Here is a 144,179-nt window from a genome sequence, read left to right as displayed (position 1 = left end):
GGCTATTCCAGACTAAATTTTATAGGGCAATTTACATTATGTATTTAATTGACCCTTTAGACGAATTAGATTAATCACATTTTAATTATTGTTAAAATAAAATATAGACATTAATAATCTAATGCTAGGACTAATTTTTAGTTCCTAAAGGCAATTAATGGTTATTGGATATTAATACTATCTTTGTCAATTAGTTTAGAGATTTTTGTGTAAATGAGTTTATTTATTTATTAAATGGTGGGATAATAATAATTTCCTTATAAGAGGATATCGTGGTGGAATTACATATATTCGAAAATAAGTCCAAGACCTTGGTCTTGCGAACTCATTTAGCCTAGATGGAATCTTATACTAGATAAAGCAATTAACATTTTAACGTTTGACACTTCAATTTTCAATTGCTCGATTAATTAATATTATTACGTTAAAATCATATTAATAATTAATTTATAGACATGAGATTTAATCAAGTTATAAAGGAAGGATGTATTATCATGGGTGGAGGAAACTTGTTAGGAGATAAATAATTATTATTGAATCAAGTAATTATATTAATTCCTAATTAGTAGAAGTCGATCTAATTAAGAATTATAATTTGCAACTGTAATAAAAGGGACATTCAATGTGAATTTATTATTGTCCTTATAAAATCATTTTGTTCCATTTGATTATAGAAGATATCGTAATCTGTTATGTTAGGAATATCCTAACTTTGTCGTCTAGTAGTTTTATAGAAACCTAAGGCTTCTAGATAAATTTGTTCTATTCATCGTTCACATTAGAAAAATGTTTTATTATAATTTAAGATTCCGCTTGGAACAACCTTTTAAGTTGTCACATCTAATGAAGCATAGGTTGCATATAATTAAGTGTTTCAAAAAAAAATTATTGTTTGGGTTTTTGCCCAAAAGTTTGGGCATGACAGTTTGTACCTCAAGGGCACCTTGATGTCGCATTTGGTCTCATCATCATAAGAACATGACCCCCCTTGAGCAAGGAAAAATTTCATGTGTTTATTGAATCTTCTTATAATCTTTTGACCTCTAGTTGATCTCCTTATTTTAGACCTACTACATGTCTCACTTTCGTCGACTATTCCTACATTTCCCTCACTTGAGGAAGACACGTCTGACAAATACCTATTTGGTGGTACCTGCACTCCATCAAATGAGAGAGTTAGTTGGTAATGAGAGAGATATTTTGCAAATGAGGGTAATGTTGATGAAGAAGTCAACCCCTAAGTTGACGTTGAGATTAAAAATTGAATAAGTCCAACGGGGACCTCAAGTGTTGATAACTGTATTAGATTTGCTGCTAATGTCGAGGTTTGAAGAACTGAGGAAGTTTGTTTTCCTAGTAATTTTTAAAAAATAAACTATTTCTATAGGGTTTATTGACTTATACCTATCGATCCATGAGACTGTACAGGATCTTTGTTAAAGGGGTTCGGGTTTCTACATATGTAATTCAATTATCTTATGTTAGCTAAAAATTACATGATACGTATACTAAAAATTACGTAGTACACAACATGAACAATATGCAATCATCATAATCATTGAATATTTTTTTATTTCTTACCTTTACTTTATGTAGACTGTGCAGGATCCTCAACTAAAGGGTTGACAATGTCTATAGTCAATTACCTGTTTACACCAAGGGTGGAAGCATCACACAAAATATATACATGAAATCAGCACCAACAATTGAGCATGATAAGCATTACATTTGTAATTTGATAAACAATAAATACATATGTATCATGAGCATCATAAGCATCACATATGTATCATCATATATGTAATTAAGCATCATAGGCATCACATATGTATCATCATAAACATGTAATCTATCACATATGTATCATAAATCACCATCCATCACATAGCTAATAGATAGTCCACATTCCATAAATAAACATGAAGTTCAAAAGATCTCAAATGTATCATCATAAACATGTAATCCATCACATATGTATTTTAAATCACCATCCATCACATAGCTAATAAATAGTCCAAATTTCATAAATAAACACAAAGTTCAAAAAATGTCATACATTTCATTCATGTCATTGATCTTCTTCTTCATCAAACTCATCATCATGACCATCATCATCATCATCATCATCATCATCATCATCGTCGTCGTCATCGTCATCGTCATCGTCACCATCACCATCACCATCATCATCATCATCAACAGCATCATCATCATCATCATCATCATCATCATCATCATCATCACCATCTACATCATCTTCTACTTCTTCGCTCTTCTTCTTCCATCTCATTATACTTTATCGGCCTTCCTCTTGGATCATGTCTAACAACAAATGACCAACCCGGTTTATGTGGAACCTCTGAGTAAAATACCTGCTCAGATTTGTTTAGAAGAACATAGGGCTCATCCCCAAATGGCTCAAACGACCTTGTATTAACCATTGTAAATTCATTATCATGTTCAATAACAGTTCTATCAGGATCATTTTTATTCAGTCGTAGCTTATACCATTTGACGACGAACAAAACTAATTTGAAGGAATTAAAGTCACACTCAAGTATATCATCTAAAATTCCATAGTATCAATTTTGAGACTCTTGAGGATGTATGTCATTTCTAGAAGAAATATTGGTCACCTCAAAGATTGCAGTTATCCCAAAATCACAAGTTTTCTTCGTGTCATCTAACTTTTTGATGCAAAATTTATGACCATTGCAGCACATAGCCTTGTGGTGCTTCACCTACAATATGTCTAACATGTTAAATTATTGCATCGTGAGTTGATAAACATACGAGTGATTAATAAAATTATACGTACCTATTTATCTCTTAAACCATATGCTAAATCAATTTCCCTTTGCGTAACAATGGAATCTCCATTACGATGAGCTTCTTTAACCAATGAAGCCACACCTTCCCATGTTAGTGTGCGGCCAGAATGTTGACATCGTTCAATCCACATCGTCATCCAATCAAGATTGTTTTCAATATAAAAATGTAGTGCATCCCACTCCCGACCAACTATACAAATAATTAATAGACAACTTACAACCGATTTATTTAGAAGATTAAGGATTAATTAACTGCAATAACATCTTATAATTACCTCTCACTTTCTTCAATCTACCTTTCCCCATCAAGTACTCCCCTTCGAATTTGTTAATGGGGTTGAGATCCCAAATGTGATCTACGTGGATCTCTGTTGCAAACAGGGGAAGATATTCAACAATGTACACCATATTTCGGTATACCATATATCCCTCCACCATAGAACCCTTGGGATGTGCTCTTTGTCGAACCAAAGCCTTCAAAAATTTTGAGTCTCTCAACCATCCACATTGACCTAGTGTGTACAGGTCCACACAATTGAATCTCCTCAACTTGGTGTATGAGGTAGTGTTCTTGTACATTGAAAAAAGTTGAAGGTAGACACTTTTGCATTTCACACATTAAATGAGGAATTTTTCTCTTCCAATATTTTATATCTTCTTTATGGATTTCTTTAGATGACAACCACCTAGACGAGATTCAAGACGCAAAAATATATAAACGAGACTTTACAAAATAATATACAATATATTACATAAGAAGTAAAACAAATTGCAAATATATTATCTATACAACAAATTGAACAAAGATCACTACTTACCTCATGTATTTTCCAAGATCATATATGACCTGCTTGACATTATTGTCAAAGTTGTCTGGGAGAGATAGAGGTAGAACGTACTACAACAAATATGAAATGACCTTTTCATTGTTTTCTAACATAATACAATGAAAAGTACATGTGTAGTATACAAATATTTAGTAAATACACAAGAACATGAATTACCTTAATGAAGGTATGTCAATCATGTGTTTTCATCCCTGGCCCAAATTCACTTTTCTTTGATATGAGATTGTTTATGTTCGCAGCAAATCTTGTGGGAAATCAAATTTGCGTATGAGTTCTTTTATAGCATTGCTTTGTTGGTCTATTAATAACCAAGGAAGGGGACTTATATTAATCTTGTCTCCATTTATATTTGATTGAATGACATTTTTCATTGCATGATTGGATTCCTAGATGTCACTACAAATTTTGATTTTTTCTTTGTCACGCCTTCCCTCCAATATTTTCCATAACGTCTCTGTTATATTCTTTCCAATATGCATAGTATCAAACAAATGCACAATTTGTAGTTGCTCGTAGTAGGGCAACCTACTAAATTATCTCGGATAACTTTTTAGTCACTTTGGAAGGTGGTCATTAATGCCTTGACGACCTTCAAAATCATCAATTACATCATCAGTAAACAAAACACAATAGAAAAATAAAAATTCCAAACATAAACCATTAGATGGACTGACATTACCTTGACGATTAATTCTATTATATTCCAACTTCCATAGTGTAATAACCCACCTTAATTAACCCAACAAAATTGACCATTCTTTTTTTTTTGTTTAATTTAATCATTGTGTTTGATTCAATTGCATACTTTGGGCATCCATCCATTTGGATTAGGCATTCATCCATCTGGGATGAGCATCTAACCATACGGGTTAGGTATCGGTCCATACGAGACATAAGATTTCATCTATCCAATACGAGATAGGCATCTACCCATACGGGGTAGGCATCGGTCCATACGGGAGATAAGATTTCACCTACCCAATACAGGATAGGCATCTACCCATACGGGGTAGGCATCTATCCAAATGGGATAGGAGGTGCTCTGGCCAGAGACTTAGACTCATCGGGACCATTTGGGTCCTGAGCCACTCACTAAGTACTACACTCTTCTAATAGAAGTGCACCGAGGTCGCCGTCCTTAGGAGTAATTAAATAACATAATATAAGCTTGAATTCGGCCACGGAATTTGGCTTAAAGCCTCGGGAAGTCAAGCGAATCCATACGGGATTCCTTCCGAGTATGCATTGAATTACTTTTTCCAATTTAATTATCTTATCTTTCAAAATAGGATTCTTACTCAATCTTTCTTTTACCAAGCCTAGACCCCACCCACAAACGCCTGAGTACAACTGACAACTCCATCCCAAGACTGCCTACATACCCAATTCGGCACGGGATCAAGGCGTAAAGTATGTAGTTCTATTTTCTACTCTATGGTTTGATGTAAACTAATTAGTTTATAATTTTGGACATTTTGGATCAAATCATAATAATAAGACTTATTTGTTTCTAAGTGAGCCAAAATCACTGATCAAGTAGTCTAATAAATCCCTAAAGGGATTGAGACAATAATTTTTTATTTCAATCCTTTGCAAATTTATTAACTTAAAATTTAACTAAACAATTGTTAGCAATTAACAAAAAATGTAACTAAAACAATCATTGATAATTAACTTAAAATTTAACTAAAACAATTATTAAAAATTAACTTAAAATTTAAATAAAAACGATTATAAAAAAATTAACTTAAAATTTTAATTAAAACTATTATTAAAAATTCCAATTTGAAATTTCAAAGAGTATAATAAATAAAAAAAGCGAATTTGTTTTGTTTAATAGCAAATAGGGGGGAGTGGGGACCGCGAGTCCCATCACCCCTGCGGTCCTGCATGCGTAGGCCCGTAGGGTTGAGGGGACACTGTGGTCCCCTCCACTCCCCTGCGGCCACTGTCGTGACAATGACCACAGGGTTAGTGGGGGGTACCACTGTCCCCTCCAGCAGTTACAATAATCGCCGCCCCTGTAGGCCTCCGTAATACTTCGAATATTTTTCGAAAACCATGCCATTACTATTACATGCAACATTAATATATTTTAACGTTTGGAATAATTTTAATATAATGCAACATTAATAAATTTTATCATTTGACACAAGCTTTATATACATATAGTTTACATTTTCAATTATTTAATGACATCCTTATATATAAACAAAGAGGGTATTCATTTATGAAAATAAGAACATGAATAAAACAAAATTTAAACAATTGTTTTAGATTTGATTTTTACAGTAAACAGGAGGTTAACATTTAGAGAGAGAGAGAGAGAGAGAGAGAGAGAGAGAGAGAGAGAGAGAGAGAGCTTATTCCAGCATTCATAGGCAGGAGGTTTATTCTAGATTTCACAGGGGAATTGTTTATTTCCAGAATTCGTTTCCAGTATTCACAGGAGGATTTTATTCAACTGATATTCATAGAGTTTCAACCAATATTCACAGAGAGATTTTATTCAACTCATTTCATAGAGATTTTATTCAACTCATTTCACAGAGAGATTTTATTTTAATTAATATTCACAGAGAGATTAAAATAATTACAGAGAGATTTTAAAAATAATCACAGAGAAATTTTAAAGATAATTAGAGAGAGATTTTAAAGATAATCACAGAGAGATTTTAAAGATAATCACAGAGAAATTTTAAAGATAATCACAGCGAGATTTTAAAGATAATCATAGAGAAATTTTAAAGATAATCATAGAGAAATTTTAAAGATAATCACAGTGAGATTTTAAAGATAATCACAGAGAAATTTTAAAGATAATCACAAAGAAATTTTAAAGATAATCACATTGAGATTTTAAAGATAATCACAGAGAAATTTTAAAGATAATCACAGAGGGATTAAAGAATGAGATTCAGATTTCCATTGGAAGAACCAGAGAAAAGAATCAGAGGGAGGAATAAAGATTCAAATCACACAGGAAGAATTTTGATTTCAGAAAAAGAGATTTTAAACAAATAAAGGAATGTGATTTTCTTTTGCTAAAATTTTTTGGAAGAAAAATAAAAGGAAGATCATGTGCATATTTTCTTGAGGGAAATAAAATAATTTAAATAACTATATTTTACATGCACTATATGAAAGCATCATCATTACTATTTATCCTCAAATAAAAGATTTAAAATCAAATAAAAGAATTTCTTTATATAAAGGAAGATCTATAACTATTGATAATACAAATTCCTCATAAGTAAATGTAAGGATAAACAACGAGGAGGAGGACCTGGTTTATCGAGCTTGATGTTGAATCCACTAGCTACCCTTATGATCCTTCCTTGCAACTCGAGAGAAATCCTAAACAACAACTTAAAATTCCTGCAATGAAAATGAGACTACCAAAAAGATCTATTTCTAAAACTTGGAAAATTTCCTTCAAAACATAATCAACTCCCTTCTTTGAAACTTGCATATAATGTTATAAGAAAATTCCCTCTTTCCCACTATCTAGAAAATTTTAATTAAAAAAGAGATTCTTTCCCAATTTTGGACTTCATGCAAATAGATTAGACTTAGTGGAGGAGTTACATGCAAGGTGGTGGAGAATCCTCTAGAAGCTTCTTATTCTTCCTACAACATGTGCCATAATTGGATGTGGAAAATAAATAAATAAAAATAATGTATATTTTCCATGTGTGTGTGTGTGTGTTATTATTTTTCATTCTTTTTATAACATTTATTCAATCATTTAAATAGCTTATCCAAAGATAAAATAAAATTATAATTTAAATCTAAAAGTGATAAAGGAGGGTGATGATTGGATTCCTGAATGTCACTACAAATTTTGATATTTTTTCTTTGTCACGCCTTCCCTCCAATATTTTCCATAACGTCTCTGTTATATTCTTTCCAATATGCATAGTATCAAACAAATGCACAATTTGTAGTTGCTCGTAGTAGGGCAACCTACTAAATTGTCTCGGATAACTTTTTAGTCCCTTTGGAAGGTGGTCATTAATGCCTTGATGACCTTCACAATCATCAATTACATCATCAGTAAACAAAACACAATAGAAAAATACAAATTCCAAACATAAACCATTAGATGGAATGACATTACCTTGACGATTAATTCTATTATATTCCAACTTCCATAGGCAAGGTGTCATTCTTCGTGGCTTTGATGTAGTCTCTTCTTTCCCATTGAAAAGATGTTTTTCAGTATTTTGACACTTATTATTTCTATGGAGGAAGTGTTTATACTCATCAAACACCTATTTTCCTAAACTTTTTGAATGATGGGATTTCATCTTTGGACCACAAACTAGACATGCACATTTTCCCTTTGTTTGAAGACCTACAAGATAATGTATAATTGGATTAAATATGTTAATTTTTATAATTATAATTATAATGCGCAACTTGAACACTATAACATACCACAAAAATGTGTTAGCCCTGGGGCATCATGTATTGTGCATACAAGCATTGCATGGAATTGAAATTGACTTTGTCTTATTGGTCTAGAGACGTCATACACAGTGACACCATTCCATAACTCCAGCAACTTGTCGATAAGAGGCTCAATATACACATTCATATCTTTAACTTCGTACTTACCTAGTTGAATGAACAAAAACATTACATAATTATTATGACCATTTTACTGCAATATTTATAATTAAATGTAGATGACTATTAAATGATAAAATACCTGGAACAATCATCACCAACATTATGTGTTCCCTCTTTATGGACATCCATGGAGGAATGTTATTGTTGATAACAAAAACTGGCCATACCAAGTAAACAGATCTCATCTCTCCAAATGGATTGACACCGTCCGCTACCAATGAAAGCTTGAGATTACGAGATTCTTCTTTAAAGTGTGGCCACTTTTTCTCTATGTACATAAGTGTTGAACCATCTGCAGGCATTCGAATAATGTCATCTCAACTTCTATTGCGTGCATGGTAATCCATAAATTGTGCCAAGCTAGTGCACCTGAATAATCGTTGCATACATGGAATAATGAGAATATAACGAAGAACCTTGTGAGGCACCTTTTTTGTTATTTGATCTGTTTGATATCTACTGATATGACATTCAGAGCATTCTGTTGCAAATTCATGTTGTTTATGATATATAATATGATCATTGGGACAAGCATTTATTGCTTGATACTCCATTCCAATATATTTCAGAATGGAAGATGATTCTCGATATGAGCGAGGTAGAATATTTGATGGTGGTAACAAAAACTCACCTATCAATCTACATAATATTAATTTGTTAATATTAAGAATATTAATGATACATGATTCACCCTTTATTAACTATAATGACATATATGACATACCTTAACATACGTGAGATTGTTATGTTGGATAAACCATTCATAACCTTGAAGTTTACCAACAACAATACAGCAGAGAGAAGAGTTGTTTGGGAACCTTCATAAAGGGGCTTGTATGCCTTCTCAAGTACAAGTAAATCATGAACAACATCAAAGTCCTCTTGATCATCTTGATCATCATGATTGGTTGCGCCAGTACTAAATATGTCATGGATCAATGTTTTTGTACCATCATCTTCAATTGTGTTTTCTAGCACATGACCGTCATCTTACATGAGATCATTATCTCCAGCTTCAATATTCACACCTCCATGTTCCTCCACTTTGAAAAACATATTCTTCGAGTTGTGTTGGTCCATATCATGTGCCCTGGGGAGCTCGACCTATATAAAAATGATCAACATAAATAAACCATGATCATGATCTCATCCTGAAGTGATTTTTTATGTATATAAATTGTTAAAACGATATAAAGAACAACTTACCAATGGATGATAATCATGTCCCCCTTCAATGTGACCATGTTGCCTACGATGTTTCTTAGTTGTTTTGATTAGAAGTCTTCTAGTCTTTAAGCCCTTACAAATTTTGCAGGGACAATAACATTTTCCATCACCTTTTCTTTTCAAGTTGGACCACAATCTAGCAATTGTCTCCTTATTTTGTTCTTTGCTAATATTTTCTGACATGGTCTTTCTTCACACGCAAAAAAGTTGGGCTATTAAAACTTCAATGCGTAACCTGATGAACTTGTAAAGAACTGAGGGAGGGGTGAATTAGTGACACCAAAAATAATACTACTTTAAACACTGACCGGTAGATATACTTAACAAGTTTGTTAAATAGTATGCATGCAATCCAAAATGATATAACAGGATCCACAATAAGTAAAACATCCACCATAACACAAGTGTTTATACGTGGAAAACCCAAATGGGAAAAACCACGGTGAGATGGGACTCACAAGTTAACTATCTACAGTAATAGATAACTGACCGGTTAAGGTCTACAAAAACTTTCTCTGCTAGGAGCGAATCCTAATAAAGATCCCAAAGCTTAGTTAAAAGCTATACCCTATAAAAAGTAGTACCCGGTTAGGAGTAACCTCGATAGAGAATTTCTGAATCCAAACTAATGGATCACCTGGTTAGAGGATTTGTACAATGAATCTTGTTAGAGCTTACTTGGTTAGGGGATTTGACTATTGCAGTGATTAGAAAACAACAGGTTGTGTGATCTAGTAGTAGCACAACTTGCTTGTATAGATCCTCTTCTGCACAGTCAACACTTCTTTACCAACATACTCTGCAATTTAACACTTCTTCCTTCGCATTAGATCATCTCATAACATATCTTCTTCGCTCATATAAAATAATTCATTGTGATGTCAATATATAGACATTTAGATTTACTGTTGACCTCTAGAGATCATATCACAATTTCCTAGGTGCGGTGTATCTAGCCAAACAATCATAACTCATCACAAAAATACCGCCAAAAATTGTCGATGAGGATAACTCATCACATAATCAATGAATATCGGTTGGAAGAACAATACCAGTTGGATTTAAACATGTAAACCATTTATCCTTTGATGCTCCTTTGATAATATCCGTTGTATCTTCAGGTTGATGTTGAGTTATGTATATCCACTGGTTGTCTCCATGTATATACCAGTTATCACCATGTATCGGTTAGATATAAACCTCTAGCATACTGGTTGTAGTATAAACAACTTTTAAGTCACACCGGTAGACAATATGAACATATGTGTGTGTATGCGTTTCATCAATGACACATATGATGAAGTTATTAATTACAATCATCATCAAGCCAACAATCTCCCCCTTTGGCATTGATGGCAACACTTAGAAAATTTTATAGCAATACCGCGAAGTGTGCTTACAAAAAACAAATTATACACATATAGATATACTCCCCCTTACTACATACAACATACAAAATTTTCATAACACACATAAATATTTCTACTCCCCCTTTGACAACAATGTCAAATTGAAAAGAAAAATACATATATATATATAGAAAAGTTTGTATCAAATTACATATACAAAAACTTGAAAAACTAAATCAAGATGTATGCAGTGTGATCCTCAGAAAAATGTCACTGAAGTTTCTCTTCAATTGAGAAAAAGCATGTTCCCATGTCTCCAGCAAGTTCTCAGTGATCTCAATTGTAGTCATAATTTGAGTATGGAGCTCTTCCATTGAATCAAGTGTACATGTTTCTAGAGTAGCCAAAATAGCTTTTGCATTCTTGTAGGCTCTTTGCAATATGTCCACTTGGGGTCTGAGTAGATTATTCAATTCCTTCACGGATCGGAGTCTTTTAGCTTTTTCAAAATCATAGGTATCTAACCTGTTTTACAAATCATCCACAGATTTGCCAAAAGCAAAAATAGAATCTTGAAGTGGTACATATGCATTGCATATCTTCTCTAGCTCTTGCTCTGTTTCAATTCGCCTTTTATTGATATCAGAATAAAAGAATGAAACATTAGAAGTAGATGTGAGGATTTTCCCTCCTGTTTCAATAGATTTTCTTAATAAATCTTTATTAAGAGAGAGCAATTTTTCCTGTATCAATCTCTTTCATAAGCTTCTCTCCACGCTTCTTCCTATAACTCTTCTCAGCATAACTTTGTGTTGCTTCTTCTAGGGACTTACGTTGGTCAGATCCATCAACAACCAATTCACCAAGTTTGAAAATAGGAGTTGTCAAATGCCTTGTAGTAGTTTCTGGTAGTAGACTTGTCAGAATATCCACAACATTCTGAATGGTTTCTGCTTCCATTCTCTATTCTTTAAGTCTCTTCTTGTGTGCCCTAGATTGCATGACAGTAGAAATCTTCATCATTTTAAATGCACTCATATTATCAACAATTATAGGCCCTGAGATGCCTAATGAGTCATCATCATCTTCATCAGTCTATTGTATGACTAATGATTTTACAAGTTCAGGAGATGTTACCTTAATAATCTTCTCTTTCTCTTGTTCTTTCTTCGTTTCCTATTCAAAAATTTGTGAATCAACTTTTTCATCAGATTCCTTCTGAGAGGCCTATGAAACCGGTGGGAGTTGAGGTTTCACTGGTTGTTCCTTGGTAGATGGAATATCCACTCCTGGTTGAGTTGCCCGTATCTCAACTGAAGTAACCTATGAGTCTGAAATTGTTGGTGGCTACATATCTGGTGCAGTAATGTTTCCAGATAGATCTATTGTATCCTGAATATCATCAACAAGTATGACTCATTGAGAAATAATGTCATCCTTCTTCTTGACAGGATAGACAATATCATCTTGCACAATTTCTTCCTCATCCATTTTAGGTACATCAACAATATCTTGCTCATCCTTAGAAGAATGTATAAGCTCTTGCATCCATTGGATGTTATGAGAAATCTAATGAGTCTCAGTTTCAACAAGTTGCACCTTACCACTAAGTAGCTTCAATCTTCTTGTCTTGAAATAAAATTGGACTTTGTACTTATCAAGCAATTCATTTAGCTCGCCCTTTGACAAATCAGAAAAATATTGCACAAATACATCATCTATAATTTGTTTTTCTTTCTTTATTGCTTCCTCCCATTTATTCAAAAGAATAGTAAATAAGGAATTAGAAATATCCTTTTCAAGATCATGAGGTAATTTATTGTAATGGCACAAATAATTTATTACCTATTGAATGATTTGTTCCTTTCATCTTCATTGAATGAATCAAAATGATCTTTGACATTATCATATTTGTTTCTTCCTAATGTCTTCACCATTCTCTCAAAATTAGTTTCAGACTTGAAAGTTAAGACATTAATAGGCACAGTTGCCTTTGGCACTTCTTTCACTAGTTTGGTTGCTTTCACTTTCTTGGGTTCCTCCTCAGTATCAGTACTTTCAAATTTTGCTTGGAGAATCAGTTTTTGACCTCTTTTCTTTGATGCAATCTCCTTCTTTGCATATACTTTAGGTTTTGGTTCCTTTTTAGTTTGGACACTTCATGTCACTCTTGTACTTTTTATCACCGGAGGTGCTTGCTCAGCCTTCTTCCTCTTACCTTTAGCACTTATGGTTAGAACACTACTGGTTTTAACTTTTGTAGTTTGAACTTCAATTGTATCCAATTTTGTCTTCCTTCTGTCCACTGGAGATGCCAATAGGTTATTGGCATAACCGATCAATAATTCATAGTTGACTTCATAGCTCATGTCTTCCATTTCATCTTCTCTAGGCTCAATAGCCTCCATCAGACAGAAATCAGTGGTAACTATGAAAATAATGTCCTTAGCAAAGTGTTTCACCACATCCTCAGGCAATCTTACCCTCATACTCATTTCCTTCTGACATTCATGGAAATATTTATTCATTGCAACAGAGAAGGTGTTCCTCATAGCCTTGATGTTGTTCTTAATCTAGGCAGTTACCGGTAGATCCTTAAACCATTCAAGATCACTGATTCCCGGTAGGAAATTTTGGAAATAAAAGAATAGAACGATCAACAACTGTCCAAATTTAAACTTTTGACTATTGTCCTTCCTAATAGACTGAAGATTCAACATTAATTGGCCCCTTATGGCCTCACATAGGTCATAATTAGCATTTTCAGCTATCATTTTATAAGCAATATGTACTGCTACAGATGGTACACTATTCATTCTGCTAGAATAGAATATCTCATAGCCTATAACCATAGTTGCCAACTTAACCGCTGGGTCCTTGATGTTATTGGCAGAAAAAGCACGCCCATGAGAGGTTGATAATTAAAGTGTTTACTGTCTCTTTTCAAATTCGCCTCAACTTAGGTACTTCATCAGTTGAGTAAAAACCAGTTATTGCTTGAATATCCTCCTTGGTTATAGTATGAGCCTTTCTAAATAAATGTTTTCCCCATGAACATGACTTAGAATAATTCGGATATGATCCTCTTCAAAATCTTCAAGAAAATAAGCTGCATTATGAAAACCTTTCTCATAAACCCTAATATACTCGGGTTGAATCTTTATGTTTTCATCGCAAAGGGATTTCAACTGAGAATATATTGACAATGATCCTAAATCCTCTATTTTGGAATCAATGTAGCTAGATAAATCTCCTTTCACTACGACAGGACTAGGAACTTGTGAGAAAGAATTATAAGACACAATTCATTGTGACTTTACAACTTCCATAGGTTCAGATGTGATCATCAATTTCTCTACTGGTGTAGAAGATGATGCCATTTCAGATAGACTATATTTGAAGTAGGATTTTTCAAAGAAATACCTTATTTTACGCATGTTGCCTCATTTACCAGTTGAATACTCAAGTGCACACCAGTTCAGACTTCACTAACCTTCAAATCAGCTTGATCACTCAAATCACGATACAACTTCGACTAAAATCAGCTAACAATCCTTTCTTAGCTCTACAAGTGCTCAAAAATTCTTTCTCGAATGCATTAGGGTAAAAATAACAAAGTGAAACTCGCATTTATCCTTTTGACCTAATGCATTAAATGCTCACCCGTTAGGGTTACAAACCCTAATTACACCGCTTAATGATACATAAAATATTGACAGATGTAAAACCTGTTGATAACCGATTGACAGAAAGTTATCAAAATTTCATGCATTCAAATTCTCTTACCACTCATTCTTTTCAAGGGGTCCGGAAGTAGATTTACCGCTATGCTCCCCTTAGCCATATTGAAAAGGCTTAATTCATCGGTGCAGGATTAGTTTCTTCTCCAGGTAAATCATCACTCTTCTTCTTCCATATTTGATTCACTTCTTCTCTAGTTTCTTCCATATTGACCTTCTGCTTGCCTTTTTGATCTTTAGAAGGACTAACCGGTTTGATCTTTCTTGATCTACAAAACTTTGCCATGTGTCCCGGTTTATGACAATGATAGCAGGCCATTCCAGATGATCTCCAAGGTCCTGCATTGCCTCTTCCAGTTCTCCTTCTACAATTAATAGCCACGTGACCAAAATTGTTACAGATGGTGCAAATTACATTTGTTACCTTTTCCATCTCAAATGGACTAAACCGGTTGACATAGGGTCTTTTCCAGTACAAGTTGCCCTGGTTATCATAGTTTCTCATCCAGTTGCCACTTGGTCTTGGATTCATATGTGGTACTGGATTATTTGCTCCATATATGAATTCAATTGCTCTAAGTCCATACATTTTGCATGTGAAGCAACGACCTCCAAATTTCTTGGACATATACCTAGTATTTATATTGTAGCTTGCATTTCTATTAGGTTTGTTTCTACAAACATTTGTAGTATGACCAGGTTTATGGCAAACAAACCAAATAGGTTTAAAAACCTTCTTACCGGTAGGCTTTTTAACCTTAGGAGCAGTTTTGTCCTTATGGGTGTTGCTCTTGGTACTGGAGGATTCTCCTTTTTCAGATGTGTGAAAACCAAGTCCAGAGGTATCACCTTTCATCATTTGTGATTGAATTTTCTCTTCTAGTAAGGTAGAACTTTTTTTGAGCTTTTCCAGTTTCCCATTCACTTCAGTGAGCTGTCTAGTGAGATCTTCATTATGTTTTGATAGGTTCTCTCTCAGAGATGATGCTAATTCAAGATCTAGCTATAAGTTCTCTTTTTCTTCTCTCTCTGCATTCAAATGCTCATGCAAAGTAGCATTCTCTCACTTGATCTTGGAAATCTCATGATCTATTTCCTTGATGAGATCTCCAATAGTTCTCATGGCTTCCAATTCCTTACTCATGCAGATAGTAAAGCCTTCTAGCTCTCTCCTCAGATTTAGCTTTTCACTATTTAGGTTTTCAACTTCCTCAGCTAAAGCATCAATATTGGCCTCATCTGAAGAACTATTATCAGATATTTCTAATAGTTGTTCAGTAAGCTCTCTCCTTTTGACTTGAGAAGCTTTCATTTTGACCCTTAGGGTTTCAAGATCATATCTACTAGCCTCAAGCTCTCTAGCCATCTCAAAGTAGCTCATATCCCCCATGGTGGCTTTAGGGTTTCCTTCCAAACGATTAGGCTTTAAAGAAGTTAGGCTCTGATACCAATTGATGAACTTGTAAAGAACTGAGAGGGGGGGTGAATCAGTGACACCAAAAACAATATTACTTTAAACACTGACCGGTAGATATACTTAACAAGTTTGTTAAACAATATGCATGCAATCCAAAATGATATAACAGCATCCACCATAACACAAGTGTTTATACGTGGAAAACCCAAATGGGAAAAACCACGGTGAGATGGGACTCACAAGTTAACTATCTGCAATAGTAGATAATTGATCGGTTAAGGTCTACAAAAACTTGCTCTGCTAGGAGCAAATCCTGTTAAAGATCTCAAAGCTTAGTTAAAAGTTATACCCTATAAAAGGTAGTACCCGGTTAGGAGTAACCTCGGTAGAGGATTTCTGAATCCAAACTAATGGATCACCTAGTTAGAGGATTTGTACAATGAAGCTTGTTAGAGCTTACTCGATTAGGGGATTTGACTGTTGCACTGATTACAAAACAACAGGTTGTGTGATCTAGTAGTAGCACAACTTTCTTGTATAGATCCTTTTTTGCACACTCAACACTTCTTTACCAACATACTCTACAATTTAACACTTCTTCCTTCGTATCAAATCATCTCATAACATATCTCCTTCACTCATATAAAATAATTCATTGTGATGTCAATATATAGACATTTAGATTTCATGTCGGCCTCTAGAGATCATATCGCAATTTCCTAGGTGCAGTGTATCTAGTCAAACAATCATAACTCATCACAAAAATACCACCAAAAATTGTCGGTGAGGATAACTCATCACGACTAGTGATAACTCATCACATAATCAATGAATATCGGTTGGAGTTAAACATGTAAATCATTTATCCTTTGATACTCCTTTGATAATCTCTGGTGGATCTTCAAGTTGATGTCGAGTTATGTATATCCACTGGTTGTCTCCATGTATATATCGGTTGTCACCATGTACCGATTAGATATAAATCTCTAGTATACCGGTTGTAGTATAAACAACTTTGAAGTCACACCCATAGACAATATGAACATATGTGTGTGTATGTTTTTCATCAATGACAACATATGATAAAGTTATTCATTACAATCATCATCAAGCCAACATAACCTTCACAAACTACGCAAAAAGATATCGCAAGAACGGAAGTATTCTTAGAACTAGTTATATAGATGTTGAAATGTTACTTAAACTTAGACTCTCTTCAATTATGAAGACTATTTTATTTAGATAGTTTTCTTGGCTAAAAAAGAAGCTTGATTTCGGCAAGTTGATGAAAAATATTTGAGTTTTAAAAAAAGAGAAACTTTTTTATTGTGTCATCTAATAGAATGAATTTAGGAATGATGAATTTACAAAGAAGTAAACATGAAACCAACTTCATATGAAAAAGAATTGAATTGACTATTAGAATAAAAAATATGAAGAAACTTGAGTGGTTACATTAAGAGTTATAATCAATTCTTTTGTTGCAACCCTGTCAACAAGGGTTTTATGACAGTTTTGACAAAAACCATTAGAACTTTCTTTGTAATCCATGGATGACCTTCAAACCTGTCTTGAATTAAAGATAACTCTTCATTCTACAACCTCAAATATGTTATTAGGGGCTATATTCAATCCAAATCTTATTAGGAAAAACATCTAAAGTAGCAAATAATCATGACTGTAAAAAACAACAGTTAAAAGTATTGAACAAATATCAACTTTCTCATTGAATCTTCATCAAAAACATTTTCCAATACATACTTTATAGAAATACACTTCCTTCCTATTTATCCAACAAACAATTACATGGAAGTTTTACTTTCAAACTAATATACAACCCTGTAACTATCAAAACCCTATAGAATTAAGCAATAGTTAGAGGCTTTATCTGATCTAGTCTTACAAGACTTTCCTCCAACTCTGTCACACACACTTAATCCAAATAAATGATGGATTATAGCCTCTCATGGTTATATAACTGTTCCAATTGCCCCTAAGACCGAAATGTACAATTTGACAACATTTTATGCATTGTTGCATTACAACTTTTTAGTGACACCTTGATAACTTTTGCCTTTTGACATGAATGACCACTAAACATTACTTAGATACTTTGAACACCTTAGAATGGACTCAAAACAACATATTAAACCTTTATTATCCTTCCATGGGTACATTTACATTATTTGAACAATTAGGACCTAAATAGGACTATTTGACAACTTTTGACAAAATGGCTCAGTTAGCCTTACACATTGATTTCAAGCACTATTTGACAAATTTTGACAAAATGGCTCAATTAGCCTTACACATTGATTTCAAGCTTGACAAGCTTGTTTATTTCTCATCATTACTCATGATGAGTATGTAGCTTCTTAATCTTAGTATCATTTAGTTCTCCATTTTCTTTAAGCAATAAGAGAGTATGGATGTCTTTAAGTATGGATGTCTAGAAGTGGAAGAGAAATGGAAGAAGTCCATTAGAACTCCACAAGTCTGCAAATCAAACCATCAGTGTAGCCTACCCTAAATAAGGCACCCTAGCAAAGCCAAAGGTCATTGGGAAGCGATTAACTATTGCTAAAAGGGGATAGGAGTTATCTCGATACTCGATAGACGCATCAAGAGGATATACACCGACCGAGTCATTACTAAAGTATCATCGACATGTATTTCGCTATTGGAACATGCGAATTGTTGTCTTGCCGATAGCCGATATAGACGCATCAGGAGGATATACACCGACCGAGTCATTACTAAAGTATCATTGACATGTTTTTCGCTATCGGAACATGCGAATTGTTGTCTTGCCGATAGCCGATAAGGCTATCGGCTACCGGTAAGACATACACCAATAGTAAGAGAAGCCTTAGTCATCGGTACAACTTAAAGAGGTCGGGGTGTAACATTTCAAGCTATCCCAACGTCCGATGGAAACAATAGAGCATGAGATTCATTGGGGAAAAAGTAACTATCGATAGAGGTTGTTCAAGGTTATGTCGATACCCGATGGAGAGCTCGGGAAGACACACACCGATAAAAAAACAAAACGACCTAAGGAATGAGATATTGTTGATGGCACCAAGGGAGTAAATCATCAGAAAAGCATATACTGATGAGTTGCTACAGATAAAATTCAAAACTGAAACCAAAGCAACATGTATTTAATGTGTGCAGTTGAGTAGATTGATGGCTCACACGAGGCAAATTAAGAACCAAATGTAGGTTGCGTCTTACTAAAAAACACACAAGGTGAGAATAATTGCTCACAATTCATCACGCATCATGGAGGCTCCAAGTTCATCAAGAAGAAAGAGGAGTGCTAAGGGCTCTGAATCCATGTCTAAAAAATCCAAAACAACGGAAGTCCCTCCTACACGGAAACTGAATCAAGATATCATTGATCAATTGCAGTCCACAAGACCAAAATCAAGGAGGTCGAAACAGCATTTTCCTAGAAAAGACCAGCTTGAGGATAGGTTTAAAGGGGTTGGAGATGTGTGGACAAAGTTGAGAGGTTATGAAATCTTCTTGTTTCATTTTCTGAGAAAGGACGGAGATGTGCCAATTTGTAACCCATTGATAACCAACTTAGGTAAACTAGTTGTTCCAAATGTTTTCGTAAGTATCAGATTGATGGAAGTCTTGGTCAAAAATTACAATTATGTGAAGAGATGCATTCAGTTTCCAAATGGCGAAGTGTTTATCAAATTTAGTCATGTCACCATAGATGAAGTTTTTAGCTTAGACCCTAACCCTGATGTACCCTTTTCGTTTGAAGAACTGGAGGAGGTATTTGTTAAAATGGATGCTACTTATAAAGGGTAGAACTTAGTTTTCCACGGGGTTGAGAAGGGCATTCTAACCGAAGAGGATGGCCCCTCATTCAACATGGACATTTTCAGAGACTACTTACAGTACACCTATATGTCATGCAAACAGGTTGGAGGTATAGAGGTCCCTGATGTAGCTAATATTGGGTCGTTGGTGTTAGCAGCAAATGTACAGATGTATGAGCCAAGACCCTTTGATTATGCTACTTATGTTGTAAAAAAAATTACATGAAGGTTTCTTGAACCTCAGAGATAATAGGGAGCCCACTTTCAAGTTTTACTCAGTGTTAATACATTTGATTTGATTTTATGGAAGATTTAGGGGTATTTGGCCAATGAATTTAAAATTGAACACAGTGGACAGAGTAGGTAAAGAACAACCAGTACAGATGTGGACATCATTTTGGGATTCACGATATGTGAAATCAAACTACATCAATTTTGAAGAGCTAATAGTAAAGCCATTATACTAGATGTATGGTGTCCCGTGTGAAGGATCTATTTCTACTTAAGTTAAAAGATTTCTTAGACCTGTTATTTTTTATGAAAAAGGTATTGTCAATCACAATTGGGGCGATTGGTTTGTTCACAAGGATTTTACTTGCTTCAGGATTTATGGTTTCGAAGGAACCCCATATCTGTTGCCAAAACTTGTACCAGACAGAATTGCTTATCTAGAGATTGTGAGACAGTTAAGTGTTTCGAATGCCAAACATTTTGGAGGTATGCATAAGTAGACTTTTCTGCCTGGGACTCTTAGTTTTGGGGATTTTACCATTGTATCAACAAAGGCTTATGAAGCCATTGATAGGAAACTGATTGAAGAATACAATCTATTCAAATATGTTGCTAGGGTTAATTATGACCCTGAGGGATATATTCACAATTGCAAGAAAAGTCAAAACCTCGGAGATTATATTCATGTTTACTTGGACATAGAGGACATGTTTAGAAACATGGAGAAGGAAGAGGGCTAGACGAACATTGATGAATTAAACAAGAAAATGGAAGAAAAGAAAAAGAGATTGCAAGAAATGGAAACAAAAGAAGAAGAGAGTGAAGGCGAGTCCGAAGAAGTTGAGGTGGTATCTAGGCATCAAGCACCAGACACAGCATAAGAGCTAGACTTGCAAGAGAAAATTGTTGTCTAGAAGTACCAAGTTGATGGAGGATATGCACTGAAATCAACTAGTTTAAGTATTTTATTTTCAATATAAAGATTCAAGTGTTTCTCATTCATGATGGTACCTATCTTTTCAATGGATTGATGAGTTCCTTGGATAAATCTATTTACATAGGTTGTTTCATTGTGCAATCTTATGTTGTTGTAATTAAGATTGATTCTCAGTTTGAAGGATTGGTTGGAAAACTTTGAATTGTCTTATTGGTCTTTCAAAGTAAAGTTAAATTCAGTAAGACTAATTGTATGTCACATTTTAATTGTAATTCATATGGAAGCCTTTGAGATGATGGTCTTGTTACATTAACAAGTTATTAAAATTGTCTCTAAGGTTAAACGTAGGATTTTTCATTTGAAATGATATGAAACCAATAAGGAATCAAGTATTTCCAAAGCAAGTTTCATTAAGGAATCATATTTCTAATTCATACAATCACTACTTTATAAACATTCATTTACAAGAAAGCAGATGGAAAACATTCATTTACAAGCAAGCAAGTAGATTGATTCTGGTATAGTAAATAGGGTTTACTTATTTTTTAATTTTTATACAATATTTTTAGCCTTTATCTAACATAATTGATAATTGGAAGACTTTTCAATAACTAGGAACTACAGCATTAGGAAAGCAAAGAAAAATAGATAAATGAGAACATACCGGTAGGATGACAAGCTCAAATTTATGAGACACACTCCAAAATGAACTTGTCTGCAACCAACTTTACATGATTCAAACACACAACCTGCAAGTCCATAGGAATTTACAGGCGTGTGAAAATCTATAGGAATTTCGCCATCTCCAATAGTTTGATACCCTACAACTACAGAATCAATCGTTCGATATCACCTGCTAGACAACCCAATTTACAGAGGCAGAGGCAAAATAGGAAAAGGACACGTCGAACCCGATTTGCAGAGGCGAAGGCAGAGGAAGAGGCAAAAGAAACAAAGGAATTGGCAGAGGCAGAGGAAGTTGAGAGTTAATTCAATCCGTCGCGTGTGGTTTTCAAATGAACCTGCGCTTTTCTTTTTTTTTAATAATGCCTCTGGTCATCGGAATTCCGACTAACACAGACTTCGTCGGAAAACATCGTCATTGGCATTTCGACGTTATCAGGCATTTTTTAAAAAAAATATATATTTGATCACAAAAAGCCTTGTCCGTCGGAAACCTCTGTCGGAATTCGAGCCCAAATGTATTAGTGTTAAGCCCAAGACATTGATAGTTTGCACACAATTTTTAAAATGGAGAGCGAAGCTCCTAGCTTCACACATCAAGAATACCTTTAACAAGGTCACTTAAGCCATATTTTTTAGTTGAGTGGACAACTAGTGTTGTTATACCTCTTCACAAAAGCAAAGACATCAATAACCCTTTCAATTACTATACTATTATGGTTAACCCCCTTCTTGGAAAGATTTTTGGGAGCATGCTAGAGTGTAGAATCAACAATTGGGTAGGAAAAGAGGGGAAAAGAGCAAGGGGACAAGTTGGCTTCAAGCCTAAACATTCTACCGTCGATCATTGCATCACTCTAAGACATTTCATTGAAAAAGTTTGGGGCAACCAGGGTGGAAAAGCTTTATCCTACTTCACTTATTTCAAAAAAATCTTTTGACACCATCCCTAGGGATAAGTTTTGGCACTGATTGGAAGAATTGGAGGTCCCAAAGGAGTATAGAGAAATTGTTCATAAGCTCTATAAGTGGGTTAGAGTAAAAATAAAACCAAGGGCATGGTTAAATTCTTTGGGAGTGACATTGGAGTCAAACAGGGGTGTTCTCTATCCCCCAAATTGTTTGGTTTATATATTAATAAACTTGACGAGTGGTTAAACAAGACCAACAAAGAAGGTATCTATTTGGTTGGCTACGTAGTGAAACTACTTTTACATGTAGATGACCATATTCTTATTGCTAAATTGGCCCAAGGCTTGAGAGAACGTTTGAAATCTTTGGAGATCCTTTATCAAGAGGTTGGGATGCAAGTAAACACCAACAAGACCAAAGTCATGATCTTTTCTTTGAAAAGAAAAAGCAACAAGTTACCTTTATCTTTGAAGGTGGCTCCTTGGAGGTTGTGGATAAGTATAAATACCTAGAAATTGATTTCCACTATAGGCTCAATTGGGAGACAAGTCGATCAAAGAGAATCCAAGGAGGGTGGAGATCTTCATACCTTCTTCAAAACATGTGCAAGAAAACAAAGTTGTGGGATTGGAAGACTAAGAAAACCCTCTTTGGTTTGTTAGTGGTGTCTATTATCTTATATGGGTGCAAGGTTTGGAGGAGTAGCATGTCAAATCACAAATGATGACAAATAGAAAGAATTCAACAACATTTAATCACTAGTAGTCTCAAAGTCAAATCAATGGTCCCATACAATATCCTTTTAGTTAAGGATAGTATGTTCCCAATTGAGGCTTCAATGATCATTCATTTGTTAATTTACTTAAAAAAGGTTGAAAATATGGATAAGCATCGTTATCCCAAGATGGTTGTTGAAGAAGAGCTAAATCGTAGGAAAAAGCCATGGAAGAAACAAAATAGAAAGTGGATGGACAAATGGAACATAAATCTACATGATTGTCCTTGCATTAATGAGGAGATAAAAAAGTGGGTGTTAGAAAAATTAAGGAATGCCACCCCATGTAGCCAAAATAATTATGCAAAAAAAAACATACTATGTCAAAGAATTTAATTCCATGTGGAAAGATGATGATAAAGACTTATTGAGATCGACAATCAAAGGAAAGGCTAAAAATTTAATTGTGCAACTTAGGACTAGTTCTCATCATTAGAGATGTGAAATTCGCTTATGGATCGTACTCGAAGAAAATTGGGAAGAAACAACTTGCATTTCTTGCAACAAAGGGGTAGTAGAAACTAAATGGCATTTTATCAAAGAGTGTGTCGCATATGATGATATCCATTGTCAATTTGATAAAAACTTAAAGGTGAACAATCTGAATGATCTTTTTAAGGATGCAAGACTTCACAAAGCAATGAGTTTGTTACGCAGGATTCATAAAGAAGAATAAAAAAGAATCTGAATATGGATTAATTTGTTATTTACTGGTCCCTTAGACTACTAGTTCTCATAGATGTTATTAAAATTCCTTCATTCATTCATATTGACCTATTTTAAGGGAAAGGAAACAAATCAACCTAGGGTAGTGTTGTGATCTTTTCACACATCGCCCCATTGCAAATGGGGACCCTCTCTTTCCCGCTTTATGGTTTTGTTAGTTTAGGGTTTTGGCAATCAAGTGACAATTTTAAGCCTTAAATTTTTGAGTCTCTTTCTTAGATATGGTCATGTTCTCGGGTCTTCACGATGCAAATAATGGTAAATATTTAAGTTTTTTAGTCAATAGGATCAAAATGTTGAAAGGTTATTTAATTTGTTTAAAATGATCCTAAGTGTCAAATTGCTTTAGCCTAGCAATTTATTTTTTTCTAAGTGTTGAAGTTACAACTTGCCTTATAATTTGAGTGAAAAATGATGAAAATATTGCAAATTGGGGTGAATTTTGTGTGAAAATGTTAAAAGTCTCTATAGGAGTTGTTTTACACTCCTAGGAGGTGAAATGAACCCAAAATGCACAAAGTCCCAATGGAATTCAATTTCCCATCCTTGAAAACTTGGGAAAATTTGTAAAGTCCCAATGGAAATAGAATTTCCAACGCATAAATTGATGAAATTGGGTAAGTTTGGACTTTAAAAGCATGAAAATCAGATAAGTCCTGATGAGGGATGTTTTTCCACTAAGCAGTGAAGTCATAATATTGAAGTCCTAACGAAAGGCGTTTCTCCACTAAGAAATCAATAAGTAAAAATCAAGAAAGTCCCAATGGAGGTCATTTTTCCACTCCATTTTGAGCATGAAGGTGTCAATTTAATGTCAAGGATCATGAAAGTCTTGATGGAGGTCATTTTTCCACTCCAGGACTAAGTTTACAAGTGATATTGTGGAAATTCCCAATGACTAGATAACTTCCATTCAAGACAAAACAAAGCACAAGATGAGCCCCTATGGAAGTCATTTTTCCATTGGGTTCACAAAGGTGAAAATGTATAAGGAAAAGGAGTCCCAATGACCCACGTTTTTCCACTTGAAGGAAGAATGATTGAGGTAAGGTGGAAATTGAGTGTCCTAATGAGGATTGATTTTCCACTTGAAGGGGAAATGATCAAGATGATGCAAAAACAACATGAATATTGAGTCCCGATGGAGATCGATTTTCCACTTGAGGATAATTTGCCTAGATTTGAACAAATTTAAATGTCTAGATGAGCCATGTTTTTCCACCAAGGGGATGGAGATCAAAATAACATGACATTTTTAAGGACAATCAGTCCCGATGACTAAAGGATTTCCACTTAAGAGGAAATATGCAACGAAAAGTGAATTTATGGTGAAAATAAAATCCCAATGGCCTTCGATTTTCCTCCTTACAAGATTAAAGGAGTTTTTTTAATGCAAAATGAATATGATTTGAATGGAAAATCAGTCCCTATGAAGTATGATTTTCCACCATTCCATTTGGTGGATGAAATTAAGGGGAAATTAGGTTGAATTTAATTGTCCCAATGCATAGTGATTTTCCACCTTGCTGGGTTAGCATGTTATTTATCCAAAATCATTGTGTGGTGAAAGTAAAAGGTGAAATGTTGAATAAAAACACAAGCCAACAAGCAATATTTTATCTTTAAGTCACTAATTTGACTTCAAGTGAGCTAGAAGGAAAGGAGGATTGTGTTGAGCACAAGATGCCACTGAGAGGGGGGAGTGAATCAGTGATTTCCAAACTTTACCCTTTTCTATCCTATGCATGTATACTGGTTAGTAGAACTAACATAAAGCAAACATACTAGTTAGATAGGAGGATGACACAAATGCAACCACACACAAAAGGAACACCACATAACACTGGATGTATGAGAAAAACCCACATGGGAAAAACCTCGGTGAGAAATGTTGTTGGAGTATACTGCTCCAATCCAGCCTCACAATGAAACATTGGTTACAACATTTAGGGCACCAACCCAAGGAGCACCACCCCTACTTTAGGGCACCAACCCAAGGAGCACCAACCCCCGCACCGAGCTCCAACTCAATGATTACAATATCATATATTAAGCACAAAAGTTAATCTCTCGGTTACAAATGAGTTTTGTAACCTTTGCAATCTTTCTTCTTTGTTGCAACCTTATCGGTTCAGCCTCTACCTTTTCTCTATCGGTACTCTACTCTTTGTCAGTTCTCTAACTGTTCTAACATATTGCTACTAAACACCACTGGTCTTCTTCACTCTGTCGATTCTTAGCTCTCTAATCACTACCAGTTCTCAGCTTGTCAGTTCTTCACAGATTAGATTCTCACTCTTCTTTGATCTTCTCTACCTCTTCTCTGTTGGTCCTACCACCACCGGTTCACACCACTGTCAGACTCAAAGACAGTCTATCGATTACCTTACCCTTGCCGGTTGAACTCCTCTAGCCGGTTCTCACTCAATCACACAGTCTCCTATGTGATTGTCAATGGACTCTCTGACTGGTTAACACTTGGATTGCTCTCACTTTACCAACATCACTCTCCTGTGCAACAGCAAGCAATCTAGTCTTCGATCTAAATGTTTATCTTGTGCATTCCCACCAAAACGACATTCAAACTTCTAGTGCGCTAGGGTTCCTTCATCGACCTCGAGGCAAACCAAATCCAATCATATCTCTTTCCAGAGATCAACCACCTGCAACAGATCAATCAAACTCTGCCAATCTTGTTGTGTTCAGAACACATTTTCCATATTTGGCAAACACAACACCTTTGTCGGTATGCACTTGTCAATCACCATGAAGCGATCATGCGGTTAGCTTCACCTACCTAGATCAACCCCTGTCTCGAGCCGCATCCTTCTGCAACTTATCTGTGATTCACACTATCCACATTAATGTCGACCAGTCACCACCTACCTCATCAACAATGCACAATCCATTGGTTTGACACTTGGACTCCACGTGGCATCTCTGTCAGCATCCGTCTCTACTAAGCCATCTAAGTCGGTTTAGAAAAGATCACTGACCAACCACACAACCAGGTTCATACCTACCAGTTCTCTTACGCGACCGGTTCTACCGTAACCGATAACCATCATACCTACACTTTTTCTCGCTCACTGGTGGACATGCTTACCGATAACCACCTTGATGACACCATGTCATCAACCTTCAATAGTCTCCATCTGTCAGCATCTGCAATCCAGTTGCTCTCTCTGTCTGCAACTTCTCAACCTCGCCTTCAACTTCATCAGCCCAGACATCATCTTAGCCGGTTTGTCAAAGTGACAAACCCATCCCTTCTTTACTCTTCCTTCTTTGTCTCGGTGGCACAACAAGCTAACCCTAGCTGATCTGGTGCATATCTCTGATTTCATGCACCTGAGACATCTTTGTGTTTCACCGATTCATCCAATGTGAGTCTTCAATCACCTGCCTTCTACTCTTTTGTCTTATCTCGAAGGACTATGATGCATTCTATGCATAATGGGAGATTGTTGGCAATTGACACTCAATTGGTTGGTTTCACTATGTTGTCATTGATGGCAACATGGTATTGTGTTTCGGCTTCATGTTTTGATTCAGTTGTGTACCGGCAAGCACTTCACAAATACTACACTGGCACCGACATCGACAGGATAGAAGGATTTCTTTGGTTACCGGCAATGCAGGCCGGCATGGTTTAGAATATGGTTATCGGTATTGGAGGCTGACATCTCTTGGATCTGGCATCAGCAATTGTTTTTTATATTCATGTATTTATGTTATCTAGCTGACATGTAATTTGATATTGTAATAATCTTTGTAATCCGACATAAGGCATGATAAGTTGTATAGGGTATATAGGTCAGTTGGATTAGAACATTTTGATATCATCATGGTAATGAAAATGTAATGGAGATGTGGATGTGATATGATGCGAAATATATCAGAGAGACCATGTATGTGAGGATATTTTTGTAAGGGTTATTCTGGTAAAGGGTTTAGGGTTTCAAACTGGAACAGACAAAGCTTAACAGGAACTGTATTCTGGCATAGAAGATGCTATCTCTTCATATGGCTAGTGGATTGATATTGTGGGTTACAAATCCCACCGTGGTTTTTCCTCTTTGAGGTTTTCCACATATAATTTTGTGTGTTATGGTTCTCATTTTTGTGATTGGCTTATTAGTTGATTTACTTCTTTCAATTATGTATGTATTGTTATATTGGATGGTGTATACATGTTTTAATAAGGTTAAAATTGAATATTTTGTTATAACACTGATTCACCCCCCCCCCCTCTCTCAGTGTTATTGGATTCCAACAATTCGTATTAGAGCCTTGTGCCTCAGAGGAAGTTTAATAGCCTGAGGAAGATCCTGAATCCAGAATCCATGGACATGGGCTTGGAGAAGCAACTTGAGATGGCACTTGAATATTATGATGTTGAAAGGTTGAAGAATTTAAAGCTACAAGATGAATTGAATTCTGCTAAAGAATTCATTCTTGTCCTATAGGAGAGGCTATCATCTATTCAAGCTAGGAGGAAGGAACTTTTGCAAAATCGAGATGATGAAGAGAAAGATGCACTTAAGGAACAATGTCAGAAATTGAGTCGGGAGAACATGGTTATGAGAAATGAAATGCAAGCTATAACTATGAGAATTTCTAAGGAGATTGAGGACGGGAAGAAAAAGGAAGAAAATCTTGTTGAATCCCTGAAGAACAAATTTGAAAAATGTGGTAGGTTGGTTCATGAGAATGATATGTTGAGAATTGGTTTAGTGCAATCCCAGAGTAATGAGCAAGAGCTTGAGAGACAAATGATAATTCTGAGAGAAGATCTAACTACTGCAAGTGAGTACAAAGAGAAATTCAAGATTAGTTCAGCACAGCTAGATGAGTTGTTCCAGTGGACTTGGATTTGAGCAAGGACAGAGTTCCAGTACTGCTAATGAAGATCAAAACCATAAGGCATTGGTAAGACAATTTAATGCTTATAAATTTAATGGTAGATGTTTTGTTTGCAATAGATTTGGTCACATGGCTAGGCAATGTAGAAACGGAGCAAATCAAAACCCTAAATGTAATGAGTATGGTCATAAGACAGAAGATTGCAAAATGAATGTTAAATGCTATGCATGTGGAAAGTTTGGACATATGGCTAATCAGTGCAGGTCAAGCAATTATACCGATTTTAGCAAAGCAATTCAAAAGAACAATGTTACATGTTATGCATGTGATGAGGTTGAAAATATTGCTAAATTTTGTAAAAGCAGAAATCCACCAGTTGGTAATGGAGGATCAAATGAGAAAGGGAAAGAACAGGTTAGTGAAATCCAGCAAGATCATACTCAGATATAGGTCAAGAAGACTGAAGAACAATCAGCAGATGGGAATGCACCAGTTACTTATTCGACAGAGGAGGTTGCTCCTCCACCGGCAGGTAGCTCATCCGGTAACTGAGGCAGATGCCTTAGGGGTAGGAAAAATTCATGAAGTTGTTGCATATGCCCCGAGAAAAGGTTCTGGAAGATGTTCCAGACATTGGAGATGCTTATCCAGCATGGATATGTCATGTTCGAGATCCAATATCTTTCACTAGAAGTCATTTATGTCAATGAAAGATTAGGGTTTTTCTTGGAATATATAAGGTCGAATTCACTTCATTTTTTATCACCTTGCATCCAGAGCAATTTACAGCGATAAAGAGCGATAAAGAGTGATCAAAGGCTATTCAGCGCTATCAGATTTCTTCTTAAGCGATTTCACCAACGACTGGAAGAATTTGTTAAGGGTTTCACCGGAAGCGATCATCAAGTACTTATCTTTAATCATGGAAGCGAGATCATCATCTATTCCTACCTTCATTGCAAATCCAACTGTAGTAGAGGTCAAGGACCGCCCCAGGCCAATTTTCAAGCGGTATCCACATGTGGCTACCCTAGAAGATTCGGTTGGAGCATTTTCCTATGTTCCAAAGGGAGTTGTTTATGTCAAAGATGTTAGAGCATACATACATTATCACATTGAGGATTTGGGGACATCTGATATAAAGAGCATATACATGAGCGAGCTTATGGGAGATTCTGGAAAGGTCAAACCAACATACAAGCACATTGAAGACTTAGGGTTTACCGACATTCTGGACATTTCGGAATTCGAAGATGAAATAATTAGGTATGCTTTAAGAAGAGTACATGGAGAGTTTATCTGGTTGGATAGACCTTACAAGATTACCAAGGAAGCCATCGGGGCAATCACTAGTTTACCACAGGTTGGGCAACGTCCAGATAAGAAGGTTTCGAATGATTATGTCAACAAAATCACCAGGGCAACATCTGACGAGAGATCTATGAGAATAAGCAATATTACTGACACAGACATCAGATTTGGTAGCATGATCATCGGTTATAAGGTAACTCAATCAAATCGACTGAATTATGTTTCTAGCTCTTGCATTTTTGTAGCTTACAAAATGATGAGAGAAAATGAGAAATTGGATCTATGCAGTTGGATGTTAGATGAGTTATTAATAAAACTAGGAAAGATTAAAGGTGAAAAGAAAGGGACTTTCTGGTATGGAAACTTGATTGTCTGCTTAATGTTATTTTTCATGAATGACACTCCCGGTTTTGGGAAGAGACAATGGGCATTTGATATCCCGGTAGGGAGAAAATTGAAACAGTCAATTGCTACTTTAGGGAGTCAGAGGGATGATAAAGTATGGGGATATTTTAAGGGATTCCATAAGTCTATGAAATCTAGGGAAAGGGTTCCTAAGCATATTGTTGAGAAATACTCAACTGACATATGCTTCATGGTGAAGAAAGATGAAACACTTATGGAAGTGGTTAAGCCTCGGAAGATTTGGATTGAGGAAATGGGCTATGAAGTTGATGCACAGATCCTTGAGGCTTATTCAAAAATGTTGATTGATGCACTTGTTGATGAGGCAGAGAATCCCTATGGTACTGCTAAACAAAAAACACAAGAGGTTGAAACAAAGTTCAACCTGAAGAAGAGAGAGAAGCAGGAAGGAAAAGCAAGCAAATTTGTTGAGAAAGTTTCACAAGACATCAAAGCATTAATTGATGTTGTCTTGGAGAAAGGTAGGAAGAGGAAAGAACTAGAAGTGTTCATTGAATCTATCACAGCTGAGTCTAAATCTGAGGATGACACACCTCTGGCATTCAAAAGGGTTGTAAGGAAGAAAACAAAGGAAACAAAGGTAGAGGCTAAAAAGCAACCGGTTAGGAAAGTTACATTCAAAATATCGGCATAGAAGAAAGCACCAAAAGCAACACCTTTAGTCCCATCCGGTACTGCAAGAAGGAAGAAAAATAATGACATTGATGCGGCTATTCAATCTGAAAATGTAACTATCATTCCATGAAAAACTTGTGTAGAATTAGTAGATGAAATAACTAAGGATGGCAAGTTAAAGAATGTACAGTTTTATTATGAACATTTAGAGAATGATGAACAAAGAGAGGTAGAGGAAGCAATATTGTTATATTTGGATGTTTAGATGAAATCCTTGATAGAAATTGAAGATCAAATACCGACAGAATTGTATGATATGTTAGATGCTAGGAGACTATCAACAATGCAAGAAGACAAACACATAAAAATTCAAGAATTGTTATCTATTTGTGTTTCTATTACTCCAGAAGAAATGGATAGGACACTTGACGTGGCATATAGAAAAGTCTTTAACAGCAAACATAGAATAACCAGTCTAATGCTAGGAAGGGTAAATGAGATAATAAAGGAGACCCACAAGGCATGGGTTAATTTCTTAGGAGAGAATAGAGGTTTCTTTACTTCATCGGAATCAAAGACAGACACTGCAGATGCCCCGGTTGAAGGAAAACGAAAGCGTATTATGGGTACTTCACCCTCAATTTTGAAAAACATTAAGATACTGGAAATTAAGCCCCCGGTAGATACAAGTGTATAGACAAATGTTGATATATTGACTAATATAGAGACTAAAAAGGTTGATAATGTACATGATACTAATGTTGAGGATGACAGTCCTTCGGATACAAATGTACAGGTTGAGGTTATAGTTCCTACAGGAGAACCGATAGTTACAAAGACTGCACCAAGTGGTGAAGCCACTGATGCAAGTGACGAAGCTATAAAGGATAAATCATCAGAGGAGAAGAAAGGGGAATCCGGCAGGAAACCGGTAGTAGGTCCATCATTGTTGTCAATTGACACCTCGCAGGTTGTAAAGAAAAACATAACCAAGATGAATCCTACTGAACTCATGATGATGGTTGCACACAAATTAATGAAGGAGGGATCCACAGACAAAGGGATTCTTGATCAGTCTACACTGTTTTACATAGACTAGTCTTGGATTGCAAGATCGATAGGAAAGAGAGCCCATCCAGCAAGCTGAAGACAATTACTGAGCACATTTCAAAGGATTTTCAATCCATGTAGCAGATTTCAAAAAGGCAAGCACTGGAGAGGTTCACACAAGCTAAAAGAGATGCATTTGATCAAGTGATTGAATCTGAGAAGAAGAAGATTGATGAAAAGCTGAAACTAATAGATAATTCATTGAAACAATGTACAAATATTTATAGAGTATGTTGTAACACAAATATACTTACAGTTAATGTGGATAAGAAGATAAAGGAACTTTGGGAGAAAATTGCAAGTATAGCTAAATCTTTTGATGGATTAACTTCATTAACTACATCCATTGATGGTCAAATTTTGATTTTGGAAGCCCAAATTTTTGTTCTTGAGAAAGAAAAAGACAAAATCATAAGAAGATCCAAAAGTCTGAGAGGCTTGGTGAGTCCCCGATTGGATTCATTCAGTGTACATAAGAAGGAGTGTATGGATATGGTTGGAAAGCCCACACCGGCAGAGATAAGTGAGAAAGAGTCATTTGCACATATACTAAATGGACTTGTACCGATTTCCAGCACTTTCAAAACTGGTTGGAATACTTATCTTAAGCTATTGGAGAAGGCTTATTCAAAAAAATTCAAGTTTGTTAAGCTCTGGTAAGATATTATTGGGATATTCATTGTACAATTTTTGGATCTTTGACATTCTTTTTAGAACTTTTGATGGCATTGATGTCAAAGGGGGAGTGATATAGATGTGAAAAAGAAAGGAGTTGTATACATTAGGGGGAGATATGGAGACATGGAGTATGGAGTATTTTGCATTGATGAATATTCAACTTAGGGGGAGCAGGCAGGATGAAACCGACAAATGAAACCTTGATCATTTTTCACATGAGTGTTGCCATCAATGCCAAAGGGGGAGATTGTTGGTAATTGACACTCAATTGGTTGGTTTCACTATGTTGTCATTGATGGCAACATGGTATCTTGTTCTGGCTTCATGTTTTGATTCAGTTGTGTACCAGAAGGTACTTCACAAACACTACACTGGCACCAACACCTGATAGAAGGATTTCTTTGGTTACCGGCAATGCAGGCCGACATGGTTTAGAATATTGTTATCAGTATTGGAGGCCGACATCTCTTGGATCTGGCATTGGCAATTGTTTTTTATATTCATGTATTTATGTTATCTAGTCGACATGTAATTTGATATTGTAAAATCTTTGTAAGTCGACATAAGGCATGATAAGTTGTATAGGGTATATAGGTCTGTTGGATTAGATCTTTTTGATATCATCATGGTAATGAAAATGTAATGGAGATGTGGATGTGATATGATGTGAAATATATCAAAGAGACTGTATGTGAGGATGTTTTTGTAAGGGTTAGGGTTTCAGACCATAACAGACAGAGCTTAACCGGAACTATATTATGGCATAGAAGATGCTATCTTTTGCAATTCAACACTTCTCCATATTGTAGTCTGGATTTATATGTAGTCAGTGAGGCCCCTTTTGTGATTGAGCAATGTGCTCTAGGTTGCAAGTCTTCCTGCAAGTGCAAGCCCCTTATATTTTGTAATATCTCTTCATATGGTCAGTGGATTGATATTGTGGGTCACAAATCCCACTGTGGTTTTTCCTCTTTGAGGTTTTCTACGTATAATTTTGTGTGTTATGGTTCTCATTTTTGTGATTGGCTTATTGGTTGCTTTACTTATTTCAATCATGTATTTATCGGTATACGGTTGGTGTATGCATGTTTTAATAAGGTTAAAATTGAATATTCCGGTATAACATTGATTCACCCCCCCTCTCAGTGTTATTGGATTCCAACAGAGATAAGCTCTACTTACCGGTAGGAGTGGATCCTTGTCATCTACATCCGACATTTCACCAATATGGCTTCCCTGTTTGAGTAGGTATAACTTCAAACAGACACATATGATCCAGTTGGGCACACTCTCTGTGAGTCTTCTCATCATTTGGTTACTACATCTTTATTCGGTGGGAGTCCTATTGTTTCACATCCAAACATCTAACAGCATACCGGTTGCCACTTCTTCATTAGCTCACCCTACTTGCTCACTTGCCGGTTGGCAACAATGCACTGCCAACATATCACTTACCAGTTGTTATCCAATACCGATCTCCAGTCCTTATGTCTTCAACACAAGCCAACACTAACTTCTGTACTAGTGACTCCAATGATCATTATGCTAGATGACATTCTCTTCCTTATTGGTGACCTACTATGCTAGTTGACATCAATGCACCATTTCCAGTATGCATCAATGACAACACTGCTCATCAATCTCCCACACCGATTGCCATCCTATACCGGTTGACATCAATGACAACACAATGCCAACAAATTGGAATCACCTAAGGAGGAAGAGGTGTGGTTTTTGCCTAATGCATTGATAGCACCACCATTGGAGGTATTTGCAACATTATCAGGGGCATCATTGCTAACTGAGACCACCATTACTAGCCATCATCTCAAATTGAAAACACACCATTTCAAATCAAGTGAATACAAATTGCATCAACTACATGAATCGTGTCATGAAGGGGATGATTTCCAGCTAATAAAACACGATTTTCAGAGATATTTCAAACCTTTGTACTAAAAAATCAGACCTAAGATAACGAATTGGGTTGCAATATCATTCATTTTCTAAGCTTTGAAGGGATTTTTTCAAACGTACACATTAAAATCAAATATATCCTAAGTCTGAAAATTAGGTTTCCTAAGGGTGAAATTTCTAGATTTTGATCCAATCATTTGTATTTTTAGAATTATCTTTCATAACTTTGAATTTCTAATTTTATAAAGCTCATATTCTGAAAATCATTTACAAATCAAAACTTAAGACAAGTCTGAAAAATTAATTGTTAAAGTTATTTTTATAAATTTATTGACTTCTAGCTTCATACAAGTACCATGTCAAAGGGAGGGATAGTTGCAAGGAAGACTCAACTAAAGAATGTGCTTGAAGGATACTATTCGGAGTCGTAGATATCTTCCAAGTGGAAGAAAGTTGGAGAAACTAACATGGAGTACCTAGATAGGAAGAGGATGGAACAAAGAATGTATGGAACGAAGAACCAACTACCCTCTCCCTTAGCAGACAACATAATGAAGAGTGGAATCTACCATATAGTTGGCTTCCCACCATCAATACAATGCAACGATCTCATGGTTGAGTATGCAAGGCACTATATTCCACAATCAAGAACAATATGAACACCTAAGGGGTTGGTGCTTGCATACTTTGCCGAGGAGTCAATAAGAGAGGTGTTTGGTATTCCCAGCGACCAAAGCATGCAAGCAAGAACTAAGCAGGACACCCAAGCTATGTTTGAGAAAGGATCAAATGCATGTATGATGCTCATCAATAATGAGTGGGTCCTTGAAACAAGGTGTCACCATTCCAAGTTACCTAAGAGACTCCTAAGTTCAAATTTCAAAGAGGAGTATAGTGACATGATATTTCTACTCAATAGGATCATGGGAACACCTCAAGGAGCTTTATTCAAAAAATGGATGTTTTATTTCATTGAGGAAATATCAGCCGGAACAATAATGATAAGTTGGGCAAAGATTACAAGTGAAAACCTAGATATCTAGTTGAGGAATTTGGAGAGGATGAAGTCTTTCTACATGACTTCCTACTAAATCTACATGCTAGCAAGAAACATCATATACAAAGGATTGATATGCAAGAGCAAAGTTGGGAAGAGGCCAAGACAATATAAGGTGTATGAATGTTATCCACAACTCCACCTTCATGAGAAAGAACAATATAGAAGGGTGAATGATACATTCATCATGTACCTCACATGTTTGCTACAATGTTAAGTATATAAGAGGTTGTCCAAGGAGGCAATGGCATTAGTAGAGAAGTATGTATCATGGTTTATTCAATTCCCTACCTTCACATACCTAAGGATTAAAAGATTCACTTCCGAACCATACAAGCTTCTATCGTATCCAACTGACAAGATGGTGTTGCCTGAGGAAGCGAGGCAACTATCAAAATTTGATTGCATTCAGAAAGAGAAGCACAGGCAAGGTATTAAGTTTCCTATCATGCTTGGGAAGATGATGGGGATATGCCCCACTGCAGCAGTAATAGATACAATTAACAAAGAACTAGATTTTTTCCATCTTGGAATATACAAGGCAAGAAACCATTTTGATTCATTCAAGAGGATTTGAATAGCTAAAGGAGAAAAGTTTACACACAAGGTTGACATCAAGGGCTATTGGGCAAATCTTATAGAGGAGTTCGGAGTTAGGAGAAAGATGTGGTCTCAAATGCTAGTGGACTTCATGAGGAAATGTAGCTTCTTCTCAATTCTTGATCAAGTAAAGGATGATGAGAATCATATTCATCCTCAATATGCAAAAGAGAAGGATAAGCATGTTCCATCACTTGATTGGTCACTACCCAAGGTAGTGGACTTTAACTTTTTAATGAGGGAAGTGAATGATTGCTCCATAGAATGGGTAGATACACAAATCAACAAGCTAAGGAGGCAGAAAACCACCTTGACCTATGAGAAAATGAAGAATGAGGAGTTTTCTCTCAATGATGATGAAAAAAGTATAAGTGATGTGAGAGAAAACAATGATGAGGAAAGCCAAGCTCCTAAGAGAAGAAAGGGCATAGCTGGAGGAACACAAGCAAAGGGTAAGGAGATTGTCAGTTAGGAATCCAGACATAAGAAACACAAGTCCAACACTCCTTAGTCTAATGTGAGTTCCTCACCCATTAAGGAGAATGACATAGTAGAGAAAGACAAGGAGTTTGAACAAGGTTCCGATATGGAGATCCTATCAGATAATAATCAGGATGAACATGCATCAACCCAATCAGCACCACATGAGGATGAAGAACAACAACTAGGATCGCCAACCATTCAGCTTCATATCCATTTAGGTGATGATGTGGTGGATCTTAGTAATAAGGGAGCAAATGATGATGTAATTTCCACCATGAGAGAACTTGATGAAGATCATCAACTTGAAGATGGGATGAAATTTTCTACAATTCCTGATTGGTTGATGAATAGTATGGAGAAGAAGAAAGTTGTAGAAGCACAACCTATTGAAGATATAGATGAATTCTTAGCCTAGATTGGTAAGGCTAAAGAAAAGAAGAAAGCAAAGAAGTTCTCTAAAATTACTATAGATGATTCAGGATCCCACATTGTGCAGGTGGTTGTCGCAGTAGTTGACAAGCCAAGAGATGAGATCACTCCCATGGACTATCAAGTTACAACAATTGATATTGGACCATCCACAAAGAAACAAGAGTTTGATGAGTTGAATGATTCCGCCAAGGCTATTGAAGCATGATTAAACAGAGTTGAAGAGAAGAGGGAAATGTTAGAGATTGAGAATAGGAGACTCAAGGATTACAATGAGGGGTTGAATCCCCTAAGGCATGAGGATCCTACATTTGTTTCACCCATTGCTATTGCCCAAGGGTCACCTAATGATAATGAGGCAATGAGTAGTAAATACCAGGAGGTTGGAAAATGGATAGAAGATATTTTGAAGTAGGCAGATGACTTCCTAGTCCAGTTCATCCAAGTCTATGATAGAACAACACTGCTCATAAGTAGGATACAATGCTTGGTAGGAGTATGGGAAGAGTTCCAACCAATGCAAGACAAGATTATTCCTCGCCTCAAGGTGTTGAAGTGGATATTGTTGGCATTGTGTTGTCATTGATGCCAACCGGTATAAGATAACTACCGGTATGAGAGATGTATGTGCAACACTGTCATGGAGGAGTACAGGATGAGATATCTTTGATATCACCTTGTGTTGCAGAACATCGGTAAGGTAAGGAAGAGAATGTCATTTAGATGAATGACCACTGGTGTCACCGGTACACAAGTTAGTGCCTGACTTGTGTGGATGAAATGGAAAGGTTACCGATACCAGTACAGTGTATCACCAGTAAGGAGAGTATGTCAACTGGTAAGTGAAGTGTTGATAATGAGTAGGATGCTTGAGTTGTTGTTTGTGATGAAGAGGCAGAATGTTACCTAAATCACATCAACACAGAAGAAGGATGAACAAGTCACCGGTATGCTGTGTGGATACAAAACGGCACGAATCCCACTGGATGAAGATGCGGTCACCATGTGAAGTAATGACTGACAGTGAATGTGCCCACACCGAATCACATGTGCCTATTTGAAGATGTGTTGCACAAATAGGGAAGTCACATGAGTGCATTGCAAGATGCAGATGACAACGTATCACTTCATCGATAAGTGGAGCTTATCTCCTATTATGCATAATGTGCATTATTGTTCTATGAGATAAGGAAGAAGAGGTAAAGGCAAGTGTTTGAAGGCTCACACCAGATCTACCGGTGAAACAAAGGAATGTCTTGAGTGCATGAAATCAAGGTTATGCACTAGACCGAAAGAGAAGGCATGTTGGGATGTCAATGCAATTGAAGAGTGATGGGTTTGTCACTCTAACAAACTGGTTGAGATATGGTCAAAGCTAATCAAGGAGAAGGCCAGGGTGAGCAGATGCAAGCAAAGGAAAATGGCCGGATTGAAGATGGAGTCTGGTGAAGGTTGATGACATAGTATCATCAATAGCGTTTACCGGTATGTATGTCCATCAGCTAAACAGACAAGGTGCAGATGTAGAAGACTCCCATCTGATGAAGATGTGCATAAGGTTGGTTAGCAAGAGTGTTGACCGGTCGAGTGTTCCACCAAAAGAGAAGCAGAGTGCAAGGTTAATGACAGACTTGCTTGAGGATTTTACCGGTAGGGTTAGTAAGTCGATAAATGAACCCGATAATGGACTTGGTTGGTGATACAGTCCATACCGACATAGTTGTTCGAGCAGAGGTGGATACTGACATGGACGCCACGTAGAGATGAAGTTGCAAGCTCGCAAAGGTCGGTGAAGTGTTGTGTAGGAATAGGTGTTTCTACAGGTGTGCATTTAGTATGGATCTCGTGATTTGTGGATCGGATTAGAGGAGTGCGGCTCGAGGAAGAATGAATGACAGAGAAAAATCAAGGAGTAGTTGTGTTGACGTGTGTTTTGACACACCCACCAACAGTCAGGTAGTTTATGCAAACACTCACCACCTCTCCTAAAAAGTAATGAGTTTGGAAGAACTCACTACCCCAAGGTCTCTGTAGTCGGGTCTTGACGGTGATGGATAGCTCAATGGTTGATGTGGTTATACCTGTAAAGGGGCCTGTTGGTTAGAGCTAAATCTCGCTAGTTACGGATAATTGCACTTCCTCTTTTTTGTATTTTATGATTTAAGATTCCCTGGGGAAATAAAATGAGAAGCATAAGGGAAACAAAAAAATAACAATAAAGATCAATACAATGAAAACATAATAAACTATTCAATTAGTTCCCTGCAATCCGAGCAATTATGAAATATTATCCAAGTTAGCATTCAACAACGGACCTCCAGAAAACCTGCAAAAATCATCAATTTCACAAATATGTGGACATAAAATCATCATCAATATGGCCTATCACAGTAATTCTCATACACCACTGACGTGCGGAATATGATTCATAACATGATAGACAAAAAGATTACCACGCTGCTAACTCAAAACAATAGACGTTACCCAATTACACAGAACAATTTGGTAGAATATAAATGTAGATCAAGCAATCTACAAGCTGCTTTTTCATATTAATCTCCATGAATGTATAACAAAAATAACTCAAACTTCTTAACAATCTCCAAAATAATCTAAAGTCTCTAAGTAGGCCACAAATCATCAATTTGGGACCCTTACAAATGAATGTAACTTCTCAATTTATAAAAGTTTCCCACCCTACTATCTAGGAAAAAACTCTACTCTAAATTAAGAACTGATCCTAGGAGTCACAGTTAACTTGCAAGTTTTTGCCTCGATACTCCACTTAACAACTACAAAATGGGGATTGCATGAGCACTACGAAAACCCTACTTGGTGAGCCACATTTTCATAATCATGCAGAATTTCTCTCAGAACTAGAACTTGAGTAGGAGCAGCAGTTTTAAAAATACAAGAAAAAGCTTTGCTATCTTTAGCAATTGTGTGCTTATCTTTTTATTTCTTGGTAAAAGCCTTATAATTTTCAATTATACATGCAACTGCTTTGATTGGAGGATTGGCTACATGCTTAATTCTAAATTTATATTTCTTCAAAGCCTCATCTGCATGTGCTCCTTGTTCCTCTAACTCCTTTACCGTATCCACCACCTCTTGACACTGAGTAATCAGCTATGTGTATCTAGCCATAAGTGCGACATCAAACTGGGCGGCAGGTCCTAGGTTTTGTGCCTCATACGCATCCCATTGATTCAAAACTTGTTGTGGATCCATTATTCTGGTATCAGCTATTCTGAGGCCAAAAGGTCCTAGTATATTTGTCACAAAATTCTCATATGACAAAATTTCCTTGAGGAGAGGGTCTCGAATGTTAGTCATCTCCTTGATATACTGCTGATACATCTCTATTTTTAGCTCCAAAATCTATATGTAGGACTGTAAATTCTCACAACTATCCCCTCCTAAGAGGTCTTATTTTACTATCACCTCTTCTCCTAACCGTAGTATCTTTTTCAAAACTAGGAGTTGTTTATTAAAGGTGTTCTCCTTCCACTCCCATTGTGTGGAGCATGTTGCCAAAGCTCCGCCTGCCTGTACCGCCTTACGGTATATTTTCATTGTATTCTGCAAAAATAGTCTAATCTTGGCCGCATTTACCTTGATCCAAGATTTGGCGACAGCAGCTACTCGTCTCACCTCTAGTAGTGCCTTTACCTCTTCCTCTGGTAGTGATGAGGTCGAAGGAAGGTCATCCGTTCTATAAGAATCTAGAGGTTTACACATTTCTATCAGGAGCTATTTATATTGCCCAAGTTGTGCCTTAAGCTCCATATTTGAGGTATGCTCTTTTTCCACACGCCCTCTAACAACACTTGTGGCCAGCTCCAAGGTATCTAGCTCTCCCCACTTGGTTTGCTTACCCAAATTCACCTGAGATATTTGATACTTGGGGGAAACCTGTCCTTCGACTTCATACGGTACTGCCACATCTGCAATCACCTCAACGGAATCTGTTTTTGATAGATGATGGATGGTTTTCAGCCTTTTAACCTTTGAAGGTTCCTCAGTGATTACTTATTGTAGAGTGACTTCTGGGAGTTTCTCTTTCCTCTTTTTCTTTTTGAAGGTACACTCCAGCCATTGCGATATATCCTCATCCTTATCACCTTGATGTGATACAATATCCGTAGTTATGATATGGACCTCTGCCTGCTCTTCTGCTTCATCTCTCACTTTGGCTCGCTCTTGCCCAGAATCTTGGGGTGAGGAAATTTGGCGGGATAGATTAGCTTGGAGAGCTTGTTGTCTGTGTAATTCCCCTAGCTTTCCACTGACCTCTTCATTCAATGTCATTTCTTCATCACTTGGCTCTGTCTCGGCTTGCCCGACTGCTATATCCTTTAGAAGGACTTCTTGATCTTGGGGGGGTAGGATCAACCTTTCATTCAATATGTCTTCTACTTCACCCCCTTCGCCTTCTAGCGGTTGTTGTTGCTCAAAATCCTCCTCTTCTTGATCGGAGTTGGACTCAATGTTTCTAACTTTTACCCCTTTAGTAGTAGATGTGAAGCCTTGCACTCCGGGCTGCCCTATAGATACATTGACTAATGGTCATGTAGGAGCAGTGGTTCCTGGAGCACTTGTTGTACCTATGGAAGGTGGTTGAGCGGGTACCTTCTCAGTGGCTTCTACATTCTCTTCTTGTTCTTGGGTACCCTCTCCTTCGGTGTGGCCTATAGCCGTCCTTGGTGGGATAACTTAGGCGAGTGGCACCGCACCCAGCCCATCGGTCACCCCTAGGTCTGCAGCCTTCTTCAATAGTTCAGACTCCCTCATCTTTTCCTAGAGTTTATTCAATAAGTCCTCAATACTCTCTTGTGGCTTATCTTCATCACCTGTATCGGTGGAGGTATTCCGCCTTGAGGCTGACCTTGTCTTTCGAGTGTATTCCTTATGGCCTCTTGACTGAGGTACCCCTGAGGTGGACTCCTTCTATTTTGTTTTTGATACGCTAGGCCTTACCCTCTGGCTTAACCATTGTTCAGTTCTATTGATGACCGCCTGCAAGACCTGCCCCATATTTGTATCTTCAGTTGTAGACCATTTTACTGGGGAGAGGGGCCTCTTATCTATTCTTGATTCTCTATAGACTGGATCAAGTAACTCTCCATCATCTCTCAGGTCCTTTGGGGGGTTAGTCTCAATACCAAAATCTCTCACCTGTGGGACAGATAACCTGTTATAGTTCTTTTCCCTGACTTCGAAGCTATCTTGTAAGTTAGCCCAGGAGTCTTCCAAGCTGGGCCTATGCCCCTCATATGCCTTAGGCATAGCTTGTTTAAGTTTCCCGTAGGGATCATAAAACTCTCTAGCATGATCGTATTCCTTCAAGTTTATATCTTGAAGCTCTTGTTCCGCCAACTTTGCCACTTGTATCTTGGAACAGGCAAAGTACCCAATAGACACCAAGAAATCGAAACATGTTTTATGCTTTGATGACAGCAGTAATTGGAGGCCTACAAGCTGCCTTACATATTCTAGCAGAATCACCCTATCGTTGCAATAACGAGGCAGCAACATTGGGTTCCCTGTGAATCTACTAACCCTGATGTAAGTGGATCGTGGGTTTTGGATGAACCAACATGCCCACTCCCAGATGATAGTCATAGCCTCTGAGCTAATCCGATATCCTGCATCCCCTATCAACTTGATAATTATTGGGAAAACAAAGGCATCATTAACCAGCTTGGCATTGGCTAGAGTGAGTTAGGAATAATACTCCCATATCTTCTTCTTCTTTCCTTCTCTCCTAATTGTCCTTCCACCTGTAGGCCTGGGAATTTTCCAGCTCTAGCAGCTACCCAGATGACATATGATGTGAAGAAGAATTTTTGTGTGTGTTGCACCTCTTTCATCTGCTTATAGATATTATCAAAGAGGATATGTGGCCAGTCAAAGAATTGTTTCCGTATTAACATGGTGCTCATGAACTGGAACATCTAGGGATGGAAGTGCTTGTAGTCCGATTTGCCAAAGGCCTTGCTGAGCATAATGATCAGGTCCTTTTGGGGTTCCCTTAAATCTGCCCTCAGGATCTCTGTCGCCTTAAGCCCTATCTTTCTTTCCTCTTCTAGCCAGTTGGCATTCATGTGCCTCTTATTGGTTGATATTTTGTCATTCCATGCCTTTAAGGCCTCTTCTTCAGTTAATAAAAATGCTTCCTCCCTGGTTGGGATTCCAAAGATGAACCCCAGCATATCTGGAGACAAGTCAATAATTGTTTTTCCCTATGCATCAGTGCACTTTCTAGTCTCTGGATTGTAGAATGGAGCAATGGTCATTATAAATTCTGGTGCTTGTAGCGACTGTGGGAATACAGTAGCTTCCACTAGACCAGACTTCTTGATTCTTCAGTGGAGAGAATCTAGACTAGGTTTATCCAACTGGACCTCAATATCTCCAATTTCTACATGACCGATTTCGGTGTCTGTGACCCATCGAATTTGATCTTCTAACTTCGAAATATAGACCTATCCCTGATACTGGTATTTCATGGTGGCTGGAAGTCTTTCAATTTCTTTGTCTCTTTTGCTAGAAGATGAGTCCATCTAAACACTCAAACCTGCAAGTGAAACATAAATCTTCAGTACCCAATATTAAGCACAAACTTTTATTCACTTGGGGGCTTCGGGGTCCCGGGTTAGGCACAAGGGGAGAAGGCTCGAAACTCCGGAGATCCGGGGTTCCAAGGTTAGGTCTATACAAAAACCTCCCAGAACTCTTGGGTTCCAGGCTCATGGAATGGGGCAATCCAGAACTCCGGGGCTCCAGGGTTCCGGGGTGGAATGGAACGGACACCCGGAACTCTGGGGATCCAGGGTTCCGGGGTAGAATGTAATGGACACCTGGAACTCCGGGGCTCCGGGGTTTCGGGGTGGAATGTAATGGACACCCGGAACTCCGGGGATCCAGGGTGGAATGTAACGGGCACCCGGAACTCCTGGGATCCGGAGTTATGGGGATGGTAATGTAGGTCGCCCAGAACTCCGAGGTTCCGGGCTTGAAAATGAGGGCACGCCAAAAACAAAACGTGAAAACAAACCACAACAAGAGAAAGAAATCTTAACCTAAACAAACATCATGAGGAGAGAAAAAGAAATCTAACCTAGAAAAACATCATGAGGGGAAGAAAATTCACCAACCTGGTGAATCGAAGACCCAAAAACGCCAAGAGAGAGCTCGGAGGTCCAGAGGTTCGCGACTTGGGGTTAGGGAGGAGAAGCTCTGAATGCACAAATGAACTCTAAAAGCCCATCATCTCTTATATATAGCCTCCCGAACCCTTACGTACGAAAGCCATAAACATGATCTCGGGACTCCGGGGTCCCGGGGTTCTGAGGTCGACAGAAAGCACAAGAACAAAACCACCTCGGGACTCTGGAGTTCTGAGGCAAAAAGACCCAAGACCTCGGGACTCCGAGACTTCGGAGTTCCGAGGTCGGAACAACAGCAAGACCTCGGGACTCCGGGAATCTGGAGTTCCAAGGTCGGAACAACAAGGACCTCGAGACTCTAGGACTCCCGAGTTCCGAGGTAAAACCAAAAAGGGACCTCGGGACTCTGGAGTTCCGAGGTAAAACCAAAAGAGACCTCAGGACTCCGGGACTCCGGAGTTCTGAGGTAAAACCAAAAAGGGACTTCGGGACTCTAGAGTTCCGAGGTAAAACCAAAAAGGGACCTCGGGACTCCGGAGTTCCGAGGTCGAAACCAAAAAAAAAAGGGGGGTCCACATTTCAACTCAAGGAGACTAATGGGGAAACAGATATGCTAGGCATAACAAATGGCGACTGTCTGGGAAAAATGACTATAGGCAATTTAGAACTTTAGAATCTCTAGTTAACCCGACACTTAAGACTATTATCATTCAAAAGGATGTATAAGAGTAGAAGATGAATAAGTGATGAAAAAACAACCAAGATGAGAAATAGACATGATCAACCCTTAAGTGTGTGCATATGATTTGTTACTCCATCATTTCAATAATGTAGATAGTCAGAGGAAACTAGGCGCAAGCTACATAGGTGAAGTCATTAACCGTGTTTCGTGCAAGGTTATCTTGGGCATAGCTCTACTGCCAGTCAGGCGTCTATAGCCCCGACAGAGATACCTCTGGCTTCCGTCAAATAGTGCTCCATTGACAGCCAAGCGTCCATAGCCCCAGTGGAGGTTACTTGAAACACCCATTTGAGTTGCTTAAGAGGATCATTTCTCTTTTTTTTTTTCCTTTTTTATTTGAAAACATTATAGGATATAGAGAATGACTTCCTTCTTCAATAATCTTTTAAGCAACTTTCAAACATTGAAGTTCGATAACTGGGTTGGAAGCCACGGTGGATAACATGAACGCCTTGACTTCGGATTTTTCACTTCATACCCAGTTTATCTGCTATCTCACAAAACCTTTGTGATGTATCTTAATGTGACGTTAGTGCTGAGTTTATCAAGCTAGCCTTTTCCAAATTGAAAGTCAAAACTTGCATCACATTTAAACGATTATATACCACTTTGAACGAGTATAGACAAAGGTTTCAAACTTAACCAAATGACAATGAAATCATAAATAGCAGAGTCGAAGTCTCTTAGAATTTGGCAAGGTGTTATACAAAGGATACCTACTTCCTTTTAGAATCTTCAAGAACAAAACATATACCTTGACCCAACAAACAAAAGAACAAATAAGCAAAGAAAACAAAAACAAAAGGGAAAACACACAACAAGGCTCAAAAAACACGAAGCACAACCAAAAAGAAAACAACTAACTACTCTATACAACAGGTCAAGCTTTATTGAGGATTTAATCGAAGTAGTGTTTGAGGAACCGATCATTGATGGGCAATGGTACCAGTTCTCCAGTCAATGAGCTCAACCTAAAAGGGTTCTCGCCTAGAATTTCAGCTATTTGGTAAGGACGTAGCCACAACCTTTCAAACTTGTGATGATCGCCTTTCTTTTCTTCGGCCTTGTCCCACAACAGGACTAGGTCACAGATCCGAAAAGCCTTCACCTTGGCCCTTTTATCAAACCATCGCTTAACAACAGCTTGATGCTTAGCAAAGTGTTGTAGTGTATTAATTCTTTTTTCATCAAGTCTTAATAAGTTTAAGAGGCGAACCTCTACCTGATCCTTGATGTCAAGTTCTTTCATTAATTGGAGGACCAGTATTTGTAAGTTAATTGGGAAAACAGGGGTCTGGCCATAGACAAGATAGTATGGAGAAGTTCCCAGGGCGGCTTTTATTCTGGTTCGATCAGCCCATAGGGCGTATCTTAGTTGATTATGCCAATCCCTAGGGTTTTTCTCGAGTAGCTTCTTGATGACATCTAGGATGTTCTTGTTTGTGGATTCAGCTACCCCATTACCTTGTAGGTAATAGTTGGATGAAAATTTCAATATCACTTTATATTGGTATGACCATTGCATCAACTGTGCAGAAGTAAAAGCAGGACCATTATCACATACCAAAGAGAACGACATACCAAACCTGGTGACAATATGCTCTTCAATAAATTGCAAGACTACCTCAGCAATAGCATTGCGGCATGCAATGGCTTCTGTCCACCGGGTACAATAATCGGTTGCTGTAAGAATAAACTTATGCCCTGCAGATAAATTAGGGTTAATAACTCCTACAAAATCCAGGGCCCATTGAGCAAAAGGTCTTACCTCGAACATTGGTTGGAGAGGCATAGCGGGATTTCTTTCTCTGGAGGCTGCAGTTTGGCACGTATGGCAATGTCGGACATGTTCATGAGTATCCTTAAATATGCTAGGCCAATAATATCCAGCCTTCAAAATTTGATGTGCAGTGGCATCTGCTGACCCATGACCAGTACCATATTTCCCATGAAATTCCTCAATCATATTATGGGCTTCTTGATGATCAAGGCACCTAAGGTAGATACCCTCATAATTTTTTCTATAGAGTGTTGAATCCTTGATCATATAATTAGCACTCTTGAGCCTTAATGCTCGTCTTTGCGTGGTTGTCAATCCCTCAAGACACCTATTATTCAACAATACAAATACCAAATCCGTGTACCAAGGGTCCTGAGTGAATGACTTCAATGTATACTGTTGGCACTAGATTTGAGGGATGTCGGTCGCCATGGCCTGAGACAATCCTTGGCCTCGGATCAACTTCATTGGATGCATCTGTAAGTCAAATTCTTGCAATATTGCCATCCATTTCTCTCATCGTTCTCCCAGTTCAGACTACATGAGTAGTGACTTTACTGCTTGGTCAAGAACAATCGCATAAATTTTACTCCTCAGGATGTAATGTCTAAACTTCTTGGCTGCTCTTACTAATGCAAAGGCCTGTTTTTCAAGAGCAGAATATCTAACCTCGGTGCTTTTGAAAGGAGAACTCATAAATGCAATAGGCTTCTCGTCTCCTACTTGCCTCTGTGTCAAAACAGCTGCTCCTGAGTGTAGCGAAGCAAAAGAATATATGTAAAACGACAGTGTGTAATCAGAGCTAGTTAGTACGGGAGCTTCGGCGATGGATTTCTTGATCTAGGCGAAAGCCTCTTTTGCTTCAGTTGTCCACTCGACCTTAGCATCCTTCTTCATCATTTCATTCAAGGGCTTGACTATTTCTGCAAACCCAGTAATGAATTTTCTGACAAAATTGATCTTCCTAAAGAAAGATCTCATCTCTTTTTTACTGTCGAGCATTTGCAATTTTAATAATGATTCTACCCGATCTAGGTGTATAGAGATCCCCCTCTCAGAGATTACATGGCCAAGTAGCTTTCCTTCAGCCACTCCAAACACACATTTCTTGGGATTAAGGGAAATCCCATATCTCCGACACCTCTCTAATACCTTTATGAGGTGGTCTGGGTGGTCTTCTCTGACTTTGGAAAATATCGTCAAATCATCCATATAAATAATAATGCATTGTCCAATCAGTTCTTTGAAGGTTGTATCCATCGCTTGTTGGAAGGTTGCCCCAACATTAATCAATCCAAATGGTATTCTTTTATACGCATACATTCCCCACTTCATTGTAAATGTCGTCTTCATACGATCTTCATAATTTACCAACACATGGTTATATCCTGAATATTCGTCTAAAAATGACATCATTTGTGAACCATTCACTGTTTGTAGTACTTCATCCAAAGAAGGGAGTGGGTAATTATCTTTCTCAGAGGCTTTGTTGAGATTGCGAAAATCCACGCAAAGCCGTATTTCTCCATTCTTTTTCCACACTGGTACCAAATTAGCAACCCAAGTAGAATGTCATACTAGAAAAATTATCTTAGCGGAAAGTAACTTTTGCACTTCCTTGAAGATCAAGGGTTCTATTAGTGCATTGATCGGACGTTGTTTTTGCCTGAACGGTTTTATGTTAGGTTTTAGGGGAATCACATGGGCGATAATCGTTGTATCGAATGTCTTTAAATATTCATACCCCCATGCTATTACATCGATGAATTCTTTCAAGATATGTATCAGTTTTTCTCTTTCGTTTTGAGTGCAAATCTCCCCAGTATAGACAATTCTCTCTTGTCCTTTCGGACCAATATTATGAGGCTTGTATTTTTCGGCATCTGAATCTGTTGTTAATCTCTCTTTTACTCTAGGGTTCAAATCGAAAAGTCTCTCCAAGGTGACCATCCCTTTGGGAATAACATTAGTCGGTAAATCCAAAATATCCACATTACCTTCGTTATTAAAATCATTCGATTTGTCTTCCTCATCAATAATTTGATCTTCAAAAGCCCCTGAATTGGTGAGAAAGGCTAAGATATGGGCATCATCCTAGAAGACTTGGAAATGTTTGATATTGTCAGGCACAGCAGGTGTAGAGATTAATTCCACCGAGAACTTCTTTAAAGAGGATTGGCTTACTGGTTCTAATGTACTAGCAGCTACAGCCAGCGCATCGGGTATTTCATTTACTTTCCTAGGTATCAATTGAATGTCAAAAGCCTCAAAATCTTCAATCAGATCCCGCACTCTATTCTGATGTGCTGCTAACCTTTTGTCATGGCACGCATATTGGCTTCGCACTTGTTTAACCACCAACTCTGAATCTCCTTGCACCTTCAAACACTTTGCCCCTTTCTTATGAGCAAAAAGTAATCCTCTAATTAAGGCTTCGTTCTCCGACATGTTATTAGTACAAGGGAATTGAAGTCGGTAAGAAGCTAAAAGGGTTTTCCCTTTTGGGTTGGTTAACTCTATGCCTGCTCCGCTGCCTTGTTTGGATCTTGACCCATCAAACTTTAAAAACCATATTTCATCTTTTGGTCTCTTCATATTTTTCACCTTTGGGTCAATGTTGAGGTTAGTGCTCAGAGAGGGTTGTTGCTTCTCAAGCTCGAGACTTTGTGATAATTGAATTTGTTCAATTCCTGGTTGTATAAACACTTCAATAGTATTCGGAACAACCTATTCCGATTGAGGTTGAAATTTGGATCGTATTTCATCTCCCTCTTTGTTTTTAACAACCTCGATCGCAAGAACCTCATGGTTGTATTCTTTAGGTAAGGTAGTCTTGTCTACGGGCTCGACTATCTGAGGCTCTAATTTTAAATCTTGAACTTCCTCCATATTGCTGGTATGATCATCTTCTTCGCATGGAACCAAATTCATCAACGTCATGATCTCATTCTGACATGGGATACATGAAGCTTCTGAGTGCTCCTCATGGTGTATCCGACACCACTTCGGTAGCAGCAAATCTTGTATCTTCATAGTGTTTGCCAATAAGCACATTCCTTGTTGTATTGTTGTAACGAACTCTTTCACCCGCCCTCTATATGCGGTCTTGTCGGCTTGAAAGAGTTGAAGCGGGGTTGGTGTAGAGAAAGTAAGAATCTCATTGACCCTGTAAACCCCTAGGCTTACCTCAGCAAACGCCACTTCATTAAGAGCACCATAATCCGTGACTAATTTCTTCAATTTAGGCTCACTATCAATTTGGATCTAGTTGCTCACCCCCTTCCAAGGAAGCCATAAGTACATAAAACAAGTTGAGAAATATCCTCCCAATGTCTTGGACCAATCCTTACTAAGGAGCATCCCATATACTTCTGGAATATCCACCACTTGAATGTCAATATAGCGAGATATTCGAGGATCAACGCCTAACTGGATGTATACATCTTTCAATTCTCCAATGACATTAACCTTTGTTCTGTCTAATTGTACTACCCTACTATTTGCACGTACAGGTTGAAGTCCAAGTTGTTGGCATATAGAGTAGGGCAGTACATTTCCTGAAGCTCCTGAGTCTACCAAACAATTATGTAAATTCTTCCCACATATCTTCAAACTCAGTAAAAATGGTGGATTTTCTATTGCATCATTACTGACGTTAGCATTGACTTCATTAAAGTCTGCCATCTTAACCTCATTACTCTGTGATTCTAACATTTCCAACTTTCTAAGGAGAGCCCTCTTCTGTTCGGGGCAATATCTCAATACTTCCATTAAGGACATAGTAGTGGTAGTCCTTTCCATCTCCTTAGTAACATCGAATGATCCTTTCAGAACATAATCTTGCCCCTGAGCTTGTCTAGGGTGTGTTCCTTGGAAAGCTTGAGGTGGATGAGGATTGTTGCTTGCATTAGCGTCCGGAGGTACAAACCCGCCCGTCGGGGGAGGTGGCTCTGTTAATGGAGCCTTGCCTTGACTCCTAAGATTATAATTGTTCTTGGTCTGAAAGGCCTGAGCATCGTATACGCATGGTTCACCATCAGGTTCAACCTGAAACTCTTTACACAGGAAAGTATCAACCAGCATGGCCGTATTAACCTTATCAGGTTCATCATTAGAACAATCTTTAGGTTGAGAGTCAGCTTGAGCAATTCTTATGATTTTCTCGAACTATGCACAATTAACCTTAGAATGGGCAGCTGTGTCATGCAACCTGCACCAATTTGTTAGTAGATTCATATCAGCAAGGTTAACACTTTCTATGTGGTTTGGGTTATCCCGTGCATCCGGGTGGTCGTGGTTCACCCCACCGTTATTCAGACCCGGACCCGTATTCCACTGCTTATTATAAGGTTTGTTATTGTACCTTTGATTTTGGTTTTGGTTATTATAGTTTCATTGATTATTATATGGTTGGGATTGATTATACCCTTCTGGAGGATTCATCTTTAGCTGGCTCAAGTCTGAAGTAACCTGAGAGATCATTTTCTTCAAGGCCTCTACTTCAGCGGATATATGGGATCCTTGATTCTCAGGTGCCATAGTTGGAAGTTGGTTTGTCGAATTCATATTGTCAAATTGTTGATTTCCGGCTTGCGGCTGACCAACGTATTGTGTTTGAGTGGGGATGGTATTGGCACCATTTTGCCAAGTCGACGCTTGAGCTACGAACTACTGACTTGCCTGAGGTTGGGGTGCATAGATTGGCACGAGGTTCACCGTTGGGGCACCTATAGGTAGAGACGAGGGTACACATGGGAGTTGATTGTAATTTCCTTGATTCACCCCTGTGGGTAAATTATATCCGATCCCTCCCGAGGTTTGATTCAACTCATGGTTCATGCTAATTGCTAATGTGAAGACTTTTGCTAAGGTATCCCTTTGATCTTGAGGAACACTCTTTTTAATGAACATAGTAGTCCAAGGGTCAATAGCTCTCAAATATGAGTTGATGGCTACGTTAGGCGCTACCTGCTAAGGGGCTTGTAGCCTCTTGAATGCCCTTTGGAAGCTGGTATTAAAAGTCGTTAATGGCTCATTCGGCAATTTCTTAAGAGAAGCAAACTGATGGTATAGTGTCTCGGGGTCTACGTACACTCGGAATTGATCAATGAAGGCCTTCTCCAAGAGATCCCAACCTGTGATGGAGTTTGCAGGTAAGGTTAAGTACCAATTGTATTCATTCTCCCCAAGTGAATATGGGAAGAGTCTACATACTACATCTTGGTGTTCAATATGATTACGAACAACCGCATCTTTGAATGCTTCAATATGATCATCAGTCGTTCGTCCCCCTAGATAGTAAAATTTGCTACAAAATTTGTTCGGGTTTCTAGGTAGGTCATGTATACCCCCTGGTATGGTTCCTAGCGGTGTGGTGTCTTGGTTGAAGTAGGCCATCGAAGGTAGTGATGGTGAACGTTGAGTCACAAAAGGTGCAGCAATAGGCTGAGGACTAGGGATCAGTTGATCTCTTACGTTGGGTATGGATGACTATACTAGTGAGGATGTTGAGGGTTGTTTCTTAGCTTTGTTCTTCCTCCTCCTAGTGGCAGGCCCTAATTCAACTAAGTCAGATGGTGAAGAACCACTCCTAAGGACTCGGTGGAATCTCTGGGGAGAAAAAGATGATATACGATCCAGCTTAGTACCTCAATTTTCTAGTTGAGGAGGTGCTTGTGGATTTTCTCGTGGGTTCACTTGAGGATTGGGTTGTCTTTGTGCCTCTGCTTCTATACGTATAGCCTTTTGTCTCTCGTTATCTAAGAATTGTCATACTTGTAACCAATGGTTGTAATTTCTTGTACTGTCCCAAGCAAAGTTGTATAGTTGAGTAAGAATGTCGTCTTGCTGGTTGTTGAGGTTAGGTTGGGTAAAGGGCATCAATCCATCTCCTGGAAGTACCATATGCAGTTCACCTATGAGGGGATTAGTCTTGGCCCTCCTTCTAGCACCAGTTTCTTTTGATGTGTGTTTTGACACACCCATCAACAGTCAGGTAGTTTATGCAAACACTCACCACCTCTCATGAAAAGTAACGAGTTTGGAAGAACTCACTACCCCAAGGTCTCTGTAGTCGGGTCTTGACGGTGATGGATAGCTCAATGGTTCATGTGGTTATACATGTAAAGGGGCCTGCTGGTTAGAGCTAAATCTCGCTGGTTACGGATAATTGCACTTCCTCTTTTTTGTATTTTATGATTTAAGATTCCCTGGGGAAATAAAATGAGAAGCATAAGGGAAACAAGAAAACAACAATAAAGATCAATACAATGACAACTTAATAAACAATTCAATTAGTTCCCTGCAATCCGAGCAATTATCAAATATTATCCAAATTAGCATTCAACAACGAACCTCCAGAAAACCTGCAAAAATCATCAATTTCACAAATTTGTGGACATAAAATCATCAACAATATGGCCTATCACAGTAATTCTCATACACCACTTATGTGCGCAATATGATTCATAACATGATAGACAAAAAGATTACCACATTGCTAACTCAAAACAATAGACGTTACCCGATTACATAGAACAATTTGGTAGAAAATAAATGTAGATCAGGCAATCTACAAGCTACTTTTCATATTAATCTCCATGAATGTATAGCAAAAATAACTCAAACTGCTTAACAATCTGCAAAATACTCTAAAGTCTCTAAGTAGGCCACAAATCATCAATTTGGGACCCTTACAAATGAATCTAACTTCTCAATTTATAGAAGTTTCACACCCTACTATCTAGGAAATAACTCTACTCTAAATTAAGAACTGATCCTAGGAGTCACAGTTAACTTGCAAGTTTCTGCCTCGATACTCCACTTAAAAACTAAAAAATGGGGATTGCATGAGCACTACGAAAACCCTGCTTGGTGAGCCACATTTTCATAATCATGCAAAATTTCTCTCAAAACTGGAACTTGAGTAGGAGCAGCAGTTTTAAAAATACAAGAAAAAGCTTTTCTATCTTTAGCAATTGTGTGCTTATCTTTTTATTTCTTGGTAAAAGCCTTATAATTTTCAATTATAAATGCAATTGCTTTGACTGGAGGATTGGCTACATGCTTAATTCTAAATTTATATTTCTTCAAAGCCTCATCTGCATGTGCTCCTTGTTCCTCTAACTCCTTTACCGTATCCGCCACCTCTTGACACTGAGTAATCAGTTGTGTGTATCTATCCATAAGGGCAACATTGAACTGGGCGGTAGGTCCTAGGTTTTGTGCCTCATACGCATCCCATTGATTCAAAACTTGTTGTGGATCCATTATTCCGGTATCAGCTATTCTAAGGCCAAAAGGTCCTAGTATATTCATCACAAAATTCTCATATGACAAAATCTCCCTGAGGAGAGGGTCCCAAATGTTAGTCATCTCCTTGATATACTACTGATACATCTCTATTTTTAGCTCCAAAATGTATATGTAGAACTGTAAATTCTCACAACTATCCCCTCCTAAGAGGTCTTCTTTTACTATCAGCTCTTCTCCTAGCCGTAGTATCTTTTTCAAAACTAGGAGTTGTTTATTCAAGGTGTTCTCCTTCCGCTCCCATTGTGTGGAGCATGTTGCCAAAGCTCTGCCTGCCTGTACCGCCTTACAGTATATTTTCATTGTATTCTGCAAAAACAATCTAATCTTGGCCGCATTTACCTAGGTCCAAGATTTGGCGGCAGCAGCTACTCGTCTCACCTCTAGTAGTGCCTTTACCTCTCCTTCTGGTAGTGATGAGGTTGAAGGAAGGTCATCCGTTCTACAAGAATCTAGAGGTTTACACATTTCTATCAAGAGTTGTTTATATTGCCCAAGTTGTGCCTTAAGCTCCATATTTGAGGTATGCTCTTTTTCCACGCGCCCTCTGACAACACTTGTGGCCAACTCCAAGGTATCTAGCTCTCCCCACTTGGTTTGCTTACCCAAATTCACCTGAGATATTTGATACTTGGGGGAAACCTGTCCTTAGACTTCATGCGGTACTACCACGTCTGCAATCACCTCACCGGAATCTATTTTTGATAGATGATGGATGGTTTTCAGCCTTTTAACCTTTGGAGGTTCCTCAGTGATTACTTGTTGTAGAGTGACTTCTGGGAGTTTTGCTTTCCTCTTTTTCTTTCCGAAGGTAAACTCTAGCCATTGCGATATATCCTCATCCTTATCACCTTGATGTGATACAATATCCACACTTATTATATGGACCTTTGCCTGCTCTTTTGCTTCATCTCTCACTTTGGCTCGCTCTTGCCCAGGATCTTGGGGTGAGGAAATCTGGCAGGCTAGATTAGCTTGGAGAGCTTGTTGTCTGTGTAATTCCCCTAGCTTGCCACTGACCTCTTCATTGAATGTCATTTCTTCATCACCTGGCTCTGTCTCGGCTTGCCCGGCTGCTATATCCTTTAGAAGGTCTTCTTGATCTTGGGGGGTTAGGATCAACCTTTCATTCAATATGTCTTCTACTTCACCCCCTTCGCCTTCTAGCGGCCGTTGTTGCTCAAAATCCTCCTCTTCTTGATCGGAGTCAGACTCAATGTTTGTAACTTTTACCCCTTCAGTAATAGATGTGAAGCCTTGCACTCTGGGTTGCCCTGTAGATACATTGACTAATGGTGGTGCAAGAGCAGTGGTGCCTGGAGCACTTGTTGTACATGTGGAAGGTGGTTGAGTGGGTACCTTCTCAGTGGCTTCTACATTCTCTTCTTGTTCCTGGGTACCCTCTCCTTCGGTGTGGCCTATAGTCGTCCTTGGTGGGATAACTTTGGCGAGTGGCACCACGCCCAGCCCATCGGTCACCCCTAGGTCGGCAGCCTTCTTCAATAGTTCGGACTCCCTCATCTTTTCCTAGAGTTTCTCCAATAAGTCCTCAGTACTCTCTTGTGGCTTATCTTCCTCTTCTGGGTCGGTGGAGGTATTCTGCCTTGAGGCTGACCTTGTCTTTCGAGCATATTCCTTATGGCCTCTTGACTGAGGTACCCCTGAGGTGGACTCCTGTTTTGGTTTTGATATGCTAGGCCTTACCCTCTGGCTTAACCATTGTTTAGTTCTATTGATGACCGCCTACGAGACCTTCTCTATATTTGTATCTTCAGTTGCAGACCATTTTACTGGGGAGAGGGGCCTCTTATCTATTCTTGATTCTCTATAGACTGGATCAGGTAAGTCTCCATCATCTCGCAGGTCCTTTCAGAGGTTAGTCTCAATACCAAAATCTCTCACCTGTGGGACAGATAACCTGTATAGTTTTTTTCCCTGACTTCCAAGCTATCTTGTAAGTTAGCCCAGAAGTCTTCGAAGCTGGGCCTATGCACCTCATATGCCTTAGGCATAGTTTGTTTAAGTTTCCCGTAGGGATCATAAAACTCCCTAACATGATCGTATTCCTTCAAGTTTAAATCTTGAAGCTCTTGTTCCGCCAACTTTGCCACTTGTATCTTGGAACACGCAAAGTACCCAATAGACATCGAGAAATCGATTCCTGTTTTATGCTTTGATGACAGCAGTGATTGGAGGCCTACAAGCTGCCTTACATATTCTAGCAGAATCACCCTATCATTGCAATAATGAGGCAGCAGCATTGGGTTCCCTGTGAATCCACTAACCCTGATGTAAGTGGATCGTTGGTTTTGGATGAACCAACATGCCCACTCCCAGATGATAGCCATAGCCTCTGGGCTAATCCGATATCCTGCATCCCCTATCAATTTGATGATTATTGGGAAAACAAAGGCATCATTAACCCTCTTAAAATGCAGCTTGGCATTGGCTAGAGTGAGTTGGGAATAATACTCCCATATCTTCTTCTTTTGTCCTTCCTTCTCTCCTAATTGTCCTTCCACCTGTAGGCCTAGGAATTTTCCAGCTCTGGCAGCTACCCAAATGACATATGATGTGAAGAAGAATTTTTGTGTGTGTTGCACCTCTTTCATCTGCTTACAGATATTATCAGAGAGGATCTATGGCCAGTCAAAGTATTGTTTCCCTATTAAGATGGTGCTCATGAACCGGAACATCCAGGGATGGAAGTGCTTGCAGTCTGGTTTGCCAAAGGCCCTGCTGAGCATAATGATCAGGTCTTTTTGGGGTTCCTTGAAATCTGCCCTCAGGATCTCTATTGCCTTAAGCCCTGTCTTTCTTTCCTCTTCTAGCCAGTTGGTATTCATGTGCCTCTTATTGGCTGATATTTTGTCATTCCATGCCTTTAAGGCCTCTTCTTCAGTTAATAAAAATGCCTCCTCCCTGGTTCGGATTCCAAAGACAAACCCCAACATATATGGAGACAAGTCAATAACTGTTTTTCTCTATGCATTAGTGCACTTTCTAGTCTCTAGATTGTAGAATGGAGCAATGGTCATTATAAATTCTAGTGCCTATAGCGACTGTGGGAATACAGTAGCTTCCACTAGACCAGACCTCTTGATTCTTCGGTGGAGAGCATCTAGACTAGGTTTATCAAACTGGGCCTCAATATCTCCAATTTCTACCTGACCAATTTCGGTGTCTGTGACCCATCGAATTTGATCTTCTAACTTTGAAATATAGACCTGTCCCTGATACTGGTCTTTCATGTTGGCTGAAAGTCTGTCAATTTCTTTGCCTATTTTGCTAGAAGATGAGTCCATCTAACCACTCAAACTTGCAAGTGAAACACAAATCTTCAGTATCCAAGATTAAGCACAAACTTTGATTCACTTCGGGGTTTCAAGGTCCCGGGGTCTTGGGTTAGGCACAAGGGGAGAAGGCTCGGAACTCCAAAGATCCGGGGTTCCGAGGTTAGATCTATACAAAAACCTCCCGGAACTCCGGGGTTCCGGGCTCATGGAATGGGGCGATCCGGAACTCCGGGCTTCCGGGGTGGAATGGAACGGACACCCGAAACTCGGGGGCTCCGGGGTAGAATGTAACGAACACCCGGAACTCCGGGGATCCGGAATTCTGGGGTGGAATGTAACGGACACCCAGAACTCCGGGGTTCCAGGGTGGAATGTAACAGACACCCGGAACTCCGGGGATCCGAGGTTCTGGGGTGGAATGTAATGAACACCTGGAACTCCGGGGTTCCGAGGATGGTGGGTTTCCGGGCGGGAAAACGAGGGCACGCCAAAAAAAAAAAACGCGAAAACAAACCACAACAAGAGAAAGAAATCTTAACCTAAACAAACATCACGAGGAGAGAAAAAGAAATCTAACCTAGAAAAACATCACGAGGGGAAAAAAAATCACCAACCTGGTGAATCGAAGACCCAAAAACACCAAGAGAGAGCTCGGAGGTCTGGAGGTTCGCGACTTGGGGTTAGGGAGGAGAAGCTCTGAATGCACAAATGAACTCTAAAAGCCCATCATCTCTTATATATAGCCTCTCAAACCCTTTCGTACGAAAGCCATAAAAATGATCTCGGGACTCCGGGGTTCTGAGGTCGACAGAAAGCACAAGAACAAAACCACCTCGAGACTCCGGGGCTCCGGAGTTCCGAGGCAAAAAAGACCCAAGACCTCAGGACTCCGGGACTCTAGAGTTCCGAGGTAGGAACAACAGCAAGACCTCGAGACTTCGGGAATCCGGAGTTCCGAGGTCGGAACAACAAGGACCTCTAGACTCCGGAGTTCCAAGGTAAAACCAAAAAGGGACCTCGGGACTCCGGGACTCCGGAGTTCCGAGGTAAAACCAAAAAGGGACCTCAGGACTTCGGAGTTCTGAGGTAAAACCAAAAAGGGATCTCGGGACTCCGGGACTCCGGAGTTCTGAGGTCGAAACCAAAAAAAAAAGGGGGTCCACATTTCAACTCAAGGAGACTAATGGGGAAACAGATATGCTAGGCATAACTAGTTGGCACCTGAATCAAAGCAAGGAAATCAGATTGTGAGAAGACCTCGAGATGGAAACAACAGAAATATTAATGGTGTTTTGACAGATGCAGATCGAGATATAGGGCCATGGTTGCTAAGTTTAGAAAACATGTATTGGAAGGTGTGTTAATGGCGATGATGTGCAAATAGCTGTCTAGAGGATTAGATCGGATAAGATCTGATTGGATTTGGCTTGCCTCGAGGCTGATGAGGAAACTCTAACCGCCTGAAATTTGAATTGGCTTTTGGCAGGAAAACCGGGTTATAAATAAGGAAGCCAAAGATATTGTTAAGTGTTGTTGAAAAGGAGAAGAGTGAGTTGTTGCGAAGTTATTGAGTAGTGCATGAGAGAGTTAGATCAGTCAAAGTGAAAATAGCAGAAGAGGATAGTGACTAAGGGAGTGAAGGTTAAACCGGCGATGGGCTTCAACAGAGGGTTAACCGGTATGGTTTGAGCAACCGGTATAGTAGCTAGAGTGCATCTAAGGAGATAACCGGTAGGTTCTTGTACCGGTAGGAAGACAGTTGAGAGGACTAAAGAGCAGGGCAGTAAGGAGGAGATCCAGCAAAGCAGAAGAAGAGTAGAGGTGAACCGGTAGAGTTTACCTACAATGCAGCAACAAATGAGTGAACCGGTGTATCAAAGAAGGTATCTCACTGGCAGAAGGAAGTCATGTGCAGAGGTTGCAAAACTCATTTGTAACTAGGGTATTACTTTTTGTATTTGAATGTTCATTGTGATCGCTGAGTTGTAGCTCCTTTGGGTTGGTGCCCATTAACTAGTAGGGGTTATAGCTCCTTTGGGTTGTAGCCCATAAATCAGTTAGGGGTTGGTGCTCCTTGGGTTGGTGCCCTAAATCAGGGGTTGGTTCCCTAAACATTGTAACAAAGATTCATTGTGAGGTTGGATTGGAGCAGTAGACTCCAGCAGCATTGCTCACCGAGGTTTTCCCATCTTGGGTTTTCCTCGTACATATTGGTGTTATGTGTTGTCCCTTTGTGTGAATGCATTTGTGTTTAGTCTCCTCACTAACCGGTAAGTCTGCATTCATCTAGATCTGTTAATCGGTATACTTTCATAAGGATAGTTAAAGGGAAAAGTTTAAGAACCACTGATTCACCCCCCTCTCAGTGGTGCATTGTGTCTAACATCCTACATCTACATTAATCCAAGACGGAGTAATTAAAGAGGGAAATGTGTATGATTTCTATGGATGGTATTGTTCTTTGGCGATGAAGAAGTCAGTGTTTGATGATGCGAAGAATGAATGCAAGGAGATGGGAGGATTAATTTTAGAGATAGAATCCAAGATCCTCACTTCAATTGAGGAATTATTGGGACAACATGTCCACACTTCTAGTAGTTTGAATTTGGAAGGATTGAAAGAGAAGATCTGAAGTTTGTTTATTTTCAAGGGCTAGAGTCTATCGAGAAGAATCAACTAGATGATTTGGTCTCCTTGTGATTTTCTTCAGCAACTTGTAAAAGCTTACGCTAGATTGGGAGAACATCTTTGATGCTTGCTTAGACACTTTGGATATGATCGAATTGCAGCAAGATGTTTTGCCAAGTGTCACAATGGAGAAGCTTAATGCAGTCTTGTCCAGATTCGTCGAATATGCATCCAGAGAGAGGGATGGAGGAAGGAATGTTCTAGAAGACAACTTGCTTGATGACTAGGTGTCATCTCATTGGACCTCATTCCTCAAGCTTTGTGATATGGATAAGATTCCATTTTTTGTTGGAAAACCTAATTAGGGTTGTGTTGGCATGATCTTAGTCATTGATTCTAGATGAGAGGTATTTTTTGAGAATTGTCACTTAGATGCTACCAAAATTGAATTAAATAATTGAACTTGGTTGATTTTTATGAAATCTTGGAGTATTGTGTGGTTCTTCAATCCTCAATTTGGTTTAGAATTCGCTTTAAGTGTTTTAGTTGAATAAAGAAATTGTTGAATGGATCTATATGAAATTCGTTTATCCATGCCACTAGCTATTTGTTGATTGTAAATTTGTGTTATGTGGTCAACTGGAATTTGATCTAAGCTTAACTTCGATTTTTACTTGCACATTGATATTGAATGAATGGATGATGTTAGTGTTGTGAGTACAAATCTGAATATCAATTGATTACCTTATAAGATTGCACTAAACTTGTGTGGAGTTGTTCATTGTATGACAAAACTAAGCCTAGTTGAATTTCATAGAGTGAGCTATCTTGCCTTCTAGGATTAGAATAAGATTAGAATAGAATTCCTAAACCCTTTCCTTTTGCATTTTATTTTAAAATCTTTGTTAGAGATAGGACAAAGTGCTCATCTTGCCAAATCATAAGTCATCTCAAAATCGTGGCAAATACCCTTCTATTCATGAAAATTCAGTTTGATTAGAACAATTGTGTAAGTCCCTTTGTGCACACAGCAAATCACATTAGCCATTGAGTTACCCACACGTCAAGAACTGAGTTACCCACATGTCAAGAATTGATGTTAGGAACCTTGTAGTCGTCTTGGTTGATCATATATTTAGCATCCGAGGTGATTTTGTTCAAAAGAGGGTAAAATATCTTTGGGTATTTTATTGTGTTAGAGGTGTAAAAAAACACATCAACGGGTAGTTTGGTTGTGATAAAACAATAGTTAGACGTTTAGGCTAGTATGACAACTTTGAAGTAGTAAGTTTAAGGAATATGGAATTTCTTTACAAAATTTATCTCTGGTTATCTTATAGCTGAAAGGGGATGGAATGCATATAACGTGTTTTTTTTGTGTGAAGAAAAGGTGAGTATTGGGAATATCCCTTTGGCTGCATGTGTTTACAGTGTTTTCCTACTTCTATCCTGTTTCGTTTGTTCCAGTTTCTAGTTTGAATATTGAGTTGCAGGGTTAGAGCATCCAGAACTCAGTGCTGATCTGAAGAAAAAGGTAAGTATTAGGAATGTTCCTTTGGTTGCATGTGTTTACAGTGCTTTCCTACTTCCTATCCTGTTTTGTTTGTTTCAATTTATGGTTTGAATTTGAATTGAAGGGTCAGAGCATCCAGAACAGGGTGCTAATCTGGCGTATTTATATAACAAGAATGCATTGGGCCTCAAAAAGTTTTGATTTTTTTCAATTTAAAAATGGTGTAAGATGTGAAGTACTTATACCACTACACTTTTACCATATATGCCATGTATATACAAATATGAATCAAGAAAATAAAAAATCTTTATCAGAACGAGCAGCCAAAGAATTTTGGAGGCTCCAGAGAAACAAAAAGAGATCTTGCATTAAATAATTAAACCAAGTGACACGCGTTAAAAACAAAAGTGTGGCCTACATCTATCAGTTGGGTTTACAAGCACTTATGTCCGAGTGATTGGTTCAGATTAGGCTGACAGAAAGGCCATCTGTTATGAAATTTACTATCTATGAAAATTAATTATGATTTCATAATTGTGTCCAACCAAATATGTGTTTATATTTACAAAATTGTCCGTGGAAGTCTCCATTCATGGAGTTCAAAAAAAGATTGAAGCAGCAATTATGCTTTCCTAATTATATCAGTTATCTCCCTTATCCTACTGACTGCATGGCATCGCACAATCATTTTTGGTACAAGAAATATTCACATGGTGGTTCGAACCTTGCAAGCTTTTGTGATTCCAACTGATGAGTCAACTCAGAGTCAAGGATCCTCGCTTCAGTAGGATTTGGTACACATCACAGAAATGTAATATTTTTGGAGTATATCTTCTAAGATTGTTTATAGGGAGCAAAAAGCAAAGAGGAATTGTGCCCTCCAAAGCCAAACGAATTAGTTAGGGCAACTTTAATGTCCAACCTCTCTTTCTGGCCTCCAACAATAATACTCATGTCCTGACACCAAATATTAAGCAAGCCTGTCAGCTACCTAATGAACTAAAATTGAGCCAAACAAAATATTAATCTTATCCACAATAAGAAAACTGAAAACTGCCTGTAAAGACGAATGTTTTAGCTAAGACTGAAAAGAGTTCTTACCACATCTTTCTCGGGATTTTCTAGGTTTAGGGTAGGATGAACCCATCCTGTACGAATGGCCTGCATAACACAATATAAGCACAGAAAAAATACAGTAAAAGCAATTGGAAGGACAGAAATGTTCTATATACATCCCATGCACTACATTGGATAGATGTGGGTGGCTATGATACATTTATTACTAGTATACTTATATTTAGAAAAATTTATGGTAAGTTTGCTTTTTGTTTTTCTTACACAGATTGTGCTGACCTCTTATAGACCCTTGTACAGCGCCTATCGGCGTAATTAGCATGGAGCTATCAGTTGCTCCTGCCTTTATGTATTGGACAATAAATCAGTTCTAACGTAGCTTGGCAGGGGAGATAATCAAACTCGTATCATAGTGTCAGCTTTTGTGTAGGAGTCTTTTCAACTATGAATTTTTATTTTTTTTCTATTGAGAACTGCTCCAAGTATATTAAACAAATAAAGCATAGATTACAATGGTAATCATGCTAGAAAAGTGGCTGGAGAAGTGCCTGTAATTAACGTGAATTTTTAAAAATCATGTTGGTCACCATTTGTAAGTGTAAAATCCATCTATATCTTTCTGAAATACTAAACAAGCAAGCATGTTTATACATTCATATCAGCTTGCTTGCTGGCTTCCATGTATTCTTGCTTGGATGCACCCTCTCCAATATTGTATTATACGTGCAATTAACTTAAGCTACCAATAACATGGCAAGCAAGTTGGTAAATAAATGTGCCTCAAATACTAGATACTGAAATTGTCTCTTTCTCTTGTACACTCAGAAAATCTCCCAAGACTATGGATTGCTGAAAATCAAATTTCAATATAAAATAAAATGCTATTGACTATTTTTTACACACACACTTAAATGAAGAATTTTGTGCAGCATTGTTGCAGGGTTTTTGTAGTTGTTGAGTTTCATTCTTTTGGGGGTATCTAGCCAGATGTAATGTTTTATTGGAACTTCCTCTATTGCACACAGATGTATAAGCTAGAAAATAAGGGTACATATAGAGTTGGTACAGGTACAAAGTGCCTTCATGTATTCATAACGTGATTTTAATCCAAGATGCACCCTTTTTCCCTTAAATACTGAGCAATACTACATTTCTGATCAGTCAAAAAAATTGTCTTATGTAATAAGTAAAAGCATAAACGAACTGGAAAAATAACAGTAAATTAGAGCAGAATAAGGTATACTTCGGTAACCTTTGGCAAATAATTTTAAAAATGTATTTTTTCCTATTATAAATAAAACTTTTTATTCTTCTGACTTGGGAGCAGAGTTTGTCTGGATTCTCTATTGGATTGGAATCTTCTTGTTATTGTGAGACTGGTTTCTGATTGGGTCTATAGGTTTCATGGCCAATATGGCCCATTGTCTAATCCTGAAAGGTGTTTATGGGTGGCCAAATAGGCCCCATCCATTCTTATCCGTAAAGGTGTTTGATGTGATTCTTCGATTTTTCTCATTCTGTCCATACATTTTTTTGCTTCCAAATCTCAGTTTTTTATACCATGTGTCTGAAATAAACAGATTGTTAGTCTGCTTGAAGAATCAAGATCATTAAAAAGGTGAGAAAGAGAATGAATATTTATTGGATTGACATAGAATGAGGTTCCAGGTTGATATTTACTTAGTTTTAGAAACATACAAATAGTCATCATTCTCAGAATAAAAGAGTATTTTATAATAAAGTAAAAAGCTACAAACTGAAATGCAAGCAAGCAGGAAGCTGCATAGGCAGGCATTGAGGATGACCAGGGAGATTCAAAAAGGGAGGACAAGGATGAATGAAATGTTTATTTCGAATAGGAGAAAAAAGATTGATCAACCTCTGATTTGAGGCCTGGCAAAATATGAGTGACAAGGTCTAAAGTAGCTAAGGTTCCCTCTTCCATGGCATGCTCTGGCATCATTGACGATGGGCATTTCTTCTTCAGAGATCATTACTGATGGGAAAGGTATCTCTGTAGGCTTTAGTTTGTGACAAGGGCTTAAACATAGTTTTCTCCTCCCCTCCTCTATGGCTACATGTGAGGTTGATTCTATTTCTAGTGTAACCCAACTTTTAAAAGGCTAAAATGTTTTAAACATTATTTTGGTGTGGATATCATCTATCAAAAAGAGAAAAAATTAATTTTCAAATATGAATCCACCATCTCTATTTTACATAGAGTGAATGTGTTCCAATTTTGAACCATAAGCAAAAGAAGTAGCACTCGCACTAGGTAGAGTGTATGTAAGAGCCTTGTCATCATCTATATTTACTCTAGCAAGCTCTACAAACTACAATAGATGCATCCAAGGTGGTACACTTCGCGGCTATATCCCAATTTCTTCGTTGCCCCTTCTTTGTAGTCATCTTGCTTATGTGATAGGATACACAAGTTGGAATGGATATAAACCAAGTCTTTTTCTATTTTTGCAACCAATTGGTTACACTTCACTAAATGGATAAAGGAGTATGTACTCCAATTTTGTTCAGCTGAAGAACTTGCAACCTATTGAAATTGGAGAGAAAACCAACACAACTTAATAAAACAAGTTGCAAAAGAAATTAAGAATGGTAATTACTGAAGACTACAAATATTAAAAAATAAAAAATAAAAATAGCTCTATTGTGATACAATCTCGATTGCAAGAGGTTGGAGGAACAAATATTCTTTCCCATGGAGGTACCACCATGTACGAGCATCTTTGTTGTATTAATCTCAAAGAGAACAAATAATATGACATTGTCCTAATATGAACTTGCGAAACTATTTCCTAATATTATCCACCACTCATGGATTTGAGAAGATTCTTCAAAATACCAACTTTTACCCATTAGCAACTTCACTATCTCTATATGGTGCAGTTCTCTTTGGCAAAGAAAGTATCTCTATGCCATAGTATTTGTGAGATAATACATATGAAAGGAGACACAATGGTATGTTCATCTTGTTCCAGTGGTGATGAACGATTTTTTCCGCACTTCATAAAAATGTTTCTTTGTGGTCATTCTCTTTATGTTCTATTATGACCTTTATTTTTTCTATCATGGAGTCGATGCCATCATAGATGTCCCCCAATCATGGCTGATTTGTATCAACAAACTTGATCATACTCATGATAGGCTCAATGGAACTCAAGACATAGTCCACATGAGCCCACCAATCATCATCTAGGATTGATGAGTTGACCTTCTAGGCCTTCTCTGATTTTGATTGCTTTCAAATACTCAATTGGTGGCTAATGACCATGGAGCCCAATGCCTATTGCACCTTCACAAGTCGTAAAATGATAGTGTGTGATGTGAATTAGGTCTCAACAACCTAATTTTGTGTAAAAACTAAGTTAATAACACATTAAAATATTAACATGGATAGATTATATTTAAAAGGAAAATAAATTATATTTCATCTTCAACAAATTCCAAATTCGAAATGTCCTGAAAATGCCTTGTGACATGATGGTTTGTCACAAACATTTGGATCTCCTCACCCTCAATGTATATATCTTTCACCCACTCTATTTGAGTGCCAATTGCTTGTATCACCAAGTAAGGGAGTGTACGGTAGTGTCCAAAAAAATGTGTGCATACTTGTACTCAACCAAAGCACCCATTGCTTTGCAATTTTTCGCATTGTTTGTTATGGCTTGGACAACATTTTCAAGACCCACCATCTCTATGGACTCAATGAGGATTTTAGAAATGAATTCTACATCCTTGATTTGCCTCTCACAATCAACCGCCTTCAAAAATATTGCCCTTTTAGGGACACTACAATAAGATTTATTATAGGTCAATTTTTGCAATTTTTCCATCCATCAAAAATAATACACTCTCTTATTTCAATCCAAGAATCCCTAATTGGTTTGAGTGATATCTCTAAAAAAAAATTCCAATAAAATCGTGCACACCTTTTCATACCTAGGACCTATGAAACTATAAAGTGCATTATTGATTGATTTAACCATTTCCCACCAATATGGTTATCTCACCAAATTGAAAGGAAAAATATTGGCATAAATGCAACATGCAATTTTTTCCTCTACAATGTCTCTGGCTTCATTTTAAAATGCATTAATCAATGGGCCTCTGATCTTAATGGATAGAGGATGTTTCCAAGAAAGGATGCTGGAAGGCATTGAATTTCTAGGTGCCTTCAATGATGTTCTCCTTGCCAAAGGAGATATTATTTTTTCTCTCACTCATAGCATCAGCTTCTTCTTGTTCCTTAACAAATCCCATAATTTTTTTCTTTTGGAAACCCCTTATATTTCCCTCCACATATTATAATTCCCCAAAGTGAGCTTTCACTTGACTATATGAGCTCTTAAGTTGGACTCCATACTCATTACAATTCCAAATAAAAGTCCCCCTCCTAGAAGTTGATCAAGCATCATAACATATTTCCATAGAGGAGATACTTTATCATATTTCAATTGTTAATTTGCCTCTATTCTCACTTAACTTGAATTAGCGGCCATTCCAAATATATTGCAATTTTCTGTTATAAGAATTATAAATTTAAATTAAAAAAAAGCAACCCTGCAATATGTATAAACTAATAAAAGTAAAAAAAATACCAAAAAACATTATTAAAAAATCTTAAATGGAAAAAAAAAACTGATTATCTTTTAAAAAATTCAAAAAATTCATTAAAAAACTAAAAGAATTAGTTAAAATACTTAAGATTAGATGAATAGATTTCTTTTTGTGCAAACTATATTCACCCTCTTGGTACTTTGTGAATGTTCTCCTTCAAAAATAACCAGCTCCTTTTCACAATACAAAAATGGATTAGCAAGAATGAGTTTGTGTGAAATGGAGTTATCAAACAACAAACAATAAGAGGTGTTTTTGGTTTTAGGTTGCTTTTAGGGTTTTTAATTTTCTTGGTTAAAAAAATCACCTTTTAGCTTGTTTTTGGCAGTCTATTGTGTTGACACACCTACAGGAGCATACCAGCTGCCTTGGATTACTTGTGGTTGCACCATAGTACCCAAGGCAGCTGGGACACAACCTGGCTGCTCCCAGGGCGCTCCCATTGCCACTCACACACCTGACACGGTTGGGTACAGGTCCAAGATCCCTTATAGGAGAACTTGACAACTTAGGTTTTAGCATTTTTGACGTTTGGATCACCAATGCCCTTGGTTTTGTGAATTGGTTCCAACTCAAGTTGCACTTGATTTGGCATGCAGTCCATACTTTCAAATGGGCTTCTGGTTTTGGTGTAAAAAGTTTGCATATTATTTATTATTACTCAAATGACAAAAGACGACTTTCCAAGAAAACAGATTGAAAACCAAAACTGGAAATTTTAAACACCCATATTAGGAAGAGATATAGGTAGCTACAACATTGGAGAGATACATTCTGGAAAACAAGAAACTAATCTATGACCAATGGATTCAATATGGTACTACATAATACACAATCAATGCCTTGGTATGCATGTAGAATAAGACTCATCCATTATTTGTTGGGCAAGTAACATGGGATGAGATGGCCGTATAATAGAAATCTTGAAAATCACTTTCCCCTTCAAATTTTATTAAAAAATCTCCCCACCACAGAAATATCAAATAAATTAAGCATTAAGAAACCCAAAACAACCAGCAACCACAATTAAGAAGCAAGTTACACAAACTGAATGTTTGAAATTCTAAGGGGTTGTCTTCCATACCTGCAAGGTTGCAACAGCCTCCACAGCCCCAGCTGCCCCTAACAAATGGCCAATCAATGATTTTGTAGAGTTCACCTTCAGCTGAAAAGATGAAATATCATTACTTCAGCTTAACAATGTTCTTGAAAATGCATGAAGAAAACGTTTTGAATGTAATTAAAAGCCAATGTCCAAACAACAAATGAAAGGAAGCATATGCACCTGAGGATTCTGACCAAAACATTGGATCAAGGCATTGTACTCTCTCAGATCACCAGATTTGGTAGAAGCTGCATGAGCATTAACATAGTTCACATCTTCTCTTGCTACACCTGATTGTTTCAGAGCCTTTTCAATGCAGAGAAGAATCCCTGTACCTGTATATCATATTCACCACTATAGAAATGATCACCATTCTCTCTATTTACAAACCTTCAATAGAGAATTTATCATCTCTTCAAGAATATACCTTCAGGATGGGGCTCTGTCAAATGGTAAGCATCAGAGCTCAAACTTCCTCCAAGAAACTCTGCATATATCTTCGCTCCTCTTTTCTGCCAAGCTCATTGAAATAAAATGGACATTATTTTCATTTTTTGAGATCATTTTTTCATATTCAAACAATACTCAGACAGCTTGTTTTAAGAGTTTCATCTTTACCGAGCTGTAGTGATCCTCTCACAAGCAATGTTATACCTTTGCATGTTCTAGCTCTTCAAGAAGTAATACACCTGATCCTTCACCCATAACAAATCCATCTCGATCCTGACAAGTGCAGTCGAGAAAATCACATGTTTAGCCATCTGTATAATATCACACTGTCAATATGAATCAGTCAAAAGCACAAAGTGTATATTGATTTGTAAATTTCACTAGATAATAACAGTTATTCTGCATTCCTATGCCAACATAGGATAAATAAGTGTAATGTATGTCAAATTCTGTAGCCCGTTACAAATATACAAAATGATTGAGGTTGACAATCGATGGAAGTATCATGTACGGTTCACTACTGGAGAGCACTCAATCCCAAAGTAAACATGGAATATCAGAATTGTGAGAATCTGACTGAAGCTTGTGTACTTTGTGGATCATAAAGTTTTAATGATTAATTAAAAAAAAAGGGGTGAAAATTCATACGGTGTCCCAAGGACGTGATGCCTGCGCAGGGTTTTCATTTCTTTGTGATAATGCTCTGCATGCTATAAAGCCTCCTAATCCTGTAAACAAATGCATCCTCATAAGTTGAACACTTACAATGAGTTGATCATGCTCTAAATTCGATACATATAACAGAGAATTAAAAAGCAATAGCACACATGCTTAGCTAATCTTCCTAATATCTCTAAATCCTCAACAAAATAACATATACCCAATGAGGATACTTTAATACCACAAACCAATAAAGACAATTTTCTACAATCTATACGTATACAAATAAACAGTAGTACACAGTACACACAATGTGTCAATAAACCCATCCAAATTTACAATTCAAAGGTAGCACCAAAAGCAAATGAGTTGAACAGAAAACTCACCAATTGGAATAATTGCCGCATCAGAACCACCACAGAGCATTACGTTCTGAAGACATAAGCACCACTGAGGTTTCAACTTTCAATTTGCATTTTAACTTTAATGGTAATTTTGCTTGATTCCAAGAATAGTTGTACTAAAAACAAGATTCCTAATATAACTTACAGCTTCACCCCGAATGATATGATTGGCAGCACTTAAAATACAGAAATTACTTGTGGCACAAGCAGTGGAGATTGAATAATTTGGTCCCATCCAACCCTGTAAAATTATTAATAGTGAAGGATATGGTGACTCTTCATGTCTGCAAATATGCATTGAACATGATCCGAAAAACCACTAAAATGAAATTTCACCGAGTAACATTTACCAGATCCATGGCCAGAATAGCTGAACCCATATTTGTTGTTGCAAATGGTATACAGAAGGGATTCATTTTCCTGTAAGAAACCCTTAGAGCCTCTACTGCATCATTGAAAACCTGTTTGTAACTTGATTGTGTTAGACACAACATGAACACGTGCCTAAAAAGTGTGCCAGTGCTATAATGATATTTCATTAATTTTCATTTTAATGACATCAATTTTGAATAAAATCCATCACGCAGAACCTCTATTACACAATGATGCAGAATATTTCTTCTTTCTTATGCAATTAAGGCAAAAAATGTCTCCTTTCTGCTGCACTCCTGCAATGCTATCAATTTCATTTGGCTGGGATTAGCAAGGGAAAATTCTGATTGACAGTTGGTTCTGTATTTGTTTCATTTGCTGATGGGTAACAATTGCATTGTTATTGTTACCCTTTTTCTCCTCTTCACAGTACATTCTGTTGTGTTTTCTTTCTGCATGTAATACCACAAAGAATGGTTGCAAGAGTGCAGCAGAAATGAGACTTATCAAACTCAGTTGCAGCAGAAAGAAGACATATTCTGCATCATATGGTATCTTTATAAGAGTTTTCTTCAATATATTCCTAGAAATTAGAAATTTAAAAACCTTTGATCCAAAAAGCAGATCGTTGAGGTGAGACTATTGTGGTCTAGGTGTCACTAACATTCATTTTGTGAAGTCCTTGAGCCTTAAACAAAGTGTTGAACCTGGATTCAGTGAGTTTTATCAGCATGTGAACTGTACTTTGGTTGATTTCATATTGGCAGTCATCCAAAATATTGCACAGATGAGTCCAAGTCACAGTGCAAGTGACAAAAGTTAGTTCCTTTCCTTGTGTCAAAATCACAGTACAAGTAGCAATTGCCTGATCATCACAGTGAACACACTCTATACTGTGGCCAACATGCAGAGCGAAAACACCTTGGCAATTCCATTCTGGTAGAAGCAGAAAAAATGTTCTGAGACGAACAGAAATGGAATTCAAAACATTTCACTCAGTCTTTTCAATTTTTTTTGGATGCTTGATCTTCCTTTTCTCAGTTTTGGGATGTTATTGCAGTCCATAGACAAGGGGTGGAGACCTGAAAAATAAAGTAAGCAAAATTGTAGTACTGTAACCTTCATGTTTGTACTGCTTGAGTGTCAATTGTAACACCAGAGAGGTGTTTTTGGGTGTTGGGACGATTTGCAGGTGTCTGGGATCTTGAGTACGTGAAGTAGAGCTCTATATAAGCCCTATGGCATGTTGCGGTTGTGAAGAGATTGAAACAGAGTGATGCAAGGGGCTCTTGTGGAGTTTTTACCTAGTTTGTGTTTCTCCATATTACATGGAGTGTTCATAGTCAATTGTCCTATTATATCCACACTTCTCTTATCTCTTATTACTCTCTATTTTACTATCTGGATAGATGAAACATGTGTGTGTGTGTTAAACTCCATAATCAGTATAAGAAGGGTATTATTGAAGCTGATGTGAGTTAGTGTTTTATATCCATTAGTTGGTGACCACTTTGAGTATAACTCCATTCATTTACAGATCAAGTGGTATCAGAGCAAGTTCGTATAACCTATGTTTGTGGGATTGTGATCATACTGGTTTATTCCCAGTACAAGGTCTATTGAGAATGGAATCCTAGTGCCTTTTTGAGCCAAAAATTGAATCAAGAGAGTGGTTAAGAACAAAGAATGGAAAGAGAGGATTATTGAGAAGCACAGTGTAGGAAGCTGGAAAAATATATGGCTAAGATATCCATTGTAGAAGAAAAGATTTTTATGCTAGAAAGCATGATGCTTTCCTTGATAGCAAGAATGGCCCCTCCAAAAGAGCATCAAGAAGAAAATGAATTTGTGAAGATAGGATGTAGAGCACCTACCTCAAAGAGACTCTTCAAAACCAAGACATAGATTGGCGTTCAACTATACAATAGAGATATCAGTATATTAGTGCCAATAAATTGGACCGAGTGTCCAAACAGAAGTGTAATTCAGTCTACATTGGCTTTATCCACACCAACAAATTTATTTTGCAAGATTGGAACTTGTTGGGCATGCTCTTACATGGTATGAGAGCTATGCACACTCCTTGATGGTTCAAAAAATGCCACCAATTCCCAAGGGGGATGACTTCAAAACATTGTTGAGAAAACAACTCTACCCAATTTGCCATAAAGAAGTTACAAGACTATGAGTCCAAAGGCTGGTCGGCTCTGTAGAGTCTTTGGACTCGGACTCGGCCGAGTTTGTCCAAGTCTGGTCAGACTCGCCGCAGACTTGCCGAGTCTCGAGGGTCAGACTCTGCCATGGCCAATCAGCAAAAATGGCAAAAAATCTATTTATATTTTCAGAAAAAAGCACAGATACCCAAAAGAGATACAAGGCATTTATATAAAAGATCCATTAATTAAAGCTCAAGTATGCTCAAGTATGCTCAAGAGTCTACAGATTTCAGTGTGGAAGAAGATGATGGCAAAAGGAGATTCTTAAAACGTTATATATGCTATGAAAGATGGCAAGGTTTCAGATTGGAAATTGAGAGCCATAACCTAGAAGGCAAGATGGTGATCAAGATAAATTGACAATAATATCTTTCATTATAACAGAAGTGAAGGCAATAAATTTTCTTATTTGGCAACAAATAATGATCTAGGGGTTTTACATTTGGAAGGTGTCCTAGACAAATTTGATTACTATCCTATCCCAAAGATTTTGAAAGTTTCTTGGTGGCTGATGCCTCCCTTGCCTGCTCTACATATTTTTCTGCCCACCATCACATCTATGCTTAGCTTGACATTTCAATTTTCACTGTTTTTGTATTGTCTTTTTCACTCTCCTCTTGTGATTTTCTCATAAGGTGGGAGCATTGACTTGCACTTTAAAAGCCCTTTCTACTGTTGCTTACTTTGGAGGAAGAATATACTACTGTCTTTTCCTATTTTATTTTTCAAGCTCAAATGCCTTGTATCTCTTTTGGGTATATGTGTTTTTTCTATTCCATGAATAAAAAATAGTTTTTAGAAAGAAAAAAGTTTTGATGCCATGGATTTCATATTCCATGAATTTTGTAGACATTTGACACTATTTATATTTCTAACGTGTTATTTAGTTTAACTTATTTCCTTCAACTCAAGCCTAAAATTTGCATTTATACTTATGTGATCAATGTAAACTTGTGTACGTGTTCAAAGTAGCTTCTATTTGATGAGATTATTGTGTCTTTAAGGTTTATTTATTAAAGGATGCATGAAACAAGTCTTAAATCGTTAAAAATCTTTGAATTTCTTGGGTTTTTCAATTTTCCGAGTCTTCACTGAGTTTTTGCCAAGTCCGGGCACCGAGTCCGAGTCCACGTCAAAAATCAGCTTGACGAATCCAAGTCTTGTAACTATGATTTGAAGCAAGAGCATGGGCAAAGCATGCATGCATACACAAGTGAATTTAGGAAGAGAGCAGTTCAACTTGGGAAAATTATTATGGACCGTGAGGTCCTGATAAAGTATGTGGGAAGATTGTTTTAATACCTACAAAGAGCAATTCTCAGGGCCAAGACCCAAAACCTAGGCAAGTTATGTGCCCAAGCACACTACCTTGAGCTGGATAAGAGGGGACCTCTTTTAAAAAGCACAAGGGTGGAGAACAACTATATGGTGATAAGAAGAACCAAGGTGGTAAGCATAAAAAGAATGTTACTACCATGAATAAAAAAGGGCAAAGGTAAAAATGAATCTTATTGTATTCATTGTGACATTGATGGGCATGTGGATGAAAGGTGTTAAAATTTGCATCCAAAGTCAACACCTTCTTGGATGAAGACATGGAAAGACAAGACAATGTCTTTGTGGACAAAGAAAAAGAAATAGATGGTCACTCAAAGGTAGAGAAATGTCTTTCTTGTGCTCCCTTGTACAAGGGTTTTGTTTCAATGAGTAATGAAACTCGAAGTGAAAAGGAGCTCAAAGTTATTCCACATCAATATCCAAGCCAAGGTAAGAAGTTTGATGCATTGTTTGACTCATGTTCTCAAGAAAACCTTATTTCTTGCAAATCAATTGAGGAGCTTGTTCTAGAAGCAGCTGGCTACCCACATCCTTACTCCATGAGGTGGTCAAAGGATAGTGTAAATGTGAAATTCACAAAGCAATGTAAGTTACAGTTAGGGCTTACTTTGGAGTTTGTAGATGAGGTAGTGTTTGATGTGGTTCTGTTGTGACCATTTCACACATCGCCCCATTAGAATGGGGACCCCCTCTTTTTTGCTTTTGTTTTGCTTGTTCTTCTCTCTGCTTTTAGGGCTTTGAGTGAGTGAGTGGTCTGTCTGGGCCAGGGCTAAACCTTAGGGGTTCCTTTTGATGTTATTCAGACTGAGTCCAGTCAAATTTTGAAAAGTTGTTAAGTGTCCTCCCGAAGAATTGAGACGATTGAAATAAGGTAAGCCTTTCAGGGGAGTCAAATAGGTCTTAGGTCAGGTCTAATCGGGGTTTTTAGGGTGAAATCCAATTTTGACTAAGTGTTAGCATTTTTGAAGGAGAAATTGTGTGTTCTTGCCTGGGTAAGTTTTGATCCATTTTTTGAAGTGAGATGATGCCTGAAATAGAGAAATCGCTCCTGACCCTTGCTGAGGGGCCAGGGCGAATTTTATCCTAAGTACAATTTCTTATTTTTGATGGACTTGCTAACTGGTTCCTGGCCTTGAAAATGACCTGACTTTGCCTTGTGAAGTGATTTGAGACTTAAATTTTGAGCAATTTGGCCTAAAGAGGTAAAATCGCTCTTGACCCTCAGAGAGGGCCCAGGGCGAAAATGTTGTTTAAGTCATATTTGTCACTGACTTTTCTAATGTGCTTTGTGCAGGGTCTCCCGGAAGGATGATTGAACGTCACTAAGGGCGATTGAAGTTTTGAAGGCAGGAAAAGTGATGATTTTTGGCCTAAGAGGGAAAAATCGCTCCTGACCCTTAGAGAGGGCCTAGGGCGAGATTTTGATTTCCTTCATTTTGCAATGGAAAGAGACCAAGTTTTGATCATGAATGGAAAATAAATGACTTTCCCCAACTACTTGAACAAGTTTTGACTTGAAATGATGAAGGACCTTGTTGAAAACAGAAAAATTGCTCCTGACCCTCAGAGGGCCCATAGCGAAAAAGCTTATAGAGGTCATTTCTAGCTTTATTTGGTCAATTTAAGATGTCAAAGGCATGGTGGAGGATGAAGTGAGCATGTTAAAGTATCCAGACTTGATTGAAGATGATGAATTGAAGAGGTTTTGCCCAAGAAAGGTAAAATCGCTCCTGACCCTCGGAGAGGGTCCAGAGCAATTTTCTTCATGTGCACATTTTTTGACCTTTCTTGGACATGAGAGTTTATTCATAGCATGAAACAAGATGGCATCTTCCTTAGCAAAGCAATTTTGAGATGAAAAGTGAAGCATTTTGGTCCAGGTAGCAAAAATCGCTCCTGACCCTCAGAGAGGGTCGAGAGCGAGATTTTCAAAAATGCATTATTCTTGCAAGATCAAAGTGATTTTTATGATTGGAAGGGATGAAGGAAAGCATGTTCTACCCATTGAATATAATTTAGATGATCAACGAAAGAGGAAATCAACCCAAAATCAAAAAATCACTCCTGACCCTCAGAGAGGGCCCAGAGCGAAAAACCTAATATGGGAACTTTTCATCAAAGTTTGAGGAAAGACAAGTCTAGACATAGGTTTGAAATAATGTTTAAAATGCCTTGGAGTGAAAGGAGATTGTTGAAAGTCAGTATTTTGAAGGCAATTACAAAAATCGCTCCTAACCCTCAGAGAGGGCCCATAGCGATTTTCTAGGATTCTCTCCTTTGTTTGACGAATTGAGGCAAAATCTTGTGTGGATAGGAAGAGGAGATGATGTTTTATGCCTTAGAAGCAATTTGGAGTCCAAAGGATGGAGAAATGTGTCTAAAAATGAAAAAATCGCTCCTGACCCTCAGTGAAGGCCCAGAGCGAAAATCGCTCCTGACCCTCAGTGAGGGCCCATAGCGAAATTATTGAAAATCTTCATTTTACCTTGTAACAACAAAGCGAGTTTGGATGAGATGGAAAAAGGAAGAACATTGCCAAGTGATGAATAAAATTTCAATGAAAAATGTCGAAGAATCAAGCCTAGTTTGCAAAAATCGCTTCTGACCCTTGCTGAGGGTCCAAGGCGAAAAACTTCAAAATCACACCTTTTCTCCAAAATTTGATAGAGCTAAGTTTGCGAGTCAGTAAGAAGGCCTAGTTGAAATGTCTTGAAGAGATTTTGGAGGTTGAAAAATGCTAAATCTGAGCGAAGGATGAAAAATCGCTCCTGACCCTCAGTGAAGGTCCAGAGCAAAATTGCCTTAAAAGACATTATTTCCTTCAAAATTATTGATGAATTAACTTTATAGTGCAAGGAAATGGATCTTAGAAGTGATATTGAAGGGTCAACAATCGAGCCAAGGTGGATTTTAGCTAAAGAATGAAAAATCGCTCCTGACCCTTGCTGAGGGTCCAAGGCGAAATTTACATTTTCACCTATTTTTCCTCATAAAAAATGTCAAATTTAAAGTGCAACGCATTAACTAGATATCAATTTACCCTCCAGGAGATTTTCAAGTTGAAATGTGAAATATTCAAGGCTAAAATTCAAAAAATCGCTCCTGATCCTCAGAGAGGGTCCAGGGCGAAATCCTCATGAAATCTCATTAAGCCTTGTTTTAAAAAATTAATATTCTCCAAATTGCATTAGATTGCCAAAATTGCTAATTTTGAGGCATTTGGAAAATTAAAATTGAATTAGCATTAAATAAAAGGCATTTTGGCATTTAATAAATTGATTTTAAGCCTTAGAAAATCAAACTTTTATTTTGAAGGCATTTAAAATTAATTTTTATTAAATTAAAATTAAATATAAAGTGCTCAAGGCACTATTTTCATTTATTTTGCCAAGTCGGCCCCCTTTTTTGGAATTTCATTTATTTTTAACCCCCATTTTGCCAAGTCGGCCTAGAGGGAGCAAAGGGGTGAGCGCTCTATATAATGGAGGAGTTCGTTTCACATTTCAAATCATTCAACCATTGCCTTAAGTGCGAATTTGGAGAGCTAATTGGAGATGCGAAATCTGGTTTGCTTGGAGCAAATTTCTTTCAAGTGTTGAAGGCTAGAAGGAAGTGGAGTTTATTCTTTTGAAGGCTAAAGGAGGCGCATTTCATCCAAGGGAAAACTTTGATCTACACTTTGCCTAGCAAAATTCATCTATTTTTGCATCATTTCTTAGAGTTTAATACTCAAGAGGAGGTATGGCGAAATCATCTTAACACAATTGTTGAAGATTTGAATTTTGAACATTTGTTTTGAAAAATCTAAGTATTGCATAGTCAATTAGGAAATGATAACTCAAGATTTATCATGAAGTTTCCTAATTAAAATCTTAAATCTTCTTTTTTACTCTATATTTCTACTCTTCAAGATATGCTACTAATTGTGAAATGTTGTGTAGGTGTCAAGATGGCGACTCCAAAGGCAAGAGCATCCACTAGTCGTCCAGCCCTCATCAAAGAAGATCAGAAGAACGAAGAATTGGAGACCAGGATCGTGTCCAAATGGAGTAATATCGGAGATACCAACTTGGGAAACTTCAATGTGAAGAAGTTTTGAGAAGTCCCCTACATTGGCAAGCCATCACCTATTGCAAAGAAGATAATTGAAAGTGGCATCATCAAAGCGGCAGGTTTCCCTCCAGCAGTCCAGTGTCATGAGCTGATGATCGAGTGTGCCCGCCATTATGACTCACAATCAAGATCGATCGTATCCAAGGAAGGAAACACTTTAGCTTACCTTTCAGAGGAGGCTATAAGCGAAGCTCTTCATCTTCCAAAGCATAAAGATATGATTCACAAAAGCCTAGAAGGAGCCAGATCAATGTATGAAGATGATCCCGACACGTGCTTGAATCTCATCAATAAGAATTGGTTGCTCAAAAGTCGTCCTCGCCTGAACAAGATTCCCAACACACCACATAGGATTGATTTCCAGGAGGAGTACAGAGATTTGATAACTTTGCTCAATCAAGTTACAGGGGCTCCTCAAGCCTTCTACTTCGAGAAGTGGATGTTCTTCTTCATTCAGGTGATTGTCCAAGGAAAAGGAACAATTCATTGGGCCAGAATTATTAGCCATAGTCTGGATGTGCAGTTGAGAAGACTAAGGCCTACCAAATCATTTCATATGAGCTCATATGTCATATATGCCTTGATCAGGAGTTTCGAGTATGCAGGGCTACCTCACAGAGGAGTGATCGGAAGAGGACCCGGAGAAGTGAGAGTTTGTGACTCTTATGTTCATTTGCATCATCCACTTGGAAGTGACTACAAGTTAGTCAATGATACCTTCACGATGAACATCACTAGGATATTGCAAGGCGGGATTCACAATCGACTATCTCTGGATGCACAAGAGCTTGTGAAGAAGTATGGTGCATGGTTCATCCAGTTTCCAAAGTTTACATATATCAGAGTTCAGGGGTGTCCTTCACCTCCCTACATGTTGCCGAGATATCCGACAGACAGGATAGTGCTACTTGAGGTAACCAGGCAGTTGGTAGCTTGTGCAAAGGTATCCAGACACAAGCATGGAAGTGAAGTTCCCGTACCTATCATATTGGGGAATTCAATTGAGGTATGTCCTAATACTCAAGCTTCGGAGGATGCAGAGAAGGAATTAGCCTTGTATTCATTCACCTTCTTTGCCCCGCTGGAGAATTTTGATCCTTATGGTTATATGGAGGAAACAGTTGCTAGGAAGTACGGACATGAGTTTCAGGTAGAAGACTTTTGGATGAATCTCTCAAGTGATTTAGAAGTGAAAAGAAAGATGCATTCCAGATTACCTTTAGATTTCATCAGGAAATGCAAAGTTTACAGAGTAGCCGATCAAGCTCAGGACAATGGCAGACATCTCCAGTCATCCTATGACAAAGAAGACAAAGCAGTGAAGATAGATTAGAATGAACCCGAGGTTTTCGACTTGAGAGCTTTGATGGCTCCTGTTTTATCATGTACTCGCAGATGGGTGGATGTACAACATCAGAAGTTGAGAGAACAGAATGTATCAATGACTTTTACTTTGGAGGCAAGGCCGGAAGAAGGAGAAGCTAGCGTGAGTGAGGACACTTCTCATCCTAGAGGTGCAAAGAGGAAAGAAAGACCTGAGAAAAGGGAATCTTCCAAGAGGAAGCAAGAGGCCAATCGAGATCGCCCATCAAGCACATCTTCTCGACATGGAAAGAAGGCAAGTCAAGCTGAAGGTCAAGAGAAGATAGTACCTGAGGTTGATGAATCTATGGAATCCATGGTGCAAAATGATAGGCCAGAGAAAGGACAGACACCTCCACATTCATCAAGTCAGTCTCCCCAAATTAATGAGCTACATGAAGATAAGAATGATGATGAGGCGACATCTCCTCTCCGAGAAGATGAACCACTACCTAAAGAAATACAAGTGAGAGAGACAAGATCCGCCATTCCAGATTGGTTGAAAGAGAGACTGACAAGGGTGATTGTGATTGAAGAAGACGAGGATGTAATTGACTTAGAGAGCCTTATAGGAAATTCTCAAGAAGTAACGGAGAAGAAGAAGGCCACAAAGATGTCCAAGGTGATAAGGGATGAGACAGGATCCAGGAAATTGCAGATAGCTACACCAGTGGTGGACAAGTATGAAGATGAAATCCTTGCAGATGAGTATGACGTAGAAACATTTGAGCTTGGTCCACTCACTACTGAACAGGCAATGGATGAGGCAACCGATTCATTTGAAGCACTTCAGGGCAAACTTAAGGAAGAAATGGAAAAGAATAAGAAGCTTGAGAGGGAATTCGGTGCTTGGAGAGGCTACTTTAGTCATCTCAATCAGCCCTTGAGATGTCAGGATCCAGCAGTATCTCCTGTGCAAGCACTTCCTCTTGAATCAGTTGGCGAAGCAGAAAGGGTCAAGAGCTTGGTTCAGCTTATGAGTTCTTGGATTGATAAATCCCACACGGTAGCTGTTGAATTTGCAACAAGAATGATGAAGACAATCCATCGAGCTATCCTGGTCCTTGAGATTGTCCACAATCTAATGATAACTGTAGCCGCTTTCGCTCACACTAGAGATGTTATCATTCCCGTTCTGCAAGTAATCAGGCAAACACCAAGGAAGATCCTAGCACAAGAAAAGATAATGGATGGACAAGCTCATAACCTACTTCAGTGGTCAACTCTACTCCAGATGAAAGAGGTTCTTTTCGAAGACATCAACACCAAATGCAGACAAGTTGAAGGCGTCATCCATCCAATTCAGGATAAGGTGTTTGAGGTGTTGTGTACCATTCTTGGCAAGCGGATCGGAGTTGAGACGGATGTGGATCTCCAAGAGTTGGAAGAGAGAGTCAAAGTCATCTTTTGCAAAGATGAGAATGTCATCACAGATGAGCAACGGGATCTAATGTTCACTACTATGCTCCTGATTGAGAAGATCAAAGAACTCGAACCTGGATGGGAAGCGGCTCTTCTCACTGCCTTTGACCAGGTCATTCACTTGGAAGAACGAATGAAGAATCTTCTTGAGATTCCTATTGTTGAGATTGAAGGAATTGTGTCCAGATTTGTTGCATATGCTAAGAAAGAGCATTGGAAAGGGAACAAGGTTCTAGAAGAAAGGTTGTTATAGGATGATGTGGCATCTTAATTCCTATTGGTCTATGTTTCCTCGACTTTTGTGCCAATTAAATATTTGGCTATGCATTTAATAATGTTCATCTAAAAGGGGAACTTTTTGTAACAAACCCTAATTAGGGTTTAGGTGTCAAAATCTCAGCCATTGATCTTCTTTTGATCTGGGCCGTTCATTGTAATTGAGGATGCTATATATACCCTCACTCATTTTCATTTTGTCATTAGATATTAGAGAGATAGATAATAGTTAGAGCTTTGGAGAGAAGAAAGTTATTTTGTAGCAAGATTGAGTAGTGAAGAAAGAATTTTGAACAATTGTTGTCCATTTGGCTTTGAGATCAATAAAATATTGAAGTTATGGTGTTTTATTGCAATTCTTGTGGCTATCTTCATTGTTGTTTATCTTCTTGAATCATTCTCAGTCGAAGTAGTATTTAAGTTGGAAGGACTAAGTGTTGTGCTTGATCTTTGGTGAGATTCACATTCCAAACCACTAGCTTCTTACTGATTGTAAGGACGCCTTGTGTGGTCAACTGGAAATATTGAGATTGCTTGAACCTTCAATCATTATTGAACTATTGATATGTATCTTTATGGTAGTATCTATTATTCTTGATGATTTGAAAATCACTAATCACCTTTGAAGATCGCATCAATTCCAGTAGAGTTGTAATTCATTGGCAATACTGAAATTGGTAGAATCTTACCAAGTCTAGCCTACATTGAGTCATTCTTAGGATTAGATTAGAGTTCATCTCTTGAAAACCCTATCTTTGCTATTTTTTGAGAACCTGTTAGCATTTAGGAAAATCCTGTTCCTGCAGATCGAAAGTACGTAAGGCCCCTTGAAGAAACAGCATTCACAACGACCACTGGTGCTTATCCACACATAGAGATCCTACAACGAAGAACCTTGAAGTCACCCTGATTGATCCTTTTCGCGATATCTTCAGCATTCAGAGGCTTTACTCAAGAGAGGATAAGGTACCATTTGGGTATTTTATTCTATGTTTGGTTGTGTACAAAATACACGTCAACAGGTTCCTTTATACATTTGTGGTGTAATTTTTAGGAGTTTGTATCTGTATGAAAGAGATGCAGTCTGTTTCCAAAGGAAGAACCAATATAGATTGATCATGAATGGAAAAGAGTAGCTCTTGAGCTCTCATCCTTTAAAGTCCAAGATTGCTTTGGCTAGTACCTCAAAAGAAAAATGGTTGAATAATGAAAGCAGAAGGTTTGTTTTCTTAGAGTTTGATGATGTAGCTCGTTGGTATCGAAAAGAGATTCATACATGCAAAGAGCAATAAATATGCACAAGATTATTTGGTAAAAGAAAGCAAGTGCACTTTGCACAAGAGGTTAAGAGCAAGTGCTCCATTTGGGTTAAGGGAAGAAAAGTTCCTCATTCTTAGTTCCAGTAGTTTTTGGGACCAAAAGTCTCCCTATGGAGAAGAGTGATCCAAAAAGCAGATCATTGCAGTGAGCCCATTGTGGTGCAGTTTTCACTAGCGTTCAGTTGATAAGTTCTGGAGGCTCAACAATAGAACAAAGTTTTGAATGTAGATTTGGTGAGTTTCATCAGTGGTATGACTATAATTTGTTTCGTATTGGCACTAGTTGAAAACAGTGCAAGCATGAATCCAAGTTAAAGTGCAAGCGACAAAAATGATCATTTTTCCTCCAGTTGCAAAATCTCTGGTTTCCAGAAGTGGCAATTACATAATCACCACAGTCAATGCACTGTATAGTCATAGTATATGCTACATCAAATGCACAGATGAAGCAGCAAAAGGGAATGTGTCACTGCAATTTCATTTTGGCAGAAGTGGCAAAAACATTTTGAGACAAACAATGATGTAGTTCAAAACATTTCACTTGGCTTTTTTGTATTTTTTGGATGTTTGGTCTTCCTTTTCTTGGTTTTGGGAGGTTGTTGGAGTCCATGTACAAGTGGCAAAGGACTAAAAAAGGATAAAGGTAAGAAAGTTGGAGTGTTGTAACCTTCATGTTTGTACTCTTGAGCATAAGTTGTAACAACAAATAAGTGTTCTTGGGTGTTGGGAATGTAGGTGTGTGGAAGCTTGAGTATGTGTAGTAGAGCCCTATATAAGCCCTTTGGTGCATGCACTTATAAAAAGACTGAAACACAGTGATGTGAGGAGTTATTGAGCTCACTATTGTGGAGATTTTACCTAGTTTGGGCTGTCCATGTTACTTGGTATGTTTGTAGTCAATTGTCCCATTATGTTCATGCTTCTCTTATCTATTATTGCTTTCTACTGTGCTTACTGGATATATGAAACATGTGTGTGTGTGTGTGTGTGTGTGTGTGTTAAACTCCATAATTAGTGTATAGAAGGGTATTATTGAAGGTGTTGTGAGTGAATTAGTGTCATATATCTGTAAGTTGGTGATCTATTGGAGTATAAATCCAGCCATTTATGGATCACCCATTGCATATATTTGAACAACAGAAACAATTGAATTGTCAGCAAGTTTTATTTGCTGAAAGAGAATAATATTTCTTAACAAATTACCTTCATTCCGCCCATGGCTGATCCAATCAGCACCCCACACATTGACTTGTCTAATTCTCTTATAACTTCTTCAGTCATTTCACCATCCGCCAAAGCTTTTTTACCAGCAGTGAGTAGGTAAAGCATAAATTGATCCATCCGTTTTGAAAATTTTGGTGAAACCAATCCATCTGTAGAAAATGACTTAATTTCACCAGCTATTTTCTACACAACAGTGACAGAACTTTTCAATCAATTGCTTAGGAAAATTACATTTAACTACTGGAGTAAGATAATCAAAAAATACAGCTAGTCTTGCACAGCTTTCTACACAAGACATCCACAATTACATCATATTAACAAAAAGTCTAGTTACTTTAAAAATAAAAATAATTTACATAATGCAAGATGTCTTATTAAGAGCAGACAAACTACACATCATAAACAAGCACAACTAACATGCACTCACAAAATAATGACTCGCACAGCAAGGCAATTAAATCAAATAAAAGATAACTAGTTAAAACACAGTGGAGTTCATGCCCTCGACGATACAAATAATGACTACTAAACATGAGAACAGACAAATCTGGGCAACTCAATCAATGTAACTTTCTATAAGCCAATTACAATAAAAATGGCAAAAATTACCGTTGGAAAGTCTGTACAATCAAATCTTTCAATACTAGTGATACCACTCTTCCCTTGAAGAAGATTGTCATAGAATGTATCTGGATCATGACCAAGACAAGTTGTGACACCCATTCCAGTTACGACAACCCTTCTTTGTTTGGTATCAGATTGTTGCTTGTTAGCAGCTTCCTTCACAGGTAGCACAGAAGCAGTCATAGCTTTGCCTGAAAGTAAAAGAAACTTTATGAATTGCTAAAGTTTCCAAATAGATCAGCAAAATAACAGCTCATACAACATCAAAGACACTCAATAAAAATGGTGCTAAACATAACCAACACAATAAGAAAAAGTGAAATTGAAGTTTAATTTCACTAATCTTTGGGAGTAGACTTAGTTGATGACACAAGTGTTGAAGATTCAAGAATTCTGCTGAGAGGAAAAAAAATATGAGTTAATTACAACTAAAATTGCTTATTCCATTAAGGTTTTGCATTACTAGCAAAATTGAAAATAGTTAACATAGGAGAGTAATGACAGCATAAAACTGTGGCACACAGAAGGCTCACAGATAAAAATGACACCAGGCATATTTAATATTAGTTCAATGGAAATCAGAATTCTTTTTACATTATATGAACAAAGAATTTACTCTGCCATGCTTTTTTTAAGTTTTTTTAACCTACTTTTCATGGTTTGCTCTGTCAAAAAGTAAATCTAAACTGTGAACACCATCACCATGCCTTCACATTCTGAAGATGATAAAATGGCTATGCCGGACACTTTAGGGATAGTTGTTAGTCCATTAATTGAGCATTACATGCAGGAGTAGAGTTAGAGGATACATAATGGTTTTACTATTTTTTGGAATCAATACATCATACACGTGTAATGCAACGAGACTACTGGATAGTTGACAAAATTAGTATTTTGAGGTGTAAACTTTCCATGTTATTCTCGATGAGTTAGTTAATGAGATATGCATGTTTCACCCCTAACAATGGAGACATTCACAAAGGGAATAAAACAGAGGATTTTACGGAACACCCCATCTAGTTTCAAAAAATAAACTTTGATTGAGTGTTCATCATGCTGAGAGGTGTAACTACAATGGCAGCAAACGGGTGCATTGTATTGGTGTGTGTTCACAAAATACCCTTAACATAAATTTTCTGTCTATTTACATGTCAATTAATAATTAGTATCTATCTTTATATATATAGTTTTTAAACTATAATTAGTATGTACTTTAAATATTTTAAAAATTTCTCACACCAATGTAAAAGACATCATTTAAATATTTAAATACCCTATATTTATATTGATTATTAATAATAATATTAATTTAGTTACATTATAATAAATTAATTATTAATTTAGTTACATTATAATAAATTAATTATTAATTATGCTTCAGCATCTTTTAGATAGATGTATTTAAGATTATTATACTAGTGGCAATGCTAGTTCCAAGGGGCAAGGTAGCTTTATTGGACACCCCTTGGGTTCTTGTGTACATAATCACCTGATTAAGTTGGGTCTTTAATCCAACAACAGGGCTAAGCCAATTGGCCTGGTCAAGGGGCTCAAAGTATTGATTTCCTTGGGCATTGAAAATCTTGAGGTCTTATTAATTCACGCATTATAATTGGAGCTCTGTCCGGAGTGACCTGCTAGGATTGGAAGCTTGCCTCCCTTCTTGAAGAAGGAAGAGCCCTCTCTACCTACTTTGGCCAACTTTCTTGGGCCCATATCTTCAAGGAAGGCAATTGAGCAAACTATTGGTTTTCCAACCCATACCTTAAAATTCTAGAAGGTTCACATAAAGACTAAGCTCAAGGAACAATGTCAGGTTGGACATTTAAATGGAACTCATGATCAATATGTAGATGGTTTAGGTCAATTGATGGGAATGGGAAACTCCCCTACATTTTTGGCTCTACTAGGCCAAGGAATGTATAAACAAAGATCTCACGCAACAATTAAAAAGAAATAAAAGAATAGAAAAATAGTATGGTCACGTGCTTACCCATGCACTAGCACAAGAATAATCCAAAATAGTGTCAGTAATTACCTTTTATGTTGTCTTACCTATCTTTTAGTCCAAGGACCTGTTGTGACCATTTCACACATCGCCCCATCAGAATGGGGACCCCCTCTTTTTCTTGGGTTTTTTGCTTTCCCTTAGTTAGTTTTTCTCTCTGCTTGCTAGGTTTTGAGTGAGTGAGTGGTTGCCTGGGCTGGCTAGATTAGGGCTAATCTCTGATAGCTCGTTTTAGGGTTTCTTTCAAGCTGAGTCTAGCCTAGTTTTGGGAGGTCATTAGTTGTCTGCTTGGAACCTTAAGTTTGCCTTAATGAAGTATTTCCTTTCAGGAGAATCAGGATGGTGAGATTGAAGAAGAGGGTGAATAGGTCTAAGGTCAGGGTAGGTCTAGTTTGATGGTTTTCTTGTTAGAGTCCTATTTTCTTCCAAGTCTGAGTCGATTGAGCAAAGTCAGTGGTCAGAGAGGGATGAAAGTGATGATTTCAGAAATTGATGAATGAATGCACTGGATGATGAATTAAGGAGTTTTGGAAGGAAATGATCAAGATTGTTGACTTTTGAGGCATAATTGAGAAAGTTGATACATTTTTCGCCTTGAAGAAGAGCTTTTAGGCTTTGAAATGATGAAAGCCAGTCTAGGATGAGATTTTCGCTCCCGACTCTTCCAAAGGGTCCAGAGCGAAATCTCCCTTTCTTGCCTCCCTTGGGCCCTGAAAACCCAGTTGGACCTTGCCTAGACCAAATTGGATGGAGAATTGTCTTGATAGTGAAAGAAGGAAGTTGATTTGATCAAGTTTGATGGAAAATGAAATGAACCAAGTTAAGGAACTAGCCAAGAGGATGAATTTCGCTCCTGACCCTTCCAAAGGGTCCAGAGCGAAATTCTTGAAAGCTCTCATTTTTACTTGGCTAAAGGCAGGATCTTGATGGGGATGCATGAAGAATGGTCTTTGTTTGCCTCTCAAAGAAAATTGGAGTTCAAAAGGTCAAAAATCAAGCTCAAAAAGTGATTTTCGCTCCTGACCCTTCCAAAGGGTCCAAAGCGAAAATCTTTGTAACTCACATTGCCCTCCCAATTTTGGCTAAGTGTTGGTTTCTGAGGCATGTTTGAGGATGAATTGATATGTTTTTGTCTGGAGATGGAGTTGATTGATTTTGGAGAACAAAATTTTGGCCTAAAGGAGAATTTCGCTCCTGACCCTTCCAAAGGGTCCAGAGCAAAATTCATCATGAACCTTGTTTGTTACCTTGAATGGACTAGAAACCTTGTTCCTAATATGGAAGATGATCTAATTTTGCCTTATGAGGTGGTTTGAAGTTTGAAAAGTGAGCAATCTAGCCTAGAATAAGATTTTCGCTCCTGACCCTTCCAAAGGGTCCAGAGCGAAATTCCTAAAAACTAATATTTTTGCATTGAAGAAGGTCAAGTTCTTGGTCTTTTATGGCATGAATGGAAGAGAAATAACTTGTCTTTGCCTCTTGAGGTTGTTTTGAATTGAAAAAATGAAGAATCTAGCCCAAAACAAGATTTTCGCTCCTGACCCTTCCAAAGGGTCCAGAGCGAAAATCTTCCTAAGATGCATTTCTTTCCTTGTTTGACTAAGATTTGGTGTCCAAGACATGATGAGAAGGAGAATGAACATGATCTAGCCTTTGAGAGTGTTTGGTAAAGTTGAAAATGAAGGATTTTAGCCAAGAATGAGAATTTCGCTCCTGACCCTTCCAAAGGGTCCAGAGCGAAATTCCTTACAAGCCTACCCTTTTGACCTTCCTGGGCTTGAAACCTTGTTCTAGGGCAATGAAGGATGAAATTCTACCTTGCAAAGAAGTTTCAAGTTGAAAAAATGATGATTTTTGGTCAAGAATGAGAATTTCGCTCCTGACCCTTCCAAAGGGTCCAGAGCGAATTTTCTCAAAACCTCTCTTTGCTATCAATTTTTTGCTAGATCAAGTGTGGGATAAGGTAAAATCAAGGAGAAGCTACCCCTAAGAGTGACTTTGAGTTGCTAGAAACCATGAAAGATGAAGGAATTGTGCCTAAAAATGATTTTCGCTCCTAACCCTTCCAAAGGGTCCAAAGCGAAAATCCTAAAAACCATCTTTTCTTCCAAAATTTGAGCAAAGCCAAGCTTGGACAAGGGTGCGAGAAGTCATTTGGATTGCCTTAGAATGGATTTTGGTCGCCAAGAATGCAAATTTTGAAGCCAAATGAGATTTTCGCTCCTGACCCTTCCAAAGGGTCTAGAGCGGAATTCTTAAGATCACCTTTTTCCTTGCAAATCAAGTCAAGATTTTGGTTTTTATACCCTGGAGAGGAGTGAGGCAAGATGTTCTAAGTCTTGGAGGTAATTTGAAGTTGAAAGGACGGTAAAATAGCCCTAAAACAAGATTTTCGCTCCTGACCCTTCCAAAGGGTCCAGAGCGAAAATCCTAAAATCACCTATTTTGCCTTGCAGAATCAAATCAAACTTGGATTGGATGAAAGAAGCGAACTATTTCCTAGCCTTGTGAGGTGGATTGAAGTTGAAATGATGAGAAATAAGCTACAAGCAAAGAAATTCGCTCCTGACCCTTCCAAAGGGTCCAGAGCAAAAAACCCTAAAAACACTTTTTCCTTCAAAACTTGAGTGAAACCAGGCCTAGACTACAGTGAAAGAAGCTATTTAGAGTGCCTTGGAAAGATGTTTCACTTTCAAAAATGTGGATTTTGAGCTCAAATGAGAAATTCGCTCCTGACCCTTCCAAAGGGTCCAGAGCGAAATTCTAGATAGGTCTTGTACCTGGCTAGGTTGTTAAGCAAAATTGACCTTTTTCGCCTTGTGAGGATCAAACCAATGCTAGCAAGTTGAGAAGTGGATTCAAACTGAAGGAATTTTGATGAATTGAAGTGAAGGAGATTGGAAATTTGACCTGAAAGGGGAATTTCGCTCCTGACCCTTCCAAAGGGTCCAGAGCGAAATTCCCAAAATGCAGTGTTTCCTTCAAAATATTGTTGAGCCAAGTCAGTGGTTGAGATGAATGGACCTTGGAGAATGCCTTAGAGAAGGTTGATGATCAAGCAAAGGTGAATTTTAGCCAGGAAAGGAAATTTCGCTCCTGACCCTTCCAAAGGGTCCAGAGCGAAATTCCCATTTGCACCTAATTTACCCATGTGAAAAGATAAAAATTGAAATCCTAGGCTTTGTTAGACCAAAACAAGCATATGCTCGCCTTCTGGAGGATTTTGAAGTGAAGAAAATGAGGTATTCAAGGCCTAGTCAAGAAAATCGCTCCTGACCCTTCCAAAGGGTCTAGGGTGAAATTCTTGAGAACACCTATTATTCACCTTGTTTGGGCTAAGTTGAAGGCAAGTTGCAAAATTATGATGGCAAGAGCATGGGAGATGGCAAATCTAGGTTGTAAGGATGTTGATTAATGAAGCAAACAAGCCTAGATAAAAAATTCAAGCAAGCCTCCTTGGAGAGACCTAAACTTTGAATATTTTAATGCCTAAGGAATGAAGATTCATCAAGCCTTAATCAAGCTTTAACATTCCCTAAGCTAGCCTATAGTCTTTCACCAAATTTGCCTATTACAACACATTTGGGAGACTAGGACAAATTCGCATGAATAAGGACATTTATAATTTAATTAATTAATTTCTAAGCCTTGAAATAAATGAAAAAATCCACCCTTAGCTTGGAAATTAATTTAAAAAATTAAAAAATTATGCTTGAGCGCTCAATATTCATTATTTTGCCTTTACAAGCAAGTCGGCCATCCTTTAAGAGGAATTTTATTTTATTTTATTTCCTATTTGCCAAGTCGGCCTTAAGGGAAATCAAGGTGAGCGCCCTATATAAAGAGAGGTGTGTTTTGAAATTTTAAATCATTCATTCATTTTCCCTTGTGTGAATTTGAGGAGCAGAACTAGTGGTGCGAAATTGAGCAGATTCAAGACAAATTTCCAGATCTTGAAGGTTGATTGAAAGCGAATTTTTGATTGAAGAGCTGGTTGAAGGTTAATTTCCAGATTTTGGAGGAAGCTTGAAGGTTAATTGAAGATTGAAGCCATCAAAGAGAAGACCAGAAATTCAAATCAAACATCCTTGTCCAGCAAATCCTCATCTTCCTTCTTTCATTTTTCAAGGTTGATAGCTAAAATTCAAGGAAGAGGTATGAATAATCAGAATTTTGAAAGTTCGTTCAAGATTTTAGTTTGATTTCCATAGCAATCCTTTGAAAATTTAAGTCTTGTGCAATCTGATTTCCATTCATAATTAATATTAATTTGAAAATTCGTAATTCTAGGATTTATCATATCGTTTTCAAATTAATATTTAGTTATTTCCTTGAAAGGTCTTAAATCCTATACCTTAAGATATTATGCTCAAACCCTAACTTTAAGCTTTTGTGTAGGTATCAAATGACGACCCCCAAGGCCGGAGGATCCACTACTCGACAGGCTCTCATCAAGGAGGATCAGAGGAATGACGAATTGGAAACCAGGATCGTGTCCAAGTGGAGCAATATCGGAGACACCAATTTAGGAAACTTCAATGTGAAGAAGTTTCGAGAAGCGCCCTACATCGGCAAGCCGTCACCTGTTGCAAAGAAGATAATTGAGAGTGGCATCATCAAGGCTGCAGGTTTCCCTCCCGCAGTCAAGTGTCATGAGTTGATGATCAAGTGTGCCCGGCACTATGATTCACACTCAAGGACGATCGTAGCCGAGGATGGAACTATCTTAGCCTATCTTTCGGAGGAAGCTATAAGTGAAGCCTTTCATCTCCCAGAACATAGAGACATGATCTACAAAAGTCTAGAAGGAGCTAGGTCTATCTATGAGGATGATCCTGATTCCTGCTTGAATTTCATTAACAAGAATTGGCTACTCAAGAGCAGACCTCGCCTGAATAAGATTCCCAATACACCGCACAGAATCGATTTCCAAGAAGAATTCAAGGATTTGATAACCTTGCTCAATCAGGTCACGGGTGCCTCTCAAGCTTTCTTCTTTGACAAGTGGATGTTCTTCTTCATACAACTGATCGTCCAAGGAAAAGGAATGCTCAATTGGGCTAGAATCATTAGCAACAGCCTGGACGTGCAGTTGAGAAGACTAAGGCCTACCAAGTCATTTCACATGAGTTCATATGTTATATATGCCTTGATCAGAGGCTTTGAGTATGCAGGACTACCTCACAGAGGAGTTGTTGGAAGAGGACCTGGAGAAATAAGAGCTTGTGATTCTTATGTTCAACTGCATCATCTGCCAAGGAGTGACTACAAGCTAGTCAATGAAACCTTCACGATGTATATCACCAAGACATTGCAAGGAGGGATTCACAATCGACTGTCTCTGGATGCACAGGAGCTCGTGAAGAAGCATGGTGCATGGTTCATTCAGTTTCCAAAATTCACATACATCAGAGTTCATGGATGTCCTTCGCCTCCCTACATGTTGCCGAGATATCCTACAGACAGGATAATACTACTTGAGGTGACTAGACAGTTGACAGCTTGTGCCAAGGCATCAAGACACAAGCATGGAAATGGAATTCTCGTACCCATCCTACTAGGTAACTCAGTTGAAGTGTGTCCTAATACTCAGGCCGCGGAAGATGCGGAGAAGGAACTATCTCTATATTCATTCACATCCTTTGCCTCAAGGGAGAATTTTGATCCTCATGGTTATATAGAAGAGACAGTCGGGAAGAAGTACAAACATGAGTTTCAAGTGGAAGACTTTTGGATAAATGTCCAGGATGATGTAGAGGTCAAAAGAAAAATGCATTCCAGGTTACCCTTGGATCTCATCAGGAAATGCAAAATTTATAGAGTAGCCGATCAAGCCCAGGACAGTGGTAGATACCTCCAATCATCCTATGAGAAGGAAAATAAAGAAGTGAAGGTAGATTGGAATGAGCCCGAGGTTTTAGACCTAAGAGCTTTGATGGCTCTCGTTTTATCTTGCACTCGCAGATGGGTGGACGTACAGCATCAAAAGTTGAAGGAGCGGAATGTATCTATGACATTCACCTTGGAAACAAGACTAGAAGAAGGAGAAGCAAGTGTGAGTGAGAATACTTCTCATTCCAAACGTTCAAAGAGGAAAGAAGGACCTGAGAAGAGAGAACCTTCCAAGAAGAAGCAGAAAATAAATCTTGATCGCCCACCAAGCACATCTTCTAGGCATGAAAAGGAAGCAAGTCAAGGAGAAGATCAGAGGCAGATAGTGTATGAAATTGATGAGTCTATGGAATCCATGGTACAGAATGATAAACAAGGAAAAGGACAGACGCCTCAGCATTCATCAAGTCAATCTCCCCAGGTTGGTGCTAATGAGCAACAAGAAGAAAAGAATGATGATGAAGCAACATCTCCTTTCCGGGAAGATAGACCTCTGCCTAAAGAAATACAAGTGAGGGAAAGGAGATCTACCATTCTGAATTGGCTAAAAGAGAGGTTGGCAAGGGTAGTTGTGGTTGAAGAGGAAGAACATGTATTTGACTTGGAAAGCCTTATAGGAAATTCTCATGAAGTAATAGAGAAGAAGAAGGCCACAAAGATGTCAAAGGTAATTAGAGATGAGACACGATCCAGAAAAGTGCAGATAGCTACACCAGTGGTGGACAAATATGAGGATGAGATTCTAGCAGAAGAATATGATCTAGAAACATTTGATCTTGGTCCACTTACCTCAGAGCATGCTATGGAAGAAGCAACTGATTCACTGAAAGCACTCAGAGACAAACTCAAAGAAGAAGTGGAAAGGAATAAGAAGCTCGAAAGAGAGGTAAGTGCTTGGAGGAATTATTTTAGCCATCTTAACCAACCTTTGAGACGACAAGATCCAGCAATATCTCCTTTGCATGCACTTCCTCTTGAATCAATAAGTGAGGCAGAGAGGGTGAAGAGCCTAGTCCAACTCATGAGTTCTTGGATTGATGAATCTTACAAGGTGGCCATGGAATTTGCAACAAGGATGATGAAGACAGTTCATCGAGCTATCCAGGTCCTTGAGATTATCCACAATCTAATGATAACTGTAGCTCCATTCACTCACGCTAGAGATGTTATCATCCCAGTCTTACAAGTGATAAGAGAAACACCAAGACGGATTCTAGCACAAGAAAATATAATGGATGGAGGAACCCATAGCCTCCTGCAGTGGTTAGCTCTGCTCCAGATGAAGGAAGTTCTTTTTGAAGACGTCAACACCAGATGCAGCCGAGTTGAAGGCACCATCCATCCAGTTCAAGACAAGGTGTTTGAGGTGTTGTGTACCATCCTTGACAGACGGATTGAGATCGAGACAGATGTGGACATCCAGGAGTTGGAAGACAGAATCAAGGTCATCTTTTGCAAGGAAGAGAACATCGTTACAGAAAGGCAGCGAGATCAAATGTATGCTACTATGTTCCTGATTGAGAAGACCAAAGAACTTGAGCCTAGGTGGGAGATGACTCTTCTCACTGCTTTTGATCAAGTCCTTCACTTGGAAGAACGAATGAAGAATCTTCCTGAGATTCCCATTGATGAGATTGAGGGAATTGTGTCCAGATTCATTGAATATGCTAGAAAAGAGCATAGGAAAGGGAACAAGGTTCTAGATGAAAAGTTGTTATAAGATGATGTGGCAGCTTAATCCCTATTGGTCTATGTTTCCTCGTTATTTGAGCCAATTTTTATTGGCTATGGATTAATAATGTTTATCTAAATGGGGACTTTTTTGTAACAAACCCTAATTAGGGTTTAGGTGTCAAAATCTCAGCCATCAATCTTATTTTGATCCGGGCCGCTCATTGTATTTGAGAGTGCTATATAAGCCCTAACTCATTTCATATTAAAAAGGTTAGAAAAGTTAGAAAGTTGGAGAGAAATAAGTTTAATATTGTTTGTAGCAAAATTGAGTAGTGAAGAGAGAAAGTTGAACAATTGTTGTTTATTTGGCTATGAGATCAATGAAATATTGAAGTTATGGTGTTTTGTTGCAATCCTTGAGGCTACTTTCATGGTTGTTTATCTTCTTGAATCACTCTTAGTAGAGATAGCATTTAAATTTTAAGTTTGAAGGATGAATGTTGTGCCTGATCTTCGATAAGACTCACATTCCAAACCACTAGCTTCTTACTGATTGTAAGAACGCCTTGTGTGGTCAACTAGAAACATTAAGATTGGTTAAGAGTTCAATCATCATTAGAAGTATTGATATGTATCTCCCTGATAGTATCTATCTCCTTGGTGATTTGAAAATCGTTGAATACCCTTAGAAGATCGCACCAATTCCAGTGGAGTTGTAATCCTTTGGCGATACTGAAATTGGTAGAATCTTATCAAGACCAGTCTTCATTAAGTCATTCTTAGGATTAGTTTAAGTATCTCTTCCTCGAAACCCTTATCTTTTGATCTTTTTTGAAAATCTGTTAGTATTAGGAGAATCCTGTTTCCTCATTTGGAAAGATAGTAGCACGGATAAGCTTTCTTTGAAAGTACGTAAGGCCCCTTGAAGAAACAGCAAACACAACGACCACTAGTGCTTATCCGCGAGTAGAGATCCTACAAAGCAGAACCTTGAAGTCCTTCCAATTGATCCTTTTTTGCGATATCTTCAGCATTCGGAGACTTTACTCAAGAGAGGATAAGATACCTCTGGGTATTTTATTCTGTGTTTGGTCGTGTACAAAATACACATCAACGGGACCTCTTGAACACTAGATAATGAAGTGACTAAGGATGAAAATTCAACTAATTCCAACAAACATGGATCCTTTGCTGCAAACAACTCATATAACCTAAGATTACTCAAATATCCACATTATGATTGGAGTGAAAGATCTCTAATGATTGGAGTGAATTAGCATCATTATGATTCTGCATATTGAGTAGATCATAACTTATAAGAATCACAAAGAAAAGAGTAAATATTTATTATAAAACATGATTAATCATCAAAGGAGGTTCGACAACTTGATCCAATTGGTGCCAGAGTCAAGAATTTAAAATAACGGACAAGCACATCTGTAAATCCAAGAAGCCTAAGAGCAAGATATAAATCAATTTAAAACAAAGAACCAAATTACACTCAAAATCCCTTTAGTATGAATGCAATTTCACTTAAGATGCAGTTCACAAAATATCACATGACAAAACATTCATAGTGATCTGTGTATAAATAAACAATCTCATATATTACTAATGAAAAGCTTTTAAATCTGCTGTGACAGAAAACTAACCAGAAATAACAAGATAACAAATGTGACCCCAAAGATGAGTCTTTTATCCCCTAAAATTTCCTATTATGTAGGCATTTTCATCATGGAGAGCATAACTACTTGCATAAACACTTTCTCCAAACTTACAAACATTGAAATACACAGAACTTTATACTCGAACTACTGAACTTCACACCAGAAAGTACTCAAACTACAAGACACTATACAAAAGTTTGGCCAAAAAGACCGCCTTCTCCCTCCTCTCTCAGCTCTATCTAATGTCCCCTACTAGGTTTAGACCTGTTATAACCATAATTAATCTATTTCTTTGTACTTATGACTTGAACTAACTTGATTAAGAGACAATTCTATCTTAATGTGAATCAAATCTGTGATATTCTCTCTTTCCTTTGTCTATCAAGTACTTGCTAATTTACCATACTAGATAATTGATCTTATTCTGATTCATTATAAAACATTTACATATTTATTAATAACTAGTTATATGAATTATTTTGCATTACTGCAGAACAGTTTCTAAAAGATATTATAATAATTATAATTATTATTATTATATTAATATCTATATTTATATTATTACTAAATTCTGCATATGATCATTATGGGGCTTCCAATCTTACTCATCATATCGAGCACATCACTGTGCATGCCACCAAGAAGGGAATACTGCCAATAACTTAATGACAGTTCTGATCTGATCTGGACAATCTTGCTGACAATTATTATATAGATAAATCTATTATCCTTTTTAGACTTGAATAGAAATAAATAAAGGAATTAAATTATATTATCAAATATTTATGTATCTTCTAATTACCAAATATGTAAATTAATGATACCATCACCACCTAAAAAGCAATAACTATATTTAGTGGGTGTAAGGGCAGACAGATCTGATCATGCGTCAGATCTGGTATGCCACTATATAAGAAATTAAGAATGACTGTCATACGTGTTGCAGTCTATATTAATATTACTACTGGTTTTCTGCATTCCAAAACATCATTAGACTTCCCCCCTAAGCATACGTGTTCAGCCTCCTTTTATATTCTCAACTCCCAATGGTCATGTCCTTTTGAAGTAGTCTTCCCTTAAGGAGGCACGTCTTATATTAATGGCTTAATTGCTCTTCAATGATTAGTTTATTATATACTTTGTATATTCGCTGCCTTAGTTCTCTTTGACCACTTTAAATTAGTTACTCATGTAAGTCAATCCTCCTTATCTTAATCGTATTTCTCCAAGGAAAACACACTTTAATTGTATGTTGATCGCTGTCTATAGGATTGTCTCCGACATTCATTATTCAATCGTAGGCCTTGATTGATCAATATCCATATGCTATCATTCTTTTGTTATCAATTAGCATTTGGTGTTATTGATAGGATCGCATCTTCCCTCTGTTTGATAAAGGTAGTGTGGTATACCATGGCCATCGACTGATGGAATCTGCTCGAACCTGGCTCTATCGTTGTCTTCATCCTGTGTCAAAAGTTGACAGTGTGATCGCTTGAGGCAGAATCCAGTAGTTTTAAGACAATTTTCTTCGATAAGATCTTTATAACAATCCTAATGCCAGTCTTTATTGATGCAAAACTAACTATTTTAACTTCTAGTTGTTGTGTACAAAATGTCTATCAAAATATTGATTTATTCTTATTTGAATAATTTCAAAATATTATCATTAATGAATACTAATTAAATAATAATATTAGATATTAAATAAATAAGTATTTAATAATTGTAATTAATCTTTCATTAATAAATATTATATTAATTAATAATTATTATTTTATTTAGGTTTTATATATGTATAATGATCATGGGAGGGACATGACACTCTAGGATAAAGGCTTCAATTAATACTATTGGAATAAGTCCCGCTAATGAGTCATTGACACTTTTTCAACAACATACAACAGAAAATGAAGCCAACACAAAACCTCGTCTAGCCTACACTTGCCAAGTTAATTATGCCCAAGGCTTCAAGAGCGAAATTGGCACTCCCATATGCTCACAAAGCTTCAACATGACCAGATAAATACTGTAGATGAGAATGATGGCGTCTTCCACCAAATGAACTTGATTCTTCAAGGAATCCACTGTAGACCACATCATAGCCACCTTGCCCCAAAGAGAAGCAACTTGTTTATCTATCTAGGATTGGTTGGTCTCCATTCAAGCCAACGTATCATAGATGCTTGACAAATGCCCATTCAACTCAACAAAAAATTCAGTTGTCACTTTGAAGCACTCAAAGATGGCATCGATCTCCTTCTCAGTTTCACGAATCACCTAGTCAATATTAGGCCTCCCTCTCTTGCCACTTGAAGACAAGGGGACTGTTGTGAGGTATTCACACATCGCCACATCACAAATGGGGACCCCCATTTTTTTTTCTGCTTTCTAGGTATTGTTTGGTGTCTTTAGCTATTAGCCTTTGCATTAGAGAGGTATAGGCGTTCAAATGGCTAGGAGTCAGGTGTATAGTCTTACATGAGTATGAAGTAAGTAAGTTTGCAAAGTCTAGATATCATGAGTTCAAATGAAGAAGAATTGTTAATTAGAGGGTCACTTCAAGTGCTACTCTTGGGGAGCAAATTTCACTTCATGAACACTCCTTATGTAAAGAACTAAATTTCGCTCTAAGACCTCATGATGTTCATGTCATCATATATTGAAGTCAAAAGTGTAGGTGAAAGTGAGCAAGGGAGAGTTTAGTCTTGATTTGAAATCCACCTCATAAGCACAACCTCCAGAAGGACTTCATCTTCAAGGTTAGGTGAGTGAACTTCGAACTTCATGAACTGGCAATTTGGAGCGAACTTCATGCTTGAGAGATTTGGAGCGAACTTCTTCATGTTGAAAGTGGAAGAATGAAGGAAATTTGAGAGCACTTACTTCATATTCAAATGTTCAAGGGAAAACTTCACGAGTTGGAAGATTGGAGCAAATTTCATGAATGAGCACACATGAATGAATTTCAACTTCAGGAGTTGAGCTTTTGGAGCGAACTTGAACTTCATGAGTTGAGCTTTTGGAGCGAACTTCATGAGTTGAGCTTTTGGAGCGAACTTGAACTTCATGAGTTGCACTTTTGGAGCAAACTTCATGAGTTGGGATATTGGAGTGAATTTCACCTTCAAGCCTTCATGAACGAAGTTGGAAATAAAGGAATGAAGAAAATTTGAGAATACTTACTTCATGATCAAACACTCAAGAGCGAGCTTCATGAACTGGCATCTTGGAGCGAACTTCATGACTTAGCCTCTTGGAGCGAACTTCATGACTTGGCATCTTGGAGCGAACTTCATGACTTAGCCTCTTGGAGCGAACTTCATGACTTGGCATCTTGGAGCGAACTTCATAAGTTGGGGATTTGGAGCGAACTTGAACTTCATGAGTTGCACTTTTGGAGCGAACTTCATAAGTTGACAAAATGGAGTGAATTTTACACAAAATGAACTTCATGAGTTGATGATCAAGAGCGATTTCATGAGTTGATGATTTCAAGCAAACTTCATGAGTTGACAAGTTGGAGCGAATTTCATGAGTTGAGCTTTTGGAGCGAACTTCATAAGTTGGGGATTTGGAGCAAACTACACCTTCAAGCTTTCATGAGCGAAGTTGGGAATAAAGGAATGAAGCAAATTTGAGAACACTTACTTCATGAGTTGGACTTTTGAAGCAAACTTCATGAGTTGAGAAATTGGAGCGAACTTCATGAGTTAGACATTTGGAGCGAACTTCATGAGTTAGACATTTGGAGCGAACTTCATGACTTGGAAGATTGGAGCGAACTTCATGACTTGGAAGATTGGAGCGAACTTCATAAGCAAGGTGATTGAAACAAGCTTCATGTGCACACCATCTAGAGCAATCTTCATCTTTAAACATACATGAGCGAATCTCAACTGCATGTTCAAACCTACATGGGCAAACCTCAACTTCATGCATGAGCGAATTTCATATTGAACTTCACAAACTCAACAACATGAGCAAACTTCATGAATTCAAGGAGGGGAGCGAACTTCATGTTCTGAGCTTCAAGAGCGAATTTCAAGTGTAAAAGTTATGGAGTGAACTCTACTTCATGTGTTCCTAATTGAAGGTGAATTTGCAAGATTGACTACAAGACCACTACATTGGAGGAGATTTGATGATTGGAAAGAGTCATTTTGAGTTGAAAAGATGGAGGAGAGCAAGTTCAAAAGACAAGGGCAACTTAATCAACATCAAGGGTAGAGTAAACTTAAAGAGCTCCTCTCCAAGAGCGAAAAAACAACTTCAAGTGTCTCTTCATGAGGGCGAATTCTCTTTATATGCTCTTATTAAACCTATATATCAAGTGTATTTAATACTTGCTTGTTTGTTTGGCAGGGGATGAAGAAAGAAATAAGGAGATCACGCAAGAAGCATTCACTTACACAAAGACATGATCTACAACATCAACGACATGAAGGGAGTCACAAGAGAAGGAATTCCAAAGGAAAGGGGCAGTGGTGACATCAAAAGTACATCAATACTTCAAAACCAAGACCTACAGCGAGCATGATTAAAGAAGCAAATAGTTTTAGAAGAGTTAATCAAAATTTGCTTCTCATCATCATCATCACCTTAAGCAAACTGGATAATGTTGAGTATCAAGAGATATCTCTCAACATCCCTTCATGATGATGAATCAAATCAAGACTACAAAGTGCAAGATTGAGGTGGCGTCCCAGTCACTATTCCTCTAGTCAGAAAGGTCCACATCAGCATGTCTTGATTCAATGTACCTAACTCAACCATGATGGCACAAACTTCGAGGCACCTACCCTTGTTATCTATTGGTCATTACCAAAGTGTTGTAATTATTTAATTGGCCAAATTGAGTTTGTTGTAACAAACCCTAATTAGGGTTTTCATTGTAAAATCTTGGCCATTGATCTCAAATTGATCTGAGTCGTTAAATAGTATTGAGAGCACTATAAAAATCTCAGCCTCTTCATTTGTAAAGGTTAATAGTTAGCTAATAGTTAATAGCAATAGAAGAATAGATAATTTTGAAGAATAAAATAGCAATTAGAGTAGAGTAGGAGGAGAAGGCAAAAATTGTTGCCTAAGTTGTAAATGAACTCCATTTTCATTGAAGTTATGGTGAAGTGTGTTGTTTCTTTACAATGTGCATGGTTTCTTGTTGGATCTTCATGTTAGATGATACATAAATTAGATTGAACGGAGGGATTTGTTGAATGTATTGATGTGGAATCCACCTAGTCCATACCACTAGCCTCTTATTGATTGTAAGTGTGCCTTGTGTGGTCAACTGGAATACTATGCACTTAACTTCAAAACGCTATACATCCATTGTTTATGCATTAACTTGAATTGTGAGCAGTGTTCGATGGTAATGATTTGAACATATTTGAAATGTCCTAAGAAGATTGCACTGAGCTTGTGTCAAATTGTTCAAGTTGATGGTGAGACCTCGTCCAGTAGGATTCCAGCTAATCATTCAACTATCTTCTTACATTCTAGGTCTTAGAATAGACTCTCTCAACCCTTTCCTTTTGCCCTTTTTTTTCAATTCAAGTTAGTTTATGTTGAAACTACGTAGCATCGGTCAGATAAATGATTGAATGAGAGACTTCATTTATCTCTCATTCAATCATCTATCTTATCGATGAAATTACAAAACAAATGGTAGACTTTATGTTGATCAATCAGTTTGATTGAATAAACTTGTTATAATCATCTTCATATATATTTCATGATTTCAAGTATCGATTTGCATATATCGATACTTAAACAGCATATACAAACTTGCCATTGATCGTGTTATGATCATATTATTTATGCCATGATTGTGCTCATATGTTTCAGATCACATCGTATTAATATTGCATATCATAGTTATCGTGTATGATAACTATCACCGATTTTGGTTATCGATCTGCACTTATAATAAACCAATTGTTATCGGGTTAATCAATAATCATTAGCATCTGAAATGACACCGATTGGTATCGGGTATAAACAAAGTTTGTTTTTATTTGTTATGAAACGACATCTACTTCATACGATCAAGACATGTCTTGATCGGACATGTCAAGAGACATGCCCAGTCAAGGCATGCCTTGATCAAAGGTTATTTACATATATATATGCCATTCGAGTGCTATAGAAGGATATCGAAATCAATTAATGTTCTATACAGCGATCTGCAATACAAAGGAAATTACGATCAGTAACCAGCAATAAAATATTGGATATACCTTCAAGTAAATATATAAAGAAAGTCTTCTTAGAAAATAAAAGAGAGACAAAATCTATAATCTTTAGATTTTGAACATAAATTTGAATATCATTTACATGGTATTAGAGCCACGGTAGGAAGAACCCGAGGCATTCAAATTTGAGGAGTTCAAATCAAAGGTTATAAACATCACATTTCTCCATGGCCAATGCTATCAGATTTGAGGATAGACTTGAAGGGGAAGATAATTTCTCAGCATGGAAATTCAGAATAAAAATGATCCTAAGAGAAAATAAAGTTGAATCTTTTATAAAAGAGGAATCCAAAGAACCAAAGAATGACCCCGACAAATCGGCATGGATTGAAGGGAATGAAAAGGCTATGAAGATCATAGTCGATGGAGTTAGAAATCATATTATGCCAATCCTGACAAAACATGAGGCTGCTTACCATATGTTCAAATCACTTGAAAGCACATTCGAAATAAACAATGCAAGTAGAACCTTGGCTCTAAAGAGGGAAATTAATCATATAAGTATGAATAAAGGAGAATCAATCAATGCATACTTTATGAGAATATCAACACTAAAGGATGAATTGGCAACACTTGGATATGAGATCTGTTGACGTGTTTTTTATGACCGCGTCTAACACAGAATAAAGTTGCCTAACGGTCACTTCACTCTCTTGATCAAAGTGCGATTGTATGCTAAGATTGCAAGAAGTTCAAACAATCGACTCCAAGGTTCCTTCAATGCGTGGACGTGACTCAGTTGGCTGATGTGTTTGCTAATAATCCAAGGGACCTTACGTTTGCATCATTCTTTCACTTCTTTGTTGTGGCTGGAACTCCATCATCGGATATGACAATTCTGCAATGCTGCTACTTCGAACGGACTAAAATGAACTGAAAGAAAAGGGAAAGGGTTCAGAAGGATCTAAATCTACTCCTAAGGGCAGTGATAACAATGAATAGTGCTCTGGTGGACAAATTTCAAATAAACCAAGCTCTGCTTCGCCAAGTTCAACTACAACTCCGCAAGAACCGGTGCAATCTTCTGAGGATATTGAAGGATTTTCAAATCGAGAAAGTGCATTTGAATACCCAAAACGGCGCAATCCAAACGACTGTCCACAACCGAACTTAGCACAAGTTTAGTGGCTCAAGCTAACTTTACACTGCAACTTACAATCAGCAAGATACAAAAAGTATGAACCATGGAAATTCATCAGACACCATTACATTCTCCATTGAAATCAAAGCACTTTACTACTTCTAATCTAAGTGAGGAAGGTGAAACCATGCAAATTTTGAAAAAATAACTCAAGTGGACACCATCAGAGAACAATGTTTCACTTTTATTTTCTCAAAAACTTATCGCAACAATTTCATACAAAGCTCCCTCCCTCCTTCAAATGAGGGGGGTCACCCCTTATATAGGCTTCAAGCCCTGGCTACATGCAAAACCCTAATTAGGGTTTGCCCAAAAGATTCTCCACACATGATGCAACAAGGTGGGAATCTCCAATTAATAACCCATCATGCCCATATACAATTAATTCAAAAGTACCCAAAATAGCATCCATTGTGCATTAAATGCACCACCTCCTTCAAATTCGTCCAACATGTGTTGAATATTCATCCATGCAAAAATCACCCCACTATGTCATAAATGATCCATCATTTCCACATGCGGCGACTACATGCAAAAGGAATCTGCCATAAATTTAACATGCAATGACCGGGTCGCCATTTGGTCAAATATTCCGATAATGAATGCGCCACTCTACTGCCACGTGTTCAATAGATCCTCGCCATGCAAGTGGACCCCGCCGTTGTATATCTGCTCCTACACATCTGGAATTGTTGGAGTGGGAAAATTCGATTCAGGAAGAATTTTCTTGAAGTCTCTTCAACTTTCCTTGCTCAGAGAAGGTTTTTCATCAATTCTGCACATTTCCTATTTTTTAGGAAAATTTCCAAATTAGGGTTCCGCGGTCCAAGAGAGAGAAAATTCTCCTACGAATCCAAATCTGTAAAACTTTTGAAATTTGGATGTGATTTGATGCCCGAGAATGGATTTTTCAAATTTTTTCCTGGAGGGGAAATTTCTTGTTCAGTTCATCCCTGATTCCTTCCTTGCCTTAGAAATTTTATGTTCAATTCATCCTTGGATGTATTTCTTCCTTGCTTGGAATTTTGTCCCGAAGGAAGGAATTTCCAATACTTAGCCAAATTTTCATCTTTCCTGGAATTATGTCCTGAAGGAAGGAATTTCCAACACTTAGCCAAATTTTCACATTTCCAAGAATTCCATCAAGAAGGAAGGAATTTCCAACACTTAGCCAAATTTTCACGTTTTTCAGGAACTCTGTCATGAAGGAAGGAATTTCCAACACTTAGTCAATTTTTCACCTTTCCTGGAATTATGTCCTGAAGTAAGGAATTTCCAACACTTAGTCAATTTTTCACCTTTCCTGGAATTATGTCCTGAAGGAAGGAATTTCCATTACTTTGTGAATTGTCCATGTCTCTTTTTCAACATCCCTATTTTTTAGGGATCCTCCTAAAATTTAGGAGCCAGGTTCATTGGATGAAGAATTTCACCCTGATTCTGAATCTATAAAAATTTCTATATTTGACCGGGAGTTGATGTCTAAAAATAGCATATTTGAAAATTCGCCCGAGGGGAATTTCTGTTTTTATTCTTCCTTGACTCCTTGGATTCCGTGCCTTGGGCAAAATTTCAAATTCTCTACTTGGGTGAAATTTTACCATGCCAAGGATTCATGAATTTTCCACTTGTGAATGCCTTCATGGATTCAGTGCCCCAGACCAGACCTGGGCGCATTTTGGCCCTGTCCATGGAGAGGCGGAATATTGCACTTGTGAATGCTTCCTTGGTTTTAGTGCCCCAGACCAGATCTGGGCGCATTTTGCACATGTCCATGGAGAGGTGGAATATTGCACTTGTGAATGCTTCCTTGGTTTCAGCGCCCCAGACCAGACCTGGGCGCATTTTGCACATGTCCATGGAGAGGCAGAATATTGCACTTGTGAATTCATCCTTGGTTTCAGCACCCCAGACCAGATTTGGGCGCATTTTGCACATGTCCATGGAGAGGCGGAATATTGCACTTGTGAATTCATCCTTGGTTTCAGCGCCCCAAACCAGACCTGGGCGCATTTTGCACATGTCCATGGAGAGGCAAAATATTGTACTTGTGAATGCCTTCCAAACTTAGAATATTTTGACCTTCTGTGCTTTTGGGAGTGCTTTCCTGAGCTTTCCATTTTAGGCATGGATTTCTAGCACTTGACCCATTTTTGGCCACCTTTGTCTGTTGTCTGACTTTCCGGAATTAGAAATGCCTGTGAATGCCTGATCCTTGTCGCCTTGGTTGACTAACCCTGCCTGTAATAACTTTCCAAAAATAGAAACTTTCCAGGTGTCAGTGTTAGATCCCCGAACCAGGTGCAATAATGACTTACTAAAAATAGTAAGTTTGATTTTTGGCAAAATGGCGACATTCCGGAACTCGAAAAAATCCCTAAAAATAGGGACTTTCTAAAAATAGAAAGTTGCTCGGTTTGGGCTCAAATTTTGCTGGGAGGTCCCCTGAAGGGTCCCGACTCCAGTCGTATGCTCAGTTTTCCCGAAACCCTAATAAGAACCCCTAAAATCTAGGACAGAAGGCAAAGCCCTAGAAAAAGGACAAAACAGGCTTTAGACCTTACAGAACTCGCTTGACAAAGAAGCAGACTAGCACTAACTGACCCCCAAACACCCTAACAGGAGCAGAGAAACTGCAGAGACTGTTGTGAAAAGACCCAAAAAACAAAGCCAAAAGACCGGCAGGGCCTAAAAAGAAGGGGGTCCCCATTTGCAATGGGGTGATGTGTGAAAACGTCACAACAAGATCCAAGGCAAAGAGCTAACACTTATTGCTCTAAGAACCACCATGAGAAAGGTTCATCTAAGAAAGATGTTTCCCATATTCAATGCTTTAGATGTGATCAATATGGGCACTATGCAGCAAGATGTCCAGAAAGAATTAAACAACAAGCTACATTTGCAAAAGTGAAAAAGAATAAGGAAGAGCATGATTCCGAGAAACATGTATTCTACTCTGCTCTCTCTAACCAAGTATCCAACAAATCTAACACCTGGATCATAGACAGTGGGTCTTCAAGACACATTACAGGGTATAGAGAACTATTGGATTCCATGTTAGAAGAGATTGATGAAGAGGTAACTATTGGTGACGACTCTGCACATCCAGTGAAAGGCATTGGTACCTGCACCATTAAGTTGAAGTCAGGCATGTCTCTCCAACTCACCGGAGTTCTTTTCGTTCCAAGCATCAAGAGGAACCTAGTCTCCGTTTCTGCAATTGAAGATGATGGGTATAGCGTAACCTTCATGAATAGCAAAGTGTTGGCATGGCCAAAGAATTCTTCTATCAAGAAGGCTATAACCATAGGGCATAGGAAAGGCTATTTGTATGAGGCATGTACTGAACCTAACCTAGCTCTAGTTCATGAGATTGCAGATTCTAATGAAATTTGGCATAGAAGATTAGGACATTTAAACTTTCGTGCTCTATCTTCAATGGAAAAGTTAGTCACTGGTTTACCTAAGTTAAAACAATACCATTCAGGTACATGTAAGGGGTGTGCCCTAGGCAAGAATACTAAGAGTTCCTTTCAAAATAGTTCTAGTAAAACAAGCAATGCCTTAGAACTAGTTCACTTAGACCTATGTGGGCCCATGTCCGTACCTTCATTAGGAGGGTTTCTATATTATGTAATATTCATTGATGACTTCTCTAGGAAGACCTGGATCTACTTTCTTAAATGTAAAGAATCTGAAGAGATCCTCAAGAGATTTAAGGAATTCAAATCTCTCTCTGAAAACTCTTAGGAAAGAAAATAAAAACCCTAAGAACTGATAATGGGAGGGAATACACCTCAAACATATTTACGGAATTTTGTGAAGAAGTTGGGATTAAGAGGGAGTTCATTGTTCCTTACAACCCCCAACAAAATGGGGTTGCTGAGAGAAAGAATAGAACTATTGCAGAAGCAGCTAAAGCAATGCTCCTTGATCAAAATTTAGAAACTCATCTTTGGGTAGAAGCCTCCAACATTGCTATATACATACAAAATAGATGTCCTCACTCCCACATTGAAGACAAAACCCCTGAAGAATTTTTCACTGGAATAAAGCCGGATATCACTCACTTTAGGATATTCGGATGCCCTATTTATATTCATATACCTAAAGAGAAAAGAACAAAACTAGAACCTTCTGGAAGAAAAGCGATCTTTGTTGGGTATAGTGAAACTTCTAAAGCCTATAGGGTATTTGTACCTGGACATAGTAATATTGAACTTAGTAGAGATGTAATATTTGAAGAAGACATAGCCTTCAAAAGATCTAGATACTTATTGAGTCAGAAAGTTATCCTCCATCTTCAGACCTAGAAAAGGATCTTGTTCCTAAGGTTCAGAGGGAGTATTCAGAAGAGAAAGAGAATGAAGTTCAGATTCCACCCCAGGAAAACCCTAAGAAAAGACCACTATGGGTTCACAAAACAGTGGAAGATGCAAGGAACTTTGTAGCTCCTTCAGGGACTTTTAGAGAAAGTAAGAGGCCCCGAAGATTTACTAGCTATGTAGCCTTAATGAATGATCTCTCCAAATCAGAACCTTCTAATGTATCAGAAGCACTTAAACATCAAGTATGGAAAGATGCCATGTCAGAGGAATATCAATCCATCTTAAACAATGATGTTTGGGAAATTGTTCCTAGACCAAAAGGAAAATCTGTTGTTTCATCCAAGTGGCTATTCAAAATCAAACATGTTGCAGATGGTAGCATAGAGAAACATAAAGCCAGATTTGTAGCCAGAGGGTTCTCACAGAAAGAGGGAATAGACTATGATGAGACATTCACTCCAGTTGCTAGATACACCTCAATCAGAGCAGTACTAGCCATTACAGTAGCCAAAGGATGGAAAGTCCATCAGATGGATGTAAAGATTGCTTTCCTGAATGGGAAAATTGAGGAGGAAGTCTACTTAGAGCAGCCAGAAGGGTTTGAGATCTACAATGCAGAATCACATGTGTGCAGATTAAAGAAAGCTCTATATGGACTAAAACAAGCCCCCAGGGCTTGGTATGAAAGAATTGACAGCTACCTCATGGGATTGGGATTCTCAAAGAATGATGCAAATCCAAATCTATACTTCAAACGAATCAAAGGTGATATGTTGATATTGATCTTGTATGTTGATGATCTTTTGATTACAGGAGAAGATCGCCTTATTGATCAATGTAAGAAAGACCTTGAGAAGGAGTTTGATATGAAGGATTTAGGCCTTCTACATTACTTCCTTGGATTGGAAGTTTGGTAAAACTTTGACAATATTGTGCTTAATCAAGGGAAGTACACCTTAGACATATTGAAGAGATTTGGCATGATGAACTACAGACCCATGACTTCTCCCATGGAAACAAATCTTCACAAGCTAAAGGAGGTGTTGACGTGTTTTTATGACGGCGTCCAACACAGAATAAAGTTGCCCAACGGTCACTTCACTCTCTCTTGATCAAAGTACGATTGCATGCTGATATGGTAGGAGAAACAGACAACCGACTCCAAGGTTCCTTTTATGTTGCGGATGTGACTCAGTTGGCCGATGTGATTGCTAGTAATCCAAGGGGCCTTACGTATGTTGAAGAAATCTATGCAAGCTCGAGAATTTATTGACGCGGATGATTTGCAATGAAGCTCTAAGTTTTAGATTTTCGGATTATGAAATATGCAGAAAGTAAATAGGAATAGGGCAGAGGGAAACTATACTAAAGGTAATCTAACCCTAGGAACAAGGAGACGGGACAAACTTGTGCAAAATCCAACCGCGCTTCGCCAGCAAAGCAAAGCAAAACTTACATGAAGGCGGTGCAATCTTCAGGGGGAGTGCTAAAGATTTTCAAATCGTTAGAAGAAACCATCAGATAGAACAATCTCTTCTAACAATCGAAGTTGAACATACACTTATAACGAGGCTCAGACTAACTTTGCACGATATGCAACAATCAGCTGCACACCAAAAGTATGAGCACGAATTTGGCAACAAGCGATCCTATCAAATCCAGTTCATTTAATTGCATGAAAACAAATCTAATCTATGAAGAGAACGAGACCATGCGAGTTCCAAAACAACACAAGAACACACCAACAATTGAACAATGTATTAAGTGTTTGCTTCAAAAACTCTTAGCAACAATCTCTGACGATAGTCTCTCCTGATTACAAATGAGGGGGTCACCCCCTTATATAGGCCTCAAGCCCAGATTACATGCAAAACCCTAATTAGGGTTTGCCCAAAAGATTCTCCACACATGATGCAACAAGATGGGAATCTGCATTAAATAACCCACTATACCCACTTACAATAAATTTAAAAGGGCTTAAAATAGCGCCCATGATGATGATCATGCCCGGAATATAACTGACGTCGTCATAAATACCCATCACTCTTCAAGCGACGGCGACATGCAAAAAGAATCCGTCTTAAAACCATTATGAGGGGACGACATGCAACTTATTTTGCATAAGTCGCGTCAGGTACATGGTGAAGGTGTCATTCGCCAACTTGTAAGAATTCACATTGTGGAGATGTAGCTGAGGATAGCATTCATGCACCTTTAGCTGAGCTGGCCCGCAGCCCATGATTCCTCTTGCTGGCAGCCCATCGAATCCACCCCTTCGTGCCAGCATATAGAATAGGTAGGAACTCATGAAAAAGGACTGAGACTTTTTCTCCTGCAGGTTCTTCAATTGTTCGTGCAAGTAGTGGCTGATCAATCTAGCCCAGTCAATCAATGTATTAGAATTCATGATCTCACCAATGTAGAAGAACATCCAAGGCTCGAAGTTCACCGTGTGCGAGCATCCCATCACTCTGCTCAGCATTTTTATCATGTCCACATATTCCTGCTTGAACTCGAAGATTGTGAGAGTTTTGGGCATCTTGGACACGTGTACTCTAGGTTTCAGCAACCATTGCTTGTTGATCAAATCAGCACACATGGTGGGGCCTGCTTCATAGACTGCTTGGGCTCCGCTGCTGGTCCTGTATGTCATGGAGTAATGTGAAGGGATTCCGAAGGCTTCACCAATCGCCTCTGGAGTCAATGTTGCCAGTAACTTGCCGTCTGGCGTTGAGATCGTCTTCCGCTCTAGATTGTAACGTGCTGCACATTCCAAGACTAGATCTGGGCATTGAATGGTGGGCGGAAAGCCAGCTGCTGCAACTATTCCACTTCTCACAATCTTGACAGCTGTCGGAGATGGATTGTGTCCTGCAGTTCCGAACATTCTTATCTTGAATGCAGCCCAGTTGAACGTGTCGAAGTTGGTATCACTGATCTCTTCCCATCTTGAATTCAACCAAGAATGGGGAAGAAAACCCTTCGTCTCTGCTTTGATCATTGCCTGCCTGGAGATAGTAGCTGTCCTGCTAGGTTCCGCCATCTTGGGAATACTTCAAAATGATGAAATAGAGACTAAGTATAAAAAACTTTTCACTTCTTCACTCTTTCTTTCCTAAATCTCGCACGTGAAAAATGAAATGTTTTTTCCAACTTATATACAATTCCCAAGAGGTATCAAATCAGTAATTGCGTTTATGGCGCATCATACTTTCCTTAATTACTATGACATGCAAGGCAGTTTCCCATGCATGTGAGTTCGAATTTAGAACCTTCCTTAAATGCTCCCAGTCATGCGTCATGCTTTGGAAGATTCCTCCTGCCAACTCGTTGATTCCATACTTTCCAATTTTGGAGGGAGATTGCAGGATCTTTCTCGGGATTTGCTCAATTCCACTCTGACTTCTTATCTCGTGCTGTCGAAGGAACTTTCCCGGCTTTTCTCCATATCCCTATTTTTAAGGGATCTTCCTAAATTTTAGGAGTCAGGTTCATTAGATGGGGAATTTCGTCCCGATTCGGAATCCATAAAAATTTCCATATTTGGCCGGGATTTGATGCCTAAAAATAGCATAACTGAAAATTCGTACGAGGGGAATTTCTGCTTTTACTCTTTCCTAACTCCTTGGATTTCGTGCCTTAGGCAAAATTTCAAGTTATTCTTCTTGGGTGAAATTTTACCATGCCAGGGATTCATGAATTCTCCACTTGTGAATGCCTTCATGATTTCAGCGCCCCAGACCAGACCTGGGCGCATTTTGGCTCTGTCCATGGAGAGGCAGAAAATTTCACTTGTGAATGCCTCCTTGGTTTCAGCACCCCAGGCCTGACCTGGGCGCATTTTTGCTCTATCCATGGAGAGGCGAAAAATTGCACTTGTGAATGCTTTGTTGGTTTTAGCGCCCCAGGCCTGACCTGGGAGCATTTTCACCTTGTCCATGGAGAGGCAGAAAATTGCACTTGTGAATGCTTTCTTGGTTTTAGCGCCCCAGGCCTGACCTGGGCGCATTTTTGCTCTGTCTATGGAGAGGCGAAAAATTGTGCTTGTGAATGCATTCTTGGTTTCAGCGCCCCAGACCTGACTTGGGCGCATTTTTGCCCTGTCCATGGAGAGGCGGAATTTCCTGCTTGTGAATGACTTCTTCATTTCAGTGCCCCAGGCCTGACCTGGGCGCATTTTCACCCTATCCATGGAGAGGCGGAATTTCTTGCTTGTGAATGACTTCCAGACTTAGAATATTTTGACCTTCCACTTCAGGGATGATTCTTCAGATTTAGCCATTTTAGATCCCTGCCTGTCTGCTTTCAACTTTCCAGATTTAGAAGTGATTGTGCATGTTGACTCTCTGTTGCCTGCTAGCCTGATCCTGCCACAAATAGACTTTCCCGAAATAGAAACTTTCCAAAATGTTAGAGTTAGAGCCCAAGACAGGGTGCAGGATGACTTACTAAAAATAGAAATTTACTAAAAATAGAAATTTACTAAAAATAGAAATTACTAAAAATAGTAAGTTTGATTTTTGGCAAAATGGCGACATTCTGGGACTCGGAAAAATCCCTAAAAAATAGGGACTTTCTAAAAATAGAAAGTTACTCCGTTTGGGCTCAAATTTTGCTGGGAGGTCCCCTGAAGGGTCCTGACTCCAGTCGTATGCTTAGTTTTTCCAAAATCCTAACAGGACCCCTAAAATCTAGGACAAAAGGCAAAACCCTAGAAAAAGGACAAAACAGGCCCTAGACCTCACATAATTTGCTTGACAGAGAAGCAGATTAACCCCAACTGACTCCCAAACACCTGTAACGCGGAGAGATTGAAGAGATTGCCACTAACACACACAAAACGAAAGCCAAACGACCAAAAGGGCCTAAAAGCAAAGGGGGGGTCCCTATCCGGGATGGGGTGATGTGTGATTAGGTCACAACAGGAGGCAGCAGCAGATTCCCCATTTGTAGATCCTACTCTCTACAGGCAGATGATTGGATCCTTGATGTACCTGGTCAATACTAGATCTGATATCTGTTATGCAGTAAATGCCTTGAGTCAGTTCATGTGAGAGCCTAAGGAGATACATCTTATGGCTGTGAAACATATTATGAGATACCTTCGAGGTACTCTTAATTATGGCCTCAAGTTTGAGAAAGTTGATTTGGATCTTCATGGGTTCACTGATTCAGATTGGGTTGGAAGTGTGACTGATAGGAAAAGCACCTCAGGATGTTGCTTTAGTTTGGGTTCAGCCATGATATCTTGGATTAGCAGGAAATAGTCATCAGTAGCTCAGAGTTCGACAGAGGCCGAATATATCACAGCTTCCATGGCTGCAAGAGAAGCAATACGGCTCCAGAAACTGCTTGTGGGATTATTCGGTGAGCCACTGAAACCTACTATAATCCATTGTGATAATCAGAGTTGTATAAAACTCTCTGTGAATCCAGTATTTCATGATAGATCCAAACACATAGAGATTCCTTATCACTATGTGAGAGATATGGTGGATAGGAATGTGATTCAGTTGAAGCATATAAGTACAGGAGATCAGACAGCAGACATACTTACCAAACCACTATCCAAAGTGAAAGTTGAACACTTCAAGAAAGGTCTTGGTATGATTGAGTTGTAATTTGCTTTGTAATCTGTACTAATATATGAGATGTTTAATGTGTAAACTTCTTTTGTCGTGTTATGACTTTATGGGCTCCACCCCCTGTGTACATTTCTAAGAGGTGACGATCTTTTAGATAATGAACACTTGTATTTAACATTATAAGGTGACGATCTTGTAATGTTGATATCATGCTGACTTGATATCATCTTGACTCATGGATGTGCCATGATATGTTATGGTAGACATTATGTCACGTAATGTCAGTGCACATACCATAACCTGGATATAAAGAGAATTTAATATTCTCAGGCATTTTATGTCCATGGTATCGCTTGTTATGCGATACTAATATCACGTGTTATGTGATATCTATATCACGAGATGATGTGATATATTTATGTGTCACGTGTTATGTGATACATCATGTCACGAGCATATGTGATATGATCCTTTGTATTGCGAGGTTATGTAATACATCCTATCATGAGATAGGAAACATTCTTTATCACGAGATGATGTGATATTTACACTTGTCATGTGCTATATGACATATTGGTTATCATGTGAAATGTGATGCTATATACTTAGATGATTATCTCAAAGTTTAAATAGTTCTCCATTTATCTTCCCTAGCTAAGAGGGAGTGTTGGGACTAAGTAGCGTCGGTCAAATAAATGATTGAATGAGAGACTTCATTTATCTCTCATTCAATCATCTACCTTATTGATGAAATTACAAAACAAATGGTAGACTTTATGTTGATCAATCAGTTTGATTGAATAAACTTGTTATAATCATCTTCATATATATTTCATGATTTCAAGTATCGATTTGCATATATCGATACTTAAACAACATATACAAACTTGCCATTGATCGTGTTATGATCATATTACTTATGCCATGATTGTGTTCATATGTTTCAGATCAGATCGTATTAATATTGCATATCATAGTTATCGTGTATGATAACTATCACCGATTTTGGTTATCGATCTGCACTTATAATAAACCGATTGTTATCGGGTTAATCAATAATCATTAGCATCTGAAATGACACCGATTGGTATCGGGTATAAACAAAGTTTGTTATTATTTGTTATGAAACGGCATCTACTTCATACGATCAAGACATGTCTTGATCGGACATGTCAAGAGACATGCCCGGTCAAGGCATGCCTTGATCAAAGGTTATTTACATATATATATGCCATTCGAGTGCTGTAGAAAGATATCGAAATCAATCAATGTTCTATACAGCGATCTGCAATACAAAGGAAATTATGATCAGTAACCAGCAATAAAATATTGGATATATCTTCAAGTAAATATAGAAAGAAAGTCTTCTTAGAAAATAAAAGAGAGACAAAATCTATAATCTTTAGATTTTGAACATAAATTTGAATATCATTTACAGTTTAGGACAAAAAGCATCACAAGATTGAAATATCAGATGATCAAGTTCCAGCAATTCAAGCATTCGGGCATTCAAATGTAAGTCCCCTTGTGATTCCAACATATCACATCAACCAACAGAGCTTATCCAGACGTAGTGACCCTACATTCATGAACCTTGGAGTCTTCTCAAGTGATCCTTAAGCTAATCTTCAACATTTGAGAGATTTTGTTCAAGAGAGGATAAGATACTCTTGGGTATTTTATTTTGTGTTCGCATGTGCCTAAAAAGCACATCAACAAGGACCAAATTTGACCTAAAAGACTATGAAGAAACAAGACAAGATGCCATTCCATTGGCCTAAGACTAAATTTCAAACAAGGAGAATGGGATTTCATCTCAAATATGGCTACCACCCATTGTATCACTTCACTCACTTTGGAGGGAAAGCCATTGCATGTCACTAGGATCACTTTCTCAATTATAAAAAACGACAATAGAAGAACCAAGCCATGGGTCATCTTAAAGCAATTAAAATACAAAAATGGAAATTTGACAGACCAAAAATTCTTGTTAATGAATTTCCCTAAAAGGAAAAGGCACAAGCTTACTCATCTTGAGATCCTCTACCAATCTATTGGTCAAAGATGCATGATGAACTAATAGCAAAATCGCAAATGTAAACCTCATAGAAAACTCACATATCTCCATGCTTTCCATCCTCCAAGTCCAATTACATCTATACTTGGTTGCTCAATCAAGAAAAATGATCTAATTGCTGCAAACTCTTGAGTGCATGAGGCAAATCTACTAACTTAAAGTAGACTTGTAGAAGCCAAGGGTGAGACTTCTTAACTAAACTAGATTGTATCACTAGCTTTAGCAAGGTGAAAGAGATATAATGAATAAGTCATTTCTCAGCAGCCTACTATGCCCAAATATTTTAGTAAACACTCACAATATTAACAACATTGTGAGGAGCAAACTTGATTATTATGTAGAGGCATGTATATGTCATCTCTACTCAACAAAATGCCAACAAAGCACAAAATATCACCATAAAGGCCTAGTATGTAAATCTTCACACTAGTAAGGTACTTCTTTCATATTTGAGACATATAAGCATATTTTCTCTATCCATTACACCAAATCAATACAAGGAAGGAAACACCCTTATAACATAGGAATTTAATCAAATTTGCATAGGAATGTGTCCCCTAGGTAATTCCAATCATTCTCATCCCCAAGATATTTCAAGGATGCAAGGATGGCTAGGAAAAGTCTGTGGGGCCATGTCGACTCTAGAAAAACATAGGGACATCCTAGAAATTCCTAAAAATCAGCAGGGATAGTCAGTCATCCCCAAGACAACAAGGGGTCATCTAGACATCCCCAAACCATCTTGGGGAGGACAATTTGTCCCCTATGGACCACCATGCAAAAAAAAAAAAAAAAAAAAGGGTTCCACTCATTTACACAACCCTAAACCTAAAACAAAGATACTTGCACTTCAAAACATAAATTTCCTTCATTTTATCATTTCGCATTTTGTGAGAAGACAAAGAAAGAAAACAGTAGTATAGCAAAAGAGCATCAAAAGTATATTCTTGTTGCTGCACAAGTGTTTCTAGTCGTTGCACAAGTCATTCCAGTTGCTGCACAAGGGATACTAGTTGCTACACAAGGGTTTCTAGTGCCTACATAAAAGGTCATTTTGTTCTGCAAATTGGATAGCTTTGTTAGTGCAAGAGGCCACTTTGCTGTGCAAAGTAAATGTCTTTTCTGGTGCAAGCATCTTCATTGGCACAAAAGGTATTCCTTTGGCTATGCAAGAAGTCTCCTTGTCACACTTGGCACCTTTTTGCTACACAACCTCTTTCCTTTGCCATACAATACAAACATTTTCCGTGATATTATTATGAAAATAAAAAATGTGTTGTGAGTTAAAAAATTTCCTTTAGTGTGTTGATATACTTAGCAAGTTTCTTCAAGATTATAGTCATTTGTTCGACAGTTTTTCCTGAAGGTTCCTATTAGATCTGCATTCTCATTTAGATGCTAAGCATTAGAAAAGATTTGTGATCTTGCATGCACTTTGTCAGACACATGGTCAAAACCAATATTCTTGGATCTTAAATGATAGAGTCTATCCAACAATTGTTATAAAATAATAATTTAAAATATATATATGTACACTGACAATGACAGCAATGAACTTTTGTTAATTTGTGTGTCAAGTCTCATGTGAATTCTCAATTCAGCTCTAGTGTTATTTTGATTCTATATTGTATATGATGAATGCCCTATATATGAATAAATTAAATTTTCAATCATTTTTAAATGTGTCCTCCTACTATCCCCTAAAAAGAGGCCTCTTGCCCCCTACCATCCCCAAAATGTGTCCCATTGTGTTTATTGTAGCTATCCCAAAAACAGTGAAAAATTTTATGGAACATAGAATTCAATTAATATGAAAAACACAAGTGTTCATGACACCAACATGAAGCATCCCCTTCCACAATATGTATAACTTTCAAATTCTACCCAAATGCCACACGGTCTAACATCCGATAGACACAGAACAAAGTATGATAGCAAAGTGGGCAGAGATCAATGGTTTTGAAATATTTGTAGATTGCTAGAGAGGTGCCTACAACCATCCATAGATCTACCGGAAATGAAACCAATCAGTCTGTGCCATGTGGCTTAATTTGGATGGGTTTTATGAACAGATTAAGGGTCATCAAAAGATCTACAAACCTCCCCCAGGCCGATGCCAAGCATCTAGAGATCTATAGAAGCCCATAATATAATGCCAAACTAACAAGGGTCCACCTTTAATCTCTTAAGTAACAAGGGCCCACCACACATTTCTAACCTCAACAAAATACAATACATCAGAACCATAATTATTGAAATACTCCATGGTGGATGTACCGACACTAATGACATATACTTCAAAATATCAAGAGATATATATAGAAAACCCAAGAACCAATCTATAGAAGCATAGAGGCCAATAGCGAATTACCACACAAATGACAATGACTCAACAAACCACATTCCACAACCACTTGATGCAGTAAACCAACTATATAAAACCATCATGCAAGAAAACAGAATACCTGCAAAATGGTGAATTGTTACTTTTAAGTTGTTGACAAATAATATTGACTACCAACAATAACCATCCATGCTTAGAAAAACAGCCATAACTAGGGATCAGTTGTCAAAACATACTACGAGACAAGATAATTGAGGCAAGAAGAGAAAGACAACCAAAGCCCATACCAAGGAAAATTAAAACATTACTTGCTCCAACACAACCAACTGCCCCATCAACCATGACATTGATTTTTTTGGCATCCTCTCTCATCACCTTCCATTAGCTTGGTTGAACTTTGAAGAAAGTGTGTTAGTTGTAGCAGGTGTCTCTCATTAAGGTTGTCTTTTCTTGTCATAGAATCCCTCCACTCCCACCTCTTACAATCATGGTGCTCAACCTTGGAATGTAGCTTCAAGTCTCTTGACAACTCACTCAAAGCTCTGAGTTCTTGATATCCTCAATAAGAAAGTATTTGTTTCAAGGTACTAAACTAATTGTTAACATGTCTCATGGATCATAACATGATATTTTTGAACTATGATTGTATTCTTGTTGTTTTAACAATTGATATCAGATCATAGCAGTTATGCATCAGGATAAGAATACAATAAGGAGGAAATAGAGATGCACAGTAAATACCCTTTCAAATAGATGATATGGTGGAGCTAACTGGAAAAATCACAGATACATGTAAGCGCATACAAGGCAACCACTAAAAATTCCAAAAGCATCCCACAAGTGAAACTGCTTCTAAAGACCAATGGAGTTGACTCTGATGAGGCAAATAAATTAGAAATGTGCCTAAGAAATGTGTTTGATGATATAGATCCCTGCACCCTCAACCAAAACTCCATAAATAAGCCAGCACTCGTTCGTTTAAAAAATGTCAGAAAGCCAAATATGTGAAAACAAAATTCCACTCCAAGATTTCGTCTGAATGTTTCAAAAATGCTTGACAGTAATTTCTGAAAGGAAAACCAATATTATGATACTCACCACAGTAATATCTTGAAGTTTGCATGGTTGCTAAGCTACCAAGGTCTCAGAGGTAATTCTTGTCCATTAGTTAAGAATCTCTTTAGTTGAACAAACTATGAAAAAGTAACTTTTTTTTAATAATCAAATCCTTGATTAAGGGTGTAACATCAGCTCTTGTAATCATTTGCTGGAATCAATTGGGACTCTACTTCCATTATAATTTATAATAATCCCCAATTGATGTTATCAATCAGTTATAAGTTATAACAGTTCATCATCACGAGAGTCGGTCAAACCAAATAAAGAAGTTCAGTTACAGCCATATAGCTGAATTTGTGGCACTTTGTCTCCAAAGGGATATGGGGGCAAAGGGAGAAAAAAGACGATGGCCTGAGGCGGGATTTGGATGCAGGAGAATCTAAGAAGAAATTGGGAGGATCGATCCAATTTGTGGCTGTTTGGGAATGTACTTTTTTGTAACACTGTACCATGGTCTCTGTCTAACTCGTTGTTTTAGTTTGATAATAAGGCTGCAAAGTTAAAGCTAATTAGTCAACCCCCTGACCTTGACTGATCATTTTCTTGGAAGGCCGTTCCATATTTGCATAATCTCTTTACCTTACCAAAATGTAAGAAATCTGCACTCAAAAAGAATGGAATCTGGTGGGGTCTTTATGAAAACACCTTCACCGTTAAACCATTTGAGCGATGAACATTTATGAATAATTTGAACTGTAACCATTTACGAACAAATGGCACCTAGAATTGAATTAGGATAGAAATATCTATTTTTCGAATCCAATTCTTGTGGGAAAGCATTTTTATAATTACTACATTTAGTCAAAGCTTGAAGCTTCCAACAGATAGTTATTTAGCCCCCAGTAGAATTACTCTTACATTCAAAGACACATTTGGGTCAGGCAAGAAAGACCCAAAATATTGGGATTATAAAATCCCAGGCGACAATCCCAAAAGCATTTCATTAAACAAAACAAAAAATAAGCGCATGTAGTGAAAGCCTGAAAAAAACTAGTAAAATTATGATTCTGACCTATAGCACCAATGTTCTTCATCCTTCTCTGACCAAAGTCGATTTGAAAATGCAAAAGTCTGCTCTCTCCAAAGAAAAGGGATTCTTTGGAGCTACATTTAGGCCTCGTTCCGCATAATAGAACCAAATTTTCCCCTGTTACCTCTTTCCCTGTGGAGGGCAACCGGTAATCCCTGGACAGAGCCTGGTGATTATTCACACGTGTCAGTCGTCTCGTAGCTCTTCTCGCCAAGGGATTCGAGCTTGCACAACTGCAATCGGCCCAACTACAGAGCGGAGCCACAACTGCCATTGTAGCAGCCAAAACGGCAAAATAAGTATATGAATGCGATTAATTTATACGAATGTGGGGACATTGGCCGCTGCATTTCCGAGAATTCTTAATTCGTGCCATTATATTCACTCCATTTTGCGATGAGCGACAACTTTACCAGCGGGCTGCCCTATCCCCTGCAAAATCAGTGTAAAACATGAATATGCAATTTAAAAGAGAAATTATAAATAGATTTATATTTATTCAGATATTCGCACTCTATTATTAATGCTTTTACAATATTACGATTCTGGTATCCACTATTGAAGATTGTCAAATATTATGCCAATTGTCATCAAAGAAAATTTGAAACATTCTGACCACGTGTTTGTAAAGCACAGCACGTTTTCAACTCCCATTTGTTCATAGTTGGCCAGTTTTTTGAGAAGCTGGGGAATTTGTCTGCCTATATTTACCATCCGATATTGACCTTGCCAGTTTAGAGTTAAAAATGCAGAAACGTTTAGAAAATTCTTCGAGTGAACAGTTTTTCATTTGCAGTAAGAAAACAGTGCTAATTATTTGCGTTTGCATCGAAATCCTATGAATTCAAAATAATCATGGTCAGAGGACGCTCATTTGAGAAAAGAAAATAACTTTGAACTAATTTGTTTCGAATCGGATATGTATAAGACCATCATTTGCACATATACATTTCCACTGCAAACTTACATTAAACAAAATCGCTTAAAGACTTGCATTCTACAGGATTTTGTGAATTGTTGTTTCCAAAAACTACATTTTCTTAGCTTTTAGATTTATAGACGGACTGGCGAACAGATCTGACTAGATAATATGCAACCTATATTTGATTATGAAATGGAAAGTAACAGATGTTTTACACATTTAATGGAAGATAAACGAGAGTTAGCAATGCTCTGCTACTCTAAAAGACTTATAAGTACAATGCAAATCTAGGGAAATAATTGCGTACAGTGGAAGAATAGATTATTTTTTTACAAGGCCCACAAATAAATATACATTTTCGTTATATAAGAATTTCTACGGCACGAATTAAATATAATATTTATAATTACAACGCTATACAGGAAAAACTCAAAGAAAAATATTCTTTGTTCTTTTCTATGCACAGCGATAGAAACGATTTTTATTTCTTTAATGATAAAGCAGATTATTCTTCTCCTGAAACAATGTGATAAGCGTACTTTGAAGAAAATACAGAATTTGCTGTTTTTACAATGGTCTAAAAGAATTTGACACAAAAAGCAAAATAAGTAGAATTCTCGGAAAAAATCCATATTCGCTAAAAAAACAATAAGAAATTTGAAATAATTCTTTTGAGAAAAACATAGAAATAGGTAAAATTTTAGGAAAAAATCCATATTATTTAAAAAATAAAAAATTGAAAAGATATTTTGAGAAAAAGTAAGAACTTGTCAAAGTAGACACAGCTGTAAACTGAAAAACTCGTGTACATTCTATTAAATATTCAAATTAAGCAAATACTTTAAAAAAGAATAGTTTGGAGTGACTGTAGGTATTTTTCCTGTAGAAATTTTATGTCTCTGATCTTTAAAAATTGTTTTATACAAAATAAGGTGGAAGTGAATCCATAAAAAGTTTCTCGTATGTATAGAAAAAGTAGCTGTGTCGGTCACTCAAAGCCTACATACGCCAATTTTTGGAGGCTTTCCTATACTCATAGGAGCTTTTAAAACAAAAGTAGCTGTGTACAGCCACCAACCTTTTCGCAGACAGAACGGTGTGGCGTGAAGATGTAAATATGAGCAGTATCGGTAGCCTACTTTCCCGAGTTGAAAAAGGTAGCCCTGCACAAGGCTTTCCAAGCATTTCAAACACCAAAATCATTCCAAACCTTGTAAGCTTTGCTTGCAACATTTCCAACAGCAAAATCATCTTACCAAGGAAACAAACGGAATATGCTAGAAATATCCCCTGTTTTTAACTTTTCTCACAGACAAGTTCCTGCGATTCGAACTCCGGACTAGGCAAACCGCCATTCTGCAAATGTTTTTCAACATTACATATTTCTTTAATCCTAACGGCCTAAGCCGTTGAAATTTTAAAATTTAAAAAAAATAAAAAGCGAAAACTGACGGATAATATTCTTAAGTAGATCCTTAAACAGGAGTAAGTACCATGTTTAAAACCAGAGTTTACTGAAGCTAACGAGAGTCCGACAGCTGCACAGTGAAACCAGAGAAAAAAATTGTTGGTAATCTCCGCACCCAGCTTCCACCACATATTCTTGATCTGATTTTTTGGTCTGGGCAGTGGATCTCTATCACGCCATTTATAATCATTTTTGTCTGCACTAGGTAGTGATTCATCAAAACAGATTGTCTTTTTCGTCAATTTCAATTTCAATGTCTTTTCATCACTTTTCAATCGAATTTTGCCGTGAATCGAGACTCGACCTGCCGCAAATATTCCTTTTTATTTTAAATTTTTATTTTTGAATAGTTATGGGGTTTTTATTATTTATTTGCTTCTATGTTGTGCTATTTTTCCACGGCTGACGTTTATAAGACTTTTAGGTCTGAATTTGTGGAGGCCAGATTTCTAACAACTTCAATTTGGCTATAATTGTTATTGTTTTTTAATTTAGTACCTTCCTTGTATTAAAATATAAATGTACTGAAGCACAACACTATAATGATGAAGGTGTTTCGTTGTGGAAGGTGTTTCTCAACGGGTCACCTTGCTTCTGACTGTTCTCTCTCTCGTCGCAAAGGTGCTGCTACTTGGTGGAAAGATGCTACGGAGGACCACTTGACGATTAATGCTTCAAATTCTGTTTCGGTTGATTCATCCCATGATGAGGTGCCCCTTACAGCTGATGAAGCCCTGGTTGATGTTACTGTTGGTGCGGCCCCTTCTGCCCCCTTGGATCCTCCTCCTGTTGCTCCTGCTTATCACTTTCACTATGCTCTTGGCGTTCCTTCTCTTGTTGGTGCTCCGCTGCAACAGCGTGTTGCCGCTTTGCAACAGCTGTCTGGGTTGGTTTAGCCAGTCCGACTTTGTCCTTTTGGGGTTTGCACCCCTGCTTGGTCTTTTTTGATAGCCTTTGGCTTTGTAATGGGTCAGCGCCCTTCTTAACGTTGTGTTGTTTCAAAAACAATTAGCAATAGTTAACGCTAATCGTTGAGGGATTGAGGTCTCTTTGTATTGGGTCAGCGCCCTTGTTAACGCTACTTTTTTAATCAAAAACACTATAATGATGAAAATTACATATTGTTTTTTTATTAGTGTTGCGTTCACCGAATTGTTAGGTTGTCTTTTATGTAATGATTTATATTTAAATACTTTTCTATATAAAGACTTTTTATTCCTTACCTTGATTAGGGTTACAAGAGTAGATATTTAAAACCTCAATATATTGAAGTGCATATCAATGTCTTTTTTATTAATGTTATGTTCGCCTAATTATTAGGGCTACAAGAATAGATATTTAGAACCTACCTTATATTAAAATATAAATATATTGAACTACAATACTCTAATGATTAGTGTTGTCACCTAATTGTTAGATTGTCTTTTATGTTATGATTAGTATTTAGATATTATTTTTTATATGAAAGTTGATAAATTGTATTATCTTATCTTCATTCTATTTTGATATCAACCTTGATTTAAAGACTTTCCATTCCTTACCTTGGTTTAGGGTTACAAGAGTAGATATTTAGAACCTCCCTTATATTAAAATATAAATATACTAAAGTACAACACTATAATGGTGAAAATTGCATATTAATGTCTTTTCTTATTAATGTTGCATTTACCTAATTATTCATTGTCTTTTATGTAATGATTAGTATTTAGATATTATTTTTTATATAAAAGTTGGTAAATTATATTATCTTATCTTCATTCTATTTTGATATCAATCTTGATTTAAAGACTTTCCATTCCTTACTTGGTTTAGGGTTACAAAAGTAGAATGTATCTTAGACCATTTTCACACTCATGAAACTTAAGAATGAAATTTCAAATTTATAAATCTCAAGTCTTGTTGATATTTTTTAGCTATTGTAAACTAACTAAAGTACAAATTATTCCAAACTAAATACTAGCGTAGTGTATTTAAGAACTAAACCTAATTAAAAAATAATCATCTAGAGATCTATTGAATACATCTAATATTTAATTTCAAAAGAATAAAAAAAGATAATGAAGCATTGTATTATTATTCTAAGAACATATTGTAAGCGTGTTTATTATTCTAGGCATTGGTTAATTATTTTTAAATCAATCTATATACGGGTCTAACTAAGTAGAACATAAGCCATATAATTTAGCAAAAAAATCCTATAAGAGGTTTCTTTAAATGTTGTATGTTCCTTACTAGATTCAAAGACTATGTATAGAGGTAAACAAATGTCAATCAAAAGCATTTAGCAAAATTAGACCCATAAATCATGCATTTAATTATATGTAGAAGTTAAAATCTACACCTACAAAGGTAAACTAGGATAACACACAATCAAATTTACTGAACAGCAATATTTATTTAATAAGTTATTAAATTTTCATATCATGGTGAATGGACTTTTGACACATCTAAATTCCCACCTTCATTAGATTATAGCTAAGCACCTCTCATTTAATTTATTTAATTTTTAAAAATTATTTATAGCTATTAATTACAACATTTAATGTCAACTTTCTAAGCTCATTTATAATTGTTAGTTGATTGCTTAATTAGCCTAAATGTTTATGTAATTGGTTGATTTTCCCTTACATGTTTTGTGAACCCAACATTCCTACGTGACCTAGGTTTGACCAAGTTAGGGTTTATCATTCATTCTAACTAAAATTTCAATTTTCTCAATGTCATTTACATGAGATTTGCTAAGGGTTTGGGATCATCCTTATTTACAAGTGTATCATTATTATATTTTGATTAAGTTTTGGACATTCATTATGTCATAATTTTTTGACAATCATACAACATTTATATCAATCTCTACAGTTCACCAATAATAAAAGAAAAATTAAACCTTCCCTTACATTAGATTATGCTCTAGTTATTACATCATTACATTAGATTTATTGGGGATTCAAATCCATCATTGTTTATAAGTGTATCATTATTATATCTTATCTTGACTAGGATTTGGACTTTCATTATGCCATTTATTTGATAGCCACCCAACCTTCATATCAATCTCTATAGTTCATTGATGATTTAAAAAGAATTTAAGAAAAAGTCAAACCTTTATCAATTGAATGTAAACTAATTATTGGGTTTCATATCTCATTTTTAATCATTCATGAAGAGTGTATGAAGAGAAGGTTGGCTATTTTTTGGCACTTCCCTTGCAAGTAAAGAGATAAGATCTCTTAGGATGCTTTTACATGTTGCCATTAGTCATCCCAATTAGCTTCTAGACCACATCATCCCATTTACTAGGTTAAAATATTTGATATTTTAGGTTGCATTATTTGTTTTTCATGTGTACAAAGATATATTAAGTTTGCATGTAGATATGTATATTTTCTACTAATCCAAAAGAGGTACATTTATTAGGAACATGAAACCTCTATTAAAATCAATCAGATAAGTTTCAAGGCCCCATCTACTTCCTAAACAAATATGCACACCCTTTAGATAATTTTGTCATGGTGGTCATACCAAGGTAGGTCAATGTTATCATGCTAGTAATTTGGCCTTGAGTAGCCTTGACCTTTTGATCTTGAGACTTCCAAATTTCACAAGTGACATCAAGAGGAGTTTCTAAGTAGATTATTATAGTGTCATAAATTATGCCCCATGCATTTATGACACTTATGCATTGCACCCGGTGCATTTATGGCAAGGTTCATGATCAAGATTTCATCATTTTGACATCATGGCCTCTAAAGACAAAGTGTCGCCAATCACCCTAAGACTCCAATTAGGATCATCTTTGGTTGGACGGAAGCACAACGCGCAGACGTCCATGCGGCGTGCTAACGTCCCGATGGTTCCTCGAATCTAGATGGCATATTCCACTCCAGCCTTTCGATGACGCATGTCCCTTGGGTTGGGCATGTTCAAAATGGTTACTCCCACTCGTTTTTAGTTTTAAAATCCCATCCTTTTTCTCATGGGTTTGTCTTCTCTTCCTTTTTCTTTTCTCTCTCGATGGTCTTTTAGCTTTCAGAAAACTCCCTTTGCACTTTTCTTATCTTGAGCTCTCTAAAATCATTATCACACTCATGGATCTCTCATAGTAGTAAGATTACATCAAGTTTTATCAGACTCTTATCTCAAGAGAGGGGTTTGGCTAAAATGCTTTGTCTTCTCTCTTATCTTATTTATTCTTAATACTGCATTGTCATATCTAATGAATCATTGAACACATCTATTATCTAGGCACATTTAAATCATTTCTTTGTACATCATGCAATAGGGGTTTCCCTCCATTAAGCGAGTTTTTTTATGTTACACTATCATTTATCTTTGCATCTCATGTAATAGGGGTTTTCCTCCATTAAGCGGGGTTTGTTTATATTACATTTATCTATTTATACATTATATCAATCTGACTATTTGTGGTGATGGAAACACCAAAGCAAGGGTTTAACTGAGGCAAACCCCTATACAACCCTAATAATTTCCCTCGTCTCAACGTGTGTAGGTGACAAACAAGTTTTACGTTGTAGAGAGTATATTTTGGGGTACTTGTGCATTTTTATTTTTTGTTTGTACAAACAACAGTGTGGCGCACACACGTCCACGCATTGTGTTGGTGTCCAAAATATGAGAATAAATTAGCCTTGTGGTAAAATTTACTTTCTACTTATATGCTTCTATCATGATTTGAATTTCCTTATTTTGTTATATGTTTCTAAAATTTAGCAATATTGATACATTAGTTTAGTTGTTGTTTGATTTATGTTATATTTATCCCCTGGCTCACTTGAGTGCCAATAAAGTGAGGTAGTGTGAGGGTAGATTTGTTCCTTGAGGTTTGTCATCTTGAAGGTAGAAAATCCCTCCCTCTAAATTTTGGTGAACTTGACATGAATGCCTTATGTCGGATCTTTTTCTCTTAGAGTTTTATGCATTCAATAAGGCATTATCTAAGGATGACTTCGATATGCTAGATGAGGTCTTGGATGACTTTCTAGACACGTCTCCTCCTAGTTGTGGAGATGTTAAAGATTGTTTATCCCCAACCTTTTCTTCCTCTAGGGATGAAGAGTTTGTGAATGTCATTGTTGTCTCTGTGGCTCCACGAAGGCCTAAGAGACCATGCATCTACATGATTGTAGCCAGTCCTTCTCCTAAGAAAGTTAAATCCATTAGTGGGAAACCGTTTAAGGGAGATGCTCTTGATTTATATACTAAGTTTATACAGTCTAAGCAGTCTCCCTACAACATCGTTGCTCATACGTATAATACAAGGAGGAATAAACATCCCAATCAGTCAAGCTCACCTTTATCGTTATCTCAACCAAGTCTTCCTCAAACACCTCAACCCATAGCTAAGCACCTTGGTGACTATGATCTTATCGAGCAACTTAGAATTACTCCTACTAAGATCTCACAATGGGACTTTCTTTAGACTGCTTTGATGTGTCAAGGTATGCTACAGGAGGATTTGCAAAATATTTTGTTACCCTCTTCTATGAGACTGATAGATGTGAATGCATTGATGGACCATATTGGTGTGGATTCGCCAAATATTACATTCTATCCTCATGAACTTTCACCTCCCAAAGTAAGAAACTTGGTTGATTCGTTAATGATAATTGTTCATGTTAATGGTGTTGGTATTAGACAAATTCTTGTTGACACAAGGTCGACACTTAATGTTTGTAGCTTAGATTTATTACCAAAGATTAAAGTAGATCCAAATTCACTTGTAGCATCTTCTTTATTTATTTGTGGCTTTGATAATACTAAAAATACCGTTGTGGGAACTATTATTTTTCCCTTGAAGGTTGGACCTATTACTATCCCAACCTTGGTACATGTGATGCTAGGGAGCCTTTATCTTACAACCTTATTTTAGGTAGACCTTGGCTTCATGCTTTAGGAGATATTTCTTCTACCCTTCATGGGTCAATAAAGTTTGTTGAAAAAAATCAAGTGGTCACAATCAAGGCTAACCTTGATGCCATGTACTTATGTCAAATGGGAGTAGTAGGTCAGACCTCGGTTATACCTTCATTTAAAAATTATACTTCAACATTATCTTCTCTGGTGATAACCTCTACTTCTGTAGAGTCTCCTAAAAAAGAGATCCAAAAGAGTGACAAAGAGTTAAAGAAGAAGTCACCAAAGAAGTGGGATCCTCCAAAAGAGGATCTTCCCAAAGCAAACCTCCAAAAAGAACAAATCTCTGAGTCTACCTTGATTAATTCACCATCTATCAAACCATCTTCTCTGCCTAAGGTAAATTTGCGCTTGGGTGACAATAGAGGTTCCTTAGATTTCATGGATTCTCATGATGGTGAATATAAGGTTAACCTCATCCACCTAAGATTTCCTAAAATTTTGTTCACCTTGGCCACAATGGATGATTACACATCTGTTAAGCTAGGTGATACTTATCATGTTGATCATCTTTTCTACACCAAACCTCTGACCTCTAGAGAAATTAATGACATCTATGGCCCAAGGTATAACCTTTTCTCAAAACTCAGTTATGATGGTAGAGGTTGTGGACCTAATGGACAAGGTATTCAGATTCCTTTGGAACCTGAACTCCATCATCGTAACATTGAACTTGGATATCGACCTACATCTCATAAAGCAAAACCATGGTTAAATGTTAACATGATTTTTGTAGATGTCCTCCCTATTCAGCTTATACATTCAGAACACCTCACTATTACTGCATCACTCGATGAAGTACCTTTGGACCTTTTCCCTTCTGAGGAAGCTTTCAAGGAATTATTTAGGGTGTATTCTGGATTGCCTTCTTATCATCATAAGCATCGATTCCCTTAGTGTTTGAATGATCATGCATACTTTAGAGAATTCGTTATGAATATTTGTGAAACACATCCCTTATCTCATGATGAGGAAAATGTACCTTTGTCTCATTCTGAAGATCGTAGCATGCTCCTTAAAGAAGACACTATTGACGTTATTATGGATACTAAGGATTCTAGCAAAGCTATCAAAATAGGAAAATGTTTATATTCTGAGGAATCTAAGCTACATTCAGGTATAAATATCCATATGTTTTTGCTTGGTTGTATGAGGACATGCTAAGGATTGATGAATCCGTTGTGATTCACAATAATGTGTTAAGTCTTGATGTCAAGCCTATAAAATAAAAGATTTGAAAGATGAATCCTAGGGTAGCTTTGTTAGTCAAGAAAAAGTTAGAGAAGCTTCTAAAAGTTGGCTTTATCCATCCTATCGACTACTCTCCTTCGATATCGAATATTGTTCCAGTAGGAAAGTGTGATGGATGAATCTGAATGTGCGTTGATTTTCAAGATTTAAATAAGGCTTCTCTTAAAGATGACTTTCCAGTACTGAATATTGATATGATCATCGATTCAACTACTGGGCATTCCTTACTATCCTTCATGGTGTTGGACATTGGTTGATATGTTGTCATTGATGTGAACATATGTGGAGATTGTTGGAAAGTTTTGTTAACATATTCTTCTATGTATTACAGTATTGTGGTTTGATAGAATGAGTTGGTTTAGCCTGTGTATTGCAGATGAGCTGATGCGGTTTAAAAGGGTTTCTAGTATGTTGTTTGTAGATGGTTCATTCCCATTTGTAGAGGTCTGCATGATGTTATGATCGAGTTATGAGATTTGGTATTAGGGATGTTATGTAGTTGCTTGTGTTATTCAATATCCTGGTTTGTGCTCTGTATTACTCCAAAATTTCTATATCTTTGGTTGTGAATGTGTGGGACGTGTTCTAGACGTTGATGTGTGTCCTTAGTTTGTTTCGTTCATGATTTGGAAATTCACAAGAAAATATTTCAGGTTGACAGTCAATTATGTGTGTTATTGATGCGGTGTTGTTTCATGCTTTAACTGTTAATTATCAAATCACGGTAGTAGGTTTTTGTGCAAACTGATTCACCACCCCCCCCTCTCATTTTGTTGCATTGTCACCAACAATTGGTATCAGAGATAGATCCTCTGGAAGAATCTTGACTGTTTGAGGACATCTGAGATGGCAACCTTTTCTTTCAAGAAGGATAGTCTGAGATTTGATGGAACGAACTACTCTCTGGAATAGACGGATGCAATGTCATTTGAGATGCATTAGAGAAGGGTACTGGAAGATTACTAAGAATTTATATAATGGTCCTACTACTCTGGATGAGATAAAGGAAGAAAATTTCAATATTAGAGCCAAGGAAGCATTGATGAGTGCCTTGTTAGATTCTGAGATGACTAATGTGATGGACTTAGAGACTGCTCATGATATTTGGGTAAAGTTGTAGACCTTGCATAAAGGTGATAGTTGTGTGAAGATTGCTAAGTTGCAAAGCTTGAAGGGTAAATATGAGAACCTGAAGATGAGTGAAGATGAGAACATTAATTTTTATATGCAGAAAGTGAATGAGCTTGTGTGTGGAATCATATGTATCGGTGGAGTTTTAGAAGAATATGAGATTGTTGCTAAAGTGTTGAGATCATTACCTCCCGCTTAAAAACATAAAATTGTTGCTATTGATGGTATCCAAACTGTGACAAATGTGACAAGAGACATGTTGATTGGTAAGCTTGTTGCTTTTGAGCTGAGTGAGTTTGGAGACTCTCTTCCTAAGACTGAATCTACATTCAAATCTATTGTTTTTGGGAAGCATCGACATGATCCGGAAGAAAGTTATACAAGAATATCTAGATATGAGAAAGAGATGGAAGATGAAGAAAGAGAGCTTGAGGAGCTTGAAGCACTTATTGCCAAAAGATTGCCTCAAGGTGCTTGCAAGTATGAAGGAAAGTTACCTCTTAAATGTTTTTCATGTATTAAGATAGGATATTTTGCATCAAGGTGTCTGGAAGTAGAGAGAAATTCTAAGAAGCCATTTAAGCCATATAAGCCTAAATATCAAAAGAAGTGTTATTATGTTGTTGATGAAGGTCTTACAGATGATGAGTCGAATAAGGGGAATTCAGGAGATGAATTTGTGTTCATTGCTATCAAGGAAGATGATCCTGTAGCTACAGATTCTAAAAGGTGTACTAATAAGGAGAAAGCTTTAGTTGCTAAAGTTGAGGAGAAAGATGAATGGGTAATTGACAGTGGTTGCTCTCATCATATGACAGATGATAAGAGTAAATTTGTAAATTTGGAAAGGTATGATGGTGGTATAGTAAGATTTGGTGATAACAGAGTTTGTGTAATCCATGGTAGAGGTTTTGTTTCTCTTGATGGTAAGCATAATATTAATGATGTGTTGTATGTTGAAGGTTTAAAGCATAATCTTTTGAGTGTTGGTCAAATGGTTGATAAGGGATATAACTTGCAATTCAAGAATGAAAAATATGAGATCTTGAGTAGCTTCAAAATTGAGATTGCATTAGGTACAAAGACTAAAGGTAATATCTTTCACTTGAATGTTGGTGGTAAAAGTTGTCTGATTGCTTAGATTGATGAAAGTTGGTTATGGCATAAAAGGATGTGTCATGTAAATTTTGACTATATAGTTAAGATAAGTTCTACTCGGGCAGTGAGAGATCTACTGAAGTTAATAAAGACTTCTAATCCAGTATGTAAGGAATGTCAATTAGGGAAGCAAACACGAGTTACTTAAAAGAGAAAACAATATAATTCTAATGGATTGTTGGATCTTGGGCATATTGATCTATGTGGTCCTTCTAGAGTGAGAATCTTGCAGGGTGACAAGTATTTCATGTTGTTGATTGATGACTATTCATGGATGATGTGGGTTACCTTCTTAAGGGAGAAGTCTGAAGCATTGGAGAAGTTCAATATTTTCAAAGCTAGAGTTGAAACTGAGACTGGAATGAAGTTGAAGTGTCTAATATCTAACAGAGGTGGATAATTCACTTCCAGTGAGTTTAATGCATACTGTGAAGAGCATGGAGTTAAGAGACATTTATCTACTCCTAGGACTCCACGACAGAATGGTGTTGTAGAGAGGAAGAATATAATAGTTCAAGAGGCTACTAGAACCATGATGATTGAAGGAAATATTCTGCATGTTTTTTGGAGAGAAGTTGTGAGTACTGCAGTATACACTCTTAACCAGGTGAATGCCAAAGGTGATACTGGTAAGACTCCTTATGAGTTATGGTTTGGTCATGCTCCTACTGTTAGATATTTTAAAAAATTTGGTAGTAAATGCTATATCAAAAGAGATGAAGATCTTGGAAAATTTGATGCTAGATGTGATGAAGGAATCTTTCTTGGTTATTCAACTAAAAGTAAAGCCTATTGGTGTTATAATAAAATATTGAGAAAGATGGTTGAAAGTGCTAATGTGAAGGTTGATGAAGGTAATATAAGACACATTAAATCTTGCAGATATGATTTTAATGATCAGGATGCCAGTTCAGACAAAGGAAAGCTAGTACAAACCCAAAATCAAGTTCAGATTGCTTCGGAAAAGTCCGAGAATGAAGGTGCAGATGCTAGTGCAGAAGAAGAGTTCGAGAAACTGGAATTCAAGAAAATCATAAAACTCCCAAGCATGTGAGGTTGAATCATTCAAAAAATCAGATTATTGGTGACAAGAATAAGGGTCTGTTGACTAGAAGAAGACGTGCTGAAGAAATTTGTTTAATTTCTAAGATTGACCCTAAGAATGTTGATGAAGCATGCAAAGATGAAAATTGGATTAAAGTTATGGAAGAAGAATTGAATCAGATTGAGAAAAATAATACATGGATTCTTGTCCCTAGACCTAAGGATAAAAATGTAATTGGAACTAAATGGGTATTCCAAAATAAGTTGAATGAACAAGGTGAAGTTGTCTGAAATAAAGCTAGACTTGTTTGTAAGGGTTATTCACAGATGGAAGGAATTGACTATGAGGAGACATTTTCTCTGGTAGCTAAAATTGAAGTTGTTAGATTATTTATTGCCTATTCTACTCACTAATATTTCAAGTTTTATCAGATGGATATCAAATCAACCTTTTCGTAATGGTGAATTGGAAGAAGAAGTCTACATTGAGAAACTAGATGGATTTCAGATGACAGATGAAAAAGACATAGTTTTTCGGTTGAAGAAAGCATTGTATGGATTGAAGCAAGCCCCTAGAGCTTAGTATGCCAGATTGGATAAGAATTTGATGAAGCTTGGATTCAATAAAGGTACTACCGACAGTAATCTTTATTTCAAAATTGATCAAAATAACATTTTGATTGTTGAAGTTTTTGTTGATGACATTATCTTTGGAGAAAATGATTGTATATTTAAGAAATTTGTTGAAGAGATGCAAAATGAATTTGAGATGTCTATGATTGGTGAGATGAAATTCTTTCTGGGATTGGAAATTACTCAGTTGGAAAAAAGTATTTTCATATCTCAGTCTAAGTATGTGAAGGAATTGTTGAAGAAATTTGGTTTTGAGGACTCCAAACCTGTTGGTACACCTATGGTGACTAGATGTAAGCTGACAAAAAATGATGACTCTCTAAAAGCTAATCAAACCAGATATAGATCTATGATTGGTGGTTTGTTGTATTTGACTCATACTAGACCTGATATAATGAATGTTGTATGTCATGTTTCTAGATTTCAAGTCGATCCTAAGGAATCTCATGTTATTTCTATAAAAAGGATATTCAGATACTTGAAAGGAATAGTTGATTTTGGTTTGTGGTATTCTAAGAATGATGAATTTTCTTTGAGTGCTTTTATAGATGTTGACTGGGTAGGTGATGTTAATGACCAGAAGAGTACTACATGTGGTGCATTCTTTTTGGGAAAGAAGTTGGTCTCTAGGGCAAGTAAGAAGTAGAATGTTGTTTCCTTATCTACTACAGAAGCTGAATATATTGTTGTTGCTAGCAATTGTACTCAGGTAATTTGGATGCAGCAAACGTTGAAGGATATAGGAGTTATTTATGATGAGCCTATTGCTATATACTGTGACAATTCAAGTGTTATCAATATTTCAAAGAATCTAGTGTTGCATTCCAAGACAAATCATATATCAATTAAGTTTTATTTCTTGAGAGAGAAGGTGAATGAGAAAGAAGTCAGATTGGAGTATGTATCTACAAAGGAACATATTGCAAATATCTTTACGAAGCCTTTGCCTAAAGGTACTTTTGAGTATCCTAGAGAGAAGTTAGGGGTAATTTCCCCTCTCGATGAGAACTAAGGTGCAATGATTTTCATCAGTCTGGTGAACTTCATAGAGGTATTTTATGCTCTAAATTGATGAGTGAGGCTGCTACTCAGGGGGAGTAGTCTGTGTCAATGTTGGTGGTTCAAATGTTTATATTTGTGAAGCGAATTCAAAGGGGAGGGAATCATGATTCCTGAGCCTTTGTCATTGATGTCAAAGGAGGAGAGAAGCATGTGAAAAACCTTGAAGTATTTTAAGTTGTCTGTCAAAAGGGGAGTTGATCCTTTTGATTTTGAGGGAGATTGTTATGAGTTGATTTCTTTCTTTACATTGATTATTTTTCACATTCATATGTTGCCATCAATGCCAAAGGGGGAGGTTGTTGGACATTGGCTAATTTGTTGTCATTTATGTCAACATATGTGGAGATTGTTGGAAATTTTTTTAACATATTCTTCTGTGTATTCCAGTATTACAGTTTGATGGAATGAGTTGGTTTATCCTATGTATTGTAGATGAGCTGATGTGGTTTAAAGGGTTTATGGTATGTTGTTTGTATATGGTTCATTCCCATTTCCAGAGGTTTGCATGATGTTATGATCGAGTTATGAGATTCAGTATTGGGGATGTTATGCAGTTGCTTGTGTTATTTGGTATTCTAGTTTGTGCTCCATATTGCTCCAGAATTGCTATATCTTTGGTTGTGGATGTGTGAGATTTGTTCTAGACGTTGATGTGTGTCCTTAGTTCGTTTGGTTTATGATTTGAAAATCCACAAGCAAATATTTCAGGTTGATATTCAGTTATGTGTGTTATTGATGTGGTGTTGTTTCATGCTTTAACTATTAATTATTGGATCTATTTTTTGGTTTAAGTTGCAGTAATTTTTTGTGCAAATTGATTCACCCCGCCCTTAGTTTGTTGCATTGTTTCCAACACATGGATTTTTTTTGAGGTATAATCTAATTTGTGTTAATCTCAAAGATCAATATAAGACAACTTTTAAGACCCCTTGGGGTACCTTATGCTATGTGGTCATGTCGTTTGGGTTGAAGAATGGATGAGAAACCTATCAAAAGAGATGACCCTTATCTTTCATTATTTCATTCATAAGATTTGTAAAGGGTGAAAATTAGGGTTTCACCATAAAATGTAATAAAACCATTATTTCTTCTTAATTACCATTGCATTAGGGAGAGATATGAATTTGATAGATCTAAGCCTAATAGACTAAGATTCTAATCAGATTCCAAGCCTCCTAAATGAGGCTCTTCTTTCCCTAAGATTGAATTGAATTTGAGTTATTTAGAGATTAGGGTAATATAGTGAGCTATTAAATAAATTTAATAGAAATAGTAAGCTACAATCATCATAAAGAGCCAAAAACCTAGATCTGAGTAGAAGATGAAGGTTTGGATATGTTCCTAGAAATTCGACCTGATTCTTTGGGGATAGTGGTGGTGGTTGCCTTGGTCTTCCAAATTTTCCCTCATCAAAAGGTGAACCTATTCGTCTCTATGAACCCTATCGATCCTTCGAAACGCATCTCTATACTTGTTCTTACACACAATGAAAAGGGGAAAATTATTGGGAATAGAGGTTTGCCTTAGGTCAAACACTGGTTCTGGAATTAACCATAAAATTGAATTGAAAATGTAAATGAAGTACTATAGTAAAATACTTTCCCTTTTAGAGAAAGGTTGAAAATGAATGAAAACTCAATGATATACCTTTAATGAAATTTTGTTTGTCTTCACAAGGAATTAGGGTTTCATGTAGATAGTCTTCATAAAGCAAAGAACATGAATGTCATCTCTAATGCTTGAATCTTGACTTTACTTTTTCTCTAATGCTTGATAGAAGTCTAATTGATTTCTCACTTGAATTTGCCAAAGTGTAATTGTGATTTTGAATTCATTCAGTGATTTCTTGTGTTTTTGAAATGAGAGGGGTATACCTCCTTTTATACTTGCTAGTTGAAAAATAAATAGAATTTTTGACACATGCCAACATGAGATCTAGGTCCCCACCCAAATTGAGTGACTATTATGAGGCCCCAAAATGGGCCCTTTTTTAGAAGACCATAATGTTGGGCATCATGATCCTAGACATCAGGGCTCCAAAATTAAGGGTGGGAGAATGCATATAGTGAAAAAAATTGAGTTTGGTAGCTAGTGTGAGCAGGAATCAATGCTTCAGTCAAGCCTTAGAGGATGAACACCAAAGTGACGCCTAAGTGAGGACCAAATTGTAGGCAAGTACAATTTAGGATGCTACATTTAGCCCCCACTTTAGTGAGAGTATGAGACTAAGCATACTCGTGGTAAAATACAAAGGTTTGCATTGAAAAAATTTCATCAAGACATCAAAGAGACAAGACACACTAAGCCCCCAAGATACTTTAGGATCTTACTACTTCAATATCAAGATAAAAGGGACATCATAAGATAGAGGAAAGAGAGAGAGAATCATGACTTCTATCCTAGTAAGGTTCGCTTACTATGAGTCATGAAAAAAAGAAAAATACTAAATTACAAAGCAAAAGGTTGAACTTGCAAAGTAACTTGAGTATCAAAACATGTTATGGTGTGTTCATAAAGTGAAACATTGAGCAGAGTCTATGCACCCACGTTAAAGTGATTACACACATCTTATTGATAGCAATTGCTTTAAGGTAGCATGAATCCAAAGACAAGCATGTTACCGCAATGATATGCCCCCAAGAAAGAACAAATCAAAGGATATTGGTCATAGAACATAAAAACACATAAGGGATCCACTAACTCTGGTGTTAGTATTCTCTAATGATAAATAATGTATATCATGAATATTTGCATTGAATTGACCTCATCTCCCAAAGGTAGTGGAACCACAAGCACATTGGAAGAAGGGAATACGTATTTTTTACGTCAACATTGAAGAGACCAAAAGAGATCTCAACGCTTTGCATCATACCCAAGTAGACAACACAAGGAACAACAAATAGAAGAATTGATATACAAATAGAAGAATGTCACAACAAATTCAGCCTATTTATTACCTTGCACCAACAAAGTGACAAGGGTCATCCAAAGAGAACCTAACATATATAAAAACACATCACGGGGAAAAAACATTATGAACAAGCAAGAGAGGAGAGAGAATCTACAACACAAATAAAGCTAATCAGACAAATCATCTACCTCCCAATCTTGCTTAACATTGTTTTGGGAAGGTGGACAAGATGCAAGAGGAGCAACTTCAAGCATGGTAGATGGAACTACTGCAAGTTCCAAACAAGGACCATTCTCTAATGATGAGTCACTTTGTCTGTCACTAGGAGCTAGGATTAATGCTTTTGAAAATTGTTTAGATAAATCATTGTCAACATCAACACTCTCATACATATCATCAGAATCATTAGAATCAACATTTTTATCATGAATAAAATCATCATCCATTTCTTCATCAAGATTAATAAAAATAGGATCTCTAATACGATTAGAGCATGAACCATCATTTTTCTTAAGCATTTTTAATCTTGGTGATTTAGGTCGAACTTCCTCCCTAGGGTTAGGCGAAGGCTAGACAAATGGGACCAAGTCAACATTTGGTGTCTTCGAGGAGGAAATGGTTTGAGAAACAAGTTCAAGAGCCTTAACATGACGTCTTCGTCAACGTTCTCTCGCACAATGGTTTCTTTAATTTTTAGACGAGTGTGTTGAAGGCTTATGATCAATGGACATAGGCTTCTTTTCTTACTTTAAAGGAGGAGAAATGGGAGAATATCTACTAGGTTGAGAAATAAAAGATGTCAGGCACTTTCCTTTGTAAGACGTAGGAGGCAAGACCACGGCATATATAGGAGGAATAGAAGGTGTAGGAAGGATACTAGGTCCGTAATGAGGAGGAGGAATAGTTATAGGATCTCTAGGTTTACTCAAAGATAAGATCATCTCATTCTTCCACTTTTGATAAGATAGAAAAAGAGAATCACTTTGAGCCTGAAGAGACTCAAATTGTTTAGGCCAAAAGTAATAAAGGGTGACATCTCCATGCCTTACCATGGGTTTGTACATGATATGATTAATTGTTATGATAGTGTCATTATGAGAGAATTTAGACATTTATGAATAGTAGAAGGGATCACTTTCATGGAAGAGAGCCAATGATTTCCCAACTTCACATGAAATTGATCTGATGTAGGAATAATAGAAAAAATGACATCTAAACATTTAGTACCAACCTCAATGGGAAGATTAGTAGAACCAATATTAGGGAAAGAGAAACCATCACACACATTGACCAAATTACATCAAATTTATCATATGTTACTTGATGCAATTGTAAAGTATGGAGATATTTTTTAATGGTCACATTCACCCTACACACTGGATCAATGAGCACTCCTTGTGAGAGTTTGTCTTTGATCTTCGCAGTGATATATAGTGGGTCATCAGGTGCAATTATAGTCTCACTAGGATCAAAGTTAATGCATAGGTCCTTAGGAGGTATAGGTTAGTCAACAAGATTCACAATATTTTTGTTGGACTCAACACCAAGGTCATTAGGAGAATATGCAAGAAGCTCAGACTCAACCACATTACTAGAATGTGAAGGCAAAGGATTAGTAAAAACATAGAGATTTTGATTAGGAGGAGCTATGGTTTTGCTTCCTTTTCCATTCACACCAACTACAAATATGGTATTGTTATCAATAAAGTCTTGAATCCTACTCCATAAGGTATAACACTTCTCAGTATCATGACTAGGTTGATGATGATATTGGAAAAAGGATTTGGGATTACTATAAGATGGAAAAGGTTTGTAGGTATTAATAGGCTTGATGGGAGTAAGTTTCAACACATTATTATCTATCAATTTCAACATTATGCTATCTAAAGACTCAAAAAGAGGAGTAAATTTTTTTATAAAGTATTTGGATAAAGGGACCACACCTGATGTTGTGGCTGCCACTTGAATATTGATGATGTTGTTTATCTTGATGTATCCCTTGTTCGATTTAAACTTTACAAAATATTGTTGAGCACTCTCATTCTTATCAAGCGAAGCCATTGAAGGAGATGATTCAAATTGACTGATTTGAAGCTGATAATTATGAAGCACTACACAAAACTGCATAAAGGAAGTAAAATCAGAAAAAGGGAATCTTATCCCTAATGTCTTTTTGTAAATTAGAAATAAAAATTTCATGAACATCATGATTAGGCATAGGATAAGAAATTTGAGAATACAAATGTTTATATCTACCAATAAAATCAGTCACTTTTTTCTTTAACACCTTGCTTACAATGAATCAAGTCAGCCAAAGTAATCTTAGGACCAATATTATTGTGAAATTGTCGAATGAAGGCATTAGCTAATTATTTAAATTATGTAATAGAATAAGGAGGCAAATAACAATACCATTATAAATCTTTATTCCCAAAGGTTTGAGTAAACAATTTAGCCATAAGTCTTTGATCATGAGCAAAGTCACCACAAAATTTTTGAAATGTTTTCACATAAGTTAAGGGATCACTTTTTCCATGTACAACTCCAATTGAGGGACTTCCATATGTTTAGGAGGGACAACATGAACAATGTCATCAGATAATGGTCTCACTACATCAAATGTGGGCACATTAAACTTGGATTAGGTAATGGAAGCCAATTGTTGTTGCAGGGATGAAATAGTTTGGGCTAAGTTATTGATTGTTGCTTCAATGGATGGATTGAAATTGGACATATTGGATTGTGATGGAGGAGTAACATTATTGTATGTAGGTGGAGGTTGAGAATAAGGATGTGGAATACTATGATATGTGGGTATGGGCGATGATTGGGACACAAATGGAAGACTCATGAAGGAAGGTATGTAAGAATCTTGATTAACAAGGTTTCCCCCTTGAATAACATGTGTAGGATTGACATTTTGTGTGGATGTAGTCATGATAGAAGATGTAAATATAGGCACACTAGACAAGGATGTAGGCATAGGAATAGAATGATTGACTTGACTAGTAGTTTGAGTGTAACCAAGGACTTTAACACAACTTTTGATAGGTATGATATTAGTGTCAACAATATGAGCAAGGCCTTGCAACAAATCAACACCAATTTTATCACTTTCACCATTCTTTTTAATCCTTCAATCAATGGGATTGCCTTACTTTTTGGGTATTGTTGACTCATCCATTGTTGAACATTTTTAAATTTATTGTCAATCTTCACCAATTGGTCAATGGTAACCCTAGTTAGTAATTCATCCTCATCATGAGAATTATGAAAATATTGGGGATAAATGGCATCATTTGTTCGATTGGAGGAACCACCAACATTCTCATGAAATAAGTTATCCAAATTAGGCTCCATATCCTTAGTAATTAAAGCTTGAGAAACCTTGATTCTACATCTTCTTCTCATGGGAATATTGTAGGTAGGACTAATGGTTACAAAACTCATGCACAAAGGATGGAAACTTGAATGCACAAATTGAAGATTGTGATTAAACAATGCAAAAAAAAATTAAAAGTGATTGATTATCTAATTAATTAAGCAACGTGATTTGTGAATTTGAAAGATAAATGCCTCTAAATCATAACATAACATATCATAAAGATCAGATCTGAAAATAGATTTAAATAATTATGCAACCCAGAAGTAAACTTTAGAACTATAAATTAGGGTTTTTGTGAATTTAACCTCTAAATTTATGTAATTCAATTAAAAACGAGATCTATGGGTGCAAATTTGAATTTTAAACTACATAAACAATCAGATCTAAAATAATGAATCAAAATTATGCAACCCACAAGTTCAATTTTAGATCTATAAATTAGGGTTTGTGTGAATTTTGCCTCTAAATTTATGTAATTCAAATGGAAATAAAACTTGTAAATGTAAATTTGAATTTTAAAATGCATAAACAATCAGATCTAAGATCACAAATTAGAAATTAAGGTGCAAGATGTTGGGTTCACCAAAATGTAATGGGTGAAAATTAGGGTCTCACCATAAAATGTAATAAAACCACTAATTTTCTTAATTGCTATTACATTAGGGAGAGATGGGATTTTGATAGATCTAAGCCTAATATACCAAGATTATAATTAGATTCCAGGCCTCCTAAATGGGGCTCTTCTTTCTCGAAGATTGAATTAAATTTGAGTTATTTAAATATTAGGGTAAAATAGTGAGTTATTGAAGCAACTTGACAGAAAGAGTAATCTACAGTTGTGATACAGAGCCACAAACCTAGATCTAAGAAGAAGATTAAGGTTTGAATTTGTTCTCGAAAATTCAACCTGATTTGTCGAGACCGTGGTGGTGGTCACCTTGGTCCTTCAAATTTTTTACCTTCAAAAGGTGAACATGTTCATCTCTGTGAACCCTATCAATCCTCGAAAACACACCTCTGTACTTGTTCTTGTACACAGTAAAAAAGGGAAAATTATTAGGAATATGGGTTTTCCTTAGGTCAAACCTTGGTTTTGGAATTAACCATGAAATTGAATTGAAAATGCAAATGATGTACTACAGTAAAATATGTTCCTTTTGAGGGAAAGACTGAAAATGAATGAAGACCTAATGATATACCTTTAATGAATTTTTGTTTATCTTCACAAGAATTAGGGTTTCATGTAGATGGTATTCATAAAACATAGAACATGAATGTCATCTCCAATGCTTGAATCTTGACTTTACTTCTACTCTAATGCTCGATAGAAGACTAATTTCTTGCTCACTTGAATTTGATAAAGTGTACTAGTTGAGATATTGAATTCATTTGGTGAGTAATTGTGTTTTTGAAATGAGAGGGGTAGAGCTCCTTTTATACTTGTTGATCGAAAAACAAATTGAATTTTCAACATAGGTCAGCATGGGAACCATTATGAGGCCCTAAAATAGGCCATTTTTGAGATGACCATGGCACCCAACACCATGGTCTTGGACATCAAGGCTCCAAGGTTAAGGAGGAGAAAGTGAAAACAATAAAAAAAATTAAGTTTGCTAGCTTGTGAGAAAAATCATTGCTTCAATCAAGCCTTAGAGGATGAACACCAAAGTGAGGCCTAAGTGAGGACCAAATTGTAGGTGAGTACAATTTAGAATGCTACATGATCTTAGAAGATTATGTTGATGATATTCTAGTGAAATTAGTGACTCGTCAGGATCATGCTAAAAATATTCGACAAGTCTTCAAGAGGCTTCAATTAGATAAGATGAGACTTAACCCCCTTAAATGTGTTTTTGGTGTGGATGTTGGAAATCTTTTAGGATTTATTGTTTCTCATCGAAGAGTTGAAATTGATACAAATGAGATAGATGTAATTGTTAACATGCCTCCACCGAAGAATATCTCTCAAATTTGTAGTTTTCAAGGGAAGATCCAAGCCATTTGTATATTTGTTGCTCAGTTGGTCGATCATACCCTTTCATTCACGTGTTTGTTGAAGAAAGGTGTGCAATATAAATGGGGTCAAGATTGTCAAGAAGATTTTGATTCTATTAAAGAATATCTAGATAATGTGCCCATCTTAATGCCAGTTGTATTAGATAGATTATTTCTACTATATGTCTCTACCTCATCTAATGCTCTAGCTACTTTACTAGCCCAATATGATGACATTGGTAGAGAAAGAGCGATGTATTACATTAGCTGTGTTTTGTAGATTACAAAACTTGATATTCTGAAATGGAAAGACAATACTTAGCTCTGGTTTTTGCAACACATAAGTTAAGACATTATCTCCTTCATGCAGAAAATCGAGTGATTGTTAAGAATGATCTTACTATACATCTTTTCTCCAAGGTTGATCTTGTTGGAAGATTAGAGAAATGGGTAATGTTACTTTCTAAGTTTGACCTAATTTTTTTTACTCAGAATTCAATCAAAGGGCAGGCTATTGATGACCAATTAATCAAATCCCCTTCTCCTAAATGATTTCCAACTCTAAATATTTTCTCACATGAAGACCTGTTAGTGATTACTCATGAGTTCATATGGGATATGTACTTCGATGGATCGAGATGTCAAACTGGTTCAGGAGTAGGTGTGGCATTTATCTCACATGAAGAAAAATTAGTACCTCTCTCCTTTCAATTATATTTTCATTGTACCAATAATATCACTAAATGTGAAGTCGTTATTGCTGGCTAGCATTCCGTGATCACAACTAAAGTAAAGCATATTCATATTCATGAAGATTTTGATCTTATTGTGAACCAAATCACGGGAGCATATAGAGCCAAACAATCTAAATTATCCTAGTAGTCATGACTCTTCTTCAATACTTTGCTTCTTATATCATTGATAACTTATCTCAAAGAGAGAATCACCATGTGGATGCAATGGCAAGAATAAGCCTAAACTGTGGTTAGGACAGGTACCATATTGTGTGCATGTTCTTCACTCTCTTGCTATATCGAGTCATCCTAACTCCAATAGATTTATGTGTGCCCACATAGACTCAAAAGAATGGTTTTTACATATATATAATTATCTCAAGAATGAAATTTTCTTGATGATGCTAGTAAAAATATGTGCATCCAAAATAAAAAAATTGCTTCTAGATACATCTTATTGTCTAATGTTCTTTATTGTATATCTTATAATTGTCTTCTCCTTCATTGTCTTACAAAAGCTGAAATACCTCTCGCCTTTCAAGAAGCCCACTCAAGTTCTGGAGGTGGTCATTTTGGAGGCAAATCTTTAGTTCATAAATTAATCCATATGGGGTATTATTGGTAAATGATGGAACAATATTCCTTTCCCTTTTTCAAGAAGTGCCCTCAATGCCAATAACAAGAAAATCTAATTTGATCCCCTGCGCAAGAGCTTTGAGTTCAATCTTCTTTGTGCCTGTTTCAAAC

General features: G+C 37.3%; 1 protein-coding gene across 3 annotated transcripts; it reads right to left on the bottom strand.

Moving 5' to 3' along the window:
- Positions 1-62,593: 62,593 nt before the first annotated feature.
- On the bottom strand, positions 62,594-122,377 carry LOC131074952 (3-oxoacyl-[acyl-carrier-protein] synthase II, chloroplastic). 3 transcript variants are annotated; one of them, XM_058011697.2, is made up of 16 exons: positions 122,220-122,377; positions 121,983-122,082; positions 121,805-121,899; positions 119,787-120,236; positions 84,668-84,873; positions 84,038-84,241; positions 70,767-70,877; positions 70,562-70,657; positions 70,399-70,444; positions 70,001-70,080; positions 69,557-69,625; positions 69,330-69,414; positions 69,083-69,237; positions 68,882-68,962; positions 63,187-63,246; positions 62,594-63,042 (listed from the first exon to the last, which is right to left on the bottom strand). In XM_058011697.2, exons 4-16 carry the CDS (start codon positions 120,076-120,078, stop codon positions 62,920-62,922), a joined length of 1,608 nt encoding a protein of 535 aa, XP_057867680.2. In that variant the 5' UTR covers positions 120,079-120,236; positions 121,805-121,899; positions 121,983-122,082; positions 122,220-122,377; the 3' UTR covers positions 62,594-62,919. The 3 variants fall into 3 exon arrangements, with proteins under 3 accessions (XP_057867680.2, XP_057867679.2, XP_057867681.2); XM_058011696.2 differs by having other exon boundaries at positions 121,805-121,889; XM_058011698.2 differs by lacking the exons at positions 121,805-121,899; positions 121,983-122,082; positions 122,220-122,377 and adding an exon at positions 120,772-120,945.
- Positions 122,378-144,179: the final 21,802 nt, after the last annotated feature.

Source organism: Cryptomeria japonica, chromosome 2 (genome assembly GCF_030272615.1).
Source record: "Cryptomeria japonica chromosome 2, Sugi_1.0, whole genome shotgun sequence".
In the NCBI taxonomy this organism is placed as follows: domain Eukaryota; kingdom Viridiplantae; phylum Streptophyta; class Pinopsida; order Cupressales; family Cupressaceae; genus Cryptomeria; species Cryptomeria japonica.
The sequence above is the reverse complement of the archived record's forward strand: the minus strand, read 5'-3'. Positions and strand labels throughout refer to the sequence as shown.

Bases quoted from the DNA above. Each gene is read 5' to 3' on its own strand.
- LOC131074952 (XM_058011697.2), bottom strand. From the start codon at position 120,078: ATGGCAGTTGTGGCTCCGCTCTGTAGTTGGGCCGATTGCAGTTGTGCA. The intron at 84,242-84,667 runs GTAATTTTTGCC...ACTGTTGTGTAG, and splicing joins ATTGTACAGACTTTCCAACG to AAAATAGCTGGTGAAATTAA. The intron at 70,081-70,398 runs GTGAGTTTTCTG...ATTTGTTTACAG, and splicing joins TGCGGCAATTATTCCAATTG to GATTAGGAGGCTTTATAGCA.